At 36.2% G+C, this 144,179-nt stretch overlaps 2 protein-coding genes across 3 annotated transcripts; both read left to right on the forward strand.

Moving 5' to 3' along the window:
* Positions 1 to 34,548: 34,548 nt before the first annotated feature.
* LOC131053251 (endoplasmic reticulum oxidoreductin-2) lies at positions 34,549 to 116,727 on the forward strand. Of its 2 annotated transcripts, XM_057987868.2 has the most exons (9): positions 34,551 to 35,046; positions 35,341 to 35,472; positions 49,820 to 50,075; positions 50,379 to 50,489; positions 87,402 to 87,520; positions 87,719 to 87,823; positions 115,651 to 115,853; positions 116,011 to 116,128; positions 116,252 to 116,727. In XM_057987868.2, exons 1-9 carry the CDS (start codon positions 34,867 to 34,869, stop codon positions 116,399 to 116,401), a joined length of 1,374 nt encoding a protein of 457 aa, XP_057843851.2. In that variant the 5' UTR covers positions 34,551 to 34,866; the 3' UTR covers positions 116,402 to 116,727. The 2 variants fall into 2 exon arrangements, with proteins under 2 accessions (XP_057843852.2, XP_057843851.2); XM_057987869.2 differs by lacking the exon at positions 116,252 to 116,727 and having other exon boundaries at positions 34,549 to 35,046; positions 116,031 to 116,128.
* Positions 116,728 to 142,209: 25,482 nt separating this feature from the next.
* Positions 142,210 to 143,492, forward strand: LOC131053253 (transcription factor MYB16-like). The gene is made up of 3 exons (XM_057987871.2): positions 142,210 to 142,330; positions 142,794 to 142,923; positions 143,081 to 143,492. The coding sequence occupies exons 1-3, from the start codon at positions 142,210 to 142,212 to the stop codon at positions 143,490 to 143,492; spliced, it is 663 nt and encodes a 220-aa protein (XP_057843854.2).
* The last annotated feature ends 687 nt before the right edge of the window (positions 143,493 to 144,179 follow it).

A 144,179-nucleotide genomic window follows, 5' to 3' on the forward strand; every position in this document is an offset into this window, starting at 1 on the left:
GGTCAAAGCATTAAAGGCTTGATGAGACCCTTGGGTTGGATGAAGGTTGAGTTAAAAGAAATTCTTTAACCATGTAAGAGGGTTTGAGTTAACCATTAATGGTTATGAAGACTTTGGGGAATTAAGTGGTTGAAGGCTTGAAGCCTTTAATGGTTATCAAAGACTTTGAGGATTTGAGAAGTGACTTCCCTTTGTTTAGGGATGTGACAAAGTTTAGAAGATGGGTTAGGCTAATTAGAAGCTATTAGAAGAGTCTAGAAGGAATTAGGAATAGGATTTAGGATGCAAGTGGGAGACGTAGGAAAATGCAAGTGGATGGAGGGATAATAGGATTTAATTGAATTAAATGATTTATTCAATTTGATTGCAATTTGGGGAAATTAAATAGATTAGATTTATTTAATTTAGGATAACTATTTAATTAAATTTGAATTTAATTAAAAGTGGATAGGGGGAATTTAATTGAATAAAATGATTTATTCATTAAATGGTTATAGTGAATTTAATTTAAATAAATTGAATAATTTACTTAATTAAATAGAGAAATGAACATAAAATATTCATTTAAGAATATGGTCATTTTTATACGTCTACAGTGTCTATATGCAAAGATAGATGATACTTGGTTATGGCATAAAAGGTTTTGTCATGTAAATTTTGATAATCTGATCAAAATAAACAAGAAGCACCGAGTAAGAGGTCTACCGAGTCTTGAAAAACCTGAGAATGCTATGTGTCGAGAATGCCAGATGGGTAAACTGACAAGATCAAGCTTTACAAGTAAGTCCTACACTTCTAAGGGAATTTTAGATCTTGTGCACACTGATCTTTGTGGTCCTATGAAAGTTCAAAGTTATTATGGTGATAAATATTTCATATTATTTGTGGATGATTATTCAAGGATGATGTCAGTAATGTTTTTAAAAGAAAAATCAAAAGCTTTTCAAATGTTTAAATGGTACAAGGCAAGAGTTGAAAATGAAACAGGAAGACAACTGAAATGTCTTAAATCAGATAGAGGAGGAGAGTTCACATCTGATGAGTTCAACTTATTCTGCAATGATCATGGTATTAAAAGACAAGTCTCTACACCGAGAACTCCACAACAAAATGGAATAGCTGAGAGAAGAAACAGATCTATTGTAGATTGTGCCAGAACCCTGATGATTGAAAAGAAAGTGCCACAAACATTTTGGAGAGAAGCAATAAGCACAGCAATTTACACTCTGAATTGAGTACAACTGAAGAAAGGAACTTTGAAGACACCATATGAAATCTAGTATGACAAGAAACCTAATGTAAGTTACTTCAAAATCTTTGGAAGTAGATGTTATGTACACAAAGATGATAGAAATGGAAAGTTTGATCAAAAAAGTGAAGAAGGAACATTTCTAGGTTATTCTTCTAGAAGCAAAGCATTTAAATGTCTGATCAAATCATCTAACAAAATAGTAGAGAGTGCAAATGTGAAAATTGATGAATTTGCAGAAAGAAATGATGAAGGAAATTCCAAAGAACCAGAAGATTATGATGAATTTGTCTATGTTCAACTGACAAGTCTTACCGAGAGAACTGTTGAAGAAAATGAAGAGAATATCCAGTTACCGAGTGATGAAGAAGATCATACAAAGCCTACCAAGCCTGTATTAGCCAAGTATGTCAGAAGACATCATGCATCAAGTCATATTATAGGAGATAAGGATGATCCAGTTATGACAAGGAACAAACTGAAACAGAACACATGTCTGATATCTGAATTTGAACCAAGAATAGTGAAAGAGGTATTTAACAATGAAGATTGGATAAATGCTATGACAGAAGAGATTGATCAAATCAAGAAGAATGACACATGGACACTGGCCCCAAGACTGAAGGACAAAAATGTAATCGGTACAAAGTGGATCTTCAAAAACAAGTTGAATGAAAAAGGTGAGGTCATTCGAAATAAAGCTAGACTAGTTTGCAAAGGTTATGCTCAAGAAGAGGGAATTGATTATGGTGAAACTTTTGCACCTATGGCTAGAATTGAAGGAGTAAGAACATTGTTGGCATATGTTGCTTTCAAAAATTTCAAGATATATCAAATGGATGTCAAATCTGCATTTCTGAATGGTATATTAGAAGTTCTTATTGAACAACCTGAAGGATTTGTTGAAGACAAGATTAAAGATCGGGTATGTAAATTGAACAAAGCTTTATATGGTCTGAAACAAGCACCTAGAGCATGGTATGAAAGATTGCACTCTTATTTGATCAAGATTGGTTTTATAAGGACAAGTGAGAACAACAATATGTATATGAAGAATGATGAAAATGGAATACTGATCTCAGCCATATTTGTTGATGATATTATATTTTGTGGAAATGACTCTTTATGCAAGAACTTTGGAAATGAAATGAGCAAAGAATTTGAGATGTCATTAATCGGTGAGATAAAGTACTTTATAGGTTTACAAATACTGCAAATGAAAAATGAGCTTTTCATTACTCAATCCAAGTACATAAAGGAAATCTTGAAGAAATTTGGAATGGAGGATTCAAAACCAGTAAGTACTCCTATGACTACCAACTGTAAATTATCAAATAATGATGAATCTGCATTTGTTGATGAGACACTTTACCGATCCATGATTGGAAAGCTACAATATGTTGTTCACAGCAGGCCAGATATAGCACATGCAGTAGGTATAGTTGCAAGATTCTCTGCAGATCCCAAGGAAACACACATGACAGCAATCAAGAGAATATTTAGATACTTGAAAGGCACTGAGGATTATGGCTTAGTATATCAGAAAGGAAATGATTTTGATTTAAAAGTTTATACTGATGTTGATTGGGTAGGCAACATTGATGACAGAAAAAGCACAAGTGGAGGAGATTTCTTTTTAGGAGAAAGACTAGTGAGTTGGCTTAGCAAGAAACAAGGATGTGTTTCACAGTCAACAACAGAAGCTGAATATGTTGCTGCAACATTGAATTGTACTAATATAGCATGGATCAAACAACTATTGGATGGTATAAATAAGAAAGTTACCAAGCTAGTAACTATATTCTGTGACAATACTAGTGCCATTAACATTTCAAAGAATCATGTTATGCACTCTAAGACAAAGCACATCTCTATCAAAAATCATTATCTTAGAGAAGAAGCTCAAGAGAAGAAAGTGGTGTTGGAGTATGTTAGCACAAAGGAACAAATAGCAAATATCTTCACCAAGCCACTGCCAAGGGACACTTTTGAGTATCTCAAAAGTAAGTTAGGGGTCCTACCCCTATCTTCCATTCACTGACCGAGTTCGGTGAAAGCATCAATTTGATGACTCTACAGAATATCTTTTAGGAGTTGATGTTGAATTACACACTTGAGGAGGTTTTCTAAAGGTGTGCAGGAAATAATACAAGGAATGTGAATTGAAGAAAAAATGCTCTGACTAAGACTAATTTGACACATAACAACAGGAAATCACTTCATACAGGAAAAAATTATGTTTTAGTTCTTTACTTTTTGGCATTGTTGTCAATGGGGGAGAAGACTGGAGAAGACTGGGAAGATTGAAGAAAAAGGAGAAGACTAATGTATGGGGGAGAAGACTGATGACAGGGAGAGAGCATTTCAGCATTTCAGAATCACAGCAATCTGAATCCGAATCATTTAGATCAAATCAATTGGTTTTGCCATCAATGCTAAAGGGGGAGATTGTTGGCATTATAACAAACAAAGGGAGATTGTTGGCATTTCAATAAGGATATGGAGAAGGTTGTTGATGATTATGGATATAACTGATTAAGGATGTTTACTGTCTTAATATTATTATTTTGCCATTGATGTCCAGTAATTGATTTTCTAATTCAATATGATGTTGCCATATCTTAAGAAGTATGATTTAATGAGTATAAAGATGTTGGTAAAAGACACAAAAAGAATGTGATGAATAAGGGGAGAAATAAGTTATTCAATGGGAAACTATTACCGAGTTAGACAATGATGAGATCATGATGTTTAGATTGTTTTGATATCCTACATATGTTGTTGATTGCAAGGTTAATACTATACTATGTTACTGAGCAAAGAACCTAGTCGGTAAACCCTAAGGAACCTAGTCGGTAAAACCCTAAGGTTATCGCTATCAGTTAATGAAGGCGGAATGTCTACGAGTGAAGTTTAGTATTTACCTAGTTGTAACTGATCTTTAATAGAATGCATTAAATGATTACATGCGTTATTTAATGAAGGAAGCTGATGAGTTGGAACTGATTAAATGATTGGTATGTCATGCATGAAGTTTGTTAAAGAATCTGTGGCAAAGGAAAACCGACAGGAAGATCTACAACGCAGATTGAACCGCAATACCCTAGCACAAGTTCCAAGAAATGTATGCAAGTTCCAAGGTGGGGTAAAATGTTTTTCAGATCGAAGAATACATTGAACCTGGTCAAGTTTGAAGATTTGATGGCTATGATTGATCATTGGAAATGTGATCAAGGAGATTAAGTGGTTGGTAAATTGTTTATAAATAAGGAACTGTTGATAAACAATGTATGCGGGCAAGTGTATGCATAGGGATGCTACATAGTGATTACCGAGCACAGAAGCTTGAAGACCTGTTTGAATAATAGAGTATAGAGCCCATCAGATGGACAAGATAAGTCCTATATTGTATTGAGCAAATAAGAATCTACTTTAGCATTTTAAATGTGAAGTTGCAGATGGATTTTTATTACTGTTATTTTGTGAAGTGACAGAAAATCTCTTAACCGAGTGGACTTAACAGTCTTATTTGTAAAACCCTCTAGCAAGGTGACATTCTGATTGAGTGTTTGAAATCTTTTAACAAGGTCACTTCTAACAAGGTGAAGATCCTAACAGATCTGAGGGAAATCCCTTAACCGGGTCACATCTAGCAATGTGTTTGTAATCTTTAACATGATTTGCTTTTAACCGAGCATACTCTAGAAGAGTATATTTCTTAGTGGGTCTGAAATCCCATAGTGGTTTTTCCCTATTTGGGTTTCCACGTTAAATCTAGTGTTATGAGTGTTATGATGTTTATATTCTTTTGAGTTTTCATGTTTAGCAGTTTTGATTATATTACTGAAGTATATGTTACCGAGGTTGAATCTAATGTTTTTATGGAAGATGAAGTTTGTATGACCCCCCCTCTCATCTTATTAGCTCGACATCTGTACTTACATTAAGTATCAGAACTATCAGGCTCCTAACATAGCAGACTTCTAAAGATTTCAAAAGCAGCTTGTGGGTATTCATCCCCGCAGTGGTTTTTCCTAGTTGGGTTTCCACGTGTAAAATCTGTGTGTTATGTGTAGTATTTTTCATGTGATGATTTAAATGATTTGTGTATGAAGGTAAATCATGTTGAGCTAGTTGTTATTATATTTATGATGATAGATTACCTATTCATGCATAAGGGTGAAATGGAAGTGTAGTATTAAGTTGAGTGGAAAGCTAAGTGATCAACCGGTTAATGGTTGTCACAGTTATTCTTAGCTTTACCGGTTGCAATCTGTTTCAAACTGGTGTTACTATCTGTCAGACATTTGCAGCGTTTGTAGTCAAACTGGTTAGGATGAAGATAGTGTGCCTGTATTGATTCACTCCCCCCCCTCTCAGTACCGGTTTGGTACTCATTATTCATCATTGAGTTATCATGACATAGATCAGTGTGACTGTTGGATTTTGTCCTAGTTAGTCTTGTCTTTATCAATTGATGGCAGGACATGTTTCATCTTTCAAAAAATCATAAAAAATCAAAAAGTGCAATAAAAGAAAGTGGTGAAAACCTGGAAACAGGCTTGCTATTTGTGATAGATCAACTCTTCCATCTATTAATATCATGCATCTGCTTTTCTCTATCATTATCCATATCAATAATAAGAAGCCCCATATCCACCTCGACCATCGCAATAACATCTTACCACGGCTTGGTGATTAGTGTATATATCCATTTATCAAAAGTAGTGTCCAAAGCTAGGGGCAAAATCATGACTTCGTTGGGGGCATCTCGCCTTTTGGAGGTTTAGACAAACAGGCCACCACACAAACAATGACATTTGAGCAAAAAAAAAAGATCATAACCATCAATGGTAAACATCAACACCAGAACTGGAAGCACAAAAATGATTTCTGCAACAAACAAAGATCCATTTGCAAGATGTTTTATCTGACAAGTTACATAGGATAGCATGCATGTTCACCTATGGTGGTTTGATTTATGTTATCATATCTCGTAAGCAACTCAAGGATGTCTTGAAACTAGAGAAGCAAGGAGGGAGTATGATATTTTCTTTGTCTACTGTTTGTGAGTGAAGCCTTCTTATTCTGTAAATTTGTCTTAGGACATGATCAGGCAACATATCGCTGAGGACATTACCAATTTGCTTAGGACAAAGGTTAAACTCTTGTCTATTTTATGCAAGCAACACTCAGATCATCTTGGTTCAATTGTACCTCGATGCTTGTGTCATCTTGCAATATCAAAATCCATGTAAGTTATACTTAAGTCATCATGGTTCAATTATACCACTATGTTTGTATCAACTTTCAACATTTTAAAGGCTCGGTGATGATAAAAGGAGCACACCAAATTTGATCGACAGGATGACTACAATTGCATTTAGTTGCATATCATTTAATCATTGCATTTAGTTGCATATCATTTAAATAATGCATTTAGTTGCATATCATTTAATCATTGCATTTAATTGCCTATCATCATCATCATCATCATTTAATCACATTCATCATTGCATCCATCACATGCATATCTATCAATTCATCATCGAATCACTCTTCACTTTAATATCTTTATCATTCATCCAACTATCATCTATCATGTCTCATACAAGATGTGTCCTTCCAGAAACTAGATGTTTTGATCATTTATCTTCATCTTATACAAGATATATCTTTCCTAAAACCAAACGTTTTGATCATCTTTGTCTTATACGGGATGTGTCCTTCTTGAAACTAGACTTGATCTCAATCTAATCAATCCAACCAATCTTATCAATCTAATTCATCTGATCAATCGGTCAATCTACAATCTATCAACTCATCTATCTTTCATATAACATTCTTCTTCTTTCGAGAGATCATTCATGCCTTTAATGCATGAATGATATCCCAATGGAGTATCATCATCATATCAACATCATATTAGTATCAGTATCTAAAATCAGTATCAGGGGCAACATATCAAAAAATTTGGCAACAACATCAAAATCAAAAAATTTGGCAACATATCAAGCAATTTTACTTTGAAACCACATTTGGTCACATGTCACTTCAAAAGGGGGCAAAATGTAGACATCTAAATGTGCACACTTAATTTAATAAATTTTGTATACACTTAAAAATGGCTGAGTGATTTTATATTTATTTAATATTTATTCTTCTATTAAATATTTAATTTGAAAATATTAATTTATTTAATTCATTTTGTGTCTTTCTATTAATTAATTTAATTGAAATATTTTATTAATTAATTCATTTATCCTATTCCTCTAATCAATTAATTAAATATCTAATATTTAATTATTCCTTCAATCAATTAAATATCTAATATTTAATGATTATTCTTCTATCCTATAGTCTCAATTATTAAATAATTTATAAATTATTTAATCCCTTTTCCAACTCATCCTTCCATCTCCACTTCATATTTCCTTTGCCAACTCATCAATCACGTGGCTAAAGATATTAATATTTCTTAAATATTAATTCATCATTTATCTTCAACTTCCACAATTTAATGAAATATTGTGTACGTATACATATTTCATAACGTTCTTCTATATTCTCTCCAACATCCCTATATCTTAGGAAGGACTTGAGTCCACTTGTCCTCTCATGCCTAAATCTTCTCCAACCATCCCTAGATTCCCTCAGTCAGCAACCCAATAAAGGTGAGATGAGTGACACTTGTCTTCTCCTTCCCCCTTTCTCTCAACCTTCACCTTTGCTCACAACCATCCAAATCTGCAAATTTGATTATGGCCATTGATCTAGGCCACATCATCTTGTACTCTCAAAGTCTATAAATGTGGGAGTTTGAGTTGAGAAAGAGTTAGTCTTCAAGTGAGTTTTCAAGTTAACAATTTGTGAAAACTTATGCATCTGTGAGTTTTAATCTTGAAGCAATTAGCAATTTTGCATTTCTCATTTAGCATTGCATATCATAGTATCAATTAACTATCAGTTATCAGTCCATTCTTCATATGTCATCTTGGAAGCTATCAATGCTTGTCTGAGAGCACATCATCTACAACTAGGAACAGTGGAGTTAGGACACAATGAGACTTAAATCATGAAGATAATAATAGTGTTTTTATTTTATGTCAATTTCATGTAGTTTCATTGGTTGAGTTTGGATTTCCTGTAGCATTTTCTTTGTATTTTGTGAAACTAACATGTTGTAGGTACTATTTTGATGATGAAATTCAAGTCGACACATTTTGGCTCCCACTGTGGGGTTGGAGCCTTGCATATATCTTTCTAATATCCTGTTTAGTTCTTGCAAAAACAAATTTAATGCATTTACAATCCAGATTCATGCCCATGTGAGTTCTAACAACGCTTTTATTTAATAGGTTAGCACTTTTTTCTTGAAGGTTAGTGCTTTTGTTTGCAAATCAATGCATTTATTCCTCAGAGTAGCACTTTTATCCCACAGGTTACTGCATGTGTCATTTTGGTTAGCGCTTTTGTCAGTGATTTCTCACTTCTTAGTCCGCAGAGCAGTGCTTTTGTATCTTAGGTTCATGCTTTTATCTTCTATGTTAGCACTTTTGAGGTGAAAGATAGCGGATTTGTTAGGACAACGCTTTTATTTGCAACTGATAAAATTTTCTTGCAGGTCTGAATGTCCAAGAACTAAAATTTTCAAACTACTGACATATCTATGTGCAACATTGTTTTTAAGCAAATTTCATGCATTTCCTCACGTAGTTAATTAAGAGTTTTATTTTGGAAAGTAACACATCATATCTTGATCATCTAGCTTAACTAAGGGGATAAATTGACAGCATGCAACTTGCATTTTGAGTGACTTCTTTAAAGTAGTTGCACATGGACTTTAGGAGGCTAAAATAAACTTGTGTTTTCCGTGCTTAATGAAGTAGTAGGTAAGTATGCTCTTGCCCTCATATGATGATCAGAAAACTAGACCTACTTTCTTTTATGTGTAACCTTTAGAGGGCCTGCCTTCCCGAGCTACCTTGAGAGGGTCAGTGAGAGAGGAACGACCCAAAGTGGAAACAGGCTAATATCAAGTCCTTCCAATCCACTCTAAATAAATCATGTTTGTGATGAAAGTCACAAGCAACATGTGCTGATAAGTTCATACCGACACTATGTTTCTCCATAAACCCTATGGAGTGTAACCTCTGTAGGATGAGAACCTTTTGTATTTACAGAGCTGGAAGTGTCGCATGTATGGCCACATGACTGGAAGCCTTTACTAAAAACCACTTTTACTAGTTACTAAAATCCTTCTAATTGTTGGTGCAGGAGGTTGGACCTCTGAAGCGGCTCACATACATACGGTTCTTAGTAGAGATATAAAGTTTGTCATGGGTAGTTTTCATGGAAACTGGTGCTTGGTTGCCCCAGAGAAGTGAGTGCCAAGGGTGGAGCCAATGGGGTCAAGCATCTAAATATCTACTTTGAATAGTGTAGCCTTGGGGGAAACCCCATGTGAGATTCAACAATTATTGTCTCAACATGCCATAAGTTTTGTACTTGCTTGTGCATTTTGTTTTTCAAACATTGTGTCTTTTATGTCTATAACATGCTCAAAATGGTCAAAACTTGAAGAAAGTTATCATCTAAAAATGAGCAAAAATCCAACAACTTGCTGGAAAATTTGAAAAGAATCCTTGAAACATAATCAAAGTAGCGCTTTTATCCCATAAGTTAGCACTTTTGACCCAAAAAGTTAGCACAAAGGCTTTTTCACATCTGAAACAAAGCATATCAAACCAAAATTTCAAAATTAGTATCAAAACACTTCTTGAGTAGAATTGTCTTTAAACTCTCACACATTTTCAAACTAGTTCAATAACTGGGTCACCAATCCAATAGGTTATTTCTAAAAAGGTTTCCATAAGCATAAAGCATTCAATAAGCTATTGATTCAAACATATTAAGTGCAACAATCAACATCATTGTCAGTTTCTCATCAGGATATATCAAATCCTCTATCACAAAACTTGATCAATCCACCTTGTGTTCATTACCTTGGATATATCTTTCCTATTTTGGACCTAGGTTATATCAAAATTAGAATTGCGCTCACATTGGAATCAAGGAAACTTGTAAACTATCATATGCTTATATGAATTTTAAGTATCGCATTAAGAAAAGAAAACCCAGTTATAAAGCTACTCAGAAAAGGATAAGATTCTTATATATCAATCGCAATATCTTATTAAAACATAGGACATTCCTACACCGTTTTCGTCACTATTTACGTGGTTGCGGGAAGAAATTTTACAAGGACATGCTTTTCAACAAAGAGACACTTTGTCACAATGAACAAACAATAGTGGTAAAATCAACAAAGCATACCTTCCTAAACCAATAATCACCTATTGAGTTATCTTTAGAAAACTTCAAAAAAATTGAAACAATCACATGCCAGTTTGGACTAGAGCTTAATGCAAACAACTCAGAAAATAATAAAAACAAATGGAAGAAGAAGATAATTCAATGTTCCACACTTTTGGGTATACAACTGTTGATGAAGAAGCAGTCAATAACACCATTAGAGACCTTGAGCAAAATTTCAAATTTGATAGAGTAATGGAAAAATTATTAGCAAAGCAAAAAGAAAAATATCTTTTGATGTTGGCAAAATCAGGAGCTAAATTGCCACAAGACTATAACATAGAAGGCTTGAAACAAGATGCGGAGACAAGTAATACTCAAAACACAGATGATCCAAATAACGAAGATATAAACAAAGAAAGCCATGAAGAAACAAGAAAATAACATGATGACACAAGAAGAGAACGTAGTGATAGAAGAACTTACGAAGAGACAAGGAGAAACCGTATGGATAATCCATTGTTAAATCTCACTCAACAAATGCAAACTCTACAACAACAGATACAAGATATGCAGAATGGAACAAGCTCCAAGAAGTATTCATTGGAAGATATCTGCCCATATCCTTTTGATAAAAGTTTGAATGTGATACCATTCCCATAGCATTGCGAGATCCCTAAATATGATAAATAAAATGGAAAATTTGATCCTCAAGATCACATTAGGGAGTTTTGTACTATGAGTATGAAATTTACACATGATGAAACTTACCTGATGCGTCTATTCCCTGGGAGTTTAAATTAACAATCAATGGAATGGTTCTCAAGATTACCATCTGGAATCAAATCTTTTGAAGAACTCGTTAATAGATTTATTTCACAATACTCCTAAAATGTAAGGAATGAGATAGCAATGCTAAATATATGAAATGTTAAACAAAAGAATGGTGAATCTTTCATGATCTTCTTGCAGTGATGGAAACAAATGTTTAATAGGTATCCAAGAGATGTACCTGATCAAGAAAAGATGGACATATTCATTGATAATCTTATCAGTGAAATGAGTTATCATCTAAAAATGCAATGTCCTCCTTCTTTCGCTAAGATAATTGAGAATGGTCTGAAAATAGAAGATGCGATGGTAAAGAAAGGAGAGCGAAAACTTTACAATAATTCTTACAACAACAACAACAACAACAACAACAATCACAACAACAATGACAAACCCAAGTTCTGGTCAAAGAATAGGAATGTCATCAATGGAGGAAATGACGATAGTAATGCTACAAAACATCAACCAATTTTTGATCTATCAAGTCAAATCTCAAGCAATAACAATCAAGAAAACAATAAATCCAAGTCTTTCTTCTTCAATCCTTGCAGGAAATTCACAAACATTGGAGAACCGTTGGAATCAGCTTTAAAAACTCTTCTTGTGAACAAACTGATTATTTTACCAGAAGTAAGAAGTTATGAACCACAAATCAAACCAAATTGGTGGAACGACAATCAATTTTGCAATTACCATCGAAATAAAGGACACCAAACTAATTATTGTCAAAGATTGAAACATCTTATCCAAGATTTAATCGATAATGGAACTATCATAGTGGATAGTCATAAGACAAATGAATCACACTTAGCCTTCAAAACTCCACTTCCAAATTATGAGAAAGGTGAACAATCCAAATCAAAAGATGACAAAGGAAAAGTCAAAGTGAACTACACTTATACATATTATGATGTGGTAAATGTCATCATTGTTAAAGATAACACACCTTCAGAACCAATAAACGTTATTACGAGAAGCAAAGCGAAGGTCACATTTCCAGGTATAACAAATGAATCAACCTCCACTTCATGATAAATATAACTTAGTGGAACAATTACGAAGAATACCCGTTCAAATATCAATTTTGGAACTTCTCAAAGTTTCACCTATGCATAAGGAAATTTTAGAAAAATCTCTAACGGAAACAACAGTTTCAAAAGACTTGGATGTAGATCATTTCCAAAACATGGTGGGACACCTTATAGCCCCTCATTACTTATCATTTTCTAAAAAAGATGATGCGTCCTTGCAACATCCTCACAATTCTCCCTTACATGATGAAGTCACCATTAATAAAACTCGTGTCAAATGCATACTCATAGATGGTGGAGCTAGCTTAAACATTCGTGCATTAAGTTTAATAAAGGCTTTGGGATATTCAGAACATGCAGTAGATCCAAAGAAGAAAATAACCATTAAGGCTTATGATGAAGAGGAGCGTTCTTTTAAAGGAACTGTGGTGTTACCAATGAAAATAGGATCCGTGGAAAGGATTACATTATGTCAGGTTTTAGATTTGAATCTCTCTTATAACATTCTTCTGGGAAAGTCATGGATTCACAACATGCAAGCAGTTCCTTCTACATATCACCAATGTGTAAAGTTTCCTCATGAGGAACAAGAGGTCACTATAATTGAAGACTCAAGCCAATATTGCAATAATCTAAAGCCAACACAAGATACAAGGGTTCCACATAACAGAGAATCAGTATATCCTACCAAAGAAATTCAAGAAAAGTTATGGGAAACCTTCGAGAAAAAGCTCAAATTAAATGATGAAGGAATGAGAAAATATTCTTTGCATAATTTTCCACTTCCACCTAAATCATATGGAAATCCTACAAATATCCAACCATAGATCTCAGAAAAATCAAAAGAAATGTTTAATGGAGCATTTGTTAGAGCTGGAACACTTGCAGAAGAAACTGAAGACAAGGACATTCTTGGTTGGTTGTACAAAGATGAAAATGAAACTATAGCAATAGCTGAAGTCAATATTTCCATAGAGAAATATGGCAATGGTTATAAGATCATGCAAAAAATGGGATATGAAGGAAAATGACCAATTGGTAAGCGACATCAAGGTATTTCAAAACCTATTTGTCCTCACTCGCAATCTAAAGAAGATAAATCAGGACTTGGATATCTAAAATCAAATCAAAAGCAACATAATTATCAACATCCAAAGTGGAGAAAGAAATCAGTCTCTAAAGAAGAACAATGGCAAGAAAAGCTACATCAAGCAACATAAATAGTAGCCAACAAGAAAAAACAAGAAGAATATGATAAACAACAAGAAGAACTTGCAATCAAAAGAGAAGAAGAATCTTGTTAAAAAGTTCAAGGAATACGAGCAAATGCTAAATCTGAACAAGATATTCCAAAAGCAATAAAAGCAGAGATGGCAGAAATCAAAGAACTATTTGCACCATGTAGTATTCATGTATGGTACAGTGGTGTAATCCTAGACAATGGTTCAGAGACATATTCAAATGAATATGAATGGGGTCCAGATGTATCATCTAGTGTATCAAGTGAAGAAAAGAATGAAGAGAAAGCAACTATCACAAATGAAGACTTGTCCTTTACAAAACAAAGGATATAGTTAGAAAGAAGACAAGAAGAACTTAGAATCCAGAGAAAAGAGGCATATGCAAGACAACAAAAAAAAGAGGATGTAAAAGACCAAGAAGTAACGCCACAAGAAGCACAAACAGATATGAATCAAGCATCAGGAAATATCAAATTTCTATCAAATGAGGAGCAATATGTACCAAGGTATGGAAGAACCATAGAAGAACTAAGAGACAGTCAAGCAAGATTGACTATTAGTCCAGAAGAAGTTGAGTTTGGATGAAGACAAAAGCTAGCAAAAGAATCCTCTATACCATGTACAAAAGTATGTCAACTTAAAAATACAAATGAATCTATTAATCAATAAAGAACGTGTAGTATTAAATATGTGTGTGTTGATATAATCCATTCGTTTAAGGGACAAATGTCAAATGAAGAGTCACTTGAGTGTGAACTACAAAATACTAATATTGATTTTGTTAGAATTGATTGGAGAATACTTGGGAGAGACAATCCTCAAGATCATTCTATCTATGGCATTACCTACTCTATGCCAAATTATGACTATTATGTCATGAACCTTGAAGCACCTAACAATGACGATGACTACGACTTACCCCTTCTTCATCCAAAACTAATTGATTTGGATAACCTGGAAAAAACTTAATTGGATGTCTTTTCCAATGACCATGACTTAGCTGTGTATCTTAATGTTGTCGAACACATAGCACCTAAGATATCTTCCATCGCAGAATCAAGTAACGTTTCTTGCAATCAGGAGAATGCCAAACTTTCTAGTCGCAAAATTGAAATAAAACAAGGAAAAAGACCTAGTGCTGAAAACCATTTAATGGCAACACTAGATCAATCAAAAGAAAAAATAAAGGACATATCTGATGGTGAAAACATCTTTGAGGTGCTAGAAGATGGAAAGTTTGGCATCCTCCCTGCGTATTTTTAGGAGAGATCTGCTATTCTAATAGAACCAACAGAAGCAATAAACATTGGCACATCAAAAGATCCCAAGATACTTCATTCTGCTGCATACATTATCAGATGAAGAGATGAAAGAATACATAGAATTTTTCAGACAAAGATAGATAAATTTTGCTTGGTCCTATGTAGACATTCCAGGACTTAATCCAGATCTTATCATGCATCATCTCAATATGGATCTAAAAGCAAAATCAGTTAAACAAAAGCTAAGGAAGATTCATCCACACATCGCTCTCCTTGTAAAAGTCGAGCTAAAGAAGCTATTAGATGTGGGTTTCATAAGACCTGTTGCCTATCCAAAATGGGTTTCAAGCATTGTGTCAGTGTCAAAGCCAGATAAAAGCATAAGATTCTGCACTGATTTCAGAGATTTGAATAAGGAATGTCCCAAAGATGATTTCCCACTACCCAACATTGATATAATTGTGGACTTATCAGCAGGACATGAGATGTTTTCATTAATGGATGGATTCTCAGGATACAATCAAATAAGAATAGCCCCTGAAGATCAAGAAAAGACAACATTCACCTATGCATGGGGTACTTATTGCTGGAATGTTATACCATTTGGACTTAAGAATACGGGAGCAACTTATCAAAGAGCTATGACAATAATTTTCCATGATATGATGCATACATTTATGGAAGACTATGTAGATGATATACTTGCAAAATCTCATACAAGAAAAGAACATTTGAACATCTTGGGCAAGATCTTTGATAGGCTTGAAAGATGTCAGTTAAGATTAAATCCAAAGAAATGTGCATTTGGAGTAACCTCTGGAAAACTTCTTGGGTACATTATATCAACTCATGGAATTGAAGTAGATCCAGAAAAGGTCAAAGCTATCATGGAAATGGAGTCACCTAGGAACATAAGTCAATTGTGTTCTTTACAAGGAAGATTGCAATCAATCAAAAGATTTATCTCCCAATTAGCAGATAGATGTCATCCATTCACTCATCTTTTACATAAGAATGTTCCATTCAAATGGGATCAGAAGTGTGAAGAGGCTTTTATGCAAATCAAAGAATATCTAATGAATTCTCTAGTTCTTGTATCACCAATCAAAGGGAAACCATTGTTACTTTATATCTCAATAACAAATGTATCATTAGGAGCTCTCCTAGAACAACATGATGAAGAAGGAAAATAAAGAGCAGTGCATTACATCAATAGAACACTTCTTGGCTATGAATTGAACTATACATCCATAGAGAAGACATGCCTAGAAGTTGTATTTGCCACTCAGAAGCTGCGATATTATATGCTAACTCATTCTATGAAACTAATAGCAAAGATAGATCCACTAAATTATTTGTTGAAGAAGTCAACTTTGACAGGCAGACTGGCAAAGTGGGTTATTGTACTAAGTGAGTTTGACATAGAATATGTTGATTGAAAAAATATCAAAAGACGGGTCATTGTTGATCAATTAGCTGAAGCACCTTTGCAATATGACATACCATTACACATTGAATTTCTTGATGCATACATCTGACAATAAGTAAAAAAATTTGGGAGTTGTACTTTGATGGTTCTTATACACAATATGGATCAGGCGCAGGAATTTTGTTCATCACACCTCAGGGACACACAATTCCAAAATCATATAGATTGCAGTTTCCATGCACAAATAATATGACATAGTACGAAGCATTGACTATTGGTCCCAAAATGGCTATTGAATGGAATATAAAGGAATTACATGTCTATGGTGATTCACAACTTATCATCAACCAAATAAATAATGATTATCAAACTAAGGATGACAAGCTCATGCCTTACAAATAGTTGGTAGAAGAGTTTAAAGAACACTATGAAGAAGTATCATTCACTAAGATCCCAAGAAATCAGAATAAAGTAGCAGATACAATGGCTACAATAACATATCTCTTGCACAATCAGGAAAATCAACAACATTGCGAATTCATGTTGGAAGATATCTTAACCCCTACCATTCAATCCCAACATACCTACATGATTTTCCATATATCGGGAACTAGTCAATCCTTATATGGCCAAACTTATCAGTACTTAAAAGAGAATATCCTTCCTCCTGACCTATCCCGCAATCAGAGAAGAAATTTTATCCGTCAGTCATCCCGCTATACTATTATTGTTGATACCTTATATAAGAAAGGTCTAGATAGCACTTTATTGAGATGTCTTGAACAAGAAGAATCTGAGAAAGTTCTTAATGAAGTTCACGTAGGTATTTGTGGCACACACTCAAGTGGATTAACACTGGCTAAGAAACTTCTTTGTATGGGTTACTATTGGCCTACTATGGAGAGAGATTCATTCACATATGCCAAGAAATGCAAACAATGTCAGATCCATGGGAATCTCATCCATGCACCAGCACAAAAATTGTATCCTATGGCAAGATCATGGCCATTTTCTCAATGGGGCCTTAATTTGGTAGGTAAGATAAATCCTTCATCCTCTAATGGACATAAGTTCATTTTGACTGCTACTGAATATTTCACTAAATGGATTGAAGAAGTACCTTTGACAAAAGTGACAGGAAAACAAGTATCATCATTCATCTTAAATTATATGATATGTCGCTATGGAGTTCCTATGACCATTATCACTGATAATGGATGATCATTTAAAAATCAAGATGTGAAGGAACTATGTGAGTGATTCCATATCCAACATAGGTTTTATAGTCCATATTATCCTTAAGGAAATGGTCAAGTTGAGCCATCAAACAAAACTATCCTAAAAATCTTGAAGAAAACAGTCAATGAAGCTAGAAAAGACTGGCACATTCAGCTAAATCCTGCTCTTTGGGCATACTGAACAAGCATCTGCACACCAACGAGGGTAACTCCATATTGCTTAGTCTATGGATCAGAAGCCATATTACCAATAGAAGTAGAGATATATTCTCTACGAGTTTCCTTCAAAGGTCTTATACCAGAAGAAGAAGAAGGAGTCTCTAGACTTCAAGAGCTTGAGCTAATTCAGGAATGTTGCCAAAATGCAATAGATCATTTGAAGGTATATCAATAAAGAATGGAAATAAGTTATAATCATAGAGTCAAGCCACACATTTTTTCAGATTGGAGATATAGTTCTAAGGGAGAATCCAAGAAATCAGCAAGACCAAGAAAAGAAGGGTAAATTTGAACCAAATTGGCTAGGTCCTTTTGTCATAGTAGCAACATATAGCTCAGGAGCATACAAGTTATCTACCCTTGAAGGTGATTGATTTGATGAACCTATCAATTTTATCCATCTCAATAAATTCTATGCTTGAGATGTAAAGTCTTGAAAAAATCAATAAAAAAAAGCATGTACAGTCCTGAAAAAATAAATAAAAAAAGCATATAAAGTCCTGAAAAAATCAATAAAAAGCATATAAAATCCTGAAAAAATCAATAAAAAGCATATAAAATCCTGAAAAAAAACAATAAAAAAAGCATATAAAGTCCTGAAGAAATCAGTAAAAATCAGAAAAGTAGAAAAATCCCTAAAAAGCATAAACCAGCAGAAAAGAAGAAAAATAAAATCAAAACATAAAAAAAAGGCAATAAATTTAGATAGTGAAAACTTGGTAAACATGCGCTATCTAAAAAATGAGTTCTTCCATCTATGAGATCGCTTTGCACACCTATCCATTCCATCCTATCGCATCTACCGCTTCCATCTATCTAGCTCATCCATTTCATTTTTTGCATCCATTGCTTTGAACCATTAGTAGAAAATATGCAACTTACCAACAATTATCAATCTTTGACATACTTGTCATAGTCACTATCTTAAATTTTATCAAGATCAATCATATCTCCATTTGTATCCCGCCATGGTTTGGATCTTGATCAATTTGAACATCCATAATAAAGTTTTGTTTTCGCTGGGGGCAAAATCCTAATTCCTTTTTTCTAAGGTGATCTTTTGAATCTTTGAAAATCCAAAACACCCGAAAAACTTAGAAAAACCAAAAACATTTAGGATTTTGAAATACATAACAAGCAACAAAGCAACGAAGATCAAGGCCTTTTATAACAACTGAATTGTGAACCTCAGGATACAAAGATTCAACCAACAAGTAATAATAGATTATCAATGGTCATTCATCAAGATGATTATATTAGTTAATGACCATGAGAACATGTGAATGACATACAAGCTTCAATGTTTATATCTTGATTTTATTGCTAATCATGTACTCTATGCAACTCAAGGATGTCCATGACTTGAGAATCTATGATGGGGCATGATTATTTTCTTTGTTTGTTGTCTGTGGTTTATCTCTTATTAAGGTATGTACTTGTCTAAGGATATGATCGGCAAAAGATCAAGGAGGACGTTCCGAGTCATGCATGAAAGGGGACAATCCTTGTCTCTTTTGCAAGAAATGCTTAGGTCAACTTGATTCATTATATCAAGTTGCTTGTATTAACTTGTTATATCAAAATCCATGTAAGAAATGCTAAGGTCAACTTGAATCATTCTGTCAAGTTGCTTGTATTTTCTTACAACATTTTAAAGCTCAATGATGAAATCAAGCACTGTTACAAGACAATCATATGAAGAATGGCAGTATCATTTTTAGTTAGATCATTTTTAGATTAGCTCATTATTCATCTGCATTATAAGCATTCATTGTCAGTTGCATTATAAGCATATCATTTCATTCATAAATCAACGATCATGAGTAAAAATTGAGTATACTTGGACAAACAAAAACAATTTGCATTTGATCATTGTAAGTGCATTCATTTTAGAATCATTTTAATCATCATCCATTTCATTTAGTTGCATTCAATTATTGCATTAGTTTGCCTTTCATTAGGTGCATTTCATAAATCATGTAGTGTATCATCATTATTATTTGCATTATCATTGAAAGTTCATTAAGATCATTTAGTTGCATTTTTGCACTTAGATTCATAATCATTACAAGAATTGCATATAAAAATAAAAACATATCATGTAGATCATTTGCATTTACATCATCCTTCGCATTAAAAAAGAAATAAAATCAATCCTTCATTTTCCTTCCCATATAGATCATTGCATTTGCATCATTTCAGTTAGTAATCATTTTCATTTGCATCCATGATCATCAAAATCATCAAAAAAAAATCAAAAGCATTTATCATTGCATCATATATACCATCATCGTCGTAAAAAGAAAAGAACATCATCCATGTAATCCATGCATCATAAAAGATCATCATCATATAAAGTCCATGTCTTCATATAGATCATCATAAAACAATATAAATTCCAAGTATACAATGATATCAGATAAAAAATACAAGTGCCTCATCAATATAAATCAAGTCAAGGTTGTCCTGTACCACTACCACCTGACTCTGTCCATTTCTATGGTCGTGGGCGAGAAGATCCTCCAGATGCTCCATGACTCCACCGCTACTAGTATCCATCCTAACAGTGGTATAATAGTTACCTACCCTCTGGCTCTCTACAACTAAATCCTCATATAATCGTCACCAGTGTGATGTCTTCTTCTTGACCCGAAATAGTGCTCTAACGGTATCAGCTGAGAGAGTGCCCAATCCAACCTATTGAATGTGATCAAGGAGATCCTGAGTATCCCATTGTCTCCTAACAACCCTATCTCTTTTTGTCATGAGTGTCTATACCTGTGCTCTATCTATGCTCTGAGACTCTCCAAGGTCTCTTGCTCTGGCACATCCTACTGAGGAACATGACCCTCAATCCCCTCATCTCCACCTCCCTATCCACCTGCTGGAATCTCAGCCCAGTAGCCCTCAAAACCCGTCATCTAATAAGTGGAACATGATCCTATGGATCCTCATCATCTCCACCATGAGCTGCAATAACCCTAGGGTCTGGTTGAATATGACCAAAATCAATGCCTCTCCCACAACCCCCATCCAGTCCAGTAATCATGCCTCCTCCTGTAGAGGGTAACCCTCTCATTGATCTCATACCTGCTCTGCCAATATCCCTCCCAATCCGTCCTGCATCTCTCCCACCCATGGGAAGTGGTCTCCCAATCCTGCCAATCGGTCCAAAAGGTCCTCCACGGAATCTCAATTGACCTCCTCTTCGTTTGGGTCTCCTACCGCCTCTGCCTCCATATCCTTCCTCATCTCCATCACCTCTGGCCTCCTGAGCAACTCTAAGCTCTCGTCTCCATCTCCATCTCCATCTCCTAATGATTAGATCATCTGAATCATCCTCCTCATCTCCTAAGCTAGGAGGAGGATCTGTTGGATCGGTAATACAAGGAAACGAGGTGCAATCATGTATTGAGCATAATCTGCAGTCACCCCAAGATCTAGAATGTGTAATCTCAAATCATAAGCCACCCTAGGAGTAGCCAGAAACTCTGCACATTCTATCTCAAAAGACAAAGACGGTCCCCAATATCACCTATCCTTGTACCATCGTGCATATATCGTGACACCAGTAGGAATGGGTTGAATGATACCAAACTGCCTCAAAATGAGACTAATCAACTGTCGCTCAATAATACATGGAGTACAACCAATGAGATATCTACTCTGCATAATATATGGTAATGTCCACGCATCATCCATCAATGGCTCACAATTGATATATAGTCTCCAAATAACACTATCTAGTGAATCCATAACCCAACGCCAATACTCCATCTTACCCAACTTATGCTGAGTAAGGATACCTGCATATAAATAGACATTTGGCTGCCTCTCACCATGAACTCTATGATGAATAGGCCAAGTAATGGCAATGTGCTCCCAGCACCAGATTTGTAAAAGTGTGCATCCTGTCGACAAACTAACACTCTCATCGAAAACAACCTGATGAAGATCATGATACAAATGAGCGAGCATACAAACACCCCACACATATCGAGTTCGATGTTGCATTATGCTCTGAAGAATCTCACCCCAACCAATAGCAAAACCATGATATATCCTGTCTGGACAGATGAATCTGCCAATCAAACCTGCAAGAATCACTAGGAGAGTCTCATAATACATGATCATATCCTCCCATCAGATCTCTCCTATAGAAATGCTCTTATCACCAAAAACAGCTCTACAAGCCTTTGTCCCTCCACGATCCTAAAAATCATACTAGACTAACTCACTAGTCACGGGGATATGAAGAATCCTATAGACATCCTCCAGCGTCACACTAATCTAACCAGTGGGCAGGTGGAAAGTATTATGCTCGCTATGCCATCTCTCTGCTAAGGCAGTCAACAATCCCCTATTATGGATAATATCAGGCATATATAATAAATGACGTAATCTGCAGGCATCTATGTGTCTAACCTTAGCCTGTGTAAGCTCTGGCACTGAGTGGCACATGGCTGAGAATTTCTCCCGACACTGGAGAACATTGAGTTTCTCCTGTTTAACAAGAGAATTTGATCTCGATCAATCATCACTCATCTATCTATCACATCAACGATTGGTCCATCTTTTCAAATGAAACAAATCAAGCTATCAAATCAATCTAAAACTATCAATCATGGTTTTCTATCAATCAATGAGTTCAATCAAACTCTGCAATGCTCTTCATCAGAAATTGCATCAGTTTCTTAGAGATAACCTATTAATCTATCAAATCAATCAATCGGTTATCCTATCAATCACCATTATCAAATTTCTATCAATCAAGACATCAATCGAATACCTATCAATCAGAATTGTGCATCATAATACATCAATCACATCATCATCTTAATAAATTTTAACTTGAACAACATCAAACGAATTCATTTGAAACATAAGCACTAAACCTTTTTACATAAGTGTTATTCTATTAAACACAGGCACTGAAACATACAAATGCGTGAACCATTTTCACAAAAGTGCCAAACCTTCAAACAAAAGCATGAAACAATCAAAAGTGCTACACTATTCAACATATGCGCGAACACTCAAAGCATAAGTGCTAACAAAACATATGTGCTAACATACATCACAAATGCGTTAACAAAACCAACGAATGCGCTAACACTATCAAAAGCGTTAACATACAATGCATAAGCGCTAACAAACAAATTGAAAGCGTTAAAACATGATGCCAAAAATAATAAAAAAATCAAAATAGCCTCACACGCGCCAAAAGCATGGAAAATCATACGACAAGTTGCAAAAAGGGGCTTGGATAAGGAATATATCGGATAACCATAGTCAGGAGGTCGCTGATATAATTGAACACGCTCAAATCGATGGTTCTCGGATGGGATCACCATTTCGCCACCTCACCAAGACAATTTTCTTCACAAGCTGACAAGGATGCAAATGAAATTAAAATTACCTTTGGTTAATTTTATATTTACCATTTGGAAGGGTAATTAATGCGTTTAAATGGGGCAATTTTTTTTATTTTTCATAAATGAATTTAATTGAAGGACCTTTTCAATTATCGTGAGATCAATCACTCCTCCAAAATTTTCAACAATTTCACAATCAATCTCCCAAGGGGGCACACAATCAGGATTTTTATCTCCATTAGGCACACTCGAGACTTGATTTAATCTTTGAAACAATGTTGTCTTTACATCATTTCAAAGAGGGGCAAAATGTATACACATAAAAATGGCTATGAGCGATTAAATAAATATTTAATATTTATTCTTCTATTAAATAGTTAATTTGAAAAGATAAATTTATTTAATTCATTTCGTGTCTTTCTATTAATTAATTTAATTGAAATATTTTATTAATTAATTCATTTATCCTATTCCTCTAATCAATTAATTAAATATATAATATTTAATTGTTCCTTCAATCAATTAAATATCTAATATTTAATGATTATTCTTCTATCCTATAGTCTCAATTATTAAATAATTTCTAAATTATTTAATCTCTTTTTCAATTCATCATTCCATCTCCACTTCATCTTTTCTTTGCCAACTCATCAATCATGTGGCTAAAGATATTAATATTTCTTCAATATGAATTCACCATTTATCTTCAACTTCCAATTTAATGAAATATTGTGTACGTACACATATTTCATAACCTTCTTCTATATTCTCTCCAACATCCCTATATCTTAGGAAGGACTTGAGTCCACTTGTCCTCTCATGCCTAAATCTTCTCCAACCATCCCTAGATTCCATCAGTTAGCAACCCAGTCAAGGTGAGATGAGTGACACTTGTCTTCTCCTTCCCCCTTTCTCTCAACCTTCACCTTTGCTCACAGCCATCCAAATCTGCAGATGTTGATCTAAGCCACATCATCTTGTACTCTCAAAGTCTATAAATGTGGGAGTTTGAGTTGAGAAAGAGTTAGTCTTCAAGTGAGTTTTCAAGTTAACAATTTGTGAAAACTTATGCATCTGTGAGTTTTATTCTTGAAGCAATTAACAATTTAGCATTTCTCATTTATCATAATCATTTAGCATTGCATATCATAGTATCAGTTAACTATCAATTATTAGTCCATTCTTCATATGACATCTTGGAAGCTATCAATGCTTGTCTGAGAGCACATCATCTGCAACCAGAAACAGTGGAGTTAGGACACAATGAGACTTAAATCATGAAGGTAATAATAGTGTTTTTATTTTATATCAATTTCATGTAGTTTCATTGGTTGAGTTTGGATTTCCTGTAGCATTTCCTTTGTATTTTGTGAAACTAACATGTTGCAGGTAGTATTCTGATGATGAAATTCAAGTCGACGCAAATTTTATTTGTTTAGTTATCATTTATCCACCTATTAATTAAATTAAGGTTTAATTAATATCCCCTTTTCTTATATCCAACCATTAATCAAATTCAACATTTGATTAATTCCCCTTTCTCCTGTTAATTAAATAAATCATATTTATTTGATTAATCCCCTTTCCACATTTAATTAAATTCATCTTCTAATATAAATAAATCACTATTTATTTATAAATTACCCTCCCACTTGCATTTTCCCACAAATGCAAGTTGCACCCATTAAATGAAATAAATTATTTTATTTTAATTAAAAATCCTAATTTCTCCCACTTGCATCCTCCTACAAAATCCACTTGCATCCTAACCATTCTTCTAGAACCTCCTAAATCCCACTTAATTAAATCTAATCCTATCCTAAACATTGTCACATTCCTAAGTAAAAACAGGTCACTTCTCAAACCCTCAAAGTCTTCATAAACCATTAAAGGCTTTGTGTCTCCAACAGGTTAACTTCCAAAGTCTTTAATAACCATTAATGGTTAACTCAACCTCAACCCTTGGTTAGATATATTCCCTCTAACTTAACCATCCTTTAACCCATGGGTCTCTTCAAGCATTCATTTCTTTGACCATGGTTATCCACTAACTCTTGCACAAGAGTTTATCCTTTGGGTAAAAGGACCATCTAATAACTCAACCCTAACCTTATCTCCTAAGGTAACCACCATGTCTTCTCAGGAATTTAATGCCTCTTGCATCTCCTCTCAAGCCTCCTCATGGTGACACTTGTCAACCTAGGATTGGGTTGAAAATCTCACAAGTATTGAATATTATTCAATCCTAGCCCTTGTTAAGATTACTCAATCTTAACCCTCCAGTTGCCCATTTCTTTTATAAATAGGCTTCATTTCTTTCATTATTCATAGTCCAAGTCTTCATGCATCTAATTTATAGTCTCATTTCATCAAGCATTTTAGCCTCTCTTTGATAATAGTAATTAAATCATTTAGTAGCATCATAGCCTAGATTTATCATGTTTTGCATATCATGTTAGTCTCATTTCCATGCTAGCTTAATATCATCTTAGTATAATTTTCATGCTAATTTAGTTTCATATCAATCTCATCATCTTGCACCATATCATTAACTAGTTTCATATCAATATCATGCTAAGATCTTAGTTGCTTTGCATTTAGATCTTTGATCATATATCCCTCATTCTTTGAGTAGTCATCGTAGAGACCAAGTGCCCATCCAAGTTGAGAGCCACCTTGATTTGAAGGATCCTTGGAGATAGAGAACAATGGAACAATCTTAGGAGGGGGATGATTTAGGTTGCTTTGTCATTTAGATTTTTATTTTGTTGTGTTTCATTGGTATACTTGCTTGTTTATGTTGTTTATTGGCTAACCACTATTTCAAGTTTACACATACATACAATAATTTTTTTGTAAATATCTACGTGCAAAACTATATATCACGTAACTATCAAGGCCAAATGAAATGGCCACTATAGTTCCATGTTGGACTTGTGTAATGTCCTCCCCAGTCATTAATTGTTAAACAAACCATATAAATAAACATTAATACTTATTGATATCCAAGATCCTCCTCACGTGGTAGCGTGTGATGACTCTCTAGGATATGCTATAGTCTCTATCATCTCATGAACTGCACACTAAACATCTAACGAACCTTGTAATTAGATATGTCAATGGGAGGCTCAAGAGGTTGTCCAAGAAGACCTAAGTATGTGTGCTTGCACATAGTGCAAGTATGTGGCACACAAATATGTGGACTCGAGGAGGTTGTGTCAGGACCACTTGATCCAGTAGGATTATTAATGAATGTAAGTGGCTAAGTGAGTGATGAGGTATGAGAAACCAAAAGGCCAGTCAAAGAATGAATGATCTGGATGTGGTACTAGAGGTGGAAGAACAAGAAGAGGAGGGGGAACATACAGACCTTGAACTACTTGAATTGCCTCTAGTCTATCCTAGGGCATACCTCGACCCACACCCAGGAAATCTCTCATGTCAAAATAGTTGACATGCAAACCTAGGACAAACTCAACATATAGTTTTCAAAGGAAATATAGAGGGACATCAAGATTGTTGTTCGATGGTTTATTAAAAACCATCCATCAACGATCCTAAAAGGTATCTACTATACCCGATGATGACACTGTTTGATAATTTTTTTTGGTTTTCTCATATCAACATATTATCCAGTTTTAGGTTTGACAAATAATGTAGCTAATTAGGCCTTTCTAATATCAATATTTTTCACCTCATTATATGATAACCCATCGATGTATTGTTTCCTCATCACCTCTCACCACAATAGAAGGGAATTGAGTTGGCTCATGAGGGTTTAAACATTAGAAATTATTGACTATAATGTGGGCATCACTGATGATAGATGTGGGGGCCTATGATATAGCTCATATATGTTCCTCAAATGAGTTAAATAAATATTAATTAAATCATGAATTGAGGGAGGGTTTGGTAGTGGAGAATTTATATTGTTAGTCATAGTTACTAATTAAAGTTCAAAATTAAAAAAAAAAAAATCTACAAACTGAAATCTATATTAAAAACCTAATTTGTAATAAAAAATTAAAAGCAATCGAAAAAATGAAAAAAATACAAACAAGAAAGAGAGAAACAAAAAAATACCTACCCCTGATTGAATTTTGGGTGGATTTTGCGTTTAAACAATGGAAATGTGATTTCATTTTTGATATCCAAAACCTCTACTATGAATCCTGAAGCCATTGTTGGTGAAAATGACCCACGACGAATTTATTTTTTTGTTTTAATGGTCCCAGGTAATGGTGGATATCCGATATCAGATTGATCTGATCCGCTATCGAATATTCATCTAGTAATGTCTATATTTTTAAAAAAAATAGGTTGACGGTTTTAATATATATATATGTGTGTGTGTGTGTGTGTGTGCGCGTGCGCGTGTGTATTATTATTACAATATATTCATTTTTTATTTTTTTTGAATCATTGTTAAATCAATGGATATTAGATATATGATATCCGATTTTAGACCATATGTCCAATATCTAATTTGATATATGTTCCACGAAGGTGTTTGTCATGGCTACATGTACTGTCACCCAAACCAACTAAAAAGTCAACACATATTTTTACTTTTATGGGCTAATGAAAAACATATTTGTTTTCATATTGCCACTTTTTGGCCCCCATAATCCTGCACATCCCCATTACATGCCTTTGTTATCGAATCATGAAGTTCTTCTAAACTAGGCCAAAAAAGGTTAAATATTCCAATTATCCCTTTCTCATAAAATAATTTCTCATTTTCACGCATCTCTTCTAATAAAATATCATTAAAATCCAGTCTTATGTGTTTGTTAGAGCAACCCACAATCCTTTTGAAAATATTACCTATAAAATCCAAGTCCAAGGGCGAAGTTGGGGACAAAGTAGACCTAGACTGAACAACTATAAGAAGGATGACATAAGAGAGGTGAAACCCTTCCCCATAGACATATTAGGGGAAATATTTGCGACACTACCAACATCTTGGACTAAAGTCTCTCTGTGAGTTATTCCTGAAGAGCCCACACCACTAGTTGGTCTAGTCCAGTTGAACCTAAATTGGGGCATTGAGATTGAGAGGGAGTAGAAATCGACCCTTGTTTAACATATGTTGGAGATTTGGTCCTGAGACACAACACAAACGGGCTTAGGGAAAGACAAATTGGAGACTATTGTTGAAAGGGAAATCCCATTTGAAATCTCATTATCCAAACACCTAATAGAGGCACCAACCAAGCCATTAAAACCCCAGACTTTGAAACACCATCATGAGGATGAAAGTAAGATAAAGGAGCCACCAAGAGTGGAATTTCTGCATAAATATTATTAGCAATACCGACTGCACCGCCACAACCTGATTACTCACATATTGAAAAATCCAGTGGAGCCAATTCCTTCGCACATGTGGTTGTAAAGAAGGTAGGATTTGTTTCACTTGCAACATCAATTGCATATTCAAAAGTCTCCACATCACTCATGAGCAGATTCTATGCAAAAGTCTAAGGCTGGGGTCCCATAGAGGGGCTTAAGCTTCTAGTTTTTAGGAGGAGGAGGAGGTCCCATGAAGAAAAATAAAAATCTCTATGATTATTTGAAATCTTTTCCTAAAAAATAGAAGCTCCTAATTTTTAAGCTTCCATGTTAAGCAGGTGAAAATGGTGTGGGGCTATAAATTGCCCCACTAGCTTAGGAATGCAAGTTACCACTTGTCAAGAATATAAGTTTAGATTTCTATTAAAAGAATTTTGGAGGGAAAATAATAATTATTTACTTGTTTTTGTCTCTATATATAAAGGTCAGGTGAAAATGGGGTGGGGCTAGAAATTGCCCCACTAGCTTAGGAATGCAAGTTACCACTTATCAATAATCTAAGTTTAGATTTCTATTAAAAGAATTTTGGAGGGAAAATAATTATTTTTTACTTGTTTTTGTCTCTCTATATAAAGGTATTGTTTTCAGGAGACCACCAACTTCCTTAAATTTTGGAGCTTAAACTTTTAAGTTAGACCACACCACAAAATTCATGGGACCAACTACTTAGAACTATTCCCTAAAATTCTTAGTAGTTCCAACTCTATTTTTTAAGAAGCCCCCTCCATGAGACCCCATAATAAATGACTTCTATAGCATCATTTTTGCCCAAAAAAAATCAAAATAACCACCTCATTATTAGAGAATATATGGATGTCTTTCTTATCGCAACCTCCTACAACCAAAAACGCTAAAAAAAAATCAAATTCTTCAAAATAAAGAAATTTAATTTAGTACATAAATGAGAAACAATGAAACCCAAAATGGTGATATTGATACGTGGATGTAGGAGGCTATGACTATGAGAAGGTTCTTTCAATAGATTTATCATCGTGGCACCTAAGAGTATACGATCTCCTAATCCTAGACTAAGGCCAATGCAAGTTATAAATGTAAACCAAATAAGACCACTATTAAAAATGGACACATTCATATCATTATCCTATGTATTTCCTTGTTTGCAACTCATTCTAAAGATAAATTTATTCACAATCAAATTAGGCATTGCTATTCGCAACCCCACAAGAAAATCACAACATGTACATAGTCTCAAAACCCTCTAATTCTTCCTTTCCCGATCCCAACACATTTTATTCTTATATCTTTGTCTTGGAGCTTGGTCCCACAATATTCCTCTTATCCTCAACGCGAGTTTTAAGGTGTCTTAATTCTTTAGTATAATTCTTAAGCTTGTTGTACGCAATTTTATACCTATGATAGTATTTTTTATAGTACATTGGTTGACTTTAACATCTTATTTGTTGATCATTTATGCCTATATATAGTTCACTTTAATCCTCGCGACTCTATTATAATGTTAATCATTATTAGGGTGTAATCCTCATGCTCTAATCAAATCATATCCTATGATAGTCACTCATATGCTAATCTAGGTTACTCAGGTGCATAATTGCTTAATATAATTCCTCAAAGAAATGTGACCTTGTGAAATGCCATGATTATTAAATATACCAAAAAAAAATAGAGATATTAACAAGGTTTCAGAAACTTCTAAATACCTTTAATTGAGATTTAAAGTCAAAATTTATAACCTATTTTGAAACCTCAACAAATGTATTAGCGATTTTCTCCCTTCCAACGACTTCCACTAGAACCTTTATTCACATATTCATTTCAATAGAAGTCATTGGTTTGTGTTTAGGTGCATAAATTTTTTTTGGGTCGGTAAAATGAGTTTTATATTAATATTTCAAAAAATTACATTTTCTTTGTCTAGTATGACACCATCATTCAAATTTTGCATATAACAAATGCATTAGTCATCCCCAAATAATAAACATAACTAAAACTATTACCCATCTACCATCATATTATAGTACCATATTTACCTGAAACCATCTAAGTCTATCAAACTTCTATAATTATACAAAAACCCTTCTCCGATTATCCAAGCCATACATTCCTATTTCAGAAGTTTTTTTTTAAATCTATTAAAAAAGCCAACATTCCAAACAAACTGACAAAAATCTATTTTTTCCTCACTACTTTTAGTGCCTCATTGTTCTAGTAATCCTTGAGCTCGAAATCAGATTATGTCTCCTTCTTTGTCTTTGTACTCTTCTTTCCCTTCATTGGCTCATGATCCTTTTCATGAATGAAATATTTTAGGGATTCCCACTCAATGTAGGCTTCAACCCTTCGCTCATCCCGATTCATCCCTTTCGGCCAACAAATGAAGGGCATCAATTGTTGTGGTGTCTCCTCCTTTAAACCTTGCTCCACCTCCATAGAGAGAAAGCTAACGCCCGCAGTAGCCCGTCCAAGCATTGATTGTAACCCGTAGAGCCAATCCTCCTCAACATAGCCTTTCACTACCGACTCTACTTCCTCCTTCTTCCCTACCTCGAGTCCCCATGCCACCAACATTGATATAATGTCGATGTTGGTTCTATACCTGTGCTCCATATTCAAGAACTCTTCACTGAGAAGAACCTCCGATATCTGAAGAAAATTATCCTCACCAAATTTTATATAGCCTCTTCAACCTCTTCTATGAAATTTGCCCCATAATAGCAAGTTGTTCTCTTGGGGTGATGAGAGAGAAATTCGCTTCCATGATTTAAGAAATTCACCACCTATTGCATCAATTGTTCACCACCACTCGTTGCTTCAATTAAACACCACCTTACAACCTTCAGGAATTAAATCCTTCACACTCCTACCCCCATCACATCTAATTGACACCTTGCCACTTCATAAATGTGCTTTGAAAATGGCAGTATATGATAGCTTGCTCAATCCATAATGAGATCATTGAAGACCTCGATTTTATCCCTCCCTTCATCATTTAATGATAATGCCCAATTTGACAACTTGACCACCAACTCATTCCCCAAGCGCACCATGTGACTGAATTCATAATCTTCAAATGTTTCCAATATGGATTTGGCAATGGATACAAAATTATTAAGTTTCCACACATGAATTTCTCCTTTATTTATAACATTTATAATTATTTGAGAATCACCCTCAAGGTGGATCTTTTGTAGACCTAAGATTTTGGCCATTTTTAGAGCCTCTACCATGGCTTGAGCTTCGACATCATTATTTGTTCCTTTCACTAGCTTGGTCACCCCAATCGCAATGCTATTTCCTTCCCAATCCTGCGCTACAAACCTATCCCCCTTAAGGGCCCGTATCGCCTTTGGAGGCTTGAACAAAATTAATCTTAAACCAACTAGCCTTTGAATCGATCCACTCTACCTTCATAGGATGACGCAAAATTGAATTAGCACAATTGACCCCATTAACAGGCCTAGATGCATAAATTGATTACACCTAAAGAGATCTAATACATACATAGTTCTAAATTTATTATATGTTTAGTTTCTTACCATAACTTGACATTTTGCAGAGATATCCAAGATGTCTTTTGAGGGACAAAATCCATGTTGAATTCCCATTGTATATTACAAAGCCAATTATTTTGTACAAATAAATTCAATTTGAAAACAAAATAAATGGGTACAAATGTATCATAACAAATTAATGTATCACATTTATAATAACCCTATGAAGCATTTTAGCCTTGCGATTCAAATTCCTAGTTGTAGACCTATGATTTCAATGGCTCGGGTTAAGAATAACATTTAATAATAAAAATAAAAAATCCGGTACAACAACATAAACCCTTTTATCTAGCAAGTCAATTAGTAACTCTACTGAACAAACTGCACGATCCTCTCATCACCGGCTAAGAGCCAAGGACTGAGGGGTATCCATTCCACCAAATTCGCCTGGGGCACCATCCCGACCTCATCCCTTATGATGTCAGAGCCTTGCACTCAACAAGACTTGATTCCTGGTGGGCTCATTTGGAGCCATTCAACTTCACCAGTAGACCAAGGGCCCATTGACCTTTAGAATATTTTCAATATACATAAGAAGGATAAAATGTTTTATTCACACACTCCAACTAATCATGAGTAGATGTAATGTCTATTAAACTCTACAAATGAATTCAATATCTAATTCAAATAAAGATAGAGAACAATGCAACACAATCTAAAAAGAAGGAACAAACATCAATACAATGTACTTGTTATAATCAATTTTATTTTTATTGACAACTCATTGAAACTTTCTTTTTAAATTTATATTGTTTGTTAAGCCCACACAAAAAATATCCATGTGACCCATTCTACAATCTCTTCTTGGCTAAAAATGTCCTAATAAATAGTAACTAGGGGAGAGGGAAAATAGTTGTACAAGGTCAAATAGTTGCACCATTCTGTGCTTATAATATCTAGTCTCACCACACATTTATACTATATATTGTAAATAAATAATCCATTTGTATATAATTTTTTTACCAGATATTGGTCAAGATGGACCAATACTTGAACACACAAAAACCTACAAATGTTAAATGAAAAATGCATAAATACATTCATTAATAAGTGAAATAAATAATTTTTTGTTTCAAATAAAACATCATAGCTATCCACTATAAATGTTTCGTTTATAAAAAAATATGCTCACTTAAACAAAAACTCTTACCATAGTGAAAAAATATTATTCTTTTGTATACATCTATGAGGTAGCAATGTATATGCATTGGAGTATTCCATATTAATAATTGGCCTCATCAAACATATAAAAGGTGAACACAATAAATACCTTGTTTTTTCCATGAAATGTGAGGGATTGTCCAAAGGTTTTAGCGTTCAACAATTGGTCCCTTTGTGTTCAATATAAGTTGCATTTTATATAATAATAATATGTTGTTTTTATAACAACAAATAATTTTTTGTGTTCAACTATTAGTCCTTTGGTGTTAGATATAAAAGTTAGAGATAACATACATTTATGATTACTAAGAGGAATTTGGTCCATTTAAGTTGTAGTTAAGTTATATTTTACATAAAAATACGATATTATACTAATTACAAATGATATTTTTTTATTCAACTACTAGGGATTTTTAGATTAAGCTTTGGTCGAATCTTTAAAAAGTCATTTTTTGGACACTTTGCACTAGACGTGTTATTTTGACGAGTTGCATGATGAGTCACGCCTTCAAACCTTAGTTGTAGATAATTAAGTGCCCATTTTTTATTTCTAAGAAAAAACGAAGGTCTTACGATATTCCACGTGACAGCTACATGTTGACGAAGTTAGTCCTCACGACTATTGGTCCCTCTCCCCTAACACCTAAAAAGTTCATGGCTTTTTTGTAGTTATTTGAAGATTTCAAGGCCACACATCACTCATTTTACTCTTATTATAGGTTTCTTTTTTGCCTTTAACAAGATTTGTAATAGAATATCTTGTCCAATTAGAATTGAGAGGAAAATATTTGTTTTCCTATTATTTGTAAAACTTGTTTTGTGCAAATCTTTAAAATATTACAGCTTTCAAACATAATTTTTTAAGAAAAATTTAATATTTTTGATTGAATTTAAGTATTGAAATTTAATCACTAGTTAAAAATTGTCCCCTTCACTATAACTCCATGACATAAATTGTCTCATATTGTAATGGTAGAAAAAAAATTAAGAAAAACTATTTACAATATACATTTATTTTTTAAATAGAAAATAGTAAAAAAATACAAATAAATTTATTAAAAAATAAAAATAAAATCAAAACAATATAATTAAGAAATAATGATAACTTTTCAACAATAAATTAAAAATTATTTATTAAAAACAATATACATAAAACAAAATAATTTTAAAATAGAAAATAACAATTAATATGTTTATATTTTATTTAAAATCAAATAAAGAACAAAACCGTCATTTTGCCGCCGCCTGGCCCCGTCCCCGACGGCCTTTGAACTTGTATGAAATCGCCGTCCGTTTCAAGTACTTGTGGGCGCCGCCCGTCCTTTTTGCCCTTTTCAATTGGAACAAAACTCAAACAAATAACACCGTATTACTTCGTACAGCTTTCAATTTTCACCGCGTAACTCGATCGGTCAAGCATTCAATTCAATTCAGTGTAAAGAGATTTTCTTCTATGCCACTTAAAGAAATAGGCGTCTGGTGAAATTTGTTCATGGCAGGAGGACAGTTGTATTTCTTTCAATAGGTACTCAGATAAATAAAATAATCTGTTGAGAGCGTGTGGAATCCAGATATTTTAACTGGTGCCGGAGGATATTGACGTAATACAATTTGGGGATTAAAAATTAGAGGGATGGGAGAATCAGAATTGGAGGAAGAAAAAAACAGGAAGAGGGAGGTGGGATGGGGACGAATCAAATGGATAGTGTTAGCATTAATTGGGATTATTGCAGCAAGTATCGTTGCATCTGTATTACGCATAGGCCCTACATTTTCCTTACCGTCCTTGTCTAACAAGGTTTGCACTTGTCAGGTAAGTTGGATCATTGCTTTACTATTTTTTCATATATAATTAGATTTGTTCGACTGTTTTATTAATTATTGTTCTACTATTTTGGCATAGTTTATTAAATTTGTTGGACTGTTTTACTAACTATGTACAGTAATCCCCAGCCACTTCGTGCCCCAGTAGTTTGAATTCTGGGCTGCTTTTTGGTGTAAAATGTGTCAACTTTATCGTGTTAATCAGTAGATGTTTGGTTCTTCATACAATAAAAACAATGTTTCTGACGTGTGGGCATAACTTTAGTTTTTGTATCTAGTGCAGAGTCAAAACAAGCTAAGCGGTATCGTGGAAGATTGTTGTTGCGACTACGAAACTGTGGATGCCCTTAACAAGGAGGTCTTGCATCCCGTACTTCAAGAACTTACTAAAACCCCTTTCTTTCGTTATTTCAAGGTGGGCACATAATTCTGTATTTATCTCAAGTTCATTTCTGGTTGCCAAAATATTATTAATTTGGTAATTCTGTGATCAAGGGGTCGTGGTGTATTTTATTTTGATAATGGGGACATTTGCAAGAGTGATCAAATTTTAAATTCCTGTGTTGCAATAAGGCACATATGTTGCAAGTGGGCACAGGGTGGAGATGTGGTGTAAGGGTTGTAGGGTATACTTGAGAATGACATAGGTCTGTAAATCTCGAAAATACGCTTTAAGATTACTTTACACAAAGGCTCTGGCCAACAACTTGGGGTATATTTTAGTATGAACCAATCGTAAGAATATTCGCTGAGGTCGCAGTATAAAAATTATGTGATAAATTTTAACAATGCCTGAGTTGATACCTCTTATGTATTCTAAGAGTACGTCACACTGCACCAAAGGCAGCCTATAATCGAACTTGGGAATTACATAGCAAAAATATGCTTTCAGATCTATGTGTTTTGGGGACTGAATTTTTTGAGGTCATTTTTTTGAACAGCAGGGGATGACAAAGGGGCTGTTATTTTATATATATATATATATATATATATATATATATATATATATACATATATATACATAGTATGGGTTTTGATAAAATTGTGTACAAGTTGTTCCAACTATATACTAGTCGTGGTACTCTTACGTTCCAGTTTCTGTATAAATATAAATTACAAACTACATGTTTTGTCAGTTTATTTTTGTTCATATGTAGGAGTTATTAAATATATGATTGTTTCATCTTTACCTTGATTTCTATTAATTTTTGTTTATTTTGCATTTTGTTTCAGCATTGTGGTATGTGATATAATCCGAGGATTTTTTACTGTAAGCAATGACTCCTCAGCCTCATCGATGTCATCCAATCCCAAATCTTTGCTGCACCCTCCTTGTCCAATCACCATAAGGATCTATCTCATCCAAATCAATTGGATCACCTAATATTTCCTCTACCTTTCTTGTGCACAACCGAAAATTGTATTGCACAAAGATAAGGTCATTGAAGTGTTTTTGAGCTAATTTGTTCCTCTTCTTTGTGTGGATGGCCTCAAACAAGTTCCAATTGCGCTCATAGTTGGATGCACGACAAGATTGGCATAAGATGAACAAAACATGCACCTGCATCATATTTCCACCCCAATTTTTTCACCAAGACTCTACAAAATAAATAATTGAAGAGTTAGAAAGCAAAGTCAAAACATATTTGATCAAATTATCAATAGTTTTAAACTCGTAAATTTGAAATTTGTAACTTGTAGGATGCATGTGAAAGACTCCAAATTTTATACCTAGTGTTTCGGTGGTTCTTCCTCACTTAGCTAGCTCGGGAAAAAAGAGCATACTCTTTGCTTCCATATAACTTTGCAATTCATTGACAATGAGGTCTCTCACCTCAACTTGAGGTGCCATCCTCTGAATGCATGTAGTGAGGCCCTTCATAACCTCTCTATTGGGATCTGATAAGCTATTTGAGTAGAAAAAACTAGGGTTGAGGAACTCCCTGTCACATGGATGGGCTATGTGGAGTTGATTGTTCACCTTCTATCAATAATCCCCCATATGGGATCAAATTTGAGGCAGTCCCCCTTGTAATAAATTTTGAAGGCCCCCTTGTAATAAATTTTGAAGGCTCCATGGCCTTATAAAGATACCCCATTGGGGTTTGATCCTCATCTACCAATCGGAGAACTCTAACCAAGGGCTTTGACATCTACTATTTAAAAATTCAAAAAGATTAAAGTTACAAATTTATAATGACAGACTTAAATTAAAAAAAATAAATTCAATCTGAATTTAAATTCGAAGTTTTGAAGTTACCTTCACAATCTTTGTAGTTCTTTGTGCAAAAAGGTTGTTGAAGACTATGCATGCAACACTCTCTCCTTCAGGTTTCTTTGAATAAGATGTGTCTAGCCATGCTTGACTCACAAACATTTGTTTCAAAGGCGTCAATGAACCAAGAATGCTTTGCAACGTTAAGAAAATTGTTGCAAACCTTGTGACACTTGATCATACGAGCTCCTTCCCCTAGGTGTGATCTCTCATCAAATGAAGAACCCAAGGGTGATTGTAGATAAATTTTGTCTGCTCCTTGCATCATCTACAATTGGTGTCACCCAATCAAGTTTTCCTATGTTGTCCAAAAGAAGGTCAAGGACATGTGCTGCACAAGGTGACCAAAAAAGTGTCCTGTGTTTCTCTTGGATGATTCTCCTAGCCACCACATATGCTGTTGCATTATGAGTTATTATTTGCAGCACATTTTCTATTCCCACCTCCATGATAACATTCTCTAACATTTGAAGACAAAGTTTCTGCATTTTTGACTTTAGGGTCTAGTCGTAGGAGTCTGTTGTGGCTTTTTTGCCTTGCTTGGCATGACAAGCTATGGCTCAACTTCCATCTTGGATGTATATGCTGGTGGCAAGGAATCCTCCTCAACCTCACCAATGTCATTCAATCCCAAATCTCCTACTGCACCCTCCTCCTCCAATGCTTGCCTCTCCAAATCATGGATATCTCCTTCGAAAACAATGGAGGCTGCTCATCCTGCCTTGTCCCAATTATTGTAAGGATTTATCTCATCCAAATCAATTGGATCACCTGATATTTCTTATAACTCTCTTGTGTGCAATTGAAGATTGTATTGCACAAAGACAAGGCCTTTGAGGCATTTCTGAAATAATTTGTTCCTCTTCTTTGTGCGGATGGCCTCAAACAAGCTCCAATTGTGCTCAGAGTTGGATGCACTACAAGGTTGGCATAAGATGTGGAGGGCAAATCTTTGGAGATTTGGGGTATTTCCACCCCAATTTTTCCACTGAGACTCTACAAAATAAAATATTGAAGAGTTAGAAAGCAAAGTCAAAATATATTTTATCAAATTATCAATATCTGTTAACCTGTAAGTTTGAAATTTGTAACTTGTAAGATGCATGTGAAAGACTCCAAATTTTATACTTGGTGTTTGAGTGGTTCTTCCTCGCTTAGCTAGTTTTGAAAAAAAGAGCATACTCTTTGCTACCCTATAACTTTGCAATTCATTGACAATGAGGTCTCTCACCTCAACCTAGGGTGCCATCCTCTGAATGCATGTAGTGAGGCCCTCCATAACCTCTTCATTAGGATCTGAGAAGGCATCTAAGTAAAAAACTAGGTTTGAGGAAGTCCCTATTGCATGGATGGGTTGTGCGGAGTTGATTTTTCCACCTCCTATCAATAATCCCCCATATAGGATCAAATTTGAGGCGGTCCTCCTTGTAATAATTTTTGAAGGCTCCATGGCCTCATAAAGATACCCCATTGGGGTTTGATTCGCATCTACCAATCGGAGAACTCTAACCAAGGGTTCTGACACCTACAATTTAAAAATACAAAGAGATTAAAGTTACAAATTTTTAATGAAAGGTTTAAATAAAAAATATTTAAATATTCAATTTGAATTCAAATTCGAAGTTTTGAAGTTACCTTCACAATATCTATAGTTCATTGTGCAAAAAGGTTGTTGAAGACTATGCATACAACCCTCTCTCCTTCAGGCTTCTTAGAATAAGATGAGTCTAGCCATGCTTGAATCACAAACATTTGTTTCAAAGTTGTCAATGAACCAAGAGTGATTTGCAATGTAAAGAAAATCATTGCAAACACACTCGATCTTACCAACTCTTTCTCTAGGGTGTGATCTCTTATCAAATGAAGAACCGAACGATGATTGCAGATAAATTTTGTGATGCTCCTTTCATCATCTACAATTGGTGTCACCCAATCAAATTTGCATATGTCCTCCAAAATAAGGTCAAGGAAATGTGCTACACAAGGTGACCAAAAAAGTGTTTTGTGTTTCTCTTGGAGGATTCTCCTAGCCATCGCATATGTTGTTGCATTATTAGTTATTATTTGCACCACATTTTCTATTCCCACCTCCATGACAATTTTCTCTAACATTTGAAGACAAAGTTTACACATTTTTGACTTTATTGGAGGCATCCACCAATTTCAAAAGTCCACCTCATTTTTGCAAGCTACCAAAAATTTAATGATGGTATAATTTTTCCCATCTGTCCACCCATTAGAAAGAATAATGCAGTCATATATTTTCCAGTCCTTTTTTTGATCTTTTACCACTACCCTTGCCCTCTTAGTTGCATTCACGAGTAACCTACATGTACAAAGTGAAATTAAGGAAATTTTAATTTTTAAACAAAAAATAAACCTAAATTACTATAAATAAAAGAACATAACTTTAGTCTAAAATTAAATATAAATTATCAAAAAAATTAAATTAACTAGCCCGCCACTTAAGTCTTTGTGAGAAGACGCCTTGTAGCCTTCTCCTATAACGGTCAATGCAGTAACCAAATAATTTCCAATAACAATTACTCACAACATTGAAAGGGATGTTGTTTAAGTAACCAAATAATTTCCAATAACAATGTTTGCACGCTCATGCACCTTGCCGTTCCACTCAATTGCTTCCAATGATGATTGTGTAAGAACCAAAAATTCTAAAAATGGAAAAATATATTAACTTTTACTAATTCTAGTAAAAGAAATTCATTTCTTTCATGTTCGGCTGAAATTGAAACCATTAATAACTAACTTTACTTCAACTAACTAACCATTTCAGCATAAAGGAAATATTAACTAACATCTAACAACTTCATATCTTAAAGTAAAGAGAGAGAAGTGTTTAAGAGTTTACAGAGTAAAGAACTTTCCAATGAACAGATGCTTATCTCATTATAATAGGGAGAGGGAGAGCATCATCAAGAGCTGTTCCACCCAACCACGGACATAACTCCATCGTGCCACTTCCTACTAGGAGGGCCAAACCCTTCACGAGGGAAGCGAATAGAGGATAGAACAAATGCCAATGAACCTCTGAGCTTGGTGTTTAGAATCTACACTGACTAATTGGTCATACACTATAGGCACCCCCCAACTTGCATGACACTTTGTATAGTGGTGTATTTGATTCTTATGAACTGATAGATGCATGTTGATTGCTGCACCACCTTAGCCAAGCTTTCATAATAAGCACGTAGAGTGCAGTCCATGTTCACCACCCTTACTTGGCCTATTAAAGAAGAGTTTCATACTTGTAAATTACTGAAGGGTCCAACCGACCATCGATAAACTAATTGAAAAGGGGTAATGGTTTAACCCAATCATGGAGAGGCTAACATATGTTCTTTCTTAGTTTAGGGTGCTGAATTTGTCATACTAGGACCCGGTTCCGATGGTTATATCAAGCTGCTCATGGTTACTTATTCCAAAACTAAGTTTGGCTTCCAACCACAAACAACACAAAAATATCAGGACTAGGCTAATCCAAGGACATGGTCAACCTTGATCTACATCAACAATGGTATAACGAAATAGTACTAATCAAGGAATACGAACTTCCTTAATCTAATATCAACCATGATATAACATAACAGTACGAACAAGGAATACGGCTTGCCTTTATCAAATCTCAACAGGGAAATAATAGCTTCACATGCTTCACGACTCAAATAATGAGCATGCAGTTCACTTTACAACAATACCATTAATTGGTATGCCGTCAAAGATCCTTGTCATTATAATATCACTATTCGATGCTTCATAAAAATATCATACAAATCAAATATAGCTAACAAGATCAAACTCATTTACAACTTCGCCTAGTCAAGCATTCATTGCCATACAATCTTGATGCGATCACTAAATATAGACTTAAGAACGAGCTTCAAATAATCAAGAAAATAGAAATAGAGGAACACTTCTCTTGCCTGTGAATTGATAGAGAATGCCAAGACTTTCGGCAAGATAGAAGCAATGATATCACTATTCGATGCTTCATAAAAATATCATACAAATCAAATTTAGCTAGCAAGATCAAACTCATTTACAACTTCACCTAGTCAAGCATTCATTGCCATACAATCTTGATGTGATCACTAAATATAGACTTAAGAACGAGCTTCAGATAATCAAGAAAACAGAAATAGAGGAACACTTCTCTTGCCTGTGAATTGATAGAGAATGCCAAGACTTTCGGCGAGATCGAAGCAATCGGCTTGGGTATTGTTCAATGCAACAGAGCTTCGAATCTATATTCCACGCACAACATCAACTCAATATTGCCGTCCACAAAACCTCTTATTCTCAACAAGCACGGAAACAAAAAAGTTGAATGAATTGCAAAGCAACAACAAAGATGTCTCATATCACTAAGACAACCACCCCCAACCTTGGTTTGATTGCAACATAAATAATAATGTCGTGCTAATGCCATGCGAGCTTGGTGATTAAGCACCGGCGCCCAAAACACAATGTCCACCAATTACACAAGAAGACCTCCGCCATGAAGATGGTGGCCACCTTGACTTATTTGTCGGTGGTCTCCAAAATAAAAGGCTTAGTCGATAATGCAATACTTTGCATGCTATCACACAACAAAACATAAATGGATATATTCATAAACATACACGTACATTATCATTGTACGTGTGTGGGTATTGTCATTTTATGACCCCCTTGGTCCATCAGTCAGAACCGATCAGAGATTTGTTCCATGGACCAGCCCTGCCCCAGTTGATCAAGGATAAAAGCAATAGAATCATGGTTTGAACTTTGAAGTGTTGCCTTGTCGGAAGTTCCTAGGCCCTCTTTTTCTCTTCCCCTCCGGAACTCCGGAATCCCGAGGTTCCGAAGTTCTTTGCCTTAGCCGCTTTCTTTTTTGCTCCAGAACCTCTAGGTTTCGAGATTCCCTTCCTTCCCTTAGCTTTTCTCCAGTTTCTCCGGAACTCCGAAACCTCGAGGTTCCGAAGTTCCTTCCCTAGCTTAGGCCCTCCTCTTCTTCACCTTTCTCCCTCCTCCTCCGGAACTTCGGAACCCTTGAGGTTCCGAAGTTCCTTGTCCTTTTTCTTCCCTCTTCGGAACTTTGGAACCCCAAGGTTCCAAAGTTCCTTCTTTTCTTCTCCCCTTTCCTGGAACTCTGGAACCCTGAGGTTCCGAAATTCCTTTCCTTTGCCTTCCCCGGAACTCCGGAACCTCAAGGTTCCGAAGGTTCCGAAGTTCCTTGTCCTTTTTCTTCCCTCTTCGGAACTTCGGAACCCCAAGGTTCCAAAGTTCCTTCTTTTCTTCTCCCCTTTCCTGGAACTCTGGAACCCCGAGGTTCCGAAATTCCTTTCCTTTGCCTTCCCCGGAACTCCAGAACCTCGAGGTTCCCTCTTGGCCCTTCTTCCTTCTTTTCTTTCGGAACCCCAAGGTTCCGAAGTTCTCTTCGTCGTTTCCCCTTCTTCTCTCCGGAACTTCGGAACCCCGAGGTTCCGAAATTCCTTCCCCCTTTGTCTTCTCTCTCTAGTTCTCCGGAACCCCGAGGTTCCGAGGTTCCTTGCTGCCCTCCTTTCTCCTATCACGGAGCTCCGGAACCTTGAGGTTTCGAAGTTCTTCCCTTGTCTTCCCACTTCAGGAGTCCTAACTTCCGTAGTCTCTGGACTTCCTTCCGACTGGTGACACTTCCGGATGGCGTGATCGACAATCAAGGCTTTTAATGCTTCGATAGTTTTGGTGACTTGTGCACTTTCTTTTTTGGAGCCACAAGGGTGCATTAAATGTTTTTGGTAGGATTTCCATCAAGGGAGGTATGGGGCCATGCTTGGTGACTTATGTCATGCCTGGCTTTTGAGGGTTAGTCAATCCACCTTCTCAGAATTGCCCTTTGTGGGTATGGCTAGGTTGCTTGCATATACAAGTCAAGTGCATGCACTTCCTTGCACTTCCAGACTGACATGCAGGGGTCATGATCACCCTTGTAACCATTTTTCTATATAAAGGTTGTTAAGCCTCATTGTAAAGGGTTCTCTCCCTGCTGCCTTGAGCTTTCCTACGCTCTTTCTCTTCTCTTGAAGACTTGTAATTATTTTTGCATTTTTGCAACTGTAAGATTGGCTTTTGGCTTTATGATAAATTGAAAATCACCATTCTCGCCTCCTTTCAACCTATGTATGCTGTGTATGCTTTCTTACCTTCATCATAGGTGTATGTTTTGTGGCTATTCTCTCCATATATGCCGTGTTAACTTGTTTTCTAACTGTGACTTGCGGGAATCCTTCTCCCCTCTTGACACTTAGCAAATTCTAACCTCCATACATGCATTTGGGGTCACTTATGCAGTTGAAGTTGTGCATCTCTTGGGTTTTTTTTTAGTTGGTTCCTTGTGCCATTTCGGTAGGGAGAGAAACAATCTCTTCTTGGTGCATCACCTCCTTTCATTTCAAGCATTCTCTCTTCCCTTTACCTCTGCAAATTGTTAGGATAGGCTTAAGAGTTAGTTTTGAAGTGTTGAGTTAGTTCAACACTTGCACCTAGATTGAGAAGGAAGCCAACCTTCTTCGGAGATTCAACCCCCTTGCACGAGGTCCCACACTTCGGGGTTTCCATGTTTCACAAGGTTGCCGAGTTGATAACTCAGCATGGGTGCAAGCTTTTGTGATAACAGGTATGAATATGTTTCTCAACACATCAATCAATAAAACTGCCTACAGAGGCAAAATTTTACACACACACACACACCTTCTGAATGGTACACACACACACACACCCACCCACACACACCTTATGAATGGCACACACACACACACACACACGCCTATATACACCAATCAATAAAAAGAGACAAATAACAAGAATACTCATCATCAAGAAAATAGATATAGACCAAGGATACTTGACTACCTGATGGTACTAGGGTGACAAGATGACTCTAGGTCAAAATCAACAATAAAGTTGTACAGACCTTACTCTACCAAGGCCAAGATGCTCAAAGTAAACATTCAGTTAACCGGACCCAGGACTCAATGGCAATGTTCTTTTCTAATATCTGCGACTCTCTCCTTGATGATACTCTCCCTTCCTCTTGAGGGTGTTGAGGTTCCTAAAAACACTTGGTTACAAGAAAATTTAGTTAGTCACATCTTAACCGTTTTGTCAAATTCATAATATGTTGCTAATTTAAATAACTCTAGAAATCATTTCCCTTTTGATAGCAATTCATTCATAGAAGAATAAAAAATGTCATAGATTAATTAGAACAAAGCATAATAAGCATTTTCCAAAATTAAGAAAGAGGGATGTAACATGTTGTGCTCCAAGTGTGTTTCTGTGCACAAAAAAACACTATGGCGCGTGTGTAGGTGCTATTGCTGGCACTATATTCGAAGTAGATGAAGTGGTGGTGGTTGATTTGTTTTGGATATTTGAACCACAAAGAGAGCCCACTATGCCTTGAAGTGCATCTTCATTTGATTCAAGGTTGATTGGAGCACCTTGAGAAGTATCCATGGATGTGGCCATGGTTGTGTTTTCCCTCTCCCTTTGCAATTATTTCTCTTCTGTGGTTGCAAGTAGGGCATTAATTTTTCTTTTTATTCCTTTAGTGGTCCTAGGACAACCCTTGACATCATGACGAGTAATGCATGCAAATGGTATTTGAGACAGCTTATGCCTCCACGATATACTTTTTTGCATCTAATGCAAAAAATTGATCCAAGATCTGGTCCTTGATAGCCATATTTCCAAGTAGGGTCTCTAGCTCTTGCAAGACAAGTGCCTACAAACAATGGTGGTGGTTGTGATGAACCCTTGCTGGTTCAATTCTTCAACCTGCTGTAATTTATTATTCTTTTTGTGTTTTTTTGACTATTAGAGATGGTCTTTCAGAAATAGACAGAAGTTGCAGAAAGGGTTTCTTTAATTTTCAACACATATTGACAGAATACATGAAATTAATCAGCTGAAACAATAAATTGGAGAATTTTGAAGTATACCCGTAGGTCCTTAGCCAATTTATTGAATTAAAAAGATTCAATCAGCAACTTACAAAGTTCTGATTTTTTAATTCTGGAAACAATTCAGAATTGCTCTTATTAAGAAACTAGACGCCCAAATAGGATGCCCAAATGAGCAAATTGCAAGTCTTGGAAAAGAGACGCCCAACAAAGAAACAACAACAACAAAGAATAAAATTCCCATCACCGATCTGCCTGAAGAAGTCAGATCTGCCTGCAATAATCACTAATTTGACTTCTGAATGAAGCCAACCACAATTGCAACAATTCAACTGACCTTTCACAGTCTCACCATTACCATGCATTGAAGAATGGACGCTCTCCAATGAAGAATCTAGTCTGAAACCCTCAAGCTCCAAAACCCAGAGAGAAATGAGATATCAAGTATTCAACAACAATGAAATTGATTTCTCAAAAGGGGCGGCTTTATGCAAAAACCCACGATTTGCAATTATGGTTGCTCTTAGGGTTATAAAAAATTTAATGAGTGCAAAACATTTTTCAATATGGGCGCCCAACTATCGAGAAAATAAATAAGCCACTTAAATAAATTTAAGTGAAATATTTTATTAAAAAGTCAATGTGACTTTATAATAAATGTCATTAATTAAATATAACCTGTAATTCATTGAAAAATTAATATCTCTCTCAATATGACTCCAAAAGATGAACCGTTAGAAGCTGGAGATAAAGCTCACAAAACCCATGTGACCAGGGGCCTATCTAAAAATAGCCAACCTCCCATCTATAAATAGCCAAAATGCTACAAATAGCAAATCTCTCAAACGGAGTTAGAAACTGCTCAAACAAAGCCTGAACTGAACCCAACACTGAACTGAAGAACATCATCCTCCATCCACCGTCTCCATGACCCTCTGTCCATACCTTGTTAGCCTACGAGGGTCCAAGAAATAAGCTAACTCATCAATTCTAAAGCCCTGACTAGGATGGTGACATCACAGTGGCATAGAAGGGGTGGAGCCTAAGGCTGAACCGGATGTAGAAGTTTCTCTATTTGCCATTATAAATTAACTTACACATACAAAGTGAAAGCACAATTGGTTAATATTTTCAATCTAAATTAGTTTAAATCAATATAGACTAGTTTAAACCTATAAAATATTAATCTAATTTAAAGATTCTAAACATTTTCTAAAGAAAAAAATGAATTCAAATAAAAAAAATATGTTGGGTATGAAAAAATAGTGAAAATAATTAAAAAGTAAAAGAAAATTGACAAAAAAGAGTGACGAATCTTGTTTTGTGGAATTTAAATCTATTAAGACTACTTCGTATTAGCATTGATGATTTATTTAGATTCTTTACACAACATTAATTGCTTGGAGAACAACGAAACCATTATGTAAAAGGCTACATGCATTGAGGGTAATTCTTGTCAGTGGGTTCCCTTGAATTTTGATGCTTTGAAATATTAGTTCACCTAATGGCTGCTTTACTATCTTGTTTCAGAATGTGAAGTGCTACACATATCCATGAAGTACATCATGTTAACAATTTGTTTCCACCAAAGGGATGGTCTTTCTAATATTTTGTGAAACAAGGACATAATGATATGGATTTGATGATCTTCTCTTGGTGGATGATGAGTATGGCCATGTTGCAATTGATGATGCCGCTGTTTTTCAACATTCGCTAGCTTCCTTCCATCATCAGTTCCTAATGGAGAGTCCATTTGGGATACTCAATACCATATCTTGGGATGAATAAGAATCTTTTTTGAAGTATTAAAGCAATCAACAATTCATCACTAATAATTGTGCTATTTTAAGGGAAGACAATAAGCCATGTAAATTACACATGAAGAGACTTAAATATGAAACAAGTGGTCGAGTACATGTTCATATCTTAACAGCAAGACTCAATTTTCTCACATCATGCTCAGCAAACAGCTATATTCCTTCTCATTAATACATTAAACAGAAGTTTTCATTCATCTGATGATTGTAAACAGAATTGTCTTGTAGCACTCCAAATACTAGAGGAGCTTTTTTTAAGAGGATGGGAAGGCCACATGACATTCATAACCAGAGCAGAGGAGACTATATACTGCAGCTAACAATTATTAAGATGAGCTGTAGACAAGTATGATTGCAATAAAATTCTCATCCTCATACGGCTACGCTTGTAGGCTTCTGGATCACCAAAGCAATTAGATGGAGATTAAAACTGACCTTTTTGCTTTCGGTATTGGTCTTGGTTGGCAAGCATCAGTGAGCTGGTCAATCATGCTGGCCACACTTATGGGGATCATCTGTAGTTAGGTCGTTGTTGCTAGCATGTAGTAAAAACAGTCGTTGAGTTGTCTAGCTAATCCATCAAGGTTGAGCTAGCTTTGCCTTGTCACTTGTACACATGGCAACAACTATGGCAGTATGGCAGTACTTGGCAGTGTTACAACATCAATAGTAATACAAAGTTGATATGCAAATTGGAGCTTCTCTGTAACGTTCTGCATTTGTAATTCCTGCCATGTCTAATGCAGAGTTGATCTTGTTTGTGTGTAGAAATGTTTTTCCATCAAACTAAATAAAAAATTTCTTTTAAAAGCCAACAACATTGTTCTTCACATCTGAGAAATAGGCACTCTTATCAGGCATAAGAGCACAAGGAAATAAACTTGCTTTTATTTTTTTAAGTAATTCATTTCAACTTTAAGTGTGGAACAGAAAAAGAAGATTATTGTTCTTGAAAGTATTCCTCGCTAGATTAGATGTCAAAGATAAATATGGATGCATGTGTTCTACGAAGTAAGAGACCATAAAAAATTTCATAGTTACCAACCTCAATATATACAAGAGAATAAATGAACAAGTTGCCTCTTAGAAACTCTCCTTCTGGCTGACATGCAGGTCTTAATTTTTTTCTTCACAAGCAATAGTGCAATGAAACTTTAGCAAATAAGCCTTACATTCCTAATTTGTCTTAGAGCATGAAGCATTCATGTAAGCGACTTAGTTTCTTCAATGTATTTGCTGCCTAAAATTCCACAGAAACATCAATGGCCAGTTCTACTACAGGATTCCTTAAAAGAGGTCAAGTGGAATATTAGAAGATTTTCCTAAATTTTTTTTTAACCAAGAGAAGAAAATTTATTTGCAAGCAAGTTTATGTATTACACCATCCAGCACAACATCTATTGTGAATTCTGATCTTTGTTAAAGGTCACCTTCCAACCATAATTTTGTGCCATCCCATGTTCCGATCTTATCATTTTATAAAGAAGACATGGGTTAACCACTAAAACATTTGTACCGAAAACAAAGTTGAATACTTTATATGCCTATAGGCTATAGCCCATGTGGGAAGAGAAAAATAATAATTATCTGCCTTTGTAATGTCCCCACTTTGAAATATAATTTAATAATGAATAATAATAAAATTAAAATACAAACAAATAAAATTAAAATATAAAAGAATATAATTGAAATTTGACTAAAGCTATTGAATGGTCAAAAGGGATGAAATGACCAGTTGTGACTCCTCCAAATATGAGGTATAAAAGGGAGAGGAGAGCTCATTTGAAGGTGGAATAATTTGGGAATCAGAAGTGGAGATCTGATTTAAATAAGAAGTGCAGATCTGATTGTGAAAGGTTGTGTCCCTTTCAGAGGGCAGAAATAATGAAGAGTTGCACTCTTTCAAAGGGTGCTAATGTTGAAAGGGCATACATGATGAAGAAGTGTGACCTCTCTCTCACATTGAGAGATATAAAGGAAAGGAATCAAAAGTATCCAGTGACATCACCATGGATCATATCAGATATGAACTGTTATTAAGTTACAGGCAGTAACGTCACTGTTCTTGGTGGTATGCGTGGGATGTGCTTAATATCTATGCTTAATATATGAAGCCTGATAATGTTCTTATGCAGAATTTAATAGTAATATTAATATAGACTGCAATATGTATGACCGTCATACTTAATTTCATATATATTCATAATACATGAGAAGTTAGTATACTCATAGCTGAGTCCTTAATCACTCGCTATTGCCCCTTAAGAGGATAGGTTGGTTTTGTTAGGGAGAGGTGGAATAATTCCTCACAAGGTAGGTGATCCCAAGATGGGATATGGACGGGGTCTTGAAGCCTTAGGGAGCCTACGTGTAGATTGGTTTCCAAGCGCCCTATGACAAGTAATTCCCCATCCTCCTCAGGGTTGATGATTAGAAGAGAGTAAGGAATTGAGGCTTAAGTATGTTAACTATCATATGTATTATCAATCATCAATTGTTTCTTAATTTGATCTGATTCAAATGCATAGTGATGTATGTTAATAATTGGGATTGGACATTGCAGCCTTCTGAATATTGATTAAATTAATTTGAGATAGAATCATTTGAATACACGAACTAGCTTGCTTTCTTGGAGTTTTTGTCTTGGATATATTTTTATGCACACATCTACTTTTTTACTCAACATTTTCTTTCATTAATTTTTTTTGGATTGCCTGCTGCATTTAGGTAAGGCTTTGGTGTGATTGCCCTTTCTGGCCTGATGATGGGATGTGCCACCTTCGAGATTGCAGTGTATGTGAGTGTCCCGACAATGAATTTCCTGAAACATTTAAAAGACCAAGTGGTCGTCTCTCTAGTGATGATTTAATGTGTCAAGAAGGCAAGCCACAGGCTACTGTTGATCGGACTGTTGATAGTAAAGCATTTGTGGGTTGGACAGAAACAGACAACCCCTGGACCTATGACGATGAGACAGACAATGGTAAGAATAATTGCCTTTAACGTATCATTTTACAGTGAGTACATTTCTCTATTGATGCTGGTTGATATAAACTACAAATAGTGATCAGCTACTTTTATGGAAAGTTCTCTGCATCTGGCAACTCGCTTCTAATACATCTAGCAAAGTTGCTCTTTGTTATGATAAATAAAGATTCTATAAGTACTTATGACTGATAGCTCATCATCAGTAAAGTTGTAAGGATTATGCTACTTAGCTTATCTTGTTATGAAATATTCTAATGCTTTCAGTGTAGTTAAACTGTGTTCTCTTGTGCTTTTGCAGCTGAAATGACCTATGTAAATCTTCAGTTAAATCCTGAACGTTACACTGGGTACATTGGTCCTTCAGCTCGAAGAATATGGGACTCAATATACAAAGAACATTGTCTTGAAGGTAACTACTTAGATGATTAGCACCTTTTTTACATTTTGCTCTCTACTTTATCATGGTCATGATGGGTTGTGAAATATGTTTTGTACATAACATTATGTAACACCTAGTGATTAGTCAACTTATAACTACCACTCTTAAGTAGCACCAAAAGTTTCATGCACCTATAGGTGGCAGTGAGAGAGGAGAAACCTTTACAAAATGTATACATCCTTCTAATGTAAGCCATCATTTATTTTCTTGTGATTATCTAGATGTGTCATTCTCCTTGACTGAGTCTTGTGTTCCTGCTACACATCCCTGAAATCTGTTCAGAATCCATTATCCTACACACATCAGTTGGTAACCAGGCCTTGTTTTTTGAGTCTATCAGCCTGGTTCTTTCTTGGAGGTTTCTATGCTTCTTTTCATAATTGGATCTTCTTCAAAATTATGAGTATTTTGAGGTTGGTCTGATAGAAATGGATATACATAGGCTCCACATATACACTGCGGTACATTTTAAAATACAGGATACACAGTAGATTTGTCATTCTCTTTTTGAGTAATTCTTGTGTTCATTCTACATACCTCCGAAGTCTCTTCAGAATACACCACCCTGCACACACCTATGTTACTAGAAATAAGGAATGGGAAACACAATGGAAACTCAAATGGCAATTGTTGATGTTTTTTTTGACACTTCAATCACAGAATAAAATACTAAGTATTCTATCCTCTCTTGAACAAGGAGACCTGGTATGCTAAACAATGTGATCAAATAAGGCAACTCCAAGGTTTACAATGCAAACAACTGACTTTGATGCTGGATATACTCAGTGCATATGATGTGATTTGTTGGTAATGCAAAGGGACTTTGTTTTGTGGGAACACGGAACACTTAACTGACTTGGAAAATAAAAAAGACAAAAGGATTAGGGTTTAGAGAATCTAATCGAAAACTAAGGACAATGATGATAATAGATGATGCCTAGATAGATGGATTCTATAATCAAGCCTTGCTTCACCATGAAGAAACAACTACACAATTGATACGATCTCCAAATGTAACGGAAGTTTTTCATATTGTAAGCATTCATCCAAATACTCACTATTGACACAATCCAAATGAACATCCACAATTGAACTAGTGTGAAATTAGGTTTAGATTAACCATACACTGCAATTTGCAATCAACAAATTCAAAATGGTATGAACCAGAATTCCACCAAATATCATATTTCTCCATTATAATCAATGAACTTCAACTAACTTTGAGAAGTAACAAGAAACCATGCAACATGTAGGAACATAACACAAAGATCCACCATAACTTCAATGAAAACTATGTATTGATTTCAACATTGTCTTAGCAACAATCTCCAGCTTCCTCCTATTCTACTACTAACTGCTAACTATCAACTATTAACTATTACATTATTAACCTTTACAAATGAGAAGGCAAAGCCTTATATAGAGGTCTTCTTGTCCTTTTTATTACACCCTTGGTCCATCAGTGAGAACCGATTAGAGATACGTTCTATGGACTAGTTTGGCCCTAGTTGATCAAGCACCAAGTCATGGAATCAGGAAAATGCTGAAGTGTTCTTTTGTCATGAGGCGGACTTTGGGCCTTCTCCCTTCATCCTTGTATCTTGCCTTCAATACCTCGGAGTCCATTGACCTACTCTCCCTCCCTTTTCCCAAAGGATTTTTGATTTTGTATTTTGGGGAACTGGTCTAACCCTATCTCTTTTAGTTAGCTTTAGTCCGTTTCCTCGAGCCCGAAATACAAAAACCCTTCCTTTGTCGGATTTCAGATTTTGGGAAAATGGTCTAACCCTTACTCTTTTGGTTAGCTTTGACAATTTCCTTGAACCTTGAAATACAAAAACCCTTACTTTGTTTGATTTCGGATTTTGGGGAACTGGTCTAACTTTTGTTGTCGGGTAATTAAGCATTAAGTTAAATTGTGTTAGCATCGGCAGTTAACCCGTCGGTTGTTGGCAGTTGGCACCGGGTAACTGACCAAACTCCTTTATATTGTATCTGTTTCCAGTCTTTGGACATGCTATTGTAGTCGAACATATTGATATCATTGTATGTACTGGCTTATTATGAATCAATAAAACACTTGTGAGTTCCATATATTCTGTGTACTTCGGTCATTTATGCAATGTCTTAACTTGACACCCTACAGGGACAACAACCTTTACTCTTTTGGTAAGCATTAGACTATTTCCTCAAACCTCGAAATACCAAAACCCTTCCTTTGTTAGATTTTAGATTTTGAGGAATTGGTCTAACCCTTACTCTTTTGGTAAGTGTTAGACTGCTTCCTTGAACCCTGAAATACGAAAACCCTTACTTTGTTGAATTTCGGATTTCGGGGAATTGGTCTAACCCTTACACTTTTGGTAAGTGTTAGATCGTTTCCCCAAACCCCGAAATACGAAAACCCTTTGTTTACCAGATTTCAGATTTTGAGGAACTGGTCTAACCCTTACTCTTTTGGTAAGTGTTAGACCGTTTCTCCAAATCCTGACATATGAAAACCCTTTGTTGGATTTCGGATTTCAGGGAACTGATCTAACCCTTAACTCTTTTGGTAAGCATTAACCGTTTCCTTGAACCCCAAAATACAAAAACCCTTTGTCGGATTTTAGATTTCAAGGAATTGGTCTAATCCTTACTCTTTTGGTAAGCATTAGATTGTTTCATCAAACCCCAAAACCTTAAATCCTTCTCCCACCTCCCTCTTGTTCCTTTGATCTTTCGGACTTTGGGGTTTCTGACTCCTCATTATTAGTGACAATTTTCTGAAGGTCCGATACCCGACTTTCGATGACTAACAACACTTCTAGATGGTGTGATCAACCCTCAAGGATCTTAATGCTTCACTAACTCCTGCAACTTGTCTATTTCGATTCATGAAGCTATAGGGGCACATTTATTGCATTTTGTAGGTTACCATCAAGTGGAGTTCAAGGCAATGCCTATTTATGTTCGCTTGATGGTCTTCATGGTAGGTTTGCATGCTCTAATAGTGGATCGTCAGGCAATCCACCTTCTAGATGTACTTTTCTTCTTGGGATTGCCTTGCCAGGGTATGGTTAGGTTTCTTGCATGCACTATAATGTCAGATTTGGCAACTTCCCCATCTTCCCAAACTAACTTTCTCCTTTACATGCTAGAGTTAGGGTTCCCCTCTTTGACCGTTGGTTTCTTCTTTGCAACCAGTTTGCTATAAATAGGTTGTTAGGCCTCATTGTAAAAGGTTCTCTCCCTACTAGCTTTACCTATCTTCTACTCTTTCACTTCTCTTGAGGATTTGTTATTTTTCTGCATGCTACAACTGTAAGTTTGGCTTGTGGCTTGTGAATGAATTGAAATCATCATTCTTGCCTCTCTTTGACTATGCATGTTGTGTATGTCTTCCTATCTTCATGTTAGGTGTGTATTTGTGGCTTTCCCTCACACATGTTTTGTTAACTTGTTTTTGAGTGTGATTTGTGGAAAATCTTCTTCCCTTTTGGCATTCAATGTTTGGTGTCATTTATACAATTGAAGTTTCTACATCTCCATGGTATTTTGATTGATTTCTTGTGTCATTTCGGGGCAGGGGGAGAGACATCTCTTATCTTGGTGCATTACCTCTGTAGATAAAATCTACATCTTTAGGGAATTATGCTTGGAGGCATTGGTCGAGACATGTCAAAATCAGTCCAAAAGAGATCTGGAGTCGTGTAGAGGTGACAGACCAATCAGAGGTGAGAAAACCAAAAATCCACAATTCCGGTTTTTTGTCTATGTTTCAATATTTTGCATTTTCAGAGGCCTTCGGAGGCCTTCAGAGCGAGATTTGGGGTCGAAACCGTTCCCGGTCCCTTAACTTGATAGCCGAAGGCATCGTGTTAAGGGACCGAAACTAGATCTTCTCAAGACCTTTTCGACGGTGTAAGCGGCTTAAGATTTCAAGCACCGAGTGGAAATTTATGATCCCTCCAAGTCAAGACCAATTTGTTGCTGTTTGCACAGAGTATGTACGAGCACTCCATGTGTCAGCATGGAGCGGTTGGAGCGGTTTTCAGCAAGCCCATGACTTCTCACTCTTCCGAAGGCGCGTGGGGGTGCCACATGTCGGTATCGTGGGGTTCTCAAAAGTGAAGGGAGAAGAAGGCTCTAAAAGCCTCGCTAGTGTGCCACGTGTCGATAAAGCGTGGGCCCAGAGGTGTTTTGAGCCCGGGGAGATTTCAAAAGTGCGCCATTGTTTCTTTCGAGGGCGGAAGGCCGCAGGAAGCGTCGTGTGACAAAATCAGAGGGCGCAAATGAAGAAAAAGAAAAAGCTCGCGGGATTTGGCAATTGCAACAGAAAAAGGGGATTTCCAGGTGGCAACCATGCCACACACATGGAAGAAAATAGTGATGCAAAGATCAAGCTCATGATAGTTGCAACAAACTCCATGATGACGGTGGACATGCGACGAGCATGCAGAAGCCTGTTTGGCTGCAATCACCGTTTCAGATTAAAGATATTTTCATTATATAAGCCTGTGGGCGCATTGTAAAAGGGGTTCAAAACTTATTTTAAAAAGATAGACTGGTATTCTATAGGAATTTAGCCTTAAATCTGTTGTTTTGTATTTCTGAAGACAAGATAATCAAACTGTGCCTACGGCCTTTGTGATTGCTGTTATTCAGTGTGCATTTGATAGTTTTTTGAGCTCCTGTGAAATTCTGATAGAACTTTAGAAATATATGTCTAAGACTCTGCCGTTTAAACTATGTTTTTGCACTTGTTATCTGGTGGATGCGTGGTGTGTATTGCTTTATGTTAAAAGGAATCTTGGTTATATCTTGATTATGGTTCTGGGCATGTAGATTGTTGAATGGGCCTCAAAATGGCATGTATTTGAAGTTCTCTGTGCCCCTTATTGCCTTAAAATCAGTTCAGCGTATCGCTTTAGAGTAGATTTTCTTTTAGCACTTTCCTTCTTCCCTTTTCTCCCCCCTCAATGAATGAAGAACCGACTTCCAAAATTCCAAAGGTTACTCAATGAGAACGCATAGGTCCCCCATCACTGAGTTTCCCATAAGGCTGTTTTCCTGGAAGTAATTCTAGTAATCAACAATTTTTCTGGCACGCCTGGTGGGACCAAATTTCGTGAGTATTGCATTGTCTGCTGGAGATTCAGTGCATTCTTCAACGTTTCTAGCCTCAAGGAGGTATTCTGCAAGCACCTGGCGACTTTGCAGGTTATCATTTGAGTGATTCTAATTGATATGTACATGGTTCTCTATTTTGAGTAGACCTTTTGCTCTTGTTCAAAACATTATCTGCAGATCTTTTGTTTTCCTTATGCTTTAGTATGGAAGGATATTACAAACGGTGCATGTTTCCACCTCCTTTCCATGAAAATGCAAGCATTCCACCTCCCTATCAACAATATCAAGTTGGCTATGCTTCCAACTTTTCTTCATATAACCCTACTACAACAAGTTATGAGAAAATTCCTAACGCTTGCCTCCCGCCCACCCCAGCATAGTCTTTTTGGCAGCCTTCATATGCTTACCAGCAACCGAAAGAGGCTTATTGTGTCTCCCATCAGCATGTCAACACCTTCCCCCAGCATCAAAATGTAAGGAACGTGGAAAATGTTAGAGTTGGAGAAATAATGATGAGTTTCCAAGTACAGTTGAAGGCTATTGAGGAGGAGCAAGAATATTGCCTACAACAAGGTCAGCTTGCTCACCAGGCCCAGCTTCAGCAGCAACAGGTTGAGGCTCAGAGAAAACAACAAGGCTCAGAGAAAACAGCAAGAGCAGCTCCTTGCCATGCAAGCTTCTGCTAGGGAAGAAGAGTCAGACGACTAGTGACCATGGAAAAGTAACTCATGCGAGAGGGGAAATTAGCCACTGGAGCTCCTAGAATTGAAACCCCAAGCATCAAACAGGGGATGCCTTCTGATGAACTCCTTGAATCTCTTTTGCGAAAAATCCTTCCCCCTCAGCTCTTTGTCCTTGATACCATTTCACTTTTCAAGGGTGGACCTGTTGTTTGGAGGGCTGATTGGTCTCGTGAACAGACAATAGAAGAGGAGCAATTTGCTAGTTGTGAGATTCTATATGCTTGCAAGGTTGAAGAACTGGCCTTAGCACCAAAGGAAAATGAAGGTGAGCAGCTACAGCAGTAAGGCATCAACTAGATAAGGGAGCGAAATGAAGAAGAGGATTTATTCCTCTCATTTGATGAACTTCCTTGCTTTGTTGACCATAGACTTTTCCATTTTTATTGTGGCAAAAGTCTTAAAGAAGCAAGATGTTGAGGAGCATAGCGGATCACGTGAATATGAGAAAGCTTGTGAAGTTGAACAAGAGGAGCTTGATGCTTTTATAGATCATCATGAGGACTGCTGTGAGTAGGGGTGATCTCTGTTGCGGAGCGAAGCAAAGAGGATATTGATGAAGACCTATTTTGGGATGAGTTAGAAGCTTTCTGATCATCTATTGACATCAAGCCATCATCTCCTAAGCTGGAGGATTGTTATGAGCGTGCACAACAAGAGGAGGTTTCCATACCATCAGATGAGCCATCAGGTTTGACCCCTATTAGTCAACAAGACATCAAGGAATCAGAGTATAACAGGAAATCCAATGTTCATTGCTTGAACTTGGCACTTTCAAGAGGAGGCCCCATTCAACATCTAGCTCAGCTCGAAAGCTGCAAGTTGCCCCTGGTCATGCTTGCCTTTGAGCATGAAGATGAGTACCAAGGAGAGCAGCTTCAGCTCACTCATTCACTGTAGGAAGACAACGTTCGAAAATGGGTAGGCTTTTTTATTCCCAGTTTGTGGGAGGCATTCCAACAGTTTGTTGGATGCTTATGGTTTTTTCCTTTGTGGCTGCTTGTCCAAGAACATGTGAAGCATCAAAATTTGGTTAGAAGGGGAAGCTACTTTGGTAAGCCAGTTAATGGCTTTGTTTAATTTCATTTCAAATTGTGGAGATCATGCAAATAGTAGTTAGATGTTTTTCCTTTCCAAGAAGTGCTGCATGTTTTAGTTTCCAATTTTCCTCAAAGTGCGGTAGTGCACACGTTTTGTGGATCCTCTTAGTGACTCTGTGCCCAATGGACAACCAAGGCTATTGGTTTTATAATGTTGACATTTGTGTGCCCTTGTGATTCGTCATTGAAAGCCGATCTGAGGTATTTGGAACGAATCAGCATGGTGGAAGCTCCCCTTTGGCATGAATAATGCATTCTGGTCTCTGAAACTAGAGATTTTGGGTTCAACCTCTGTAGGCAGAGGTCCCCGTGAGTAGCCAAGAACTATAGATAAAATCTACATCTTCAGGGAATTATGCTTGGAGGCATTGGTCGAGACATGTCAAAATCAGTCCAAAAGAGATCTGGAGCCGTGCAAATTAGAGGTGAGAAAACCGAAAATCCACAATTCCGGTTTTTTGTCTATGTTTAAGTATTTTGCATTTTCGGAGGCCTTCGGAGCGAGATTTGGGGTTGAAACTGTTCTCGGTCCTTTAACTCAATAGCCGAAGGCATAGTGTTAAGGGACTGAAACTAGATCTTCTCAAGACCTTTCCGACGGTGTAAGCGGCTTAGATTTCGAGCATCGAGCAGAAAGTTATGATCCCTCCAAGTCAAGACCAATTTGTTGCTATTCGCGCAGAGTATGTACGAGCACTCTACGTGTCAGCATGGAGCGGTTTTCAGCAAGCCTACTGTTTATCACTCTCCCGAAGGCGCGCGGGGGTGCCGCGTGTCGGTACCGCGGGGTTCTCAAAAGCTAAGGGAGAAGAAGGCTCTAAAAGGCCCGCTAGCATGCAATGTGTCGATAAAGCACAAGCCCAGAGGTGTTTTGAGCCCGGGGAAATTTCAAAAGCGCGCCTTTGTTTCTTTCGAGGGCGGAAGGCTGTGGGAGGCGTTGCGTGACGAAACCATAGGGTGCGAATGAAGAAAAAGAAAAAGCCGGCGTGATCTGGCGGTTGCAACAGAAAAACGGGGATCTCCAGGTGGCAACCATGCCGCACACATGGAAGAAAATAGTGATGCAAAGATCAAGCTCACGACAGGTGCAACAAACTCCATGATGACGGTGGACACGCGATGAGCATGCAGAAGCCTGTTTGGCTGCAATCACCGTTTCAGATCAAAGATATTTTCATTATATAAGCCTGTGGGCGCATTGGTAACATACATAGACCCTTCTCCCTTAAAACTGAAGTAGTAGCAGGGTCTGATGTCTATATTAAGAACTATGAATAATGAAATTAATCATCTAATGAGGAAGATAAATAAGCACTTGTTGATAACTAATAAATTGAACAATGACAATGACTGGCTTCATGATTAGTCTCTCAATCAATTTTAGTATATTGAAATAGATTAATTATGTTAATCAGGTAGGGGACATTACAATGGCAACTTTCATTTGGAAAATACAGTTTTGAGATCTGATAATGGATAAAATCGGTGAAGAAATCAGTCAGATCTGCATATAAACTACTGATTTTTTCCTCATAATTCACCTCTGATTTTAGCCTGTCTTAGTTCTTTAACACTTAGGGACTTTCCTCCTTTTCTTCAATGCTCAAATTTTGAAATCTGTTTTCCTTTCTCCTTGCTATTCACCTGTGGCCTGATAGGATTCACCTTTAGTTTGTTTCCATCTGCTCTGATCTGACTGTGAATTGTTTTGGTTTGCAAAACTGATTTTGTAATCTCTCCTTTGTATGCCTTCATGCTAGCACTTAACACTTAACAAGGGGGGGGGGGTTTCAGCCAAATTTAACTTCTCTTTATTTCCCTCCACATGTGTTATTCTACCCCTGCTCTCACACGTTTTGATGAGGCCATAATCAGGTCGGCCAGCCTCATATCTCCTTGAGTTCTTGCATTTCAAATTATTGTACCTTTATGTGAAGTCAGCCAACTTTAATCTTTGTTTTCCTCAAAGATAATTTAAATTTTCCTCATTTTGACCAAGTCGGCCATCTTACCTTAGCTCAAACCCTTCCTAGGTGGGATGTGTATAAGTATAAGAACAATGGAGCACATTTCTCATCTTGTCAAGGACTGCAAGGGTGCAGATTGGGTGTGATCAAGGATTGCTGTGCAAAAAATGAAGACAGTCTTAGACTGCTGGGCGGGATTTAGGGATGAATAGGGACAAGTCTAGGCAGAATTTTAAGGGGTATAAGGACAATCCAAGTAAGGAATAAGGACTAGCATAGGAAGGGCAGATTTTAGGGGTTGCCATGGACAAGTGCAGGTTGGCTTTTCATGGATGTGAGAACAAGGTAAGGCAGTTTTTCCAAGTGATGCATAGGGACTATGAACAAGGGCGGGATTCAGAGGATATGAAGGATAAGCATAGGTGCAAATTAAGGGATGTGAAGGACTAGACTTAAGTGCTGTTCCATGATGCAAAAGGATAAAGACAAGGGCAGCATTTGAATATGCTCAAGGGCAAGGGACTATGCTAGGCGGGATTGAGGCACGGACAAGGACTGATCTTTGAGGGCACCTTCATGTGGAGCAAGGACTAAGGACTTAAACATAGGTGCGTTTGTGGTGCACAAGAACAAGTTCTAGGCGGCCTTGAGATGTTGCTAAGGACAAAAAGCTGAGCAAGATTTTAAGTTGCATAAGGACAAATGAATTAGCACATTTTAATGTGATCCATGGACAAAATAGGGTGCTGATCCAAGTAATGCAAGAAAAAAGTGCTAGGCACAAATGCAAGGCGTCCAAGGACAAAAAGACTAGGAAGGTGCAAATCCATGATGAACAAGGACTAGGAGGGCACACTTAGATTTTGATCAAGGACAAACATAAGTGCTAAGGAGGAGATGTCAAGGACTTTGGCAAAACATCTAAGCAAACATCTGATTTGAGAGTTGAAAATCCGTGTTTGAGATTTGAATTCCATATTTCAACAAGGATTGCACTTGTCTTTTGCATTTTATCCAATGAATTTCACAAAACTTCCTCCATTATCCTGTCAAGGTCAGAAAATCCGACCTTGACAAGGACTTTCCCTTGTCATGACCTCAGATTTTTCGAAATTTTCCTCATTTTTCAACACTTATCCTTTTTCAAACCTAAATCCTCTTGACAACTTTTGCAAATTTTGCTCACACTTTTTGACAACTATGACAACATTTTGCAACATTGACTCTATGACAACATCTTGCATTTTCAACCTCAATCCTCAGCCCTGATGTTTGTTCATGAATATCCTACTCGAAAGTTGAGTTCTTGACTTGATCACACCCTAAGGACAAGACATAGCACCACTAAGACATTTTAATTGTCACTCAACATTCACCCTATCCTGGATTGACAAGGCATACCCTTCTCACAAGCAAAGGCTAAAGACTAAAGCTACTGCCAAGCTAAGACAAAACACTAATCTAGCAAGTGAAAAGTGGGGGTCCCCATTTGCAATGGGGTGTATGTTTGCAGCATAACAGTAATGTGGCAGAAAATGGGGTTGGATGAGGTCGTGTCTAAGAAATGAATTAGAAACAGTTTTCTATATACATCCCTATATTTTTCATTGTTTTAATATTTAGCCATTATACCTAAGAGTTCCACCAAAATTATCATGACAAGCACCAAGATTATGGCTTTGATTAACTATTCTGAACCTAACTTTATTTGATTATGTCCAATAACAGAGTGACATACCTATAGAGGATGAATAGATCACCTCTCCTTTTAACTCAGACTTGGGGCTTTGGCAAAAACTATGCATATAAAAAAAATATAACAAAAATGTTTTGTAAAATAAACTTAAAAACATGCCAATAACTGAATCTAGAGAATTCATAAGTAGTTTTTTTTTTCATTTATAGACTAAAAAAAGGTGCTATCCACATCATAGTGTCCTATGATAATAAATTAAAAATTTATATAAATGTTTTACAAATTTCTTAGTGGCTGTGCTGGTGCCCTTGAACTGGATGGTAGGGATTCCTGTTGAGGAACAGTATTATCTTCAAGCATATTGTGATGATTTCACCTGCGTCTATGCCTTTATATACACTGCTCATTTTGCTTCCATCTTAAAATCAGCGATCTCAACTGTGGAAAAGATGGGCTCCACAACCCTGGCAATCCTATTAGAATATAGAACAGCGTTATCCAAGACAATCACATCATGTGTCTCCTTTCCCTCCACCTTTTCGACATAAGATGCAGGTTATATTGTACAAAAATGAGGCCATTCAAGTGTCTTTTTGAGTCAACTTGTTGTGCTTCTTTGACTAAATGGCCTCAAATGTGCTCCAATTGCACTTACACCATAAGCATTATAGGGCAAGTAGAAAAATACTTTAGATTAAAAAGTTGAATGTGGCAAAATTTATGAACATCAAAAAACATACCTTTTGAGAACAATCTTAAAAACCATGCATAAAACTGAATTTAGAGAGTTGATAAGTAGTTTTACATTCATTTATAGATAAAAATAAATAAATTCAATACACATCATAGTGTTAGATGATCATAAATTACAAATCCATATTAATATTGTACGAAATTCTTCCGAGTAAAACTTTTAAGTGGTTGTGTGGGTGCCCTTGAAGCGGATGGTAACCATTCCTCTTGAGGAAGAATGTCTTCCTTAGGGATATCATGTGCAGCCACATACAACAAAGCCCCTGTTGATGCGTTTCCTTCCTCTTGCTTTTTTTTGCTGCATCTATCACTCATTTTGTTGGTTCTCTCTAGAGATCAGCAATCTCATCTATGGAAAAGATGAACTCCACATCGTCAAGGATCCAATCTGAATATCATTTTGTCCTAAATCCTCCACCTTTTTGGTATGTGGACAAAGGTTGTATCGTGCAAAAACAAGGTCATTTAAGCACTTTCGAGTCAACCAATTGTGCTCACCCCTATAGTGCTTAGGGTTGGAACAAAATGTGGATGGCGAGTTTTTCAAGATTAGGTGTTTTTGCACTATAATCTTTCCACCACAAATCTAAGAGAACAAAATATATAACTTTGCAAGTAACCTAGTAAACTGAAATGAATTAAAATTTAAAATTATTAAACTAAAGTTTTAGTTAACAATGTGTACATAATATTACTTGTCTACAAAGTTGTTCTTCATTGAATTCATAGAGGTGAAGAAAACAACCTTCCTTTTGTGGCCTTGTAAATGTGCATCTTGTCCAAAAGCATGTCCTTAAGGTTTTCATTAAGGATGATCCTCTCTATGCATGTGTTGAAGCCATCCATAACCTTCTTATTAGCCTTGAAGAAATTAGAGAGGAAAAGTCTTGGGTTCAAGTATTAGGCAGTCACATGTTTGTGTTGGTGGAGTTGTTTCTTCCACCTTGATCAATAATTTGCCAAATGGGTTCATATTTTTTTTTTATCAACAAAAATATTATATTGCTTTCTTGGTTTTGTCAATGGCCCCATATAGAAAATCCATGGGGTTTTTCTCCACATCCACAATTCATAGAACCCTCACCAAAGTTTGACACCGAAATACAAAATAAAATCTAATTTTAATTGATAAAAAAAGAGTAAATTAGAACATGTAATGTCCCCTACTAGGTGTTGGTGTACGTTTTATCATCTACCAAACATTAGAGTAAGATACCCAAAGGTATTCTATCCTCTCCTGAAAAATCAGCGCTAGCGATTCCAAGGTCTATATGTGCGAACAAACAACTTTAGTGGGATAGCTACTTGGGTAGTGTATGCTGAAATTCTTAAGGGGGATTTACGTTTACAAATGTCTTTCAAGCTTCTAGACTTGGATAAATTTGTCAATTTCAGGCTTTTTCTTTTTTTTTTTTGGATTTTCCGGGATTTAGACTTTCAAAAAGGGGAAAAGGGGATAGGGTTAAGAAAGCTGATCGAAACCTACAAATTCTGGAGACGGTATTAATTGGGTGTTCTCGGGAAACCGCACTTTGCTTCGCCACATTAAGGACAACTACGCAAAGCGGGTGCAACCTTCAATGGGTTGTGCTTATGATCGAAGTTTTGGCGTACACAGGGGATAGGCTCAAACTAACTTTGCACAGTGAAATGGAAATCATCCATTCACCAAAAGTATGAGTGGAGATACACCATTAATTAATACTTATCAAATCCTTCATTCAACTCTAACAACTTTGAAAGCAAATCTAAATTAACTTCTAATTAATGTTTTGAAGAAATTGAAACCATGCTAATCACTCAAATAACAAAGATTACAAAGCCTTAAGAGAAAGTGCACATGCAATGTATTATTTGAAAAATGACCTTCACGCAACAATATATCAAAAACCTCACACTCTCCAAATGAGAGGAGGTAGCCTTATATAGTTTTCCAGAAAACAATGAACGATCGAGATCAAACAGTGATCAAGGGCCCAGATTGAAAGTTACAAACCCTAATTAGGGTTTCTCAAAACTCTATCAGTTAGAACAGACAAAAGAGTGACATGTGGCATAGTTGCTATTATCACTGAGGTGAGTATCTAGTTTCCCTTTTTGCAGATTCAATGTATCTGGACACAATGGGCCGAACCTCTTCCATAGTGACACTTGGCAAGTTACTAAACTGGACGATGTCCACATCGTCAGTACATGTGGCGAGGATGCATTCCCACTCAATTGCCTGGGCAAGAAATTTTTCGTCAATGAGGAGAAAACTTGCAATTCTTGAGAGATCCCCCTTATCAATCATCCCCGAGACTTCGAAAAAGCTCGACTGAATTCTGGCTCTTAGGTTCTCTGCTTGCAGGTGTTTTTCTTGCATACCCTCCCTTTGCCAAATTTCTGATGCCACACGAAACATTTTACTTAAATTTCTCTAACATTTTTCTCAATTTTAGAACACTTAGTCTCAGATTTCTTCAGGACCTCAATCCTGGTGACCAAAGCACAATACCAAGTGTTAAAATCATACTTATCCCCAGCTTGGATGACACCTGCATCTATCAAGTCTTGCTTTGACAAACCTCGGATAATCCTCAATTGTGGAAGTATTTCGTCTTGGATTTCCTCCATATCCTCCCAATTTGTAGATAAGTCCTGAATTGTGCTGACCAATGAAGAAGTCGACTCATGTGCTGATACCAAATTTTCCACAAGTATGTCAGCACATGTCGAAGCATCTAAGGTCCATTCCTTAACTTGCCTGAATGTGCCCTTCATGTCCTCATAATCTTTCATCGACTCCTGCGGAAGAGGCTGCGAAGGGGTAACTAGTATATCATGATTGAGTGGCTTAGTTAGATGGAGAACATATTTTCTCCATTGCTGATTCTCTTCCTCAACCTTCCTTTTTTTTTCCTGTTCCACGGCTAGTCTTGCTTTGAGAGCGTTGCAAGAATCATCAAAATCTTGGATCTCTTAGGTTTGAGTAGGCTTACCCATATTCATAGTGATGATTTTATAATCCTTAGGAGTGATGTTATCTCAAGTTTTGCCTTCTTTGGGTATAGCTACCTGCATTGAATTGAATCTTATGCTATCTGTTTGAATTAAAGAGAATCTCTTGGCTAGTTTGGGCTGTCTTTTTTAAACCGGTTTACTCACCATAGTCAGGAATGCTGCTGTGTTCTCCTCTAAAAGAGCTTCCTTAGGAGCCGTAGCCTTCATTCATCCGGAACGGTTGATTGCTCCATAGTATCTTTATCAAATCTACCATCTATTTCTCCAGGTCCAACTATACCATCAAGAAAAACCTTTGGAGGTTCAAATTCTTCAACCTCTGTAGCTCTAGTAAAAATTGGTTCCTTGGCTGGATTTTGGACAGCCTCTCTCATTATCTCTTCAACCGAAGGAGAAGGCACTCTTACTTCATTATCCTCTACATCTGTGTCCATCTCCTGTTCTTCAATTGTATTCTTGTCAGGCATAGCATATGCGGCACTCAAGGTTGAGTGACCTTCATTTGATTCACGTCTTTCCCCAATAATTTTCTTTTCCTTGGCCTTTCCAGAACTTCCAGCAAGTTCTTTTCTCTTCCGAGACCCAACACTTTTTGGATTTCGAGCATTGCTTGAAGAAATACCATGGTTGGAAGACATAGAGTCATCCATTCCCATCAAATCATAAGTCAAGACTACACCTTTGGACTTTAGCTGCTTTGTCTTCTCGGATGTCCACCACTTGGAGTATTCGACCACTGACTTCATAAGGTCTGCCAAATCTGATCTTTCCCCGTTTGCCCAATCAATCAAGGCAAGTGGCTCATTTCTTATCTTCTCGAAACCCGATTGTTCAAGTTCGGGATTGTCTTCTACTTGATCAGCGACCCTGAATACTTCCGTTGCTCTCACCATGCTTAGGGGAATTCTCGACCAAAATCTTCTTCTAATTTCAAAACTATCAGCTGCATTAGCCCAATAATCCTCCAAATCAGTTCTGTGTTCAAATACAATTCCTTCTACCTTTTTCATCTTACGGAATGGATCAAAGTTCCTTCTTGCCTTGTATTGGTAGAAGGGATACCATGCCAGCTCTTTCTCCACAGTGGCAACAACTTGTGATGATGGACATGTCTCCAATCCATTTCCAATAGTGAGAGAAGATGTTCTTGCCTTCTTTTGCTTCTCTCTCTAAACCGTCATGAAGCTCTCCAGTTGCCTCACAACTTCCAGCAACACAACTCGGTTGGTAGGATAAATTGGAAGTTTGTAGGGAGATCCAGAAAATCCCTGAATTCTGTTATAGGTGAATTGGGTATTGGATATACCAATACTCGAATCTGCTTATGAGGTCCTTAGACTCTTGAAAGAGTCTTCGATGTAATCCACCTTGCAGTGTTCGCGTGATATGCATAAAAATTGCATCATTCACCTTTTTGAAATGCAATTTTTCTTCCATATACAACGGGGGGTAACAATCATAAATAGGAAACTAATTCTCCTTGTTTCCCACCTCTCCTCTGCAGGTGAGGCCTCTATATCTATAAGTTCTAGCAATGGAATAGAACAAATATGAACTCATGTAGAAGATTCTATCTCCCTCCAAATTTCTCAGCCGACTGTCCAAGTTGTTGCTTATTATCTGAGCCCAGTCAATCTTGACTCCATTCATTATCTCATTTATGAAGTAATACATCCAAGGCTCAAATAGAGCGCCTTGGGGATTTTTCATTATTCGGTTCAATAGGACAATCATGTCTCCAATATCTTCTTTAAAATATGCCCTCACCAAGTTCTTCTTTGACAGCTTAGAGGCACCTTTTCTTAGTTTGTCCAGCCATGAATGATTGATGATGGCCTCGTACTCCTCCATGTGGTCTTGATACATTTGATTGGCCTCATCCTTGGTCACATATATAGCATTATGATATTCTGGAATTCTAAAGGCTTCTTCCCTTATGGCTACATCACTGATATTGGCCAACACTCTTCCGTCTAGTGCTATAACATCTCTATTGTTAGGGTTATAGTGCCTAGCACACTCAACTACCAACTCCGTGCACTGCATAGTAGGGAGAAAGCCGACAGCATGCACAATGCCACTCCTCATCATCTTACGTGCGGTCATAGTAGGCACAAGGTTGTCCAAGCCGAACATCTTTTTCTTAACCTCCCTCAAATTGATATGTCCGAGGTTGGTATCATTGACATTCTTCCATTTCGAGTTCATCCTTGATTCAGGAGGAGCATCCTTGTCTACTTGGAACTTCATCGTGACTGAAATCTGCGAAAACACATGAAGCCTAAGTTAGAAATCAGAATTTCAACTTAAAATTTGAGGTTTTAAATGACTAAGTGGTTGAAGTTGTTTACTTCATTTTTCATACTTAGTCATTAAAATGGAGTTTTCACATGTAGAAATTTAGAAAATACTAATAAAACTCCACACTCTAGGATAACTATATTCTGATTTTAATCCAAAAACCAGGTCTGCAATCACATCAATCTTATCCAAACTTTCTTTGAAAGGCGGGAAATAAGAAAGAAGGTATGGATATTCAGTCTTAATATGATCCTTCTTACTGAAAATTTGAATGAATTTGCCCACAAAATGAAATTTCACCTCCAACCAACTGAGTTGAATGAGAGAAACAAATAGAAAGAACTCAGAATCAGATTGAAAAACTCAGAAAATTAGATAAATTCGCTCCCTATCAATCTGATTTCTTCGAAATCTGCATGTAAACTTGTGGTAAATGGTTGAAAATCTCAAACTTATACTTGGAATCACCTTTAAAATCTTCTTTCAACCTGCAAAACTCTTAAAACTTCTCTCAAAATGTTCTTTACGTGCAGAAAACCTCTTGTAATTGCTCTCAACTTGCTTCAAGAAATTCGAACCTCGTGTAAAAATGAGAGAGTGAATGAAATATTTGTATGAGGGTTTGATTTAATAATTAGAAACTAAGAAAATCTCTTCAAAATTTGTTTCTAATCCTTCCCTAGCCTTTTGAATCTGCAGAGAATGTTTCTAATTTGGTCTTTAGTTTGCAAATCGAACTCAATCTTCTATATTCTTCTTTCAAAACTTTCCAAATCTGCACTCAGTTCAAACTTGGATGATAGATTCTGCTGACATCATCTTCTTGTCTTCCATTTTAGCAAGTATCTTACTTGGGCAGACTTATTTCAAGTTGGGGAACTAAACAAGGCACCACACTCCAGCATAGGGCGGACTTTGGAAGATTGGTGGAACAAGACAAGGTACCATACTTCATATTCATTCATACTTAACCAAAATCTGATCATTTCATCTTGAACTTGAACTCCTCTTCAGCTTAACACCTCATCTTCAAACCTGATCTTACCATGATCTGATCATTTTCAAGGCATAATTTGGAGTTTGTTTGATCTTTCATCAGTGAGGCGGACTTCAACCAACTCATGACACTACACTTGTTCATCTTTTAGGGTGGAGTTTAGAGAGTTTGTGGCACCACACAATCATCTTCATTAATACTTCCAAGGGCGGACTTTATGAAGTTAATGGAACAGCTCTTTCAAACATAGGGCGGAGTTTTTGAAACTCATGGAACAAGTCTTAGCACTTCATCAAGTAGGGTGGACTTCCATGAGTTTGTGTATCATCATGTTAACTTTGCAACCATTACTAGGGCGGACTTTGAGAAGGTCATGACCATGCTTCCTTCACCCTTAGGTGGACTTTACTTTCAATGCAAACTAGTCCTAGGCGGACTTTCCTTGCCTTATGCACTTGGTCTTTGTAGGAGGGCAGACTTTCTCATGTTCACACACCACTCACCATCTCCTTAGGCGGACTTTGTGAGACTTATGCACTTTTTACTTGCTTCTTTCACCCTTAGGGCGGACTTTGAGAAACTTGAGAAACCTTAAACTCTCATTGCAAAATGGACCTTTGATCCATGATCTTAGGAGGGCGGACTTTTTGCTTCCTTGCACCATGGCTATGACTTCCAAACACTTAGAAACTTCCTTCACTTTGACAAGGCGGACTTTTTGGAGTTAGGCACCCTCACTCAACACCTTGGGTGGACTTTCTTGCCTCCTTGGACCTTCTTCATGGGCGGAGTTGCTTGGGCGGACTTTGAGAAGGTTTTGGAAACCTTGGAGGGCAAACTTCTTGGCTCATGCTCCAATGCTATCAATAGTAGGGTGGACTTTGTGAGTCTCCATCTCCATAGGGTGGACTTTATCTCTCCTCCATGGCGGACTTTGTAATGTTTGAGAACCTTTCATTTGCAGTAGGACGGACTTTGAGAAGGTCATAACCACGCTTCCCTTCCATGAGGGCGGACTTTGTGAAGCTCTTAGGTAACCCATTTGAAGCGCCATGACCCTTAAAATGTAGGAACTTAGCTTTTTGGGTCAAAACTTGAAAATTTTCGATTGCGATCGATGAAGGCTAGTGGTACTAGTGCAAACCCTAGGTCCCCACTCCGAAAAAGCAAAAAGAAGACATCCCTATAAAATAGGGAAAACTTTCTAAAAATAGCCATCCCGAGGATCAAGCTAAAAATGGCAAAAACGAAACTTCTTTAAAAATAGGAAAAAGCAAAAAAGCAAACTTTCCAATAATAGAAAGTTGTTTGAATTCACTCAAATCAATTGCGTTCTTCGTCCTTTGGCATTTCTGGGCACTTTGATGGTGTTTATACTCTGTTATCACTTGGTTTGCAAAAACTGACTTTCAATCCTTAAGACTCAAACTGATCAAAACTTGACAAAACTGAGCAAAACTGAAGCGGAAGGCCACGAGACACTAACAAAAACCCTAGAAATTAGGAAAGGAGAGGGTCCCCATTCTCACTGGGGTGATGTGTGAAAAAGGTCACAACACTAGGCTGAGACATGTTTTAACCATCACCAATCTATTTTAATATACTTATGACTCAAACTAGACATAGATTAAGAGACATTTCCTCCTTATCCTGAATCCACATCAGTGATATTCCACTGCCCCACCAATTATATATTAATAAATAAATTGTTCATCTATCATACATCCATAATTCTTAAGGCAAGGGTCAAGCCAATTGTGTTGTCCCCAACATGAAAACATCTCCTTTCCCAAGTTCTTAAACACTGATAGTAATAAAAAAGATTATACACATAAACATATCTTCCTTACCATCTTTTATCTTACGGTCTCTTTCCGATTTACAATCTAATATTGTTATTTGTCCGATTAAGATATATATATATATATAATACTTATTCTGATTTGAATATATACACAAAAATAAATAAATTAAATAAATAATATAACCAATTACTGTTGTATTTGCTAATTAACTATTATATACCTTTTGATACTACCACTGCTTAAACATTGGTTATCAATATATATTGTGGCTGGAGAAAGGCAGACAGATCTGACGCATAACAGATCTGGTCTGGCATTGTTATGAGTTTAAATATTAATATTATACATATTGCAATCTATGTTAGGATTATTATTAAATTCTGCATACACACATTATCGGGCTGCATATATTAAGCCTACTTTTGAACTCATTCCCTATGCATACCACTCAAGACAAGTATGTTACTGCCTGTAACTTAATAACAATTCTGATCTGATCTAATTGATGGTGATATAGGGATGTGTTGATGTGTCTGAAATCGCATTACTACGGTTCCATCCGGCCAATGCAGAATAGAATACTAAGAATCCTATCCTCTCTTGAAATAAGGAAATCCCTAGTGTTGTTTTTAATTGATCAATGGGGATCACCTCAATGTTTCGGTTGTCAGGTCTTGACTGCAGGATAACTTAGTGGTTTGATGTGTTTTGCTGGAAACACAAAGGGGACTTAAGGTTAGATGAACGACTTCGAGTGAGTTCCCTAAAGTTTAACAGTCCTATATCAGTTGATTTTAGTTGGATTGATACTATCTCAGCTTGACTGTAGGGTTTCTTCTTGGTAAAAAAAAAGAAAAAAGAGGAAAGGGGAAAAGAGATAGAGAAAATCTGATTAATTATCTAAGATAACATGTTCAGGATGTTAATGCATTAGTAGCTTCTGCAAGACAAGACTTCTCTAACCCGTTAATCTCCTTTATTCTGTTATGGTTTATTCATCTATGCTATTAGATTATCTAATCTATGCTTTCCGAACTGAATATGTTTATCAGATTGTAACATTGATCATGATTATGATAATGGCATTGGATAAAGATGGATTAGATCGATGACTTGATTAACATAGTTAAGCGTCGATCTAAATGCTATCGGGCTAATAACCCGATAGCATAATAATGTCAATTCATTTATGAATCGGCATTAATATGCTATCGGGATATTAACCCGATAGCATATGTAATGCTATTTGTTATCAGGTTTAGTTCATACCGATAAACATTTATAATCGGGCCATTAACAAAGCATCATAACTAACACCGTTTCAACTGAGTGTTTAAGTATTAAATGTTAGTTACCAAACATAACCGAAATCGGAATGTGCAATATGGAAAGACATCGATCAATAGGTGCCTTGATCGGTCATATTTAAAAGACATGACTGGTCAAGACATCTATTGACCGGTCTTCTAAAACATATAAAGCCCGACATGAATCATTTGGAGAAGACATATAAAAATATTAATGATCTCTCTCCTTCAGCCTGCAACAAAACAATTAGATTATCAGACAATATAATCATATAAAATTCTCACATATATAATTTGTTTTTTTATTTCAATTGAATAAAACTTTACATGGTATCAGAGCCAGGTCCAGGCTAGGAGCCCCAAGCACACGAGAGGTGTGGCTTAGGGGGGGGTGTTGGTGTTGGAAATAAGCCACACCCGGACCGACGATGGACTGGTCCAAGAGGGGCCAGTAGCTTAGTGGTAGAGCGCACTCCAGCAGCGTATGGAAGGTCCTAGGTTCGAGTCCTGGCTCGTCCATGTCTCAACATGGTATCAGAGCGAGGCTAATCGAATTTGAGGCTATTCAATTTCTGAATAATTCAAGAACAAAATTATATATTACATCACATTTCCAAAATGGCCAGCGCTATTAGGTTCGAAGATAGACTCAGAGGTAGCGATGATTTCTCAGCTTGGAAGTTTAGAATCAAAATGATTTTGAGAGAAAACAAAGTTGATTCATATGTTCAAACTGAAAGTGCAGCACCCGAGAATGAACACGACAAAACAACATGGATTGAGGGAAATGAAAAGGCTATTAAAATAATAGTTTATGGGGTAAGAAACAACATAATGCCCATCATAAAGAAACAAGAGACAACTTACAAAATGTTCAAAGCACTTGAAAGGACATCTGAGATATCAAATGCAAGTCGTACTCTAGCATTGAAACGAGAGATAAATCATATCATGATGAACAAAGGGCAGACAATCAACTCCTACTTCACGCGAATATCAACCCTAAGAACTGACAATGGGGGGGAATATACTTCAGAATTATTTAAAGATTTTTGTAAAAATTCAGGGATTAAGAGGGAGTTAACAATACCTTATAATCCTCAACAAAATGGGGTAGTTGAGAGGAAAAATAGGACTATTGTAGAAGTTGCCAAAGCCATGATCCTTGATCAAAATCTAAATATCAAACTTTGGGCAGAAGCAACTAGCACTGCGGTATATATACAAAACAGATGTCCTCACTCCCACCTTGAAGATAAAACTCCTGAGGAAGTCTTCATCAAAATAAAGTCAGATATCAGCCACCTTAGGATATTTGGGTGTCCTATCTATATACATGTACCTAAAGAGAAAAGACTAAAACTAGAACCTTCTGGAAAAAGGGGAATACTTGTAGGATATAGTGAAACATCCAAGGCCTATAGAATTTATATACAAGGTCAGAGAAATATTGAACTTAGTAGGCATGTAATCTTTGAAGAAGACTTAGCCTTCAAAAGAGCCCAAAGTACAATAGAACCTGAAATCTATATCCCTACTCCTAACATAGAAGAAGATCCTACTCCTGAGCTTCAGAGGGAGAATCCTGAGGAGACTATAGGTGAAACTCAAAACCCACCTAGAGAAAAACTCAAGAAAAGACCACTATGGGCCACCAAGACTGTAACAGAAGCTCAGAACTTTGCTGCTCCTTCAGGAACCTTTAGGGAAAGTAAAAGGCATAATAAATTCACTAGCTATGTTGCCCTTATGAATGATCTCTCTAAAGTTGAACCAAACAATGTATCAGATGCACTTGAACATCAAGTATGGAAGGATGCCATGTCTGAAGAGTATCAATCCATTATGAAGAATGATGTTTGGGAGATTGTTCCTAGGCCAACTAAGAAATCTGTTGTTTCATCTAAATGGCTTTTCAAGATCAAACATGTTGCAGATGGCAATATTGAAAAACACAAGGCCAGATTTGTAGCTAGAGGCTTCTCACAAAGGGAAGGAATAGATTATGAAGAAACATTTGCACCTGTTGCCAGACATACATCAATAAGAGCTGTACTAGCCATTGCAGCAACAAAGGGATGGAAGGTACACCAGATGGATGTTAAGACAACATTTTTAAATGGTGAGATCTCAAAAGAAGTCTACCTAGAGCAACTTGAAGGGTTTGAAATTCATAATGCAGAGTCTCATGTATGTAGACTTAAGAAATCTCTCTATGGGCTCAAATAGGCTCCCAGGGCCTGGAGATGATCACCTTATAGATCAATGCAAGAAAGATCTATCCACAGAATTTGATATGAAGGACTTGGGACTACTTCATTACTTCCTAGGGTTAGAAGTATGGCAAAATTCCAATAATATTGTACTAAACCAAGGAAAGTACACATTGGACATTTTGACGAGATTCAGAATGCTAAATTGTAGGCCCATGACCTCTCCTATGGAAACCAACTTACATAAACTTAAAGAAGCAGTAGCAGAATCACAATCCACTGATCCTACTCAGTACAGGCAGATGATTGGGTCCCTAATGTATCTATTAAATACAAGGCCAGATACCTGTTATGCTGTTAATGCTCTAAGTTAGTTTATGTGTGAACCTAAGGAGATACACCTGGTGGCAGTAAAAGATATTATGAGATACTTACAAGGTACCCTAAACCTTGGTCTTAAATATGAGAAAGTTGATATAGATCTACATGGATTTACATATTCAGATTGGGCTGGCAGCGTGATTGACAAAAAAAACACTTCAGGGTGTTGTTTCAGTTTAGATTCAGCCATGATATCTTGGATCAGCAAAAAGTAGTCTTTTGTAGCTCAAAGTTCCACCGAGGCCGAATATATTGCAGCTTCTATGGCTGCCCGAGAGGCATCTTAGGAAGTTGCTTGTGGGATTGTTTGGAGAACCTATGAAACCTACTATTATTCATTGTGACAATCAGAGCTGCATAAAACTTTTAGTAAATCCAGTATTCCATGATAGGTCCAAACATATTGAGATCCCATACCACTATGTACGAGATATGGTTGATAGGAATGTAATTCAATTAGAATATGTTTGTACAGGAGATCAAACTGCACACATTCTGACCAAACCTCTTTCCAGAGTGAAGATTGATCACTTCAGAAAAGGTTTAGGTATGATAGAAAGGTAATCTGCTTTGAAAATAAGATGTTTAATGTGTAAACTTCTTTTGTCATGTTGGGACATTTTGGGTTTCACCCCCTGTGTTCATATCTAAGAGGTGACGATCTCTCAGATTATGAACACTTGTATGCAGACATCATAAGGTGACGATCTTATGATTCTCTAAACCAGTTATCATGTTGGATCTCTGGTATGTCATGGATGTGCCATGATGGTGTTGTGGTAAAACATTTGTATAAAATGTTTGTGCACATATCACAACATAGATAAGATGAGAATTTAACCATCCTCATATGTTTATCCGTAGTATTGCGTGTTTAGGCAATACTGATATCACGTGTTTAGGTGATATCTTGTCATAATGAAATGATGAATCTTCTATATCACATGGTTAGGTGATACTCTATGTCACATACTTAGAGTGATGTTTTATATTTGTATCTTGTGTTGTGATGGTACTTCATATCATATGTATAGATGATATATATTCTTGGAGTCTGACATTATTCTGGTTATGAAAGAGAAATGTGATGCAGGTTACTTTATCTATCTTCCAAAGCTAAGAGGGAGTGTTAATGCATTAGTAGCTTCTGCAAGATAAGACTTCTCTAACCCGTTAATCTCCTTTATTCTGTTATGGTTTATTCATCTATGCTATTAGATTATCTGATTTATGCTTTCCGAACTGAATATGTTTATCAGATTGTAACATTGATCATGATTTTATGATATTGGCATTGGATAAAGATGGATTAGATCGACGACTTGCTTAACATAGTTAGGCATCAATCTAAATGCTATCGGGCTAATAACCCGATAGCATATGCAATGCTACATGTTATCGGGTTTAGTTCATACCGATAAACATTTGTAATCGGGCCATTAACAAAGCATCATAACTAACACCGTTTCAACTGAGTGTTTAAGTATTAAATGTTAGTTACCAAACATAACCGAAATCGGGATGTGCAATATGGAAAGACACCGATCAATAGGTGCCTTGATCGGTCATGTCTAAAAGACATGACCGGTCAAGACATCTATTGACCAGTCTTCTAAAACATATAAAGCCCGACATGAATCATTTGGAGAAGACATATAAAAATATTAATGATCTCTCTCCTTCAGCCCGCAACAAAACAATTAGATTATCAGACAATATAATCATATAAAATTCTCACATATATAATTTGTTCTTTTATTGCAATTGAATAAAACTTTACATGGTATCAGAGCCAGGTCCAGGCTAGGAGCCCCAAGCACACAAGAGGTGTGGCTTAAGGGGGGGTGTTGGTGTTGGAAATAAGCCACACCTGGACTGGTCCAAGAGGGGCCAGTAGCTTAGTGGTAGAGCACTCCAGTAGCGTATGGAAGGTCCTAGGTTCGAGTCCTAGCTGGTCCATGTCTCAACACAGGAAAACAGACAAAAACCTCCAAAAAACCAGATCTAACATTATCAGCTAAAAAAGACACAATGCTGTAAAATCTAGTGCAATCTTCAAGGGGAACTAAATTTTCATGCTACTAAACATAAATGCAGAATTTTGACATTCATTCATTTGATGTTTAACAACCGAACTGAGCATATAAATGGGTTCAGACTAACCATGCAGGGGGAGTTACAATTAGCCAGTCCTTAATGGTATGAAAACCAAGGCTTCTATCAAATGTTTATCCTAAAAATACTATCTGAAAACAAAATACATAACAAGAATATTAAATGGTGAAGAAGGAGACCATGCACTCACAAAGAAATGAAACAACTTTAATTTCCATTAATTCTGCATAAATTTCGCCAGAGCTTCAGCAACAATCTTTAGACTTCTTACCAAAAATAAGGGAAAACCAGCTCCTTTAAATAGAGTTTCAGAATTAGATGAATGGCCAAGATTTAAACAAAACAAGTGGCCCCAGATTCATTTGTACAACAAAGTACCCATGCCCATAAATAGGAGGTAAATATCAACAACCACCCAAGGAGGAACAATAACTACCTAAAAAAGGCAATTAATAACTACCAACAATAGCTCAAAAAGTGCACATTCACGGAGCTCAAAATTTACAGCTGACTTGGCAGTTAAACATGAACTTTATGGCCAAAAGTGCCTTTTCGATTTTAAAAGAAATATGCACTTTATGAAGGCACTTTTTCTTTTTTTGCTACAGACCCCTTTTCTAGAAATTCATCCTCGGCATTCAAATATTTTTTCCAAAGGTCTCCACCTGCCACACGTTTTGCCCGAACATACTCTTGAAATCTGATGCACACCTGGAACAACACCATGAACTGAGGCATAGGAGGATGACGTATCTTATATTGCATGCCCTCTAAATGACGATCTACATGCTTTAAACCATCTTTCTAGTCGGATCCATCAGCTTCAAAACACAAAATGTCCGAATATAACCCACTGGCAAACTCCAGGTCCTCCATGGACTAGGCGACCTTATCCATCCTCAATCTATCCTCCTAGTCCGGCTGCACTTGGTCATCGGACAAACTATTTTTCCAGCCCAAAACCATTGAGAGGAGACTCCAGCCACCAAGGTCTCTCACGTCCCTCAAAATTTCCTCGCATGTCTCTTGCTCTTTGTTAATGGTGGCCTTTGTGTCATTCTTCATGCTGATGGTCCAGTACCATTCTTTAAGAGTGCTGATGTCATATGGATCTAGGATGGCGGACAATGTAGGAATTTGTGCATGGGTCTAGAAAAGAGCCCTCATGAGGGGAAGAGTTGTAGCGGCGACCTCATGAGCCCTGAGGCATTCCTGCTTTACCTCGAATAATTTGACCAAAATGGTCTCTCGGTGGTGGGCCATTTCTTTTACATCCTCAATGATCAGTTCTCCCCTTTCTTTAATGTCTCGAATCCATTCTTTGACAACCTTGGCAGTATCCCGTACTTCTTTGAATTCTGTTGTAGTCCTTTGCGTCAATGCTGATGGGGGAACTGTAAGGAAAACAAGTGCGGAATTCGCTTCCCTAATGTCAATTCGCAGAGGAGAAGTAGACTAGTGTAGACAAAGTTTCAACATTTACTGAACATGGCACAAGTAAAACATACACAAAGATCAACACACAGAGTTAACGTGGGAAAACCCTTTCGGGAGAAAAACCCACCACCAGCAAATGATCGACTTTATTACCAGTATCTAAAAACAATACAATATAGTCTCATCTGCAGACTTCCTTCACTCTGTTATACAGTCATTCCAGATTGACATTCAAAACACTCTGATCAAACTCTTCACCGAACACACCCTCTCGGCTATCAAGATTTCCACACACACAACCTTTGGATTACAGTCGGTTTTCAATACCAACGGCTCAACGGTTCTTTAGAGTAACGGTTCAAAAAACGGCTTGAAGTCTAACCATCTGCCTGCATTCATGAAAAACAATTATCCCACGTGCAGCAGAGAACCGGGTCGGTTCGTATTCATTTACACCGACGTTCTCATACGTAGTGTCCGAGAGTCGATCTTTTGGACCTCGGTTCGATCTGGCTCCCATAGTCAGTCTCCGCTCCATCGGCTATCGGCACAACATTCAAAAGTAAAGCCAATGGCCCAATAATATCCGATCGCCTAAGGCGACTCCATCAGGTCACCGGTATAACTCTCCAAAAGTTACTCCGATCTCCGATGGCTAGGAGTGACCTCCATCGGGACATCGAAACAGTAACACAACTACTATGCCGATACCAAGAGCACGGACTCAACGGCTCATCGGACCAAGTCCAAAAACTGTTATCCCGATCTGCATTGCCAGCCCGGTAAGATGACTTCACCGGGTCATCGAACACAAAGAATAATGCTATGCCGATAAGCGAAATAACCGAGACCAGTAGAGCGGGCTCATCGGGACATTGGCATGACATTCAGGATGTCAAACCAATAGCCGATAGGTGACCCAAACTGAGACCAACGACTTCATCAGATCATCGGCACATCGCTGCACAAGTCATTCCGATAGCCGAAGCTACCCCGATAACCGAAGTCGACTTCGTCGGGTCATTGGGATGACTACAAACCTGCTATTCCAATACCCAATAGAGACGAACACATCGGCAAGAGTCATGCCGATAGAGCTCACAAAACCCTTCATACTGTTTCATCGGCAAGACTTAACCCGATCAGTATGGATTGTTGTCAAGTGAATTAGAGGCACATATTCCAACAGGAACATGGGATTCGGGGGCATGATGCAACGGTCTCAGCAAGTGATCAACTTACCCCTCGGCCTGCTCAGCACGAACTCGGTACATGTTTCTCTTAGCAGTTATCTCGTCGAGTTGCCTGAGCATGTTTTGTATGGAGTCCTTGAACTCCTCCCTTTCTTGCTCTTTGGTGGCTCGACCTATCGGGACAATCGTAATGCTATAATCGGCCAACGCAATTTGATCTGCTGGCTTATCGACAGGCGGGGTGGCGATATGGATGGTGTGGTTCCTCTTCTCATCCTTGGTTATTCGGGAGTAGGTCTTAGGCTTTTTCTTCCCTTTGGACTTTGTTTCCCCTATGCGAGAGAAAATGTCCTCCAAGTCGATAGGTGGCTTGGTGGCTGCCTTCCGCTGTGCACGAGCAACTAACCAGTCTTAGAGGTATGGTCTACCCGGATGCTATGGTCAAATTCCCACTCTGCTCTTTAATGCTTTCAGCTGGTTCATTGCATATCTGTAACTGATTTGTTATAGGAGGAGTGGAGGAAGTGTCCAATCCTTTGCTTACAGCTGAGTTCTCCCCTACCTCACTGAACAACTGTCGGGTATCCCCATGTGATGGTTGCTCCTCAGTTCTGTCAGGCTCGTGGGTCTCATCCGCCCTTCGTTCTCCTTCAACGGTGGTGTCATCTTTGCCGGTACTATGCAGTTGCAACTCGTGCCGACTCCCTTGAGTGAGTTCATGTACATCAACCCCTTGATTGGACGAAATTTCTCCTTCCTCAATCTGATTTTCAGGTTCGCCAAAATCAATGATCTTCACCTCTGTATTTAGCTCGTCTTGTGCTGGAGGATTATCAGCTTCGAATGCATCAACATCGCTCTGGGAGGGCGGAGCAAGTATATAATCAAGTTCAATTACATCATCATTGGAACTGGGGTCCTTTGATGATGAAGTGACCTCTGGTCTTCTAATAGGGATCTTCTCCCTTCTTCTCCTTTTAGACGTCTGAGTCCCTCTGCTAGCTTTGGCCTTCTTCCTTTTTTTGGGCTTCTCAATCTCCTCCTTTGGTGCACTTGAGGTTCCCTCATCTTCCGAGGACTGAGAATCAAGACTACCCATCATATGGTAGGTGAACTGGACTCCTTCATGAGTTAGCCGCTCAATTTGTTGGTGCAGCCAATGATCGGTGTACCTTCCCGGGGCTGCCATAACTGCCTCAAAGTTAGTGATTGGATCCTGTGACCAATCGATGCCCGGTAAGAGATGTCTTATCGCCTCAAACTCCCGAACTTGCAAGCAATTTCCAGAATCTGTTACCTGATCCGAGACCCGATGGTATTCATAAAGTCGCATTTGCTGCACACTTAACCTTGAATATTCACGTCGTCGGACCTCATAGTTATCAAAACAATTCTTCCAATAGTCTTCAATTGATTCCTTTGCTCTGTAGCGCTTGCCGTAGGCTCTCTTTGCCAAATTGTCATGATCAAAACATTTCCTTGGGAAATGTTCCTGTAGGCCGTAAGAGGCTAACTCAACAAGTGACTCGTCGCCATGTGCTGGATTCTTTAAATGGACATCGAGGTTACCCAAAATCATAGGCAAGGTGAATCCAGACTACTTCTTGTCTCTGAGTAAACTGTTCGTCGGACGTGCTTGCCTTGCAACTTCCAGACGAATTATTTTGTCGGTTGGATAGCGTGGAAGTCGGAAAGGAGCTCCTTCAAAGCCGGCTATCCGGATATAGGAGAACCTAGGGAATTGAATAAACCAGGCGTTGTACCTTTGTACCAAAATGGTAGCTTGCTCTAAGAGCCTTATGTGTAATCCCCCCTACATCAGCTTGACTAGGTGCATTGTGAAGGTGTCATTGACACACTCATACTGACCAATAGCATAAGCAGGGTTGTTCTTTTCCCTCTGAGCTATGTCATGATAATGTAGTTGCGGATAGCAGTTGTACACCTTTACTTGATTGGGCCCGATCCTGATTTCACCCTTCTTGATCAACCCTGGCAGTGGCTAGTGTCGGGCAAAAATATAAACTAGGTAAGCGGTCATGGTGAAGTGCTTTTTCTCTTCAAGTTCGACCAGCTGGGTATGGATATTGTCACTGATGATCTGGGCCCAGTCAAACTTGGATTTCGTGGCGAAGATCTACTCTGTAAAATAGAACATCCACTCTTCAAAAAGTTAAGATTGGGGGAGTCCCATAACCCGGCTGAGCAAGGTGGCCATATCTCCATGCTCATTGTGAAAGTCACTTCTGGGGGTCTTTTTCCCAATTCTAATACTCGGAGGCCTTATCTCCTTATACCATTCCTCGTTTATCAATGTCCTGCATTTAGCAGGGTTCATGTCATATGCGACTTGTGCTTCATCTATGGTTGTCGCAATGGGGTTATCCGGGAAGGGGATGTCGAATGCGTCGCCAATGGCCTCAGGTGTGAACTCAGCTAGGACCATTTTCTCCAAAACTACTAATCTGGTCCCTGGATGATAATGTCGGGTAGCCTCAACTACTAGCTCATAATTCTGCACTGATGGAGGAAATCCTGCTGTCTGAGCGATACCACTTTCCATCATCCGCCTAGGCTTGCCATAGGCGTTAGGGGAATATACCCGGTCTCAAAAGTCCTGAATGTCTATGTGGCCCAAGTCAGTATCGCCTATGTTTCCCCATATGCTCTGGACCTTTGACTCCCTCAGTCCTCCTCTCTGGTACTGGTATTTCATCTTCTCGCCTTTGCGAGGGATGTCTGATTTAGAAGCTCGGGATGTTTTGGCTGCACCAGGTGTCTTTGAGGACTCTACCGCAGATTTAGGCATCTATCCTGCACAACTGGACGTGGATCAATGGAAAACCGAATTTGAAGAAAGCATGATACTTCAGCAAAAGAGCTTGATTAATTTTGACATGAAATATTATTAAGCTCTTTGATTAAAAATTTACTATTCGGTTGCGGTTCAAGGACTTAGGCGTTTACTGATCGCTAAATTTGCACTTAGCCTTTAAGTTCAGTTTTTCAAAAAAAATGGATGAGGTTCAAAATTCCTTAAGTCGGAAATTCACATTCTTGATTAACTTTTTGGACAGACTCTGATTTTAACTGCTTTGCTTTATGCCTTTCAAACGGGAAAAGATGCGGTCTACGGGATTTAATCATTTAATCAATTTTGCATAAACACATCTAACCAATCTTGCATGCATTTTAAATGATTCCAAGGGAGACAAAGCGAGCTTACCTGGCAAATATGGTGTCAATCCGCACAAACCCGGCCTGCAGGGTTGGTTTCCTTGGGAAATTTGAAAATGCCCCTTCCTATGCCTTGTGTTTTTTGGAAAACATGCATAGCTCGCGATTCACCAAAAAGGAATGACGCTTCCCTAAGTTTGAAATTTACCTCGCAATTTTGAAGCAGAATGGTAGGGTTTCTGCGATTGTGAAGTTTTAATGCTTGGACACTTTCTGATGTTCTATGCCGAAGTTTGGGGAAGCTTGTGGCCTCTTTGCAAGGTTTTTATACTTGGAAGTTCTGTGCTTTACCTTACGCTGTCGCCGAAAATGGGGTTTTCGAGCCTCTATGGATTTTGCAAGTTTTAACTTTTTTTCACATTCAACCTCCCTTTGGCGAAAATCGGCACTATGACCTCTTGCAAACCCTTTATACTCTGCGGTTTTTTCTTCGAATTTCGGTGATTATGGGTCTTTTGCAAGGATTAATAGGTTTTGCGTATTTTCTTTGTGTCACCGAAATTCGACGTTCTACCTTATTTTGCAAGCTTCGGGCTTTGTAGCCTCCAGGCAAACTCTTGAAAAAGCTTCGCGATTTTGTGCCTTATGCAAACCCATAAACTTCGTGATTTACCTTTATGTCGTCGCTGAAAATGGGGTTTTAGGCTTCCGCGATTTTCAAATTGCTGCGAACTTCGGCAATTTGGGTCCATTTGCAAGGTTTTTTATACCTTAACATTTATGCACTTTTATGCCGAACTTCGGGGTTTTTGCCTTATGCGAAAACTCTTGATACCTTTTAACTCTTTTGCACTTTATGCCGAACTTTGGCGATTTCAGAGCATTTTCAAACTTAAAAAAAGTTCGCGATTTTCACATTATTGCTGAAAATCGGGGGTTGTATGACCTTTTCAAAGTTTTTTAAACTTTAATCTTTTTGCGTTTCATGCGGAAGTTCGGCGAAATACACTATTGCAAACTTTTATCACTTTTTCACAATTTTCCCTATGTTGCGAATTTCGGGGGGGTTTGCTTTCTTCTCAAACTTTAAAAAACTTTGACATTTTACCCTTTATTGGCGAACTTCGGGTGTTTTACACTTTTGCAAACTTTTATCACTCTTTTTAGCAAAAATTGGGGGTTTTAGAAGCTTTGCAAACTTTAAAAACTTTGACATTCTACCCCCCTTTGCAGAAGTTCGGCGATATCTAGTCTTTTTTAAACTTTTAACACTTCACCATTTTACGCCTTAGTTGAATTTCGGCGATATTGGGAGTTTGGACGTCTTTTGTAAAATTCAACTTTCTCTTTCGCATTTACCCCCCACTTGGCAAAATTCGGGATTTCAACGTCTTTTGCCGGCTTTTAACTCTTTCTTCAATTAGGCGTTTTCACCAGTTTAAGCGATCTTTGAAATTTTAACGCCTGAGCGTTAAACTCACCTTGCAGATTCCCAGGCTTGTGCCTATGACAACATCGTCCCCTGGACTGATTACGGGCACTCAAAAAAGACGCGAGACACCCTGCGCAGAACTCAACAAGGCGAAGGTTAAAACCAAAAAGAGGGGGACCCTGTCGGCGACAGGGAGCGTGTGCAATGCACAATAGGATGCAACTTGACCTCCTTTTATGAGCACATACTATATATGACAATTCCCAATCTATTCCATCGTTGCCCCATATTCCCCCCTTTTACTGAGCTCAAACTCCCTTAAGTACTTTACACAATGAAAGGGTAGCGATTTAAGAGATACGTCCCTTTTTAACTCTATCTCTCTACAAGCATATCGCATCCCTTCATAGCATTGGGTTCATTATATACTAGTGATTCCTTAATCGATAGTCTTTATGACTAATCGTTGTCATTAGAGATACTCAATGATAGCCTTATCGTGCCCTCTCATGACATGAGGATTGTTCGATGGCATTACTTGTATTATTCGTTGCTTCTATGATTAATCCTCATTGTCTTAGTCGGTGTTGTCAATCGATGATTATTAGTCGATGTCAAAAGCTTGTATTATTGATTATAATCTCCAACGGTTCCATTACTCTCCTTGATCGACCTATATTATAAGAGGATCGATATCTTAAAGATAATTGTTATAGGCACCGGTTATCGTATTTTCTATTTCAACCCACGTCTACTCTTCCGTGACATGGTTTGATGCTAGTTGATATTCTCGGCTCTATCAGTTGATAAACACCCTTTTTTCCAGTCTTTTAGATGCAACGATACTTGACTTAATTCATTTGCTGATGTGTATATGGTTTGGAGGATATGGATGCTACATCAAAGCTTCCTCCCGATATGTATTTGTTTTGCTCAAACTCTCCTTAGTCATTGCTGTTTATATTTATTCAAGTTGTAATATAATATTGATTTATTTTTATTCAAATATTTTAAGAATATTATTAATAATGAATATTAATAAATACTAATAAATATTAATTAAATAAGAAATAAGAAATTTCAAATACTCATTCGTTGGTAATTATTATATTAAATAATAATTGTTTCATTTAAGATGTAAATAACAATCAAGGAGGGGACATGACAGAACAATAAAAATTTATTAAGCAATATTAAGTTGATAATTTTGTAATTAACCCTGAGGATCTCATGCATATGTTTGCCAAAAAGATCATAACTTTTTTTCCTTGCTGTCTTTTCCCTCTAGGCCTTCTAATAAGGAGAATCCCTCACCTAGTGCTCACAAACATCTTAAGCAATGTTTGTGAGGTTGCAATAGTTTGAGAAGCAATGAGATTGGTGGCAAAAGGAGTGACACCTGACCACACAAGCTCCTTATCATTAGCGTGCTTTTCATTAGATTAAGCACCCAAGGGTGGTTGTAGATGTGTTTTGTTATGTTGCTTGCATCCTCCACCATGGTTTTGATTCAACCAAGTTTGTCAATGACTCCGATCTTATAACCAGTTGTCTTAAACAACACTAAGGAATTGAATGAAATCAATGAGCTCAATTGGAGGTCAAGCATCATGGCAGGCAGAAGGATTCACTTAAATTTTTTTTGGAGCTCTCAGAACCTGCCTTTGTTGTAACTGTGATATGTTTGACAGCAGTCGAACTTCCTCTGCTTGTCCGGTTTTTGATAGGGACAGTTTCACTTTCATCCATTGTCAAAATAGTTAGGTGCATTCAGTTGGTTGAACTGATCCAATCTTTCTTTCCCTTTGTCAGGTTTAGTTCTCCTGTATGTCCATGTCCTCTAGTTTTTCTTCGCTCCCCAATCATTAGCCTCTGCAACTTGACTTGTGTCATTACACCAAAAATGAGCCTTAATAATGTGCTAGTGATAAGAGTTAGCTTTAGTGAGACCATAAGTGAATAAGCTAGCCTCTTTTATTAACTCGACTGATCCAATTTTGGTTCATTGTCTTTGCTCAAAGATTTTAGGGAAGTCACCCTTTATTGCATTGCATTCATTAGCCTATACATAAGCCTTTCTTGTCCATTTTATTTGGATTTCTATAATTTATATTATCAGTATATTACTATTATAACTATTATAATAATTATTGGAACTATGGTTTCCTTGATTCTTATACCCACCACTTGTTGCATCTGGTTGTGTGAGCATTGCTTGGTTTTTTATTCTAGTGCAATTTAGAGATTGAATAGGTGTTCACAGCACTAATGATTTTTAAAGTCCAAAGCTAACGGACAAATGGAAGAACATCTAGTGAAACTTTGCACTGTATGCGATGTGAAGCTTACGATTTGAAATGACGTGAGTTCAATCTCTAGAAACATGGGAAGTGTTTGGAAAACTATCCCTTAATATTGTATTGCCTACACTAGATTATAGATTACCTTTTTTGGCCCCTTGGAATTAGGAATCTTTGATTTCAATTATTAATACTGGAATTAAGGTTTTATTGATCGTTGTGCTGACCTCTTGTAACAACTGGGTGTTTGAGCAATGCTTATTTTTATTCTATTCTTTTATTTTCAAATTGAATGGACTTCTGTTGTGTTATGCATTTTTACATCGTGGAGTGAAATTCATATATCTTTTAGTTCTGTACTTTTGTTTTTTCTGTTTTGTTTTCCTTCAAGTAACTTTATTGAATGTTCTTCATCATCGTTTTTGTTCCAGATACATCTTCATCTTCATCTTTTACTGTATTTTTATGTGTGTTTTTGTTGTTCATTGGTTGCCATTATGATTCAGGTAAGCTGATAATTTGATGCTGGAGCAATCCTTTATAGTGCTTTAAAGTACTTTGTAATCCATCTATGGAATATTGTTGCTTGCATTCATGGTCTACACACTCCAGCATTTAGATTAAAATTAGCATTCTTTGTTTTAATGTCTACTAAATCATCTTTTTCTTGTTTCAAACTTGCCAACTCATTGTAGGTTTGGGTATCTATGCCAACTTTTAAATTCCTTATAGAATTCTGCTTTCATTTTCGATGATTTTTTAATTTTTTCTTTTCAGCTTCCAAGCGATCATTATCATAGAATTGCATATCTTTGTAATGATCTTGGAACTAGTTCTACCTTTTACTTTTGTCATCCATAACATCATTAGATTTCCAAAACTGTTCCTACTTCAAACAATGTGTCACAGGGTTCCCTAGAAAACCTTGTAGATTTAGGCATCGATTGTAGCTTCTACTTAAATGGTCTTTTATTGTAATTTATATATTATCTCTATTGTGGAAGTAAGACATGTAATAACTCACTCCCTTTTACATAATCTACTTCTTTTCCATTCCTTGTGGCAGCTGGAATTGTGTTTTCTCTACAAGAAAAGGCTAAATGACTGTTTTTTTTTACATTTATCAGTCTTAATTTGTTTAGACTTGAGACTCTCTCCATAACCATAACTAAATTTTATTAAAATAGTTGTCTAAACTTAGCAACTCTTAAGATTTGTCTTTTTACCTTCGTTAAATACACTAGAGTAGGTATAGCTTTATTCTCAAAATGTTTATTATGCCTGGTCCAGATGCAAAATTTACTTGAAGAGTCAGGAACAAAGTCCAAATTCGTATACATATGTATGAAACATTTCCTACCTTTTTAAGCATCTTTTATATTTTAAATGTTCAGGAGTTAGTATTCATTGAGGGCATGCATATAGTAGTATTGTGATGTTGAATCATGTCTACATTTAAATCATTCATCCTTTTTGTTGAAGCAAGATAGAATAGGTAAGCATCCTAGTAAACATCTGTATTAAAACAATGGAAAAGCTTGACCTTGGCTTTCTAGACAGTTTTTCCCTTCAAGGAAGCTTTATTATAAAGTTATGGTTTAAGACAATAAATACCTGAGGGTCAGGAGCTTTTTTAAAGAAGTATATTACAGAGAAAATGTATGGAATACAGGGTAGTATGCTTGACCACCATGGTTCTTGTACAGAATTTGTTAATGCATTATCATTGATATCTTGCTACGGCCATTTGAATATAATCTTGGTATATATTCTGTCATTTGTCAATAGATTTATCCTTTTGATTGCTTTTCTTGACATTCCATGTATTGTTGCTTTATGACAAATGTATGTAGATGCATTGGGAGATTCCTCTCCAGAGAGGCGAGTTTTCTACAAGCTTATTTCAGGGCTGCATTCATCTATTTCAGTTCATATTGCATCAAATTATCTACTTGATGAAGCAAAGAATCTGGTGGGTTCTCTCAAGTCTAAACTATCCCTAGACATTGTTTAATGGATCATCCTTAATGCTGTCCAAGACTCTGTATGCTTACCTTCATGAGGCTAAGTTTTGTATGACATGGTTTTCACTTATAGACTAGAGAAGCTATAAAGGTTATGATGCAGAATGTAATATTTTAGTTTTATTGCATCTCTTGATTTCTTTCAGTGGGGACCAAATCCAACTTTGCTAAATAATCGGGTCTTGAAATATCCTGAGCGTGTGACAAATTTGTATTTCACATTCCTCTTTGTGCTTCGAGCGGTAACAAAGGTACGATAACTTCACATATCCACTATTGTGAGGCATATACATGTTAATTGGTTATCGCATTTAGCCGTAATGTTTAATAATAATCTTTTACCTACTGTTTCCCACTGTCTGCAACATAGTACACTTTTACATTGTGATTATATAGTTGGTTTATTGCTATGGTTTTGTGTAGCCTTTTTTTATAAAGTTTCCTCAGTTGTACCTTGAGAATTGACAATGTTTTGATTTTGTTTCAGCATTTTCTGTATGATAGAATTTGTTATTGAACTCTCGTGTAACATGTATGTATAACTTCCAACTGATTTCATACTCATCAGAGCTAAAATAATTTTTTTAATTGGCATGTGTCTATATAATTTCAAAGAGAAGTTGCAAACAGATGCAGTATAAGCCATGGGGTTACTTTTTATGTAATTGGTTATCTGGCTTAGTTTTGTAAACGTTAATTTGTTTTGCCATGCAAACAAATTGCATTATTGAAATCATGACATGGTTCATCTAAGTTCTTTGAAAAATTGGTTTCTTTTAACATCTTTTTCTACATAATAACAAAAACTGATGAATATAATGACATATGTGTTTTGAAATTGCCATGAACATAATGTAGATTTAGATAGACAATGTAGCATTCATTTTGACTCATCAAAATTGCCGTGAATGTAATAGGGGCTTAGATTTTCTCCTAGAATCACACTAAGGGAATATAGGGTCTCTCATTGGACCTATAATAAGGATCATCTGGTTATCCTTCACACCTTGATAGGAATATCATAAGAACATCCAATGATCAAGCCTATATATAGAGAGGTGGAAATTTATATTCATTTTTTCATTAGAAGAAAATCAACAATATTAATTGTAGAAGGTAACATACACATGTTAATACATTGGCAGATTTCATTGACTCTTAGAGATGCTCTGCTCACTAAATTCAATTTTTCTTTACCTAGGGTTTTTAGAAAATTTGCCCATCAATCAGAAAACCCCAAAACCTAGCAAAAAAACTATTCATTTGCTTAAAATGGATATCAAATGCATAAGTTATACCTCTGAGAACCTTACACTAAACTATGAAATTTTAAAAGTAGATTAAGTATTGACCATGTTGGATTTTCAAAAACTAACTTTAGATGGTATCTTTGGAAGGTTTGAAATTTGTTCTAGATCGTATAATGTGACTTTAATTTCTTTAACTGACTAAAAGTTTTAATTTAGGTTTTGCAAATGGGGAAGTAAGCTAAGTGGGCTTAATTTTTTGGGAAAGTCTATGGTTTATCATGCTTAAGTTGGATTAGTACTAGGATGGATGATCTCCTTGGAACAATTTATTCTTTGCTGCTATAAGAATCACCTAGATGCAATGAGTGCTAAGTGGGTCATTCATGCTCATGAGAGATGGGGTATGTGTGAATGACTACTCTGAAATATGGGTCATTGTCATAAATTATGTAGCTAAATCCTTATAAAACATCATAATATAATTTTTGGTAAATACAATGCTATAGCAGTCAAATTGCTGAGTTGCAAAAAAGATTCAAAGTCAGCTATAGGAGATGCAAAATACAAAGAGAAAATGTGTCATGTCCCCTTTTTGGTAAGAGTCATAGAGAACTTTTTTAGCCTATCCCTGTTTCTTGTAGGCTAAAGGATGAAGCAAGGGAAATCTTTTTTAATTTTATTTAAGCTGGGTTGTAATGTCCCCATTTTCGGGTTCTCTTGTTTTGTGGTGGGTGCTGACTTTCTGAGTTTGTGTTAGTCCGATCAAAGGGGTGATTTGACATTACCCGTGAGCTTAGATGGTTTAGTGGAGTTTATGACATTTTTAGATGTTATTTTCAGCTCCTGGTTTGGTCTCCACGATTCTTGGATGAAGCATCTATTTTTAGTAAGTCACTCGGTCAGGTCTATTTATCATCTTTCATCATCAGGATCACTCCTAGGCAATCAATTTTTGATTCGGATGCTTTTTGACCATTGTCACTACTTGGGTGTAATTTATAGCTGTATTCGAGATTGGCTTATGCAAAGTCACAAGGTTCGCTGAATTTTAGCCATGAAGTTTGAAATTCGGGGAACTTCAAAACATGACTAAAAAATCGTTAAAATTTTCCCTATATTCATACATGATACAGGTAAAGGATATAGTTTTTTTAGTAAAATATATTTAAAAAACATTTTTCAGGGCTTGTTCAGGTTGAGCAGTGTGAATATGTTTGTCTGCGAATGTTCTTTTAGTGCTTTTCATTGTCAAATGGCATGAATGAGCACATCCACTGTCGACCAAGGAGGAGTTTTTTTTAGCACTTTTCAATGTCAAAAGGGGTAAATGAGAATTTCATGGGGAGCGAAACCTCATATTCCGGCTGGCCGAAACCTTTAGAAACTAAATCAGCAATAGGGAGATAGGGTCATGGATTAAAGAAGCAATGCACAAATTTTATGCTTTGGGTTCGGAGAAGGGTCGGCTCTCCATTTAATATTAAATATTTAGATTTAATTTTTAAGTTGTCTTTATTTTAAATTTTTGTTCTATAAAATAAAATTTAACGTTCTTTTTATTTTATGTTTTAGATCAAGTAAATTTGTTATTTAATTTTTTTCAATATATTAAAATTTAATATTTAAATTTTTGAAGTATAATTTAAATTATAATATATTAATTACCTAAACAAAAACAAAATTTAATGTCTTTTTATTATGTTTAAAATCATGCAGATTTGTTATTTTTTTTTCATTAAATGTATTGAAGTTTAATATTTTTTGTACTTAAATTATATTTATAATTATATTATGTATTAATAATATTTAAACTAAATTTTAAATTATTATCATATAAATATGTTCTAAACTTTATTATAATGTATTCAAATTTAATATAATACTATTTTATTCTTATGGATGTATTATGTATATTTAAAAAAATCAAATCTATGTAAGACATTTAATGATCTTTTTTTTTTTCAAATTTTGCCCTTGCCAAACTTCATCCAAATTTTATTGTTGTCAAACACGAACTCAAACTCGAACCTTGTGACATAGGTTTTATGCATCAAAGATTTGTTATGCTTAGTTCCTCATCCAATTCATTTTCCAAACTTGACCAACCTCTGAATCAACCACATCAATCTTCAAATATTCTAACTCTTAAGGGTTTAAGTTGAAAAGGGATGATCACCATCTTAGAAAAGTTTGTACCATGAGGAACAAACATCCTTGGATCCAAGGTGGCACCCCTATGACTATTACTTTCTCCTCTAAACATTGGCTTAAATTCTCCATTGTCTTTGTCTTTGATACCCACTACCAATATTTGTCCTCCACTGCCTTTGTCTTTAGCACTCGTCACCAATTTTTGTTATCCATTGGTTTTTCAATTTGTCTTCACATGATCCCTTCTTCTACACCTTAAACAAAAGAATTTGTTTCCCTCTACTTCCATCAAGTGAATATATTCTCTAACCAAACTGGACAAAATGATTTGCTTTGGGATCTTAATATACGGATGCAATTCAAATCTTGGCATAAACGAGAGAATTACCTTCAGGTGCCTCTAAATCAATATAGTAATACCCATATTGATGGGACCAATATTCCAAAGGAAAATTATGAAGTCAGATCCAAAAAGGTTCATTGCATGGAGAGCAGATAAGAGGATTAAAATTAGACACCATTTCTACAAAAACAAAGTGATGTTGTATGACCAAGGCCCATTTTGTAGTACATAATCCTACTCTGCACCAAATTCAAAAGATATAGAGAAGAAACCTTTGGAGGAATTTCAGATTGTGATTGAATCTCCACGTCTCTTGAACCTATAATCAGAAATGCTGCACCCTGGCAACTTTTCCCTAATGAATCTCTCAATGATTGTGTACTCTTGAATTTTAACAGTTGCAACTCATTGTCAAATCTAACTTAAGATTTTTGGAGCATTTACACCTCCCTTTGATTCTCTAATAATACTATTTCCAAAACTGCATTGAATCTCCTTATTTTGCTTTTTTCAATTGTGAGCCATTTTTAGTATTTATTTTATTTTATTAATATTTTAAAATGTCAATTAATAATTAATAATAATTTTAATTTTACAATATCAAATGATTTTTATTGTATGGCTGGAGTACACCACATAAATGGGTTTTCACTTGATTGAATTAGCTTGTATATTTGACGATGCCCCCATTGCTAACCCAAAGATATCCCCCACAACCAAGAATTTGCTATATCATGTCAACATACTTCCACAATGATGAATTTGGGTTTGTTTTGAAGTGAGGTTGGCCCATGGAGCTAGAATTGATTGCCATTGTAATCTCTATGGCAACATGTTTGGAAACAAGAGAGTTTGTTCCTAGAAAAAAAATGAAGAAAAAAACGAAAAGCACTTATGTTCAAACCAAGAATATTCCTCCATGATCTTCTTGGTAGTGAATGGACTTTGGCATATGTGTATCAAGAGGAATCCAACCACTTTGGAACCTTCAATGATCAATCTTCAGCTCTATTTGTGCAATGACAAGCAAGAATGAAATTTTAGTGACCGCAATTGGTTTTTTTCTTTGTTTTCAAAATAAGTTTATTTTTGTGTTTAAATGTATTTGGATGTTAATTTTAGGGTTAGTGTTGATTTTTTAGGTTGAACAATCAACATATGAAGTCAAAAAAGCAAAAAAAAGGGTGTGATTTTTCTCAGGGCCACCTTGGGTATTGAAAAGGGTACCTAAGTTTGCCTAGGTATGCTCTACAACACACCTAGACAGACTTGAGTCTGATTTGCAGGGCCTTGTTGCTATCCATAGGGGATTTAGATAAAGTACATATTGGATCTAGATCTAGGTCATTTTTTTGGTGAACCGGTAACATAGTTTGCCTTTCACATAGGAAAGTTTGGGATTTCTACAATGAAAAATTAGAGAGGGACATACTGTTCTATGAGGCATGAGGAATGTTGGCTTGTTCAAGAGCTCATTTTCTTGCAATAGAGCCAAGAAATATTTTGGATGCAAAAATCACAAGAGAAATGGACCAATGAAGCTAAATAGAGCACAATGTTCTTCCACAAAGCTGTCCAAAATAAGTAGCACATTAATCAGCACCATGGATTACATCACTTTGATGATCAAATGATCATTGATCGATAAGACATGGTGAAATATGCAAAATCCTAGGCTAATCGATGACACAAATATTGCAATGATAACTATGGTTATAAAGGAAGAGCTCAATGCCCTTATTCTCCTTAAATAGACTCACGACACAAGGGCCTGATGCCTTCTAAGATCTCTTCTTCCAAAGCTTCTGGGAACTTCTCAAGATCATAGAGGACTATAAAATTACAGGAAGATGCTATCTCAACTTAATGCGACTGGAATTGTCTTGTTCCCAATATTTCAAGGAGCCACTACTTCGGATGAGTTTTGAGCAATCTCTCCATGCAATTTGACCTTTAAAAACATTGCAAAGTTCTAGCATAAAGGATGAATAGGCCTATTCCAAATATGATTTCAGAAAATCAATAAGTTTTTGTTCCATAGAGACAAATAATTGAAAATTTTGTTGTCCTTCGAAAGATAATCCTCTCAATAACATTGCAGAAACAATTAGGGTCTATTTTAAAATTTGACATATTAAAAGCATTTGACATTTGTAGCTAGTCCTTTATTCTTAGCACCATGACTGCTCATTGTTTCAATGAACTTGCAATCTTGTGGATTTGAAGCTATGTCAGTATTAGTTGCTGATGGATTAACCTATTATTTGGACTCTCGTAGGCTAACGTGTTTGGATAGAGAGTCTCAGTGGCAGTTCCACTTCTTCAGTTCAGTCTTGGGTTCAATTCCAAGGCCTTTGCAGTCAATGTGTGGACTTAGTTGAGGGACTTATTATTTATAGTAAGTCAATCTGGCAGTAGTCTATCTTTAGTCAGGGCACTTGGACACATGGGTGTTATTCAGTGTTGACTCCAGCTTCAAACGACACATCAAAAGACTGAATATTGAGGGAGATATTAATATTTTAGTGGTTAAGTTATTAAATTAACTTATATGGATATTATAAAGTCATAAAGTGACTTTATTAAAATTAAAAGCCACTTAAATATGATAAGGTGAATTTGGATGCCCAAAAAGCAAGTTAAACTATGGAGAGTAAATTAAATACATTTAATTGTATTTAAATGACTTTGGGCATACTTTCTTGGGAAGCGTGCCATTTGGAGTTATTATAAAGTTATATTATTAACTTTCTTAAAAAGTGGGCCACTTAAATAATATTAAGTGAATATCAAAAGGGTACGCCCGAATGGGGAATTAATTCAAATGTTGCATAAAGTATATTAAATACATTTAAAATGTATTTAACTCCCTTCAAGAGGAAATCACACTGTAAGAACCCTGCTGGTTCTAACTCTCCTGAAATACTATTGCTGATTTGTTTTTGGATTTTTCAAGGGTTTTGAACAATTTTGAATAAAAAATAACAAGTGCACCAGGCAAGAATTGCTCATAAAACTGAATAGATACCAAATATAGGGCAATTGAATCTATATTATGAATTAGATAATTGCTGCAAATGAATAAATCCATAAAACATACCCGTAGGTCCTCAGCTTATTTTAAATAAAGAATTCTAGAGTTTGCCAGCCAGAAATGGGAAACTGACCAAAATAGGTGTACAAGTCCAGGAAATTATTTCTTCAAGCCAGAAAAGTGATGGAATACCCTGTATGTGCTAGGCGTTAGAAATTGTGCAACCAAAATGCAAAAAGGAAGGCGTTTCAGCCCTCCAAGACAAAACGTACCTTTCCTGGACCCCACGTGCCAAGCCTGAATTGTACAGCCAACAACTGGAAATTGTATGACTGCATCTAACCTGATTTGCCCTTTCCTTATTGAAAAATCTGCAATATCTCGATAAAAGAATCTGTTGAAGCACAATAAGACTCCTGAATGAAGCCTTAACAATTGCAATAATTCAGCCGATCTTCCACAATCTCACTATCACAGATCCACGAAGAATTTTCGTTCTCCAATGGCCAAACCTTTGAAACCGTTGTCAAAGAATTCCCTAGTGCAAAATAACAAGCAATGTCAAATAATCAATAATAGAGGTTGAATTGCTTGGTTTGCCTTTATAAACCCAAATATTTTTTATGTGGCCCACTTTTTAATGAAGTTAATAATATAACTTTATAATAACTCCAAATGGCATGTTTCCCAAGAAAGTACGCCCAAAGTCATTTAAATACATTTAAATGTATTTAATTTACTCTGTAGTGTCCCCAACTTGTGATTATCTCTGAATTTTGCCCTAAATTAGTAATTCCACAATATAGTTTATCATTTTTTCCAATATATAAGAGTAACTTCATCTAGTCATTCAGTAAATTTAGGATTAGACAAAGAAATACGTGGATTAATAGCAAATATATTACATAGAATGATAAACACGTATTTCTACCCATATTCAATCACAGTTTAGTTTGGTAAGAAAGCCTTGTGAGGGCCCCTGTAAACTGCTCAACCCAACTAAGCCCAAGAGCACACATCGTCCCACTATGACAACTCACCTCTTGGCCCACAAGAGCCAGGAGCGTCCCACTATGACAATTCCATCCCTCGGGGTGGCCTACTTAGCTTGGGAGAACCGGTAAACTGCAATTCCCTAACATACTTCCTCCATTCATTCATTTGATTAATTACGATATAAGACATACGCACATATATAAATAATCTAAGAAAATATAATAAAATAACTTGTTCATTATATATATATATATATATATATATAATCTTATCGAAATTATTTCAAGTATATATGTATGTATATCAAACTATTACAAATCTTGCTAACATCCTTATCATGTATAACTCTATTATCCTTATTCTGTACTATATAAATCTATATAAATCTTTTATGTAATATGAATGCATATTTAATTATGACTTCATACCTATTGCAGTCTATATTAATATTACTATTAAATTCTGCATAAGAAAATTATCACGCTGCATATATATGAAGCACATCCCCATGCATACCACTAAGAACAAGGATGTTACTGCCTGTAACTTAATAATAGTTCTGATCTGATCTGATCAATGATGGTCAATCAATATTAAATCATGAATCTTTCTTACCAATAAAGATTGGTGACTGCTGTTCTAATCTTAGTTGACCGAACTGCCTTTCTCCTTCAGCATTCCATGCCTTCTTAGATGCATGGCAATGAGTCTCTTATACCCTACCTAATCGCTGAAAAAATCGTGTCTCTAACCGGTGGTTATACCCATTGGAAAAAGACATCGTTGAATTTTGATCAGATTTGAAGGAGCAGTGAATTTTAAATTTTATTTAACTTTGATCTCAGTTTGATGTTAATTCAACCTATGTAAGGTATGAATTCAATTTGTCACAATATATAAACGATCTTCAGGATTTATATATATATATATATATATATATAGCCACGATCTTTAGTAATGATGAATTGCAGTATATTATCGACCTCCTACAGGTTGATGATAATTATGAACTGTTGTGTTCACCAAGTGCTGTAGGTTATCAACTTACTCCAAGTTGACAATAATCACAAACTATTATTTATTCCTATATGCCAAGCACTGAGTTATCACGAACTGTGTATTGGTATCACTTGTTCTATCACGGACTGTTTGATGTGTTGATATTACTTGTTCTATCACTGCTGTGTTTCTTATCCTTCAAATAAAGATCACTATAATGGTGGATGGTTTCTATAGACCAATTAATGCAATAGATCAATCTTCTTTTCATCTATTGATCTCTTGATGATTACAAACCTTTATATGCTGTTGAATTTCATCGAATTCAAAATTGTATTTGACTGCAATATAGACTGCTGTGCATGACTTCCTACTATTTACGTTCATCCCATAATTAATTGATCAGTATCTCATACTGATAGAACATATATGGTATTCAATGGATCTGCTGTCTGCAATCTCAATTGCTGTGTGTGTACTTATCTGCTATGTGTGCTATATGTTCGGTTTGCTATAGACACCGGCTGCTTAGTATTAACTCCTTGTTGTATCGAGCTGTAGCATATATATTTTCTATCTTATCGATCTAAATGAATGCATACAAATATAAGACCCACGAAGGAGTCACAACTCTTCACCAAGAGTCCGATGCATATAAACCAAATCGATAACTAAACTGATGATAGTTATCGGGATATTTCACTAACCCGATATACAATGGTAATACATAACTAAACCAATATATTCAATAGTTTGATAGATAGAATCAGTTTAGATAAAAACAATAATCAACTATGTGACACAAATAGATAATCAAACTTTTCACAATACTTGTTAAATAAATTGACATGAATGATGAAGTATGGTTATGTAAGGAAGTCTGAATAGTTTTAATAAGGTTAATTGATTGATCAAATGTGTAAGGCCGATAGGCCACTTACACATTTGATCTATAGAGTCGGTGTTTAGGATTCCGACTGAAGCTACAACTTCAACAGACGTGTCTGTTTACTAATCTATATTTAGTTATTTGTTGCACTCAACAAACTATTATATTCACTTAATCAAATTGCAGCATGTAAACGTATGACTTAGAATATAATTCAACAAATGTTAATATGATCGCTGCCTTTTAATGATTTAATTGATGACAAGGGTAGACAAATTTGACATGTGTCAGATGTCAGATCTGGTCTCCCATTATTTGAATACGCTGAATGATTATTCATTTGTTTCCTTAATATTTATTTATGGTTTCTGTGATAATCATTTCTTTTTTGGGATTTGTCAATTAATGAAATATATAGTATAATAATTTGTTTATTATTAAGAGGTGCATTCAAATATTTAATTCAAATGAACAATAAATTCATAATTAAATAATTGATGCATAATCATATTCAAATATAGATTACTATTATTTGACAATATGGGAACATCATATACTCTCCATAGTTTAATTTGCTTTTTGGGCGTTTGTTGTGACGTATTCACACATCGCCCCATTGTAATGGGGACCCCTGCTTTTTTTGCTTTCTAGGTTAGTTTTCTTAGTTTAGCCTTTTAGGACTTGGTTATTGATCTTTGCATTGGAGAATTTCTGGAGAGCTCTTTGGGATAAGATGGTCTCTTTGGGCTAAAGTGAGTAAAATGGGTAGCACAGGACGAGTGAATTTAGATTTCCTTTTTGAAAGCCCCCCCTTGGTTAGGCCTGGGACTCGTTTCTAGGGTTGAGTCTCGATTGGGTTTGAGCAAGATCAACTTGAATTCACTTTTGAAAGCGAATTGAGACACATTTGAACTTGAAGTTTTAAGTAAGGAGGGACAAAGAATTTGAGCATGAATGCCAAATTCACTCCTGACCCTTCCAAAGGGACATGAGCGAATTCTCCTAGGATCCTCCCTTGGTCTTAGCTTAGACCATTACCCTTGCTTCTCATCCCTAATCGAAGAGGGCGTGACCTATCCATACATTGTGAAAGAGATGAAACAAGATTGAGTTACAAAAGGTTAGCAATTTGAGCCCTCAAGTCAAATTCGCTCCTAACCCTTCCAAGGGTATAGGAGCAAATTCCTTATAATCCTCTTTTATGGCTAAGTTTAGATCACAAACCTTGCATGAGTGAGAGAGGAAAGGAATGCTAAGGCTTTGTGGATGAGTTGAAACAAGTTTGAATTGCAAAGCATTGAGAATTTGAGTAAAAACATCAAATTCGCTCCTGACCCTTCCAAAGGTACAGGAGCGAATTTTCCTAAAGCACCTATTTGCTCCTTGTTTGGGTCAAAGTCTTTGTTCCCATGGCGTGAGTGAGAGAGGATTAATGAATTGATGCCTTGAAAAGTGCCTTGAAAGCGAATTGCATGCACTTGGATCATGGCGAAGTTTGAAATTTGAGCTTAAAGGAGAATTCGCTCCTGACCCTTCCAAAGGGACAGGAACCCTCCCTTGGTCCTAACTTTGGACCATAAACCTTACTCCTACGCCTTGATTGAATGAAGATTGATCGATCCATGCCCTTGGAATGAGTTGCAACAATATTAGATGAGGAATTTGAGTGAAAATTGCCAATTTTGCTCTTGACCCTTCCAAAGGGTCAAGAGCGAATTTCATTAGAAGGTCATGTACCTCTCTAGGGTACACAAGCGAATTTCTAAAACTTGATGTTTAACCTCAACTTTTGAGCAAAGGCGCCTCCTTAAGGTGACTTCTTAGCATGATCTTAGGCCAAGGCAACTTGGATAAAGATGAAGATAGAGTGTTTGAGTGAGATCCAAGCTATATCCCCCAAATTCGCTCCTGACCCTTCCAAGGGTACAGGAGCGAAATCCTTAGAAAGGCCTAATTTCTCACCAAAATAATTGAGTGGACATTGCTTCGAGGGTAAATGGACTTGATTGAGATGGAGGAAGGACCCAAAAGCGTCTAAGAGAAAAGTTGAAGAAAATGATGAGAGTTTGAGTGCAAATAGCTATTTCGCTCCTGACCCTTCCAAAGGGTCCAGAGCGAATTCTCTTGAAACCTCCTTTTGCTCCCAATTTACATCAAGCCTAGCGTTGATTGAGGTTGATTGAACTTAGAGGCATCCTTAGACATGCATTTGAGTGAGTTGTGGTCACAAAGTGTGAAGAATATGTGCAAAAATGCAAAATTCTCTCCTGACCCTTCCAAAGGGTCCAAAGCAAAATTCCTAGGAGGTCTTGTACCTTGTGTAAGCCCTTGAGCGAAACCTATTCCTAAGCATTTTTAAAGGCAAATGAATTGTCTTTGGTGAGAAAAGGATGAGAAATGAATTTCTATGAAGGAAAATTGAGCAAAATGCCAATTTCGCTCCTGACCCTTCCAAAGGGTCCAAAGGGAATTTTTCTTGAGGCCTGTACCTTGCCCAAGGTCCAAAGCGAAATCCTTCTTTTAGGCCTTTTTGGGGGTCAAATAAATGATGTCTTCAGGAGAGAGGGATTGAAAGGTCAAGTCTAAGACAAGGCTAAGTGAAAAGGAGTATGAATTGAGCCTAGAGGATCAAATTTGCTCCTAACCCTTCCAAAGGTACAAAAGCGAATTCTTTCAAAATCTACATCTCATCTCCAGTTTGGGTAGAATCCTTGGTTCAAGAACTTTTCATAAGGAAGAATGACCTCATCCAAGCCTTAAGGACCTATAATCATGGTTTGAGCTAGTAGAAATGAGTAAACTTGATGAATTTGAACACAAATGTCAAATTTGCTCCTGATCCTCTCTAAGGTACAGGAGCGAGTTTCTTCTAAAAGTGTGTCTTTTCCTCCTAGCTTCAAGGGAAATTGATTCAGATATCTTCTTGTTGATGATTTAAGGTAAGAAATGCCATGTTAGAATATATATCATGTATTCTTAATCATCTTTTGTTTTCTTTGTAGATCAAGGTCGGTCGGTCTAGAAGGAAGAACAAACAAAGACAAGGAGGACGTCATTAGGAAGCTTCATCAGCCTCAAGGGGCCCCTTAAGCACATAAAAGAAGACTCAAATTGCTAAAGACTTCAAGTGTTCAAGGAATTGCAAGCAATAGAACAAGTTATCCTCAAGATCTTCATTCTACCACATTAAGAGATCACAAAATGTCAAAGGAGGGATCATACAAACATTTCAAGGCAAGATGAGCTACTAGAGAAGGTGAGTTGACCATGACTTCCTATCACCATTATGCAAAATCAAGAGGAGGCTTCATCAAACACAAGAGAGTCAAGGAGAGGTACGCTATTCACCAGGTACATCAAGGAAGGAGGATCAACCAAGGTCAGTGCAAGGGTACGTTGAAGAAGCAGATAGTTTTAGAAGAGTTAATCAAAGTTATCTTCTCATCATCATCACATTGAGTGTTAAAAGAGATACGACATTCCTTGACCAAGCACAAACTCAAGACAAGGTGGCATCCCAGTCACTGTTCCTCTAGTCAGAAAGGTCCACATCAGCATGTCTTGATTCGATGAATCACGCTTATGCATGAAGGCAGAAACTCCGATGTACCTACCCTTGTTTCCTATTGGTTCACAAATATTGAATGCAATTATTTCATTGGCTAAAGGAGTTTGTTGTAACAAACCCTAATTAGGGTTTCCATCTTGTAATCCTAGCCATTGATTGTAAATCAATCAGAGCCATTGAAATGTAAAGAGATCTCTATAAAAAGCTCTGGCTCTTCATTTGTAAAGGTTAATAGTTGGTTAATAGTCAATAGTGAATAGCTTGTGAATATAATAGAAGAATAGAAGCTTAGATAGTAATTAGAATAGAGTAGGAAGAGAAGGCAAGAAATTGTTGCCTTGGTTGTAAAAGACTCCATTTTCATTGAAGATATGGTGAAATATGTTGTTTCTTTGCAATGTGCATGGTTTCTTGTTGAATCTTCATATTAGATGGTAGATAATTAGATTGAATGGAGAAAATTGTTGAATGCACTCGTGTGGAATCCGCCTGGTCCATACCACTAGGCTCTAGCCTCTTACTGATTGTAAGTGCGCCCTGCATGGTCAACTGGCATTGAATGAGCTTAATCTCAAATTGTTATACGTACATTGTTCATGCATTAACTTGAATGGTGATCAGTGTCTGATGGTGTAACAATTTGAACATATTCGAAGCGTCCCTTAGAAGATTGCACTGAGCTTGCATCAAATTGTTCTAGTTGATGGTGAGACCTAGCCCAGTAGGACCCCGCCTAGTCATTCATCTATATTCTTACATTCTAGGTCCTAGAATTGATTCTCTAAACCCTATGCTTTTGATATTTCTTTATTCTCCCCAGTGAGTAGATAGGACTTGAGTTCCAGCAAATCAAGCTTTCAAGAATACAAACGTAAGTCCCCTTGTGATTCTAGCATAATCACATCATACCACAAGAGCTTATCCACACGTAGAGACCCTACATGCAAGAACCTTGGAGTTATTTCGATTGATCCTTAGGCAAATCTTCAACATTCAAGTAACTTTGTTCAAGAGAGGATAAGATACTTAAGGTATTTTATTGTGTGTTCGCATGTGCATGGAAAACACATCAACAACGTCCAAACTCACTTAAGTGGTTTAATAAAAATCAATTTATCATATTTAAGTGGCTTTTAATTTTAATAAAGTCACTTTATGAATTTATAATATCCATATAAGTTAATTTAATAACTTAACCACTAAAATATTAATATCTCCTTCAATATTCAGTCTTTTGATGTGTCATCTAAAGCTAGAGTCAACACTTAATAACCCCCATGTGTCCAAGTGCCCTGACTAAAGATAGCACTATTGCTAGATTAACTTACTATAAATAATAAGTCCCTCAACTTAAGTCCACACACTGACTGCAAAGGCCCTGGAACTGAACCCAAGACTGAACTGAAGAAGTGGAACTGCCACTAAGATGCTCTATCCAAACATGTTAGCCTACGAGAGTCCAAATAATAGTTTAATCCATCAGCAACTGATACTGACTAGAGTAGGGACATTACAGTATCAATGGCCGGCCATAATGGTTGCAACTTTCAGGGAATAAGAGGCCTAAGACAAGAATATCCACTTAATCCCCATCTTTTCATCATGATGGGTGAGTATCTCATATTGCTTCTCAAAAGGGCCAATAGAAATGACGAATCTTTGGGCTTCCAATAGCAAAAGGATGTTAGAGGTTTATAAGATTTAAGTTTGTAGATGATGTAATGTCCCTTTTTTCGGGTTCTCTTGCATTATTGATGAAATTGACCTTTTGGGTGTGTGTCAACCTGATCAAATTGGGTATTTGATGTTACCTGGTTGAGTCCGTTTATCTTCTTTCATCATCGCTATCATCATGTGCAGTCAATTTTAAATTCTAATGCTTTTCAAGCATTGTAGCTACTTGGGTTTAATATTGAGCTATATTTAATTAATTTTACTAAGGTTACCTTTTTAATTAAAATAATTAATTGGGCATCTCAGTATTATAGCTCGTTGGAAAGAGAACAAAAAGTGCTAGAAATGTTTAAAAATAAATTAAATCACTTTTTGGAGTTAAAAAGCTTATTAAATTAATAAAGTGATTTTAAAGTGGAGTTTTACAAAAAGTTCTCAAAAAATGGTTATAAAAAGGGGTTGGAGAGCTCATTTGGCAGGATACAATTTATGAGTTTATTCCATTTTTTGGATTGAGAAACCCTTGTGTTATTGGAGATTGAATTGGTTCATCTCAGCCTTTGGAGGGCAAAAACTCCCTTTGGGAAGATCAGTTTTGGTGGTGGAAGATCTACCCTAGCTTTTTTTTGGTGGAGTCATCCAGAGTTCGTAGTTGGTTTTAAAGATTGAGGTTTGCTAATTTGTGATGTCTTCAGCAAAGAAAAATTTCAAGAATTTAATGATTATCTATATTTGAAGGTTTTTGATACTTACATTATTGGAAGTTGTTTTTTACTGGCATGACAAGGAGCATGGGAATAATGAAGTATTTTGATCTTCCTAGCTGGACATGAGAAGAGGATTATTTATTGTTATTATTTGAGATGCCATATTTTGGAGATTCATGGTTCGGAGCTGAAGTTGGATGCTTTTCATTGGTGAGTGCTTTGATGCTATTGATGGGTGTGGGTGTATTATATGCCCTAGTCATGACAGTAATGTCGGCTGGTGTTTGGTTAATGTTGCTAGTAATCCAAGGGGACTTACATTTGGATCATTCTTTCACTTCTTTGTTGTGGCTGGAACTTCACCATTGGATATAGCAATTTTGTGATGCTTCTACTTCGAACAAATTGAATTGGAATGAATTGAAATGAAAGGGGAAAGGATTTAGGAAGACTAAGCTAAATCTAAGAACTCAATAGATAACAATGGTCCAGGTGAGATCAACCACACTTTACTTCGCCACTAGTAGACAACTACATAAAGATGGTGCAATCTTCAAAGGTTGTGCTTGTAAGATTTTAAACCATTAAAGAACACCATTAGAGAACAATGTTCATCCAACAATTTAGATTAAGAACACACATATAAGAGCTTAGTCCAACCTTGCACTGTGGATAGAAATCATCTATCAACAAAAGGTATGAGCAAGCGATCTCATCATAAAACATTGCAATCAACTTCGTTCATCTAAATGCTTGAAACAAATCTAAACTAATTGAGGAAGGTGAAACCATGCAAGCCACGAAATAACACAAGTGAACACAATTAGTGAACAATGTACATTGTTATTATCTCAATAACTTATTGCAACAATTTCATACAATCTCCCCGCTTTACAAATGAAGGGGTGACCCCCTTTTATATGCCTCCAAGAGGAAAATGGACGGTCGATATTTCAAACCAATCAATGGCTAAGATTAAACATGCAAAACCCTAATTAGGGTTTGACCAAGAGATTCCCAACCATGACGCCAAGTAGTGGGAATAATCATAAATGAGGAATCACGCCCACTATGTATTAATTGCTCTCTGCCCCAAAAATGGCATCCATAATGCATTAAGTGCCCATCACTCCTCAAAATCATCCATTATGCATTAAATGAGCCACTACCTACTTCCTTGAATATGCCAGCCACCATGCAATTAATCAGCCACCACTAGGTCAAAATGTTCACTAGCAGTAAATGCGCCTTCATGCCACCATGCAAGTGGACCCCACCATCATAGGAACTTCTATAATTTTTCGAGTTGTGTTTCATTAATACAAAATATTCTCTTTGCATGTCGCCAACTCATCCTTTACAAGAATCTTTCCATTTTGGGCTCACAAAAGATATTTTGGAAGATTTTCTTGCCTTGAAAGAATTTTAACAATCTTTTCCACTTCTGAAGGATTCCTAAATGCTTGGAAATTTTCGAGAGAGAATATTTCCAGAGAGATTTTTGTCATGAAGGAAAAATTGTGTTCTTGTGCACACCTCATCCTAAAGGTTGACCATTTTTTTCACATCTGAGGAATTTACCTTTTCCGGAATTTTGGAGAGAGAAAATCCTCACTTAGCCAATTTTCCTTGTGCTTTGAAATTCTTCACCTTGGGCGCATCTCTTCCCTGAGGAAGGGACTTTTAGAAATTTTGAAATTTTCCTCGTCTTTAAATTCCACACTCTGTTTTGTCCTTGGGTGCATTTGCTAGGAAGTGGAGGAATTTTGGAAAATTAGACTTTTCTTTCTTGATGTCACTTTGGCATCCATTCCTTTCCTCGAGCTCATTTTCTTCATGGTGAAGGAATTTTTGATGTGGAGGAAAATTCCTCAACCTCATTTTGGTGCCCAACTTGATCTTGATTCTACTTTACCCCGAAGGAAGGAAATTCTTCATGCCTTAGCCAAATTTCATGTTTTCCAAGGCCTTGAACATACCTGGGGCGCATTTTAACTCTTGAGGAGGAATTTTGGTTGGAGGAAAGAATTCCTCCTTGACCCCATTCTAGCGGTCTCCTTTTGCCTTGGGCGCATTCTGCTTGTGGAGGAGGAATTTGAGTTGAAGGAGAAAATCCTACAAGCTTAGGGAAATGTGCTCCTCACCTTGTCTTGGGTGCAAATCTGGAGTGGAGGAGGAATTTCCTCTACAAGGAAGAATCCTCCCTTGCATGGTTTTGGCACCCTCCTCTTGCCTCGGGTTTTAATCTTAAGGTGATGGAGGAATTTTGGTAAAACTGGATTTTCCTCCATGTCTTGATTCTAGCACCCATCTTTGTCTTGGAGCACTTTTTGGGTGGTGTGAAGGAATTTAGATAGATTTTGAACTTTCTCCCTTTGCCTTGGATTTTTGAGCTCATCACCTGAATTTGGATGCCATTTTTAGATTGAAGAGAATTTCTCATTGAAGGAATACTTTCCTGCCTTAGGATGGATTTTTCATGCTTTTTCCACTTCAGGAAAAAATTCAGGTGACACTAAAAATAGACTTACTAAAAATGGTAAGTTTGTTTAAATGCAAAAGTAGGCCAATCCGGGACGTAGTGAAACTTACTAAAAATAGTAAGTGCTTAAAATTCGCTCAAATTTCACTAGTAGTTTCCTTGAAGGGTTTTGACTTCATTGCAACGTCCTGATTTTCAAAAACCCCAAGGAAATGACCTCAAATCTAAGTCTAAAGGGCAAAAACCCTAAAATCCACAAAAAAAGCTCCAGATGTAGACAAATTCGCTCAAAACACTAGCAGACTTGATCAAAATTTATCAAAAATACTTGCAAACCGGGGAGACCAAAAGGATTGCTGCGAAAAGACCCAAAGAACCATAACCAAAAGACCAAGAGGACCAAAAATGCAGGGGGTCCCCATTTGCAATGGGGCGATGTGTGAAAATGTGACAAGAAGTATTAACTTGGAGATTTGCAGTTAAAATATGCTTGACATGAGGATTATGTCTAGACTGATGTGAGATTTGTGAATGCTTCTAGAGATAGAAGCAATTGTTGGCTGAAGTGATTCAAGGGTTTCAGGCTATCATTGTTGCTGAGGATTCAAAGATTGCATCACTGAGTGCATTTGTTGGCTTCAGGAATCATTAAGTCTGCCCAAGAAAGTGCAAACTTGTACATGCAGTTAAGATTATACAGTGCCTACTGAACTGGGTGATTATTATTAAACAAGCCCTTCTTATTTCATCACACTATCAATAATCACCCAGTTCAGTAGGCACTGTATAATCTTCACTACATGTACAAGTCTACACTTTCATATTTAGACAACTAAAAAATGCCTTGCTCGTTATTAGACAACTTTTGTTCAATTTGTCAATGAGTCCAAATCTGTTGTCATTTCAATAAGGTTAGGTTGCAAAAAAGAAGGCAGATTTTGAATACGTTGGGATACAAAGAAGGCTGGCTTCCCTCAACATAGTGGGGATTGTAAAAGGGAAGATCACAGCAAAGCTCATTAAATAGATAAATTGTTGGTTGAAGAGTACTTGTATTTATGTGTTTTCTTAATGTTTGAAAAATTTGTACAGTTATTGCCAAGTGTTTCCCTGAGTTGTAAAAAAGAATTCGGTCACTGAGTTATTGACAATTCCAGTTTTTTTTAACTATGGAGTGAAATATTAAATAAGTGTTAAGTTGGTTTTTCAAGTTTTTTGTTTTTGGTTATGTTAGTGGGAGTGTTTTCGTTTTAAGCTTTGTATTAGTTTGTTTCCCAAACTAGCCTCATAACTATTTGTATGTTACTCTGGTATGTCGTTTTCTGTAGGATCAAAACTTCTTATTGATCTTTTCTAGTCTCACAGATGCCAATGTGTTCAATATATAATGTAATATATTTTGTTTAACAAAGTTAAAAAATGCCTTGAGACTTAGTTACCAAATTTCACATTGTCCTTAGTTATTTGGAAATAACCAATCTTTTGGTTCTTTGTGCACCGATATATCATGGTAAGTGGCTTTATATTAAGAGACTTTATGTCGCAAATGGAGTGATTGTTTATTTTAGTTATTATATTTAATTTGTGTGGTACATGCTCACTACATTCAAAATTGGAATTCTATAGTTTCTTCTATATGTATAGCAACTGACATTAGTTTATGTTGGGAAAAATGTTGTATACCTTACATATAGGAATATTGAATATTTAGCGTTGTTGTGGTCCATCTCAAAATGGATACCACATTTAATAGGTGCAATATGTTTCCTTGGTAGTCATGTAACATAGGAAATGGACTTAATGTGAGTGGCATATTGCAGAAATGCATTTGATATTGAGGTCATGGTTAAGTGAGCACATGACTTAATGATTTAACGTCGAAGAGATTTTGGGCAAATGCAATTAATGTGGGGGCCACATTGAGGAAATGCATTTAATAATTAGATGTCTTATAAAAAAAATTAATGTGGGATTGATTGCATGGGACAAGTCATTTTGGACACATGGATTGGAGAAAGCATTTGGGTTGTCTTCGAGGTTGTAACAACTCTTGGTCTTAGAGTCAAACTTGGGCACCCAACTTGGAGATGTTCTTGGGTGCATTGATTAAGGGTGGCTAGATAACTTAGTTTTTCACTCCTGCTCTTATGTCTATAAATAGTAGGCTTGAAATGGAAGTCGGACATCATTTTTTGGTTGATCATCTTGCATATGCTCATTGTGAGTGAAGCTGGTGTATGCATTTGAAGGAGTGAGTTGCTTGTTGAGGAGATTTTGAGGTGCATGGGGATATGTTGCTCTGAATTGTTCTTGGATTGGTCTCATAAGGAATGCAACAATGATTGCTCACTGTTGTTGAAGAAGGCCATAATGGCTGGACCAACCTTCCGCGAAATTATCAGGAACAGGATCCTTGGTAGATTTTTGGTTGCTGCTGGGTCAGTCTCAAAGCTGAGGGTCCCAACCAGTACAGCATTGCATGTTTTTCTCCTTGATTGAGTCGGAGTTTGATATTGTACAGTAACTGTTTTGTTGCTGAAGATAAATTGGTTTTTGCTGCTTTGGAGGTTGATTTTTTTTTTCCGAAAGGTTTTTCCTAGGGTATTGTTGATGTGTTTTTTATGATGATGTCTAACACAGAATAAAGTTACCAATGGTCACCTTACTCTCTTTTGATCAAGGTTAGGCCGTATGCTAAGATTGCAAAAAAAGATCAAACGGCTAACTCCAAGGTTTTGTTATGCACGAACATGACTCAGTCGACATATGTGTTTACTAGTAATCCAAGGGGCCTTACATATTCTCAAAGAAGATTCTGACGAATTTGCAGGTTCAAGGATTTTTTACTCGAATGATTTGGCTTTAAATATCTCTTTTTAGGATTTTTTGGATAAAATATGTGGAAAGTAAAGAGGAAGGGTTGAGAGAACTACACTAAATCTAATCTAACCCTATGAACAAAGAGATGGGATTACTTGTGCAAAATCAAACCACGCTTCGCTTTGCGAGCATAGCACAACTACACAAAGGTGGTGCAATCTTTAGGGGTTGTGAAATAATTTTTCAAATTACCAATGAATGCCATCAATTCGAACAACATCCACCCAATAATCGAAGTTAAGTCCACACATATAATAGACTCAGACTAACCTTACAAAGTAGGCAACAATCAGCTGCAAACAAACGGTATGAGCTCAGATTTTACAACAAGCAATCCTATCAAATCTTGTTCATTTAATAACTTAAAAGCAAATCTATTGTAAACGAAGAGAGTGAGACTATGCAAGCCTTAAGGGAACACGAGAATACACCAACAATTGAACAATGTATTAAGTGATTTGCTTCAAAACTTATAGCAACAATCTCTAAAATCAATCTCTCCTTTTTACAAATGAGGGGATCGCCCCTTTATATAGGCCTTAAATCAAGAAGGCATGTAAACCTTAATTAGGGTTTCGCCCAAAAGATTCCCCACACATGATGCAACAAGGTGGGAATCAGCAATTAATGCCCATGAAACCCATATACAATTAATTCAAACATGCCCAAAATGGCATCCATTCATGCATTAAATGCCCCACTTACATCAAGCTCGCCCAACATAAAATGAATATTCCCCATGCAAAAATAAATGCCCATCATTCCTCCTTGCGATGACAACATGCAGAAGGAATCTGTCATAAAATTATAAATATGGCGGCTGCATGCAAAAGATTCTTCATGCATTCAACATGCATTGACTAGGCCGCCACTTTGTCAAAATATTCCAGCAGTAAGTGTGTCGCCACTACTTGGTCAAAAGATTCTCGTCTAAGAATGGATGACCGTTGTCGTGCTTATTAATTGCATATGTGATGAATTTGGAGATGGTGGCTTCTAATTCACCCACGGCAACACTTGGCGCACTCTCAATCTGATACTCCATCAAGGTGATTTCCTCTTCACTCTTGGAGAAGAAGTTCTCCCATTCTGCCATCATTTCTTGTGCCTTTTTCATCATGTTGGAAAATGAAGAAACATTCTCAAAATGTTCCTTAGAAAATGACCCTACAAAGAAGAATTTGTGCAATTGGGTTCTCAAGAAGTTCACTATTACTCCATCTTCATTTAGTTTCTTCACGAACAATGCTTCAATCACACTGATGATTTCTTCTTGTACCCTTCTAATTGAGTCCTTTAAAGTCAAAGACTCCATGTTAAATCTTTCAAAGATATTCTTTCTGGAGCAAACGGCGCAGAACCATCGGGGAAAATCATATATCTCATTCTCCTGAGTCACTTTCCCATCAATTAATGTTTGCTTCGGAACTTTCATTAGAGCTCTGAGTCGTGGAATGGTTAAGTCGTGATAGATGTGAACATCCTCCCATAGACCTACCCGCTACTTCCAATTTGTTTAGAAGGGCAACAAATTTGGAATGAAGACTAGCCAAGTCTTCAATGAATTTTCCAACTGTAGTAAAAACATCTTCCACCCATTCCCTGGAACATCGAGCCATTTCTCTGATTGTGTGTCATCAAAGACTTCCTTAGGGAGAGAGGAAGGAGGAATAAATGATGGATCTGCCTCCCTAAGCAGCCGCTTGAGACCTCTAATATAGTCGCACAAGGCCTTGTTTTCTTCTTTCAACCTTTTACATTTTGCCTTCGTTTTCTGCATCTTTTCTCTCATAGCTAGAGAAGATCCTTCAAAGTCTTTTATCACTTGCTCTGTGGAAGCATGCCCTAGATCAACTTGTCTGATTACATAGTCATCTGGCCTGATTTCATTCCTGTCCTTATTTGCTACCGACTCAGCTATATGCAAAGTTCGGGATCCAAACTCATCTCTCGCAACTTTGGAGAACTACCGAGGTGCCTTCTTCTCCACTGGTTTATCCATCCTGTTCAGGAGTTCTTTTAACTCTCGTGCTAGATCTACTTCTTTTTCTGGTTCCTTCCTCAATCTATCTTTCAGCCAATCAGGAGCGGAAATTGGTTGATTTTGAATCTCCATCTGCTCATGCTCCTGTGAAACTTCTTCCATTTCACCAAGGATGGCTTCTATGAAACTATCTTGGCGTGGCTCTTCAGGATGAGAGGAAAGTCCTTGTCTTTGCATCATTGGCTGATTTGGCCTGTGTGAGGCACTAATGCTGAGAACATCTTGTGCTGGAGCGCTGTAGGGAACATTGCCTTGAGGTAGATTTAATGGATCTTCTTGCGTAAACATTTCTACCTGCCGCATGCTGGAAGAGCTATCTGGCGATTTGCATCCTTCCCACCCTTTGCTCTTTTCTGCGGTGGCTCTTCTTCCTGTTGAACTCCCTGCTGGGTTTCCTGTTGGGCTTCCTGTTGGGCTTCTTGCTGGACTTATTTCTTCTTTGTTGTTCTCGGCCTCTTTGGAGCACTCTTTCTTTTATTAGGCTCAACTACCTTTTGTCAAACTTCTCCTTCTTCAGCTTGCTCCTGTGAAGATCCTTCAGTAGCTTCACTGTGGGAATCCAAATTCCCCATCAACTGGTAAGTCAGGTGGACATTTCCTTCTCTCAACCTCCTGATATGCCAATCTACCCAATGTTCGGTGAATTTCAGTACGGGTTTGGCCAAAATGTTCAAATCATCAATTTCGGGCTCTGACCAATTTGGAAGTTGAATGGGTTGATCCTTCACCTTTTCAAATTCAGGTTGCACCAAGTCCGAATCCTCCTTCACTTGATCCGGCACCTGCATTACTTCACCTATCCTAATTGTGTCAAGGGGTAGCCTTGAAAACATTTTCTTCCCGACCTCAAGGTCATCTTTGGCACCTGCCCAATATTCTTCTAGGTGAAACTTGTGTACAAATTTCAATCCAGCAACCTTCCCGATCTTACGATATGGATCGTAGTGGGATCTGGATGTGTAGAACATTAGGCGGTAGAATGCTAATTCCTTTGCTGCCTTCTTAGCTGCTGCTAGGTTCGGGCACACTTCCACATAATCGCCCAGGACAACTGGGAATTCAATAGACAACTTATTTTTCTTCTTCTGAATTTGATCATATGCTGTCAGCTGCCTCATAAGTTCTAGCAGTATTAGTTTGTTGGATGGATACCGTGGTAGTTTATACAGCTGGAAATTGAATTCCCGTGTGCTGATGTAGGTGAACTTTGGAAATTCTAGGAAAGTGGCTCCAAATTTCTGAACCAATGCCCTAGCTTGTGGTGACACTCTTGTGTGGAGCTCATTCTGCATAAGTCTAGTCAGGTACATGGTAAAAGTGTCATTCGCCAGCTTGAAAGAATTAGTATTGTAGAGGTGCAGCTGAGAATAACATTCATGAACTTTCAATTGTGTCAGTCCACAACCCATGACTCCTTTTCCCGACAAACCATCGAAGCCACCCATCCTTGCAAGCATATAAATTACATAGGAGCTCATATAGAAGGATCGAGACTTCTTTTCTTTCAAATCTAACCCATGATTCCTTTTCCCGACAAACCATCGAAGCCACCCATCCTTGCAAGCATATGAATTACATAGGACCTCATATAGAAGGATTGAGACTTCTTTTCTTTCAAATCTTTCAATTGTTCATGCATGTAATGGCTAATTAGTCTGGCCCAGTCTACCAACCCATTGGCATTCATGACTTCGCCAATGTAGAAAAACATCCATGGCTTGAAATTTACGGCATTTGAACATACCATTATCCTGCTCGACATCATTATCAGGTCCACATACTCTTGCTTGAATTCAAAAATGGTGAGTGTCTTAGGCATTTTGGAGATGTGCGGTCTAGGTTTCCAACCAACTCTTGTTGATAATACCTGCACATCTGTTAGGACCCGTCTCATACACTGCCTTAGCCCCATTCATGGTCCTGTAGGTCATGGAATGATGAGAGGGAATACCAAAGGCTTCCCCAATTGATTCCAGAGTCAAGGTGGCTAACAACTTGCCACTTGATGTTGAAATTGTCCTCCTCTCCGGATTGTAATGTTTCGCACATTCCAGGATCAAGTTTGGACATTGGATAGCAGAGGGGAAACCAGCTGCTGCAACAATTCCACTTTTGACAATTCTAGCAATGGTAGGTGATGGACTATGCCCTTCTGTCCCAAACATCCCGATTTTGAAGGCAGCCATGTTGAATGTTCCTAAATTTGTATCATTGATTTCCTTCCATCTGGACAACATCTTGGATTCTGGAAGGAATCCTTTCATTTCAGCCTTTATCTGTGCCTGCCTGGTAGTAGTTGCCACCATGCTTGATTCCGCCATTTCATGAATAAATCAATACTTACTATGAACAAAGCCTCCAGAAAAGAATAAAATATTTTTTAAGTTTGACTTCTTTCTCTTTCTCTCCAACTTTTCTTTCTCCAAATTCGCATGTGAAGAATGAATTGTACTTGTGTGTTTATATAGAATTCTTCCAACATGTTGCTAAGTTGGCGAAGGTCAATTTAGGCAATTGTCTTAATGATGCGTCATACATTCCTTTCCAACATGCCATGCAAACGGGCTCCACCATCGCAGTTGAGTTCCAAAATGTTATTTTCTCTTAATGCATCGAGTTGTACATCATGATTTGGAATATTCTCTTGCCAACTCGCCAACCTTCCTTTTTTTGAATTTTGGAGGGATTTTTTGAAAGTTTGACTTGATCTTCTTTATCCATCCACTTGGCGCAAAACCCTAGGATAGAGAAAATCTTGGGAGAAAGAATTCCTGACTTGAGAATTTTCATGAAGCTCTTTTAGCTTTTCCGACTTTGAAGGGGATTTTCAACGCTTTTCCACCATATCCTATTTTTTAGGAACTTTCCTAAAATTTAGGAACCGGGTCCAAGAGAGATTTCTATCATGATTCCAAATCTGCAAAATTTTTTAAATTCAGACGAGATTTGGTGTCTAAAAAAAGGATTTTTCTAAAAATTTTCCAAGGGGATTTCCTGTGTTTCATTCCATTCCTGATCCTCAATTTCCCCTTTGCCTTGGAAAATTTTGAATTCCTAACTTGGGCATAGAATTTCGACCTTGATGGAGGATTCTCAAATTTTGAATTTTCCTTGACCCTTGCATTTTGGCGCCTTAACTCTTCCTTGGGTGGAATTTCCACTAGGTCATGGAATTTGGCAATTTTGGAGTTCTCCATGACTCATCCATTTTAGCTCTCCCTTCTATGCATGGGCACATTTTCACTTAAGGAAATTTTGAATTTTATGATTTTCCACAGGCACCTTGATTTGGCACCCTACATCCTAGGGCGCCATTTTCCACTTGGCAAGGAATTTCCTTACTTTCCATTTCTCCACGCTTAGCTCTATTTGGCGCCCTATTCATCTCTTGGGCGCTAGTTTGCACTTGGCAAGGAATTTTGTGTTTTTGGAATTTTCCATGGGGACCTTATTTCAGCGCCCTTGGTCAGACTTGGGCACTATTTTGCCCATGTCATGGAATTTTGTCATTTGAGCATTTTCCTTGACCACCATGTTTTGGTGCCTACTATCTAACTAGTCGTTGATTTCACTAGATGAAGGAATTTCACGACTTTTGAGCATTTTTCTAGACTTAGCCGATTTGGGAGATTTCCAGTTTTAGGATGTCATTTTGGGGAATTTGAAGAGCTTTTCCATGCCTCATGAGATTTTCCAGCTTTCCACTTCTGGAAGGTGAGCCCACACTTAGCCATTTTTTTATCATTCTGCTTGCTTTTGACTTTCCGGATTCAGATGAATCTTCAAGAATGTTCAGTCTTCAATGTTTGTCTGCGAGGGTCCTGCCACAAATATACTTTCCAAAAGTAGAGAGTGCTACAAATTTCAGAGTTAGAGCCCAAAACAGGACATAGAGACACTTACTATAAATAGAAATTACTAAAAATAGTAAGTTTGATTTTTGGCAAAACGAAGATATACCGGGAGCCAGTGAAACCCTTAAAAATAGGAACTTTCTAAAAATAGAAAGTTGCTCAGAATTCATTCAAGTTTCACGTGCCAGATCCTTAGAGGGTCCTGACTCCATTGCAACTTTCAGTTTTCAAAAACCCTAAAAGAAAACCCCTAAAATCTAGGACTGAAGGAAAAAACCCCAAAACTGTCAAAATGAGCCCAGACTTAGCCAAAATTGCTCAAATGAAAAACGGACTTGATCAAACTAACCCCACTCGCAAACTCAGAGAGACCGACGAGATTGCCGCAAAAAGACCCCAAAAACGAAAACCAAAAGACCGAGAGGGCCTAAAAGGTAGGGGGTCCCCATTTGGAATGGGGTGATGTGTGATTAGGTCACAACAGATATATTGGTGTCTATCTCTCTCCCGCTCTTGTGTTGTTGTTCTTGTCTTTCTTTTAATTTTATTATGTATTGTTTTGTGATCTTTCCTCTTACGGTTAATAGTGGGAATTGTATCGTATTACATTTGGTTTCAAAGCTTAGTTTTGAGATTTGGTAGCAGACATTAAGTTTCCGCAATCCATGTGATAGTAATCAGCTGCTTCCTGATTAGATTGTATATGAATTTTTTACTTAAATGTTTCGGATCACACTCTGTGATACATCATCTTAGGATGATAATAGTTAGATTTGGTACTAGTGATTTGTATATTTTCATATATTCTGACTTTCCTAGTTCAAACTTCCAGTCTCTTGCTGCTCTTTAGATCTATATTTGTACACTTATCCAATATAAATAAAACTTTTAGCTTTTGTTATGTTGAAGTTACAGCTTTTCCCATTGCATGCAATAAAGATTGGTAGTTCTGTTAATTTCATGTATCTATACCTTCTATTCACAGGCAATCTGACTATCTTTCACAAGCCGAATACAGCACGGGAAATCCTCTAGAAGAGGAAAAGACACTGTTATTAGTGAAGCAATAGATCTATATTTGTACACTTACCCAATATAAATAAAATTTCCAGCTTTTGTTAATTTTGAAGTTACAGCTTTTCCCGTTGCATGCAATAAAGATTGGTAGTTCTGTTAATTTCGTGTATCTATTACCTTCTATTCACAGGCATCTGACTACCTCTCACAAGCCGAATACAGCACGGGAAATCCACTAGAAGACAAAAAGACACTCTTGTTGGTGAAGCAACTTGTGTATAACGATCGTCTGCAAGCAGCTTGCCCAATTCCATTTGATGAAGCCAAGCTTTGGAAGGGTCAAAATGGGCATGAATTGAAAAGTCAAATTCAGACGCAGTTCAGAAATATCAGGTTTGTTTGATATGTCCTGCATTTCAGACCAAGAATGTCTGTACAATACTTAAAAAGATATATAATGCAGTCTAGCCTGGCATGCAGATCAAGATGGATTTCACATAATGCAAGTGGACCTTTTAATCTTACGATGTTTTTTTTGTAAATCGTACAGTGCATTGATGGATTGTGTAGGATGTGAAAAATGCCGACTTTGGGGAAAGCTGCAAATTCTTGGTCTTGGCACAGCGTTGAAGATTCTCTTCTCGGTGAATGGCCACAAATCTGAACCGGTAAGTCTTGCTCTAACTGCTTCCAGTCCTTTTTCACTTGCTCATTTTCTACAGGGTCTAGAAGTTATGACATGCGCTTTTGTGTTGGATTTTATGGTGTGTGTTGGATTTTATGGTGTACAGTTACAGTTGCAACGGAATGAAGTGATTGCACTGATAAATCTTCTGAATAGATTATCTGAGTCAGTTGAAACTGTTCGTGCACTGGCTTCCATTGCTGAAGTGGCTGAAAAAGAAGGCTACAATTCAGTACCCATCTTTCAGAATTTATGAGGATTTATAGTATCGTTTTGATTTCAAGACGAGAGCAACTACAAGGACTAGCAAGTAAAAATAGAATAAGTGACCAAAAAGGTGTGGTACACAGCTAGCTTGGCGATTTCAGATGCGGTCATGGGCTTGTTCTGAACAAATGCCATTACTGTGATTGTACAGGGATAAAAAGCACCTAGATACTATAGTTATTCACGGCAATTAACAAGGGTTGAAGGATAAAAAGGATGAAAAGGAAGTAACCCAATTTGAGGGAATTTAGATCACCATACGTTACTATGTACATATCAACATGCATATAATTATGAATTTTTTCTTTTCTTGCATTGGCTTTGTGACTGCACATTATGTTTGTTTCCAAGTTCGTATTAGTTGGTCAGTACCCCATTTTCATGGAGGTGATTTATGCATGCGCTGCTCTGTTTTAGTTAAATTGACGAAGGTATAACGAAGTGTTCAAGTACAGGTTAAACTCTTCGCGTGAAATCCTATGAGCTGAAAAAAATTGTGCTATAGTGGCTTATAAAGATCATATAATCTGCTTGTATAATTTACTTCAAGCTCATTAGCTTTGCCTAAACATTATTAATTATTTAAAATCTATGAAATGGACATACTTGATGAGAACGTTAATTGAGAGGGTAATGTATTTAGAAACAGAAAAGGACCAAATGGATGAAATACGACCCACAAATGGGAGCTTCATTAACTGTACGTATGACATCTTGAACAGAAACATTTGCGTAGGTATGCATGGGAAGGGTTGAAAAAAGACAAATTGAAATCTATATATATTTTGTTTGCTACCTGTCCAAAAAAAATTAAATGGTACCGTCAATTGAAATGAGTAGTGTAAAATCTCAAGGTGTGGAATGCAGTACATGTATGGGACCCTTGCAAATCCAAAAGCATTGGCACAATCAAATTCAGAAACAAGATGAAACAGCTTTAATATATATTATTAACTGATTGTGCTTAAATTGCTGGTACATAGGGGAGAGGATAAAAAGTAAAGAATGTTTCAATAATTGAGGGTATTTGTCATAATTTGATTCATTAATAAAATATATAACTAATTTGTACAATCTTAAAAGTAATTTTTTCAACACACAAATTAAGCCTTAAATATGTTTTTTAACTTGACATAAATAAAAACTCCTATTTTTCATATTCATCCCCTCTGTGGAACAGCTAGTGTATAATCAATATCTGTAAAACTAGCACTTGCACCAAAGTATATTAAATTTTCAGAATAATAAATTTTATATTAAATTATCATCAGAATATATTAAACGAACTTAGTGTATTAATAATAATTTTTCTATATTAAATTCTAGTTTAATTAGATACCTTGCAAAGAAAAGTATGATGAATGTCTTGCATTTGTAGAGATTAAAAGAACTGCAGATATGAAATCGAGTATACAGATGATGTATATGTTGATGGCAAATTTTGAGTGTTAATTTACAGGGCTGTAGATGCCCATGCAAATAAAATCTTTTGAAGCAGAAAATAGAGAGATGAGAAAGACATTGAATGAAGGCCTAACCGAAGTCTAAACTTCATAATGATCAAGCTAAATATTGACATTTAACAAATCTTAATAAGAGAGATTTATATCAATCATCAAACAGTAAAATATTTAAACAATATAATTTTTTTATTTTTTTGATAAAAGTGGATAGAACCACTGAATTATACTAAATTTTAAAAGTTTTTTTACAGTGTCTAGTTCAAAAAGCATTGAAAGTAAAGAACCAGTAAGAAAACCCTTTAGTATTGCTTAAGTAACACAAGCCTATTTTACCCAATACCAAATGCCCATTGGCATAGTACATCAAAAAACCCATCCCAATTTCATAAGCCGCATTAGATATAAAAGAAGCCGCCAATAGAAGTATATAGAAGGAAGATTAAAGTATGATCACTGAAGGATGCATATCCATTGCTCCCAAAAAACACCAGTCTGAACCACCCCTATCTATGAAACACAATTCTCCAACCACTAGTTAGAATGATACCACATTGCAGAAATGAAACCATAATCAGACACCCTGTCAAAATAAACATTGTGATCAAGCATAGCAAAACCCACACCAAAGAAAAGCTACACCAAATAAGGAGGTTGATGAAGACAACAACTATGCCCTTCTTTACTTCAAAAATTCCAAAACCGAGGAAGGGATCTCATCCACACTTACCTCCCGCATATTAGCATCACTGTCAATGGCTAAATTAGCCAAGAAATCTGCAATCTTATTCATTTCCCTATAACAGTGGGAAATCAAGAAGGAATAAAAAAAGTCTAATTTTTGCAAAATATGATCAAGTATATATTGTAATTGTCAACAATTCGACTTCTTTTTCATGACACTTTGAATAATAACCATAGAATTCACCCTCAATTATCAAGTCCTTAATTCCCAAAGATATAGCCATATCCAAACCAAAGGACAAAGCAAAGAATTCTGCACAATTGTTAGACTTGAAACCAATCGCATGACAACGAGCCCGAATAAATCTTACCTTATGATCATAAATTACCATATCTGCCCCTGCCAGGCCAGGGTTCCCACGAGAAGCACCATCAAAATTCAATTTAAAGTGCTCTTGCGAAGGAGGTTTCCAGCAAGCAAAATTTCTCTTATTTATAGCATTAGTCTTATTTAAAATAGATCCATGAGAAGGTAAGACTGATAACATTCTCCAAACTCGAGTTACCCTACCATCCCAATGACAAAAAGAGGTAAGGGTTTCCAAATTCTTATAGATAAAAGACAAAACAACTTCAAAGATGGAAGATTCAATCCTCAATAAAACCTCAGCCAAGGAAGAACTTGTTTGTTTAAAAATCCTATTATTACGCTCTAACCAAATATTCCAAATCACAATAGATGGAGAAATAATCCAAAGACATGCATAGAAAGATGAGGCAAACAGGAGATGCTAGGCTCTAAAGTGGGAAAGGAGATCCTTACCAATAACAAAGAAAAGATTAAGCTTTTCAAACAACCACTGCCAACAAGCATAGGCAAAATCACAATGAAGAAACAAGTGTGCAGAGGATTCTAAACTTTTATTACAAAATACACAAGAAAATACTACAGTAATACCCAGCCTGTCCAACCTCATTCCTGTAAGGACCCTGTGCTGCACTGCTAACCAAGCAAAAGCACCAGCCTTTGGGAGGCAAGCCATATGCCAAAACAGCTTGTATGGTCAAGTAGATAAATCTTTAGCAACCAAGAGAGAATTATAGCCATCCTTAACTGTGTACTTACCAGAGATATTCCTTGTCCAGATAAGCTCATCATCGACATCAGAAAGATTTATTACTCTCTCCGCCAACATCTTTTCATATTCCAATTTCACATTTTGATCAATATCTAAAAACTCAATTGATTTCCATTTTGCCACCTTAAGATTCCCACTATACTCAATTTCAAAATAATCAGCCACAAAGACACCCCAAAGGGAAGAAAGAGTGGAAATTAAAGGAGACCAATCCCTCGAGTTCACCAGAGGGGGATGTCCATTCCAAACTTCCTCCCAAAACCTGACCTTTCTACCATTATGAACAATCCATGAGAGATGAGGCAAAATCACTGATCTACATTTACATAGAAAATTCCAAATAGCTAAACCAGACGGTAAATTAGAAACTTGAAAAACATATACTCTTGGTCCGTTATTTAAATATTTAGCAAACATAATTTGTGCCCAAAAGGAGAATGGTCTCTCATACAATTTCCAAATCAACTTAGCACCTAAGGCTAAATTCTGACTTTCCAGACTCCTAATGCCTGTGCCCCCAAGGTTTTTAGGCAAACAAACTTTATCCCATGCTACCAGAGGGAGTTTTTCTTACCATCTTTATTATTACTCCAAAGGACCTAAGAGTATCTTGCAAACTAAGAAGAGCCGCTTTCAGAGACTGTAAAAAAAATTATGGAACATATCAAAAAATAAAATATAAAATTTTAATTATAATAAAAAATATATAAACAATAAAACAATTTAAACTACAAATAAACGAAAATCAACAAACCAACACCAATCTATATATATCCACTTAAATAAACAAAATGCAAATCAATATATATGAGGGGCTATGAATTCATGATCCTAGAACAAGATTTTTGCAGCCACAAAAAATATTAAACAGAGAAAAAAAATTAAATATAAATTTTAAATTATAATAAAAATATATAAATAATAAAATTAAATAAATAACAAATATAAGAACTAAGTTTAAATCACAACAAGCTATGTGTTGGATAATGACAACAATTGTTGGTTAATGGCAATAAAAGAAGACAATAGAAATTTCTAATTTAGTCTTACCTTTTAAAATAGCCTCTTTTTTTTTGTGACTAAGTTCCAAACTTCTTTTATGGAATTAAGGAAATGAGACTATGTGGAAATGTTTCTAATTTCTTTAATATAATTAAGGATGATATTTTTATGTTGGAGGTTGATTCTAATTTAGAGATATTCTATATATCTTTGTTGTCATGAAGGTAATGTTGAGAAAATATGAATTGTAGATTGCAAGAGCAATTGGCGTGGATTGTAGATTGCAAAAGAAATTGATTAGATGATGTTATGAATTACAAATTCAGATTGTAAAAGTGATAGCAACACCTGATAGTGGTAGCTAGCTATGGAGTTTGTAATTGTTTTCTCCAAGTAATAAGAATATAGATACCCTTGCCCCATGGATGTTTCTTTGATGTTTTATCAAGATTTTACCACGTAAATTAGCTTCTTATGTGTTATTCTATTATTCCATTTTATTCTCTTTATTATTTCTTTGCAACTAATTTGTGTTGTAATATTTAATTTTTTTGGGTTTATGTTTTTGCTTCAACAACACTATATACAGATACAAGACAAAACAATAATATGAAACCTAATAGAACATTTTTTTTTTAAATGTGATAAACTAAAACCAATCTCATTGGATAGGAAAATTGTGATCCGACAATGATCAGAATCAATATATATGTATATATAAAAACTAGAGGTATATTTTAAAAAAATTGTAGTAGTACAAGGAAATTTTGGTTAAACAAGTTTTCTTTATCTCTAATTTGTGTAAAAGTCAGTGTGGAGTGCCACCTAACGAAGCTCTGTCCATTTTGTTGTATATAAGGTATTTTTCAAGTCACGTTGAAATTAAAATTTGTTACAAGAACATGAGGTATATCTAGATGAAAGTAATTGTAAGCTTCCTAATCTTGTTTCTATAAATCCTACCAAGATTTTGAAAGGGTATCTAGACATAAAGGAGTGGAGTCACGCTTCAAACTTGTTTCACTAGGAAAAAGGGGCAAATCCTAGCTTGAGGAAAGGAAGCAAATGTTTCCTATTCAAGAGAGGAAAGGTCAAAATCAATCTTCTATGAATGAAAGAATTCCTACTCAAGGGTCATCTAGGTGAAGTGACTTCTAGGTGAAGTGACTTCAAATATATGTCAACTTATATTTGAAAGGGGAATTAAAATAAATATATATCTTCCTCCTTTTGAAAATGCAATCATGAAAAATATGGGTATACTTACAAATCATGCATAGTATATGTGAAAAGCATAAGAAGACTATTTGTTTATTTATAATTTTTGTAAGGAAATGAGAAATTGGGATCTAGATTTCTCTTCATTATTTAAGAATTTGTAGGATCGCCTAACCATGTTTAATTATTGGAGAAGAGAGCATCATGAAAGTACATGCCATTTTTTTTGGTCGATAATAATATTTATTTTATTAAATATTAAGAAAAATTTTACACCTCAAAATTTCAAAATGCCTTAGTTTGCGGGCAATTAGAACCAAACCCTTCCAACAAAGAACACCATTCGAGTTGCATCTACATCTTCCATATGGCAATTTTATAGTATATCCACCATATCAACAAACCACCCGACAAACCCTTCAATTACAAAAAACATTCCTCCCCCCCACCGAAACTAGAAATATATATATATATATACACACACATCTGGATGGCCAACATTACATAATATTACATGCTACAATTAACAGGGTTTTACCATAGTTTACAAAAATGAAACCACACACGAACATTCACAAAGGAAACTCGACCCAAAACCATCAAGCCACTACCTCGACGCCACAAACCTTTCAAAAACTATAGAAATATTTCAAAATTACAAAACAGAACAATGCAGAGTCGAGACAACACCCCATGTGGATAGAGGGAAACTCTCATTCCACAATTAGGGCACATTTTCTGCACCACTACTCGACCCAACATCTGCAGTACAACTCCCACCACCTTCCACGTAGCCATCACATTCACCTTCTTTGCCTTGACCAAATTGACCTAGAATTGCCTTTGGGCCGCATCTTTTTGCAGGACCACCACTCACAGAGCTTGGGCTTCCAGCATTTTCTCCCGGAGGTAAAGTTTGAGGGAGTCCCACTCGAGGGCAACCTCCATTCTTCGTTCATCTCGATCCAGTCCATGCAACCAACAAATGAAGGGAACCAATTCCCTCAACTCATGACTCCCATCTATATCCAAACCTTCGCCCACATCAAAACCAGCTCTACATAAAGCCAAATCCAAAAGTTCCCCAAGACCATAGAGCCACTCATCATCAACACACTGGAACAGAACAAACACCAACTCATCCTTCGACACACCAAGTTCAAAGCCCCATGCTAGAACCATTGTCACCACACCCACATTCATCTGGTATTTATGCATTGTCCTAAGGAAACTCTCTCCTAGTAGCGTTTCATGATTTTTACAAACCCGTCATCACAGTGCTTAAAAATGCACTTGATTCTTTTGTCTGAGACATCACCCACAAAGGCCAATAGCTATCTATTGGTGTACAGAGTAAATGTTGCCTCCATATTTGGCAGCACCACAAATAGCCAACATAGTATAACACCTAAATGGCCCCGGTTCCCTATAAATAACTGTTTGTCACACCTCACACAAATTGCCATACCAAGAAATAATCACCGATTAAATAATACCTTGTACTTCAATCTCCAAATCAACCTCATTTATATTTCAAGAATCTTCAACATGTGACTCATGCACTTCTCTAAATGATGTAACCCATTTTGACAACACATCAACCACCTCATTTCCACCTCTTCTCACATGCGAAATGACATAATTGTTGAATAGTTTTAAATCATTTTTTATTTTGGCAATAAATTTATTTAACAACCACACATTTGTTTCACCTTTGATAATTACATTAATAACAATTTGTGATTATAGGTGTCAATTTTGCACCCCCATTTTGATCCCCTACTGAACTACTAGAAGGGCGGCTTGTACCTCAGCTTCATTATTTGAGCCATTTGCAAGTCTTTGAGCTCCCAATACCACAATATTCCCCATCCAATTTCTAATGACAAACCCTGCACCTGAGATACCTGGGTGCCTTCTGAAGCTCTGTCAAAGTTGGCCTTATACCACCAAAATTCTGGTGCTTCCCATTTACTACTAACTTCTCACTAGAACCCAAATTCACTCAATGAGGCCCATGAATGGGCCAAAAGTACATGCCACTTAGCCAAATAAATATTATTGCTAATTGACCAAAATGAACACTAAATACTTTGTGAGATCTCATAATAAATTGCGAGCTAATTTTGAAAATAGAATGAATCAACCTTATCCTAACAAAAAAAAAAATCCAAATTGAAAAAAGAGTTGATTTGAATAAAAAAATTTGGTTCTTTTCATGTAATTGCAATAGAACCCGACCTATTGATCCTTGGCTCTTCTAAATATACGAACATATTGAAGTAATTGGTGATGTATAAATCCACCATATTGATCTATCAATATGTATCTAGGATGGAGGAGGGGAGGCAACGAATAAGATTGTGGTGGTGGTTGATCGTCGTCTTCAGAGAAACAAAGGAGGGATTGCCTTTTTGCATCGTATCTCTTTTGAATTGAGGAGAAATTGTGATGTAATCAGAATTTCCCCTGTAGAAATCCAGAACATTCAGAGAGGGGCCCCCTATGAACCTCGAATCCGAGATTTTTATATGTTAGAACTTCCACTGGATTCGTAATTGTCTTACACCGTTTTTATTTGCGTTGCCAAAAAATTTTGTTGGCCAACATTTCAGGAAGAGAAAGCCCAGGATTCTTAGTCTGTGATGTGGATTCCATTCATTCGATGATTATTTGTTTCCCCTGCCTGCAGAGACATTGGAGCTCGATCAAATTTATTTTTAGTTTCCTACCGAGAAGCTCAAATACCACATGTTAGTATCGGATATGGCTGCCCTGGCTATGAAAGCTAGTGTTGCATTGAAGTAGAGCAGACGAAAATGAAGCCATTGTAAAATAGATACATAATGAAATACTTATATATGTTAAGGACTCATGGTTAAAAGGGTGGAAAGGTTCAATGGAAGATCTAACTGTTGCAGGATATATTTGTAGGGTATATAATAGTCAAGTGGACAAAGAGAACACCATAGGTTTATACATGGAAGACAAGGCAGTCACTATCGAGGATAGGTTTCATTTAGAGTTTGCTCCATTGACACTGCTAAATAAGGTGTTGATATCCATCAAAGAAGCATTCTCAAAGGGATTTAGAGCATAAACAATGCCATGACCATAGTGACAGTAGCAACACCATTGATGATGACAGTGAAAGCTTGAATAACTTATCAAAGATATCATATTTCCACAAATTATCAAGCTCTAAAAAAATCATCTTGAGAATAACCTATAACAAAGAGCAGTAAGACAAAGATCTTAAGCAGTCTTAAGTATGACAATATAAATCCTATGAAACTTACATGCAAAAGATAGAAGATTTTGATTAGTGATGATAGTACCATCAAAGGGAGATGAGACACCAGATGAACAGTCCTTATCAAGTATTGATAAAGGATGAATGATAGTAGAAACATGCTCAACTCACAAAGAAAAAATATTCTTCTATGTTGTGATGGTGGCATTCTTTGCAGATGTTTTCTTTGCTGCATTTTAACGTTGAACTTTTTTAATGTTATATTTGTTGTTGTTTTCTTTGCTGCACCTGTTAGGTAGCTGATTTGTTTAGAGCATTCTTTATTTTATGTAATGTGATTACCTTTTTATTTTTATTTTTTTTTAATCTTTCTTTTTAAGAAAAACAATTATATTTGCATTATGAACAATAAATATTTTATATTTATTAAATATAAAGCTTTAAAATTTTATATTTACCAAAACTTAAGGTAAAAATTCTTAAGTTTGTTAACAAAGATATGTTTGGAGACCCTTAAGTTTGACAAAAAAATGATGAAAATGCCTTGAAATCCTAATATAAGTATTTTTAGTGAAAACCCTAAATCCTGTGTTATGGAGATAGGTAGCATTGTATAAAAAAAATTCATAGTTCTCTACAACCACTAACAATGGTGGAAATTGATTTTATATGGAGAATTTTTTAAATTAATTATTATAATTTTTAATTTTAAAAATTCAAAATTATTTTTTATCAACTTAGATTGTGTTATTTTAAATTAATGAGAGGGAAAATTCTTATAATTTTGTATTATAAAAGAATTTAATATAAGATATAAAATTTAAATAAGATTAAAAATATATTTTAAAATTAAAATTACAATTTTTTTATATTATTTTAAAGTTTACGGTAATATATAAATTACCCAATATTGATTTGATATAGGGAGTGTAAGTTGTAATAGATTGTACCTAGTTGGATATTGAATTGCATGTTCTAGGATTGGATTGGACTGGACTACACTAGACTACATTCCTCTTGCTAGTTCATGCTCCACTCACAAGATCAACCTTCATACATCCAAGGAATAATGAATATCATAATGAATATCAAATCAATGTATATGGAGCACTTGAATATCAAATTATAACCATTACATTGCTAGTTGGTCCTGATAATGTTGGATTCTAGACTGCTATACAACATAAAGAAATGAACCCAACACTAAAAGTATTGTTATAGGATTCTTCTATTGAAAAGGTCAGAGAAACACTAAAATTATTGTTATAAGATTCTTCTATTGAAAAGGTCGGAAAAATATTTCATTTTTAGATACTATTTTTAAACTGTATGAAGTAAATATAACTTTTTCTTATTTTCTTGGATGGTAATGAACCATTCTCTTTTCCACAATAAGTGAAATCCTTGTAGATAATCATAAGCCTATGAAAACTTCTGAAGGAGTTTAAAGCTTTTTGTAAATAGGGAAGCTTGTGAAGATGTAAAGGAGTTTAGATTACTTTATTTAGATTTTTGCAGCAATAATTTTTTTATGTATTATTATTTATTTTTAATCTCATTTATCAAAATAAATCTAGGTGCATACAAATAAAAAGTTGTAGAGTTTTTTTTGTTTTTGTTTTTTTTCAAAAAGTAACTTTAGTATGAAATCATTAAGTAAGAGTAGATTGAAGGATATAGTTAGTTTAGAATAATTTAGCAACAAATAAATATTTAGAAAATATAATTGTCTATTCAACTTTGCAAACTTTTGAATTTTTTTCCTGTCTAAGTTGAAATCAACATTTCAAGACATTATTACATATTTAATATAAAAACATAATTTTGTTAAATTTACTATTGATGATAATTTAATTTATTTTTCCAAATCATAAATTCTTATTTCACTACTTATTTAACATTTTTTATGTAAATGCTTTTGGCCAATGTTCTAGTAGGCTATAACAGTCTTTAGGGGGGAGAAGAAGTTTGTTGCAATGTTGTTTGTTGCTAGTGCGATGTCGTATGTGGATGCCACAAAGGTTTTGATTACTACTGCGATTGATTCGGGTGTGGCGACGAATGCTACCGCGGCTAGGGTTTTGTAGTATGTCATTGTTGGATTTGGTGTGACAATGTGTCATTGCTAGCTCTGGTGGACAGGTTTCAAGAGCACAATTTTAGCAAGGGCTGAAGAGACGGAATGTCGACAAAGGATTTATACATGTTTCAAATGCCATCTGCATTAAGTTGAAAGTAGAGATGGAAGAGGAAATAGAGTACAAAGTTTCTATTTTTCTACACAAGGAGTTATTTGTCAGTTTAGGGATTTTTGGCCTAGCCTCCCTTAGCTGCATTCTTGGATCTCAGAACACTGGGAACCACTCATTACAGGTAAAGTTCGTATTTACCCTATGGCTAAATTTTTTTTTGTTGCAAAGTTTGAGAATGCTCAGGCCAAAAATATAATAATATGTGATCATTATTTTAGTTGGGAGGACAAATTTATGCTGATGATTAAACCTTGGCACTCAAATTTCAATCCTTCTTCTGAAACGTTTAACAAGATCTCGATTTGGGTTCGTCTTCCTAATCTTCTCCTCCATCTACGGGATGATCCTCTTTTAGAGGAAGTGGGTGAAGCCCTTGGTGATTTTTTGATGATGGATGATGAATCTTCTGATATTCTTCACTCCACCTTTGCCCATATTCTAGTCGAAATTGATGTTTCAAAAGGGTTACCTGTTGAGATTGTGCTCAAATCTTCTAAGGGATGTTGGGTTCAATCTTTGGACTATGAGGGGATATATTTTTGGTGTAGAAGATGTTTTAAAATAGGTTATGCAGATGCACAACGCGGATTAGAGAAAAAGACTGTCGGCTTCGTGGTGGAAAGGGGCTTTTGAACAACATTATACGGTTGAGAAAACATCTGAGCAACCTAGGAGTTTTTCTCAGGTGGTTGCATTGGATTCTTAGGGTGTTGCAACATCCCCACCATAGACCACAAATGGTGGGAACATTGATGCGACATCTTCTTTGGATGTCTCAAAGGGAGGGAATGTTGATACTGAGCAGGTTGTACATGGTGATTCCCTAAATGCGAGAGGGATTGGGCCTCAGGCTACTGTGTCTTGTGATAGCGTTCCAACTATCAATCTCAATGGCTCTTTTGATGTAGGGAGGAATGTTGTTGATTCCCCTGATATGGTGAATGCTCTTTCTATCGGTTCTCTTTCTCAGATTGATGTTGGACTTTCACTGGCTTGGCATAACAAGGCAGCATAGTTGGAGGAGGGTTGGATTATTGTTAAGGGTAAGAAAGTTAAGCTTTCAAAACCCTCTTTTGATATGACTCTCTGCTCCCACAAGAGTTGTGCTAAGTGTAAATCTTGATGGTTTTATTTTGGGGGAGCCCTGGTTGGATTTTTTCTGGCCTTTCTCTAGTTTTGTTTTAGGTTGTGGAAGCCTTCTGTTAAAACCCATGTCTTTGTTTTTGGCTTTGTCTCTGCCCCATCGTTTTAATATTGAAAATGTTTTCTATGGGGCTGTTTTGTTGTTGTGGTTTGTTTGGGCTTAATGTCTTGTTAAGTCTAAATTGGTCTTCTTTTGTAAAGGGTTTCGAGTCCCTTCAAAACCTACTTTTTCTTTAATCAAAAACATTTTTTATGTGAAAAAAAATAATATCTACTAGAGTTTAATTAGGGTTAGGGTTCAAGTTCTATGAGAAAAATTAGGATTATGATTAGGTTTCAATTTCAAATAAGATAAGGGTTGGGGTTCAATTACAGTTAGAAATTAATTAAGGTTAGAATCCTGATTCAATAAAAAGGCATAAAAAGTTTCAATAAAATGCAATTAGTAATTATGAAGTGGAATTGCATGACCTTCACAAGCATCTTCCTTGCCTATGCCAAAATTGTAAATACTTCATGTCATTTAAGCACTTTGAAAGTGAGATTCAACTAGTAATTTTGCTTCATAAATATTGTGTGTCAATATAGATATAATATTTGATTAATTTTATGAGTAATTTCTTGCAAATGGAAGTGGGTGTAGATCCATCACCTCAATAATATTGATATTTTTAAACTCTCAATTTTTTCAGAAATTTTAATGATTCTTTTTTTGTTCTACTGAGTGTAAAGTTGTGCCTTATGTTAACAACAATTTTCCCATAGATTTGGTCACTGAGCATTAATTGGTTTTCTATTTTATTTAATCTTTATATTGTGAAACTCTATTATGTTATTGTTTGTACTTTGGCTAATGAAGTAATTATAATGTAGTTTTTACATTCTGTGATTTTTACCCTCCAGTATATTATTTAAAGTATATTTTACAATCGACGTAATCCTTGCACCTTGTTTTGGTGCAAGTGCTAGTAATAGATTCATTGTGCCTAAATGACCCTCAATCATAATATCGAGTATTCATGATACCATGGTTGTCAAAGATTGTCTCGAAACTCATCCAAAAAGGGGTTTCGATAACAGTAGGAACAAAGACAGGAGTCTGTATCTACTTCTTTTCTTTTCAATTTGGAAAAAAGAGAAGAAAGAGAAAAGAATAGAAGTTTTTAAAGAACGATTAAAGATTTTATTACTTAATTCCTAATCTGCAACTATTGGGCCAACCTTGAACCACACACACTAAGGAACAATTTAAGCCTAGAGGATGTTAGTCAACTCTTAGTGTTTAACACTTTTAAGCCTAGAAGTATATTCTTAGTGTGACAACATTCATTAAACAACATATTAAGCCTAAAAAATGTTAGTAAACTTTAAGTATTTAACACTTTTAAGCTTAGAAGTATAAGCTTAGTGTGTGTGATTTAAGTCGTTCCCAACTATTGCAGCTTGTGAGACCACCATGATAAGGAGAGGGAAAAAGAAAAAAATATGTAGAAGGCAAGATAGTCGTAGAAAGGAAGGAGAGTAGAGGCATTGAGAGAACTGAGGGGGTTGATAGGTAGTATGTGGGTGGGAGGGAGGGAGGGAGGGAGAGAGAGAGAGAGAGAGAGAGAGAGAGAGAGAGAGAGAGAGAGAGAGAGAGAGAGAGAGAGAGAGAGAGAGAGAGAGAGAGAGAGAGAGAGAGAGAGAGAGAGAGAGAGAGAGAGAGAGAGAGAGAGAGAGAGAGAGAGAGAACGATTTGTCAACGAGGATGTTGGATGACCCATGTTTTTATCAACTAAGGGGTAAGTGCACAAAGTTGTGTCCACTTAGTGTGGAAGTTTTACACTTAGAAAAATATGGCAAATCGCACAGAGTGCATGAGAAACGAAATGGGATCCCAAACCAAAATTTGAAACAGGATCCCATTTAGCGTCGGGATCCCGAGCCTAGATCTAAGAAATGGGATCCTGTTTTCCTTTTTTTTAATTTTTATTTTTATTTAAATTTAATTTTTTTTTTTTAAAAGCAAGCTATATACATGAAATATAACATTTAAGTATAAGTCACATTTCTCTTTGTCTTTTTCCTTTCTTATACTTTAAGTTATATTTCATGTATATATTGGCAGGATGCTTGAGAGTGGTTTCAGATCTCTGGGAGTTATAATGCAAATTCTAGATTTTAGAAGATCTTATAAATTTGCAGACAGTCAAATTTTAGTAATCAGCAGTTCAATATTTTCTCTCTTTTTATCTCAATCTCTTAATCTTCCTTGAGCTCTAGACTCATCTCCCTCCATATCTATATTGGCAAGATGTTTCAAAGTGGTTTCAAATCTCTAGAAGTGATTTTTGCAAATTCTAGATTTTAGAAGATCTTATAAATTTTTATACTTAGTCAAATTTCAGTAATCAACAGGCTCTTATCAGCATTTTCTATCTCTCTTTATCTTTCTTGAGCTCTAGACTCATCTCTCTCCATGTCACTCTTCCTCTATCCCCTCTCTACCTCTATATCTTACTTTTTTCTCTCACATCCCTAACTCTCTACTATTTGTCTCCTCTCTCTCTACACACCTCCCCTCACTTCCCACCTCTCTCTCTCTCTCTCTCTCTCTCTCTCTCTCTCTCTCTCTCTCTCTCTCTCTCTCTCTCTCTCTCTCTCTCTCTCTCTCTCTCTCTCTCTCTCTCCCTCCCTCCCTCTCCCTCTCTAACCCTCCCTCCTTCCCTCTCTACTTTTATCTCTCCTCTATCTTCTCTCTACCTCTCTATCTCACTCTCTCCTTTCTCTCCCAAAAGATAGACTTATCTCTACCTCTCTCTCACATACTTAACTCTCTACTCTCTATCTCATCTCTCTCTACACCTCCCCTTACTGCCTACCTACCTTTATTTCTCTACATATACTATCTATCTATCTCTACATACCTTTCACTCCCTCCCTACCAACACTTCTCTCTCCCTCTATCTCTTCACCCTTCCCTCATTCTCTCTCTACTTTTATGTCTCTTCTATCCCCTCTCTACCTCTCTATCTCACTTTGTCCCCTCTCTCCCAAAATCTAAAATTATGTCTCTACCTCTCTCTCTCTCTCTCATGTCCTTAACTCTTTACTCTTTATCTCCTCTCTCTCTATACACCTCCCCCTACCTACCTATATTTCTCTCTATATAACTCTCTATCTCTCTCTAAACGTACCATCTCTCTCTCCCAGCCAACTTATCTTTCTCTGCATATGTCATAATAGGTCCTACTAAGGGGTCTTATGACATAATAGGTCGTATTATGTCATAATACGACCTATTATGACATAATAGGTCGTATTATGACATAATACGACCTATTATGTCATAATAGGTCGTATTATGTCATAATACGACCTATTATGACATAATAGGTCGTATTATGCAATGGGACATAATAGGTTGTATTATGTCATAATATGACCTATTATGTCGCAATGGGACATAATAGGTCGTATTATGTCATAATATGACCTATTATGTCACAATGGGACATAATAGGTCGTATTTTGACATTATAGGTCTTATTATGTCACAATAGGTCCTATTATGACATAATAGGTCCTATTATGACATAATACCCCTTAACAAGTCCTAGTAAGGGGTATAAAGTCATAATAGGTCCTCTTAAGGGGTTTTATGACATAATAGGACCTATGATGACATAATAGGACCTATTATGACATAATAGGACCTATTACATCATCATAGATCCTGTTATGTCATTATTAGTCCTATTATGACATAATGCCCTTTAACAGGTCCTACTAAGGGTATAATGTCATAATAGGTCCTCTTAAGGGGTCTTATGACATAATAGGACCTATTATGACATGGCAGGTTCTCTTAAGGGGTCTTATGACATTATGGGACCTATTATGACATAATAGGTCCTATTATGACATTATAGGTCATATTATGTCACAATAGGTCCTGTTATGACATAATACCCCTTAACAGGTCCTACTAAGGGGCATAAAGTCATAATAGATCCTCTTAAGGGGTTTTATGACATAATATGACATATGATGTCATAATAGGACCTATGATGACACAATAGGACCTATTATGTCATCATAGGTCCTATTATGTCATAATCAGTCCTATTATGACATAATACCCTTCAATAGGTCCTACTAAGGGGTATAATGTCATAATAGGTCCTCTTAAGGGGTCTTATGACATAATAGGACCTATTATGACATGACAGGTCCTCTTAAGGGGTCTTATGACATTATAGGACCTATTATGACATAATAGGTCTATTATATGATAATCGATCCTATTATGTCATAATAGGTCCTACTAAGGGGTCTTAAGTCATAATAGGTCCTAGTAAGAGGTATAATGTCATAATAGGTCCTCTTAAGGGGTCTTATGACATATAATAGGACCTATTATGACTTAATAGGTCGTATTATGTTAGAATAGGACCTATTATGACACAATAGGACCTATTACATCACAATACGACCTATTATATCACAATAGGTTGTATTATGACATTATAGGTCCTATTACATCACAATTTATAAAATCTTCTAAAATCTAGAATTTGCATTATAACTCCTAAAGATCTAAAACCACTCTCAAACATCCTGCCAATATATAAATGAAATATAACTTAAAGCATAAGAAAGGAAAAAGACAAAGGGAAATGTGACTTATAGTTAAATGTTATATTTCATGTATGTATAGCTTATTTTAAAAAAATAAAAAAAATTTAAAACAAATTTTTTTTAAAAAAAAGGGAAACGGGATCCCGTTTTGTTTTTTAAACGGAATCTTGTTTGCTAAATGTGTTTTTAATTATTTTAAAAAACGAAACGGGATTCGGGATCCTATTTCTAAAAATTTCAAACTTTGGTTCGATTGTACCTTTGGTTTTGGCTTGGGAAATGGCTTGGAGAGCCGACCCTTTGGCTTGGACCTGGTTTGACCTGCAACTTGAAGGCCAAATCAATCTTGATATAAAATAATGACTTCAAAAATATATCTAAACACCGAATTTTTAGAATTTTTTTAAACAATGAAAACCCATTATAGTAGAGACTGTCTAAATTCTAAATATGTAATTTTTTTAGAAAATGGATCAATATTTTTATTTTAAAAATAATTACTAATGAAAGAGGTCCATAAACTTGAAATAACAGGTTGTTTTAGTTTTTTAAATACTTTTTTGTCTCTAACTTTTTTGGCAAAAAAATTATATGGCATCAAACTAGAGACAATTTTATACAGTTTAAAATAAAAAATAAAAAATAAATGTTAAGTTTAGGTCAAATTATGCTTGTCATACATGAGAATTTTTCAAAACAATGATTATGCCCAATAAAAAATTAACAAAAAAAAATATGCAGAAAAAAATTACAAAAAATATCTTCATCGAAGGTGAGTGAATTATAGATCTTATCACAAAAGGATTTATAAAAATACTTTCATTTAGGTTAAATTATGCTTGTCGTACACAGGCATGGTATGGTCCTAAAAAGTGACTTTTAAACTATAGGTTTTAGTAATGCCTATTCAAACTTCATTTTTAAGATATGAGTATTTTAATAAATTGCATATTTGAAAATTAGACTTCGAGCACTAAATTTTCTACTACTGAATTTTTTCAAGATTCATTCTTTAAGTGCCTCAAATCTTTAGGTCAAACAGGACGAGATCAAAAAGCAAGGGAAAAAACTTCCACTTTTTGGCCAAAAAGTGGACACAACTTCTTGCAGGCACCCTAAGGATGCCACAATAGTATGGGGTAGAATATCCAAAGCAATTGTAGATTAGGTGAAAATACAAAGTTAAGGAAGAAGGCGATGGATTGCCTTCATAGGAATGGAAGGGATTCAATCCTTGAACCTCTTTCCCTTCTATGATGCCAAATTCACATCGAGTTAGGGCTCTGAAAGAAAGCGATATGCCATATCCTTCCTTTTTTCATTTGTTACTATTGGAATTTTTGAATTTAAACCAAAAAAAAAATGCATCATTAAAGAAATATAAATATTTGAATACATCTATCTCATGAAGGAATCATGCAAGCAAGTAGAGATTAAATGAGTTTTATATTAGCTTCTATAGTTAAAAGCTCATATATATGCATATGGACATGGATAATAGTAGTTTCAGTGCACACCATTTTTGTAGAGTAGAGGAGAAATAGAGGACTTATTTCTTAGAAAGTTTTATTAAAAAAAGAGCTAGTGGTAGAGAAATTTTAGATTGAATTATTATCTCTTTGGTTTCAAAAGGTTGTGTAATAAGATACATATGTGTACAAAGTTATATTAGGAACTTCTTTTTGTATGCATTGCATAGTAAAAGGAATGCATCAAGCTATTCTTTTTTGCATATAGATGTATTCAAATTTTCTTAAGCAAGAGTCCACTATCATATATCTTTTTACTTTCCCTAACTACTGATTTTCTTATTCTTATTATTTGTATCACAAAGTAATCTAAAAATGGGATATTATGTCCTTGAAGAGTACCTTTCACAATTACGAGGAATAGATCGTGCTTGATTTTGCTAATATAATAGCTTCAAGGTTATGGATGACAAACATAGAAGTTATTTAAAATCTAGCTTACAAGTGAGAGGTCACGGCCATGTTAAGACTATAATAGTCTTGTGGAGGATACATAAGAAGTTCTTATATGTAATTCTTAGTTGTGGTTGCTAAAGGTTACAAATAAATGAAATAGAAACAAGAAAAATGGATTCAATTGAAATTGAAATTATTCAAATCAATGTTACAAGCAAACGAAATGAAATAGAAACAGGAAAAATTGGATTCGATCGAAATTGAAATAATTCAATGCAATTTTACAGGCAAATTAAATGAAATGGAAACATGAAAACTTGGAATCAATCAAAATTTCAATCGTTTAAAGCAATGTTACATGAAAACGAAATGAAATAGAGAATTTCCATCACCATCCTAGTGTATATGTGTGACTGTGACTAAGCAATAGCTAAGGTTGATTAGGTTTTTTCATTGCACCCTGGACAAGAAGGTTCGTCTCCCCTTCGCTATGTAAATGACAATTGTTCAACAGTTGCAACTTTTTAAAAAAACCAAATAAATGGGTTTGATTGAAGGGGGTCTTCGATTGAACCCATTTTTTATTAATAAAAAATTGAACCGATAAGGCCTTCGAATGAAGCCATTAAAATAAAGAGGTTCCTTCTAAGTACCCCCCTTCAAACACAAAAATCTCTTCACTCGAAGGGTCCCATTCATTCGAAGGGATGTAAAATTTTGTTTTTGCCAGATGACAATTTTTTTTGTCCCTAAAAACTTGTAACCCACTGTTTTGGGTTCACCCATGTTGCTAACATGACAATAATGTTGCATTTCTATATATGAATGACTAGTGAATGCATGGATTATGAAAAGATGAACATGCTTATGTGTGTAGGATGTTATGACGTATTTTTTCTAATGCATTTATGTAATGAGGCTATGATATGCAATGCAATGCTATGATGATGATTATATGTGATGACTATGACCTAACATGTTTATGCAGCATGTGATGATGTATGATTATGCCTATTATGTGAAATCTATATGTATGCAATGACCTAACATGTGGATGGATGCAACATGATGCAATTGATGCATTTGTTTTTCATGTCATAGCACTCAACCAGAATGACTATGAGGACAAATGAAAGAATAGTTAGTAAGAAGAAAAGTTAGGAGGAAGTGAAGAATGTTAGTAGATGATAGACAAGGGTTGATCGATATTAAGTGTGGATTAGCTTGATTGATTAAGATAGAATATATTGCTCGAGATTGATCGATCAATTGATTGATAGGATACTGATAGACTGACAAGACTTTGAGATTTCATTGTACTTTCACTAGTGCACAAAAATCATCATAAAGCATTTTTATTTTGCAAATGGATACATGTATACCAAGGTATGGAAATACCAAGGTGATGATGCTATCCCTTTGCATAGACAAACATATTGTAGACAACGAGTGCCACATGAATCATACTAGTAATAATAGAACCTGTCAAAATATGTGAGGAAGTAACCGGATATCAAGATAATCCTGATGCAATAAAACATCATATGACTTATGCATGGTATGATTTGATTATGCCAAATGGAACCCCAATCACACACAAAGAACTTAGTTGCACTAGTAATATTATCAAGAAAAACTATAGATAGAAATCAAAAATAAAATCATGATCTATCCTCGCTCCTCTAATCACTTGTGGATATCATCAAGTAGCATAGGAACATGATATAAGATAAATCAAATAAAAGATAACTCATTGAACTAAACAAGTCAACTTGACCATTTATATTTTTTTGCCAAAGATGAGTGTTTCTTGATAGGATGATAAGGATCATATATGGTTTCACCAAGGAAACCTCTCGTATAAGGAAAGTGTCTAGTTTCAAGGATGAAACAACCTGTATAAGACAAATTAAGGACCAAAAGATAATGTCTAGTTTTAGGAAGGAAACATATCGTATAAGAAAAAAGTTTGTTTTCAATGATGGAACAACTTGTATAAGAAAAATTATAGCTAACAAGAATTGATAATGCTTATCAAGAAATTGATTGGTTAGGTTATAGGTTAGCTTGATAGTTTGTCTATTATTTTGTGATTTGTTAAGCTCGGTGCTTTTTGTGATATCCTACTTGTGTTTGTTCAAAGTGTTAATGTCTTACAAAGAGACAATTTATCATGGATGATGGATGGTGATGGGTGTGAAAGTTTATTATGAAAGTGATTGTGATGGTGTAAATGTCAAATTTAGTGTATCCTCATGTAATGTCAAAGATCCAATTCAAAAAACCTAGGTTGAGGATTGCCCCTATTTAGGTATAGGACTATTTATTATTAAATGGATCAACTAAATTGACTTTATTATAGTATGTTCAATGGATGGATGTGATATGCTAAATGTCAACAAACCTCAAGCCATTAGGTGTTGATTTTTTTTATTATGGGTGGATGGAAATGGGTTTTATTATGGAAGGATATGCTCGTTTTATTGTGGATGAGGTGGAGAATCAGACATAATGATGATATATATACAAGAGCATGACCTATAATACACATGACCCACCTATAAGAGGTTTTCACCATAGTACTTGTCGAAAGCACCAATGAAGTTTTTTTCACCATTGAATATATGATTTCTCTTAATTTCTAATTTTTTGGTGTCACACAAGACACCTATTTTCTATGTTTTCATCAAGGTGACGATTTTAATTTTATTTTTTGGAAGGGGATTCCTCAAGGGTCATGTGGAAAACTTATGCAAGTGTATGCTATTGATAGGCTCTACAAGTGGTTTGCCTTTAGAAGTAGCAAGTTTGTAGGCATCAAATCTATATGTTGCTACTACAATATAAGGACCTAGTCAATTAGGCTCAATTTTTTTGGGCTTCTCTCTATCAAGCTATTTTTTTTATTCTCTTTCAAGACAAGCCACCAATATCAAATTTAAAACTCAAACTCTCTTATTATAACTATGATAGAGATGGTTTTAATAAGCTTGCAAGTGCTATAGGGTGGTTTGTTGTCTCTTATCTACCAATTCTAGTTCATGTAATCTCAAGATTTGGTATTCATTGTTAATAAAGCACTACATAGAGACCCTCAAAGATGGTAACTTGATCTCAATAGGAAAATAGGAAGGATTGCTTCAAAGCCAAAGATTAACGTATCTAGCGTGCCACCTATGGGAGTGGTTATATTGGTTTGGTAAGCCCATAAGGTGGGATTGAATTGGATATGCTAGTCACTGTGAGCATTATTGAAATGAACAAGTTGTCATTGAAATGAACAAGTTTCCACTAAAAATGGAACAATTTGTTGCCAAAGTTGAAATATGTTGCTTTCAAAGTCTACTTGAACAACCATTTAACCTCTTTGACTCATTCATTCATACTTTTTCTTCAAAACTTGCTCTTAAAAAATAAAAAGCTTATCAACTTATTTTTTCTAAGAATGCAAAATTATTCATACACTCAAGTACTCTTACAATACTATCATTTATTCACTTAATTTGTACTTATTTGTATTAATTTAATTAAAATTAACCTCTGCAAGTAGTTCACTTTCAAGAGAAACAAGTTTATAGGCATCGAATTCATAGTTGGCTATAACAATGTAAGGGCCCAATCAATTAGGCTCAATTTGTTTGGGCTTCTCTCTATAAAGCTATTTTTTTAATTCTCTTTCAAGACTAAGTCACCAATTCCAATTTTTTGAACTCAAACTCCTTATTATAACTATGATAGAGACGATTTTAATGAGCTTGCAAGTGCTTTAGGGTGGTTTGTCGTCCCTTATCTAGCAATTATAGCTCATGTAATTTGGAGAAATGGTATTCTTCATTGTTAATAAAGCATTGCATAGAGACCCTCAAAGATGGTAACTTTACCTTAATAGGAAGGATTACTTCAAATCCAAAGATGAAGGAACATGGTGTGCCACCTGTGCAAGTGCGGATGTTGGTGTGGTAAGTCCATAAGGTGAGATTGAGTTGGATATGCTAGTTGCAGTGAGCATTAGTGAAATGAACAAGTTTCCACAAAAAATAAAACAAGTTGTTGTCAAAGATGAAATATGTTGCTACGAAAGTCTACTTGAACAATCATTTAACCTAATTGACTCATTCATTCATACCTTTTCTTCAAAACTTCCTCTCAAAAAATAAAACTCTCATCAACTTATTTTTTTAATAATGCAAAATTATTCATACACTTGAATACTCTTACTATCATTTATTCACTTAATTTATACTTATTTATATAAATTTGCTAATACAAACTCTTTTTCCTAAAATAATCATTAACCCACTCAAAAAATGTAATAAACCAAAATTCGTTAAGATTATATAAATTTGAATGGGGATTTCTCAAAGTTGTCACTATAGGAAGAGCACCAGTAGTTGAGCATGTATGAATTGTTGTGAGGGTTGTCAATACTTTTTGCTCCAATAATAGTACAAATAAAAACTATTATTTGAAACAATAAGTATTATTTTTTGTGTGTTTATATACTTATAATTACAATACATTGCACCAATAGTTGTGACTTTGATGAAGTCAAGGTAGGGAGATCCAATGAAGGATAGCCCATCCTTGCAGCCTAACACAAACACCATGCAAAATATACCGATAACCGGTAACACAATGCTAGATAAAGCAGATAGAACGACCGGTAACAACACAAAACACATAACCAGTAAACGGTATAAACAAATCTTATAACAATCTGAAGAATTATATATGCCACATGTTGGACCGCAGCCCGGGATTACAAAACAACTCTTACAACTTAGATCTATGATCCACAAATCATCTTCTCAACAAATCATGATTTGGTAACAACTTCCATTGTTCTACATTGATCTGGACCTCAGTCGTTCCGGGTTCAGTCTCCTAGGACCAGAATCTCATCGAAATCAATATACAAATCTAAGATCAGCAGATCTTCTACTCGACGAATAGGTCTTTGGTAACAGTCTTCACTGTTTTGCACTGATCCGGACTTCAGTCTCCTCGGACCATAATCTCTCTGGAACTACATCTTGCTCGATCTCAAACTTTGATCTTCTATCCTCTGTCTTCATTCCTCCTTCCTCTCAAATGATTCACAAACTTCTCTTTATACCATCCGCAAATAATAATAACTTGATCAAGTTGGCCCAAAGACCAACCGGTTCATGAAAGGTGTAAACAATAACAAGTCGGCTCAAATCATTAAGACCAACTTCCAATGCACAAAACATCACGTGGTCTTCTGGGAACATCAAAAAAGAAAAAAGAAAAATAAATCAATGATTCGCAAGTCACGGGAATCAACCGCAACCCGAAATCATCTTCGCTCAATACACTACAAGACTAACCGGTAAGAACATATCAACTGAGCCAATACTGGAATTGATATCTCACCGGAATCAAAGTCAAATGCCATGAAACTCGAACACGTCAAAGACCACGAAATCAAGGGAATAAATCCAAATCCACAATGCTAAACTCTCAAACAAGAAGAAATGCCACGATCTCCAAGCAATTCCATTGCTAACTGCTCAATCGGTAAGAACTACACTGGTGCTCCTGCATCAAACTTAAAAGTTGTTATTGTTATGAAATGCACCATTAGTTGTAAAAAGAAACCAATCATGTGATGCCACATCAGCAGCACAAGAATAGGGGCCTCTTTTGCACGTCTATCGGTCTCTCCTTTTTTAGGGGGTTGTTTTGGACACCTTGGCAAAAAGCATGTTGATGTGGCACCATACTTGATGATGTGGCCCTAGAACCTTAGTTATAAGCAGGAGACTTGCCAAGTAAGCTGCTGTAAAAAATTGGGAGTGATTTGAAATTTTCACATAGGATTTTGAGAAGCGCAAAGTTAGGGTGCACAACTACTGGGTCCTCTCCCCTAGTCAATTATCAATTTTATTTTTCCCCTAAAATGAAACCAACTTACTCTAAAAGTGAACAAGTTGTCAATGAAATAAACAAATTACCATCAAAGATGAAACACGCTACTACAAAAATCTAGTTTAATAAACCATTTAACCTTTTTTCACTCACCCATTCATACCATTTCTTCAAAACCTACTTTCAATAAAATAAAAATCTTATGAAATAACTTAAATTGTATTTTTAATAATGCAAAATTATTCATAAAATCAAACACTCTTACAAAACTATCACTTGTTTACTTAATTTATACTTATTTATATAAATTTAACTAAATTCATCTAAATTAACTATTATAAAATTAATTCTCTTTAAATTTTCTCTGGCTATTTATTCATCATTACTCAAATTGTAAAACACCCATTGTTAAGAATATCCCAGCTTTGTTACCCAAGGACCCAAGGATAAATTTTAACCTCTTGAAATCCAAATAAATTAAAAGTGGCTTATAACAAAAGATGAATTTAGATATTGTTATAGTTGCTTATAACAGAAGATGAATTTAAACATTATTAAAATCTATTGAAGTAAATGCTCTAAAATGATTCACATTAGGACTCCTTAAAAGTTATACAAATTTACAGACCTTAAAGGTGGAGATTCAATCCAAAGGGTTTGGAGTGCATTCCGTAGAACTCAATTGCATGTACACCTTCCGTGCAATATTTCTGACAGGGAAATTTAACTTCAATCTCTTCCATTGACATTTTAAGTGCAAAGTCAAATTGGAGCAGGTCGTAGTTATCTATCATCTTGTAGACAAAAATGGAAATTTCTTGGCATTTCAGAAAGTATACTGAAGCATCCTTTTCATAGAGGATGGAGACAGAAATTGAGATAACCAAGTGAATGCAGTGCAGAAAAGAGACGTATGAGAAATGAATATGCCCAAGTAGGCAGTCCACTGGATTTAGTTATTCTTCCATTTCCAAGTAAAATACTCCTGTCCGAGGAAACACTTAATGTAGAAAGTGGCCTGCAGAACAATCATTTGGTCAATTAGGTTGCTTCTTTCCGTTTTCTGTTTGCAGTCACTCTCCTTACAAACCAACAAAGTTGGTAATTGCTGGTGGGCATCCTTACCCTTCATTCTTCTCCCTCTATAAATTCAATGGCACTCTATTAGAGCTTACATAATGAAATGCTTGTGTGTAACAAGTGGGAAACATGGAGAAGCGGGAGCAACAGCTCAAGAAAGGGCCTTGGACGGCAGAGGAGGATCAGAAGCTTGTTTCTTACATTCGCAATCATGGCCATTCCAGTTGGCGCCTGCTTCCCATGCAAGCAGGTAAAACGTTTACAGTTCATGTAGTATTGTTTTCTAAATAGAATGTAGGTTTCTGATCATATTCAGCATCATTAGGAAGAAGATAATAAAGAATTGGATTGTGAAAAGTTACAATCAATTTTTTATTATCATTAGGAAGAAGATAATAAAGAATTGGATTGTGAAAAGTTACAATCAATTTTTTATTATTTTTTCTGAACGACTTAAATCTCACACTAAATTCTGATTTTTAGACTTAAGAATGTTAAACACTAAGAATTGCTGACATTCTCGAAGCCTAATATATTGCTGTGTGCTTTAAGGCTTCTCTTTCTAATGATTAAAAAACATACCCAATTGATTTCTAAAGCAATCTTTTGAAGAGAAGAAGCTTGTTTACATGTAGCACTCGTTCATTTCAAGTTTTTTTAAAGCAGGGACTGAATTTCATGGAAAATTAAGGACACGTTATAGTTGGGTGCAGGCTTACAGAGATGTGGGAAAAGCTGCAGACTACGCTGGACAAACTACCTGAAACCCGATATTAAACGAGGGAATTTTACTTGGGAAGAGGATCAAATCATAATAGAGCTCCATGCCCTACTTGGAAACAAGTAATTCACACAATCACTTCAATTGTATATGAATGGCTGCTTTATAAATTACGTAGATGGTTGCTTTATAAGTTACACAGTTTTTAAGTTGTAACCTGTTTTTTATATCAACACTTTTCATCAATTTTGTGATTCATTATTAGAATGATATGTTCAGGTGGTCTGCAATAGCTGCCCATCTCAAAGGAAGGACAGACAACGAAATCAAGAACCACTGGAATACTCGACTGAAAAGGAATTTGCTGCGAATGGGAATCGATCCCATAACTCACACACCAATTTCCCAACTCTCTGCTTCTTCACTCAACTATGGCTACATGGCCCATCCCAGGCTAAGGCTTGAGAGTGAAGCCCACTACCTCAACCAGAGTGCTGCTCACAATACTAACATTAACCTACACTATAATATGCTAACATCTGCAGGAGCTTCTATATCATCTCCCTATCTACAACAGCAACACTATTCTGGAGCACCCCAACTTAATGCCTTAAGATCAGATGAACATTTTCTCCAGACCCTTGGATCTCAAAATGAGCACAACATATACTGCTCTCCATTACACGTGTGAGATAAAGAGTTCTTCTACTTATGAGTGCCTCAACCAACAGAAAGAAATGACTGCCATCTTGAACAGTAAAAACAATGAGGATGAGAGAATAAGGATGCTCATGCTTAATCCCCATGTGAACATGCCTTCACTATCAGCAGATTCTAGCTTTTTGGAGACATTTCCACCTTTTACTTGTCCTAATGGTTATCAAGGTCCTCTCTTGTTAGAGGACAGCAATGCTCATACAGATGCCAGTGGTGGTTTCATAACAGGGATTTCAGAAGGGTCGGAGAGTAATCACAATGGATCAACTTCCCTCTAAAGCTAGTTGGCACAACATCTGTATTTCAGATTGGCTTTATTCTTCACTTCATGCTTTCACACAAGTCTGACATATTAGATAATTAATATTTGCAATGGTGATTCTAGTTTGTTGAAGCCAAGTTATAGTGATAGGTGGTAAATGATGTAAAATGTAATGTATATTTTTTGACATGATTATTAAATAAAATCTAATGTGTTGTGGAAAAAATCCAGAAGTGATGGGAGTTTGTAATTATATAGTATAATTTAATACTATATATTTTAATCTCCTTAATATTTAAGTTGGATGATGAAGGGATATATAATTTGTATAGTTTAATTTTTTTTTAAAGATGTTTATAGTTGTTTATTAATAAAATATAGTTATATTTTGTCTTATTA

This window comes from Cryptomeria japonica, chromosome 9 (assembly GCF_030272615.1).
Source record: "Cryptomeria japonica chromosome 9, Sugi_1.0, whole genome shotgun sequence".
NCBI lineage: Eukaryota > Viridiplantae > Streptophyta > Pinopsida > Cupressales > Cupressaceae > Cryptomeria > Cryptomeria japonica.

Bases quoted from the DNA above. Each gene is read 5' to 3' on its own strand.
- LOC131053251 (XM_057987868.2), top strand. From the start codon at position 34,867: ATGGGAGAATCAGAATTGGAGGAAGAAAAAAACAGGAAGAGGGAGGTG. The intron at 87,521-87,718 runs GTGGGTTCTCTC...GATTTCTTTCAG, and splicing joins TTGATGAAGCAAAGAATCTG to TGGGGACCAAATCCAACTTT. The intron at 115,854-116,010 runs GTTTGTTTGATA...TAAATCGTACAG, and splicing joins ACGCAGTTCAGAAATATCAG to TGCATTGATGGATTGTGTAG.
- LOC131053253 (XM_057987871.2), top strand. From the start codon at position 142,210: ATGGAGAAGCGGGAGCAACAGCTCAAGAAAGGGCCTTGGACGGCAGAG. The intron at 142,331-142,793 runs GTAAAACGTTTA...AGTTGGGTGCAG, and splicing joins CCTGCTTCCCATGCAAGCAG to GCTTACAGAGATGTGGGAAA. The intron at 142,924-143,080 runs GTAATTCACACA...TGATATGTTCAG, and splicing joins CATGCCCTACTTGGAAACAA to GTGGTCTGCAATAGCTGCCC.